This window comes from Eutrigla gurnardus (genome assembly GCF_963514095.1).
Source record: "Eutrigla gurnardus genome assembly, chromosome: 21".
Taxonomy (NCBI): Eukaryota; Metazoa; Chordata; class Actinopteri; order Perciformes; family Triglidae; genus Eutrigla; species Eutrigla gurnardus.
Window position 1 is genome coordinate 6319794 of NC_139932.1, and position 144179 is coordinate 6463972.

The 144179-nt window shown below is 40.7% G+C and overlaps 6 protein-coding genes across 15 annotated transcripts in view; 2 read left to right on the top strand and 4 right to left on the bottom strand.

Annotated features, from left to right (window-relative positions):
* The first annotated feature begins 20136 nt into the window (after positions 1 to 20136).
* On the top strand, positions 20137 to 41386 carry prkcq (protein kinase C, theta). Its single transcript, XM_084038883.1, has 18 exons — positions 20137 to 20193; positions 24689 to 25032; positions 31027 to 31226; positions 32530 to 32590; positions 34483 to 34663; positions 34758 to 34789; positions 34872 to 34957; positions 35283 to 35412; positions 36280 to 36389; positions 36485 to 36620; positions 36728 to 36882; positions 37199 to 37372; positions 37461 to 37552; positions 38169 to 38231; positions 38314 to 38452; positions 38894 to 39082; positions 39866 to 39994; positions 40523 to 41386. Exons 2-18 carry the CDS (start codon positions 24915 to 24917, stop codon positions 40679 to 40681), a joined length of 2154 nt encoding a protein of 717 aa, XP_083895009.1. The 5' UTR covers positions 20137 to 20193; positions 24689 to 24914; the 3' UTR covers positions 40682 to 41386.
* Positions 41387 to 43041: 1655 nt separating this feature from the next.
* On the bottom strand, positions 43042 to 65300 carry tbc1d30 (TBC1 domain family, member 30). 7 transcript variants are annotated; one of them, XM_084038877.1, is made up of 15 exons: positions 64588 to 65300; positions 62031 to 62195; positions 55916 to 55977; positions 55672 to 55737; positions 54837 to 54962; positions 53817 to 54002; positions 53545 to 53614; positions 52705 to 52803; positions 52429 to 52597; positions 51683 to 51788; positions 51496 to 51602; positions 50506 to 50645; positions 49150 to 49377; positions 48178 to 48258; positions 43042 to 46383 (listed from the first exon to the last, which is right to left on the bottom strand). In XM_084038877.1, exons 1-15 carry the CDS (start codon positions 65087 to 65089, stop codon positions 45134 to 45136), a joined length of 3357 nt encoding a protein of 1118 aa, XP_083895003.1. In that variant the 5' UTR covers positions 65090 to 65300; the 3' UTR covers positions 43042 to 45133. The 7 variants fall into 7 exon arrangements, with proteins under 7 accessions (XP_083895003.1, XP_083895002.1, XP_083895005.1 ...); XM_084038876.1 differs by having other exon boundaries at positions 52693 to 52803; XM_084038879.1 differs by lacking the exon at positions 48178 to 48258.
* Positions 65301 to 66885: 1585 nt separating this feature from the next.
* gnsa (glucosamine (N-acetyl)-6-sulfatase a) lies at positions 66886 to 75447 on the top strand. 2 transcript variants are annotated; one of them, XR_014599173.1, is made up of 15 exons: positions 66886 to 67184; positions 67742 to 67801; positions 67894 to 68100; positions 69468 to 69533; positions 70431 to 70529; positions 70685 to 70852; positions 70952 to 71034; positions 71116 to 71234; positions 71599 to 71702; positions 71777 to 71878; positions 72178 to 72288; positions 72383 to 72493; positions 72787 to 72947; positions 73108 to 74103; positions 74139 to 75447. XR_014599173.1 is itself a non-coding variant. In XM_084038997.1 (14 exons), the coding sequence occupies exons 1-14, from the start codon at positions 67023 to 67025 to the stop codon at positions 73181 to 73183; spliced, it is 1629 nt and encodes a 542-aa protein (XP_083895123.1). In that variant the 5' UTR covers positions 66886 to 67022; the 3' UTR covers positions 73184 to 75447. The 2 variants fall into 2 exon arrangements, 1 of the variants encoding a protein (XP_083895123.1); XM_084038997.1 differs by having other exon boundaries at positions 73108 to 75447.
* A 609-nt stretch (positions 75448 to 76056) lies between these two features.
* LOC311032071 (adipocyte plasma membrane-associated protein) lies at positions 76057 to 80938 on the bottom strand. Its single transcript, XM_084038681.1, has 9 exons — positions 80896 to 80938; positions 79821 to 79913; positions 79581 to 79702; positions 78927 to 79028; positions 78284 to 78436; positions 78092 to 78207; positions 77032 to 77192; positions 76770 to 76965; positions 76057 to 76648 (listed from the first exon to the last, which is right to left on the bottom strand). Coding segments are annotated over exons 1-9 (1155 nt in total). The 5' UTR covers positions 80898 to 80938; the 3' UTR covers positions 76057 to 76438.
* Positions 80939 to 85737: 4799 nt separating this feature from the next.
* Positions 85738 to 141879, bottom strand: rassf3 (Ras association domain family member 3). 2 transcript variants are annotated; one of them, XM_084038950.1, is made up of 7 exons: positions 141287 to 141879; positions 131293 to 131405; positions 93045 to 93152; positions 90224 to 90397; positions 89491 to 89578; positions 88231 to 88346; positions 85738 to 87243 (listed from the first exon to the last, which is right to left on the bottom strand). In XM_084038950.1, exons 1-7 carry the CDS (start codon positions 141828 to 141830, stop codon positions 87094 to 87096), a joined length of 1293 nt encoding a protein of 430 aa, XP_083895076.1. In that variant the 5' UTR covers positions 141831 to 141879; the 3' UTR covers positions 85738 to 87093. The 2 variants fall into 2 exon arrangements, with proteins under 2 accessions (XP_083895076.1, XP_083895077.1); XM_084038951.1 differs by lacking the exons at positions 131293 to 131405; positions 141287 to 141879 and adding an exon at positions 112920 to 113458.
* A 968-nt stretch (positions 141880 to 142847) lies between these two features.
* The window catches only part of LOC311032285 (apoptosis facilitator Bcl-2-like protein 14), a 5004-nt gene continuing 3672 nt past the window's right edge, over positions 142848 to 144179 (bottom strand). For both annotated transcript variants that reach the window (XM_084038953.1, XM_084038954.1), the window contains exons 5-7: positions 143777 to 143938; positions 143586 to 143699; positions 142848 to 143488 (exon numbers count right to left, since the gene is read on the bottom strand). In XM_084038953.1, the coding sequence (XP_083895079.1) occupies positions 143447 to 143488; positions 143586 to 143699; positions 143777 to 143938 (318 nt within the window). In that variant the 3' untranslated portion in view covers positions 142848 to 143446. The remainder of the gene's footprint in view (positions 143489 to 143585; positions 143700 to 143776; positions 143939 to 144179) is intronic.

The following is a 144179-nucleotide window of genomic DNA, read 5'->3' on the forward strand; positions in this document are numbered from 1 at the left end:
TCAACGAGATGATGGATCTGACTGTTTGATGCCTGTTTCAGTATTTGCTGTATCAAAACAGCAATAAAGTGCAAATAGATTAATTAATTTATGTAAATGTAATCAACTCCTTTGAAGTTGTGAGAGTGGTGATAATATTGAATATGAAGAAAGAAAAATCCAAAATAATCCTTATTTCTTGGAACGCAAATCCTGAATCCCCTTGCGACCCATCAGATTTATCTCGTGACCTCTGAAGAGGATGCTGACCCCCATGTTGGGAACCACTTAAACCATTTAATAGACCAATCCGATCCACCACATCGCCATTGACCGATGCACTACATGTTGTTTTACAAGCATCTGTGAGAGAAAATATTAAATGAACACCGATTTTCAATTCCAACAATAACATTTTTAAGCTCCAATCTCCACCGCTCGCCGACACGCGGTTCTGTTTCTCTCTGGGAAAAAAAAACTGCTGAGAGAAAACGACATTATGGCGGCGAAGCTGCGGTTTGACGGGCTCCAGTTTATCAGACAGAGTGAAATGGAAAACACCGTCAGCAGCGACATTAAAACTCTATACACGAGTTGACAGGGCCATTAGGAAGGTGTTTTATTTGCTGAATGGCTCCCGGTGGCAAAATAAAAGAAATGACCCCCTGTACGCGGCGGCGGCAGTTTCGTGTAGTACATAATTGAAGGTAATGCTGCGTTAGTCATGCATGCGGCACGTGGCCCAATATGCTGATTCACTTGCACTGCTCCCTGCGTAACGCCGGCCAGTGGAAATTCTTGAAGGCGGTGATTCAGTCAGAGTGTTTTCAGCAGCGAGATGTGTCGTGCCTCACCAGCTCTGTGTATGGGTGCAGCCGAATTAATTTAATAGCTCTCTCTCTCACACACACACAACTCTGACACTTTGTATCGAGTCACTCTGAAAACCTGCTACCTTATACTGTTGCCTGGCAACCTCATATCAAACGTCCGCTTTGCATGATTTTCTGCCCCTGTCGTATGTGAATGCAGACTGTCATGACAGCAGAGGAGTAAACAGACGAGTGTGATACAAAGGGAAGCCCCCCCACACGGTTCATATTCAGCTGCTGCGGTTTCAGTTAAAGCCGTCGAACAGATGTGACGGCTCAGCGGCGCTGACGGGAGATCAGATATCTTGTCAGTCACGTTGTCGGACTGACTGATCAAAAACGTGTCTTTGTTTTTTTGAGAGGAACAATCCTTCAGCGAAATGCAGCTCAGTTGATATTTGGGATGGCTCTCTTGTTCGTGTGGGGAAACCAGCCAATGATACAACTTGGAATAACGCCCAAATATTTCAGTACACCACAACAATTTCACACCAGTGTGAGAGTATGAAGCTGCATTCTCAATAACATGGTCAAATATGTTTCATTTGCAGTTCTAAAACACTTTTCATTTTATAATAATAATAATATAATATATAACAACAAAAATGCTACAAAACTACTTGGTTATGTTTACTGAAAATGTGACTGTCTTAAAATAAGTACGTTTGTTACATTATTTAAGATTCAGGTGTAAATTAAACAAGTCAACTTGTGGTTTCACACAAACAGTGGTCTCCTGGGTGAAAGTCGTGTGGTTGTTTGACTCACCCATTCACCCCGAACTCCTCCATTCCACAGACTTTGATTAAAAACATATACGTCTAAAACAACCGTAATCCAGAAGAACATACGTTCCCCTCGAAACATAATTGAAAATGCAATTTTGTTGAATGGGAACCAAGTTTTTAAAAGTCGGCACATAAGTAAGAAGAAATGGCACTACAGGAAAGGCAGAGATACGTTTGAGAAGCATCCATTGCATGAAATAAAATATCCCATTCAGTATATGTCTTGGGTAATATCGTCGATATTTTTATACCAAATCAAATGGTCTAAAACATGAATATATATATATATATATATATATATACGGTATATCGTCTACTCTAGCATTTTCCACAGCTTTCGCCCACATCTCATGGACTTTATCAGAGGATGAAGTTTGGTCAGTTGTCACATGACCTTATTGCGGAAGTTCAGTTTCTTGATATCACATGATCGTATATAAATAGAGTTCATGACACTGTTCATATTTGACATCTGACAGCGGATTTCAATCTGCTCAGGAAGTTGCAATATGTGGATGAAAGCTCCAGTAAAAAGCTGGTAAGTAAACCTTTTAGTTGTCGAGTATGGAGTAAAGTCTTGGATGTATTCTGTTTATTTTTAACCTCGCTGCCTTCATGCTTTCTTGCATGTTTATTTGAGTTACTGACTCCTAATGGAGTTTATTTAAATTAATCTAAAATCAAGAACCTATTCTGTATCTCTCTAATCTAGTCACAAACCACCAAATGTCAACCTTGTTTGTGACCAGAATGCAATGCAGTCAGGTATGTATGACACTGTTGTTGTTTCTTGACTGGAAAAATACTTGTATCTCTGCCTCCTCCTACATAGTGAATGAAACAGCTCTCTCTCTCTCTCGGTCTGTGGGCTGCCAGAGTCACTCTGGGTAATGTAGGAAATCACAGACTGCATATGAAACACTGAGTACAATTTACAATTATTCTGAATAAAAGTGTCTTTAAACAGTTATTTAATGCCTTCAGTCTACTTTAACTACGAAGCAATAACATCGCACAGCAAGCTTTAAAAGTGCTGTTTCTTCCTCAGTTGAGACTACTGTGGGTGAGTCTGGGAGGGAGGAGGTGGGAGGCGGAGGTTCAAGATGGAGAGGACGAGAGCACTGAAGGACGAGTGAGGGGGAGGGAGAGAGAGGGAGAGAGCGAGAGAGCTGAAAGGAAAACCACAGAAAAATGTTAAGACTGATAGTTTGTCGATGAACTTTACGTTGTCCTTTTATTACAAATGAGATCTGTCGATTCACCCAAACAAACCACCTGACTTGATTTGACAATGATTTAACATTTTCTGATGAATGTGCCTGTTAATAAGTGTTTCACCATGTTTTTATGTTCAACTAAGAAGTGTTACATTTTGGGATTCTCAGTTTTCTTTCCTCATCAATTTTGTTTTCCATACGGTTTTATTTTATTTGACTTATTTCCCAAAAAATGATGAGCACATTTCTAGTAAACTAACCAGACGTCATGGGGATGCGTATAAAGAGGCAACATTTCTGCATGTTGAGCATGTTGTGCGTCTCCCTTCATTCCACGGGGTTAACGCTGTGAAACAGCTGTTCACGTGTCATTTAACTACACGTCGTTCATGTGAAACTGTCGTGGCAACAAAACTACAGTAACAGCAGTTACAAAACTACATAGTTAGGTTTATTAAAAACATCATGAAGCTTAAAATAAGTATAATTCTCCCAGATTTGACTTGAAAAAAAAAAAAACTGAATATATTAAAAGAAAACAAAACAAAAAATGTTACAAAACCACTTGGTTAGGTTTGGTAAGAACATGATTATTTGGCTTAAAATAATACTTGTAGCTTCACACAGGACACAAACAGTGGTCATCTGGGTGAAAGTCATGTGTTTGTTCACCCTGACCCTCTTCATAGTTTTGGATAAAATGATCATAAATCATAAGGTCTCCTTGCATAAATAAAGGATATATATATATGGAAAAAGAAACCACCACCTTGCAAAACAGCAGTGATAATGCCACCAATAGTCTCCTTGTGCATTTTATTTCTATTGATGCCAGCTGGGTGAATAAATAAAAATGATGAATATCCACAGTAACGTTTTACATCTAGCTTGAAATAAGCACATTAACGTAACAAATGACAAACGCCGTCGCTGTAACAGATAGACGAAGCATTCTGCATCTGAAGAGGACCTGCAGGACTCGTGAGTGGGCGAGTCGGTGAACCTTGAGTTGAGATTGTTTTGTTGGCTGCTTTTTTATCCGCAGTGTCAGGCTCAACATATTTAAAATTGAGAAAATATCAACACTACACTCAAAGTGAAACAGATGCCAGACAAGTGATGATGATTATCATTATTATTGTTATCATCATGAGCTTTAGCCAAACCATGATGTTTTTACTAAAGCTAACCAAGTATTAGCCTATTGCCTGAACACAACCATATTGTGTTGTAGCGTGTTAACCACGCTACAACACAATATGGGGACCTAACACTTGTTCTACTTTTAGCTCTTACTTTATCGGCAATGATTCGTTGTGGTTTCTTTGTTTCCTTCTTTTGACAAATGTACTTATTGTAAGTCGCTTTGGACAAAAGCGTCTGCTAAATGACCTAAATGTAAATGACCTAAATGTAACCATGTGTTGCAAGTAGCGCTGGGTGAATTTTTGTCGATTTTAATTATTAATTTGCATTTTTACTTGCCAATGGTTTGTGAAATGGCTGAACCGCCAAATCGCTTTTAAAAAACAGTTCTAGACTTCGTAGATTTGTTTCGGTTCAAGGGACTCCGTAGTTGCCGAATCTCTCACTTTCCAGAACTAGCGCAAAAGTCAGCCGCATATAATCACATTCACCGCGGCCCGACAGACGGACCATAAAAATGTCCCCATCTCAACGTCCTTTTACCAATTCACGAGAAAACTTCCAAAAGTTTGCGATCTCCGTTTACTGCTCCTTGGCACTATCCTATCTCTCCTCTCTCTTCCCTCTCTCGTCTTCCCGCCCCTCCTCCTTAAGCCCCGCCCCTACCGGGCACTTCCTTACCCACGGCCAATCATAACAGGTGACACTGACAGATACATGCAGTGAATCAAATTACACAAAGAATAAAGGCACAAAAATGTACAATCATTAACTCATTTATGATTAATTTGTCTTCATCTCTGAGTTTTTATTTTTATTTTTACTCTTTATTAAACCAAATTACTTTTAGTTTAGCTATCTTACAGATTTATTACTGCACAAACTAATTCATTTGAATCCCTGCTTTCTACACCCAGGCTACATATTATTATTTATTGTATTTCATTTTACAAGTTTTTCAGGGATGAGCTACAAGAGCCATTTTATTTCAATTTGATTAAAAAAAAGTGTTTTCACAATAATGGTGCTGTTTTGTTTTGTTTTTTCTTGAACAACTGATTATTTCACATAGGCCTACACTACTTGGTAATCTCATTTATTTTATTTTTTGTGTGTTAAAAAAGAAAATATGTATTTAAATTTTGCCTTGGTATTTTTAGTTTGTTTAGAGCAAAAAAGAAAAAAAAAGCAAGGTTTAAATAAAAAATTGTCCATTAGTACTTTTAGACCAAATCGCCCAGCCCTCGTTGCAAACAGTTTAAAGCTGTTTCAAACTGCGACTATGTGGTCTGGAAATAAATCTGTTTCCCTGGAAACGCAATTAGTAATTGCAGTTTAGTTGTATGGGAGCATAATTTTGTGAAGAAAGGGTTGTGTAACCTCGTCACATCCTCTTACGTATCACTATATAAATGTATTTGATGAAATCATGCAATGACTTACATGTGATTTCGCAGAGCTCAATTAGAAGAAGTAAAAATAGCTTTTGATTGGAGTGTAAGGAAATAGCTTTACTCTCAAAAACCCTGCATTGACTTTTAACTTATAGTTAGAGCTTTGTGGCAGAATGTTGTACAGATTGCTGAAAAAGTTGCTGTGGTTTTGTTGCTGGGATGTTGATTAAAAAAATGCTTTTATCTGATTGGAAAAACTTGACACTTTCAGATGATGCGTACCTTCTCTATGTGGCATCTACTGCTGAATCTCTCCCTAAAAATCCCCTGCACCTTCCTCTTTCCCTTCAAGGCAATAAAAATACCCCAAATACATTTAAGATAAGGAATCTAATCACACCTGAGATACATTTCATACAATGCACCCATGAAATGAAACAACACATGTATCTGAAAAAGAAATAAACAAGAAATACTGTGTGGGTAATAGAAAAAAACATAACAACAACAACAACAACTGGTATTTAATTCATATATTCATAATTCTAATTATATATAATTATACATCATCTAAACAATCCAACCAGGAAGTTAAAGATCAGGTTATTGATAACAATAGAGAACAACACAACAGGTCAAAACAATTTCACAACCAACAGAAAAAAATAACCTAAATGTGTGGCAGGACACAGCTGGATGTAGGTAATTTCAGAGTGTGTGTGTGTGTGTGTGTGTGTGTGTGTGTGTGTGTGTGTGGTGTGTGTGTGTGTGCGTGTGGATGTGGGGGAAGGCGAGGTGTACGGTTAACCATAGACTGAGCTCTCTGTCTCTTTCTCACTCGCACACACTCACTCACTCTCTCTCTCTCTCTCTCACACACACACACACACACACACTCACACACACACACACACACCCACACTCACACACACAAACCAATCACTTGCTTTGCACTGCAGGCCTGAAATCTAGGTCACGGTGTAACACACACACACACACACACACACACACACACACACACACACACACACACACACACACACACACACACACACACACACACACACACACACACACGCACACACACACACGGAGTGGAGCGACAGAAAAAGAGAGAGAGAGAACAATCAGATGTGATGAAGACGAGGCTCGGTCTGTCAGCTCACCACAGAACTACTTCAGACTGTTCAACCAAACCCTTAAAGCAGCAGCTCGCCCTTTAAAAACACCATTAGATTTCATCAGCGTTTCAGCGCTCGCTGCCTCTCAGGCTGCCTTTTTATACAAAGTGTTGTGCAATGTTCTCTTCTGTCGTAGCCCGTTCCTCTCAACCTGCCTTTTATTTTTATTATTATTTTTTTTTTACGGTGGATGCCTTTTAGCACAAGACAGTAAATGTGTGAACTTGTTGCAATCAGCTGAGTAAGACGTGTGAGCTGTTGTCAAAATGATTCATCACTACGCTGATGATGAAGTATTGTATCTGTCATTTAGAAATGACCAAGCAGGTTGATGTTTCTAGATGGAGAAGTGGCCTCTCATCTCTATCAAGAACATTTCAAACATGTCTGATACTTACAATGAAACCTGGAAGGTCACAGATATGCGATTCAGAAAGAATTGCCAAGGAAACAGGACCACTTGCTTCTAACAGAGTGCACTGCAAATATAGAAACTGTGCAAATATAGGATGAATATTACTTGAATACATACTTCAAATATAAACTGTTTGTAATTTGCTTGTTTGGGGGCCCCCTGGTGGCAGTGGGCCCGGAGTTTACACATGCCTGGGGTCAGCTTTGATGATGCATTTATTAAAATAAAAAAGCAGGGCAAACGACAAAGAAAATCCAATGTCCTGGTTAGTAGATCATTTCCTTCCACATGCTCTTAGGTGCAGGTCATTTGTACATTAAAAAAACTGAACAAAACAAAACATTGGAGAAAATAAAAGGTTTCATGCATTAGAGGCTGATGTTGAAGTTGTAGGACACATTGTAGTCTGTACTGTTACAGGCCCTCACTACCAGAAAGCCCCAACATAAAGAAGAACAAGAGATGTGTTGTAGTGTTATAGTGTGTTTGCTCCTGACAAAATTGTATATCACAAACAAGTCCGTGGAAGTCCACATAATAATAATAATAATAATAATAATAATAATAATAATAATAATAATAATAATAATAATAATATCATCATCATCATCATCATAGGGACAATGTCTGGGTGGTGGATGGGTATAAAAACAGGGACTTTCACCCAGGAGACTGATGTTAGGGTCCCATATGACCTATTTTATCGCATAACCAAATACTTTTGTTGCATTTTCTTTCATTTTGTGTCAATTTTATAAAATTTCAAGTCAAATCATGACGTTTCTACCGAACAGAACCAAGAACCTTTGTTGTGTGTTTTGTTTTATGTTCGTTAACTACGTAAAAAAAGTGTTTTCCTGGAAACATAATTGAGAGTGCAGTTTAGTTGTTTGGAAACATCATTTATTAGGAGAAAAGGTTGATCTCGTCACGCCTTCTTAAATATAATAACAAATGTATTTTAATGGAAACATGCATTTACATGATGTTTAGTAGAAATCAGTAATATAACTTGAGTTTGATGGGGATGTAAGAAAACATCAACAGACTTGAGTCTCACGTTATGTTTTTTTTATACTGACCGACTCAAAAACACTGCATCAATTTTTTATTAATCGTTTACATGCAAAGATTTCATGGATGACTAGTGATGTTGCTATGATGTTGATGTTACAGGGATAAATGCAAAAAAGTAGATCCCGTCGGAAAAAAAACTTTCAGAAGTAAACCTATCAGACTTTTATACATATGGTGTATTCTTTATACTATGATCTTTTTCCATAATTATCTTTTTTTTATAATTGCAATATATCACCTCACTTACAGTTTCACTGTGTCATATAGCCAAATCACAGCCCTGGTGTTTGAGCAGAAATATAATTATTAGCCTTTGGGAACGCCTTATTTAAAAGTAATAATCCAGGTTTTAAGGCACAGTTGAACTTTCAAAAGTTACACCAAATATGTCAGGTTAAACGTTTAGAAAGTGTGTATGATTCCCATTCCCAAGATATCGAGAGTATTCCCTTTTTGATGGACAGGTGTATTAATGTATATATAATAATATATAATATGAGTTTTTCAAACATAAAGCTACTCAAACATAACATTTATGGAAACTGGATGTCAATGAATGAAGAGAACCTTTCAACCTTCTCACTATCGAGCTAAATATGTAAAACGATCATAATGTTAACCAAACCCGAGACAACTACTTTGTTATTCTGTTCTTTCTTCCAGTCCTACTTTCTGGTGGAAGTCAGTGAAGGCCAGTTGCTTTGTGTGGTTTCTTTCCGACCACACAGTATCTCTACACACTTGTGACACGTGTATTTGTGGAAAGTAAAAGATCCAAATGGCAGCTCAAGTAAGAACCCCCTCGCCGTTTTCTACTGAGGGAAAAAACAGTAAAACCTCACATTTACTGCCGTTTCACAGCAGACTGTGAGCAAGCTGCATAATTCAGTAGCTGCAATGGAAATCTCACCATGCGATCCTCCACGTTTGGCCTGCATCCACAGGAATACAAACAAACACTATTTCTTTTTTAAAAAATTGCTTCCCAGATATTCAAAGTGCATCACCGGCAGTGGCAGCAAACATTCTTAAACTTTTTAAAAGCCACTCCTGCAGTCTAAACTTCTCCACATTCCTGCCCCTGGGGAATAATCTGTCTTTATTTCTAATGAATTGCACTGAGAGATGCATGTATACCCGGCATCAACAGATCGCAATCTGAATCCAGCAAGGCATGTCTCATAAATTATGCGCACCCTGAGCTTTTGATAAGCTAATAGACGTCGGAGTGGAGGCAAATTGATGCCGCGCTCATGTGATTCAGACAGACAGACAGGATTCGCTATTGATTAATGTTTAGCGGCGGCTGAACGGTGGCCTATCTTGAACATCACACCTCTGTTTATACGACGGAGCACTTTCCTCTCCATTGTTCATTATTCATTAGTCATCTGGACTGCCTGTGGGACTCCCTCCCATCTGCTTCAGCTCCATTTCCATATGCCTGGCTCGACCAAGCAAGGCATACATCTGATATGTGGAGGGAGAGAGAGAGACAGACAGAGAGAGAGAGAGAGAGAGAGAGAGAGAGAGGGTGAAGCAGAGGGAGGGTATAAATTCATTTCCCTTTTTTCCCTCCCTTCATCTCTCTTTCAAAAGGTAATGCATTCATTGATGTTATCATTGGGGGAATTGATGAAATGATATAAAAACTGGAAATAAATTGCGCTCTTTGAGCGGAGACAGCCGAGGACTGGGACAACAGGACCGGTGTGGGAAGAAAGAAGTGTGTTTGAGTGCTGCGGGTGGGCGGCCGGGGAGGGAATTTAAAACGAAAGAAAAATAAAATGTATAATTAGGAGTTGGCCGAGCAGCCTGCCTACATGGAAATTTGCAGTGAGCGATGTGACACAGGAAACGCTAAAAAAAGATTCACACAATTCACTTTGCAATTTCAATGTTGGCTTTTGCACCTTTATCTCAGCTCAATGGGGCAGAAGCAAAATGTAGGTAGAAAGACGTGAAATGGAACAATGGAGCTTATTTTTAGGAACTGTGATATTTAATATATTCATGTAAAGAGAATAATTGAGTTTTCAGTGTTCCTGCAGAGTTTGAATTAACTAAATTTGCAGCGGAGCTTCTCTCCATGGAGCAGCTGGATGTAGACAGAGCTGTGAATTCAGTGTTTGATATCACTTGTGACAGAAGACGGATTCAATTTTCTTCCTCAGCCCAAAGTAAAGACGTTCTTAGATTCTCACGTCAACTTGACAGCTTCCCGAGAGTTTTTGAAATGTAAAAGATAAAAATAAAATAAAAAACCTGGTAGGAAAATGTTGTAAAATGCTGATTTAGAATATGGGACACTGAACGCCACAGAAACCCTGAACGGTCTTTTAAAAAGGATCATCTCAAAACGGGCTTGTTGTCTGCCTGAGGACTTATCCCGACGCTCGGCTCTGCTACTTCATCCACATTCAAGTCTGAGGACAGGAAGTCGCCAGGGAAACGCTTAATCAACGTTTACATTTGAAAGCCATCGTTGTAAATACACTGGAGTTCAACAGCTGATTAAATTCCCTCTGAAAAATATAGGAAAAAAGCGCCTGTATTTAGAAGTTTAGTTGAGTTTATGTGATATAGACTTCCCAGTAAACTTGTAACGTACATTTATGCTCAAGGACAAGATGCACTGTGTTTATGGTTTGGAGCAAAACACTAATTTATAACACCGGAGGCTTTATAAAAGAAATATATATAGGAATAAAAAAGAAAACAGAATACAGGTGAGAACAATGTCGTTTCTCTTTCAGCCACGGTTTAATACCTCTATTAAAAACATATTGTGTTGTGTTTCAAATCAGTTGGCAGACAGTTCCACAGTTTTACTGCTTTAACAGAATGAGGTTTTGCGTAATGCAATGCGACAGTGTCGTTTATTGAGGCGTGCGCGTTGACTCTCTCTACTGCTGGTGTCTTGTAATAAATTCATAAAGCAGGGAGGGAGCATTGGAAAATAAGCTTGAATAATGTATCGCTTGTTTTCTTAAAGGCGGGGAAATGATTGGGTTGTTAAGATGTATACTGTCATAGTATCTGAAAGTGCACTGACATTTCCAGTTGACTCCAGGTTATGTTCTTTTTCCCTTGCCTTCTGGTTTAATATTGATCTGTATGATACAAACAGTACGTAATCAATCAAACTGCCCCGAACCCATCATACGAGAGGCGGATCACATTGACTGACAATACCAAATATATTATCCCAGATGTTGTTTTCGCCCTTATTTGAATCTGACCTCCTCCTTAGGAGTTAATTAACAACAACGACATGTTAAAGTAATCCATTGCGAGTGAAAATGTACTAAAGTCAAATTTAAAATGTTTCAAAGAATGTCAGGATATGCAGCAATAAGTACATTTAGAATCAGAATCAGGGACGATGACCAGCTGATATTGTGAAAATCTCATCAAAATAGCAAGTACATCGTAAAAAAAGAATTCCACAAAATTGGAAATTTGAGGGTTTTTAACTCGACTATTTTGTACGGTTTGGGGGATTTTTATGACTTCTGATTGGTGGAAGGATCACATATTCCTGAACTCTTAAGAGCTCATCTAACAGTGTGAATAACATCTTTAAATGCAAAGTAAGCAGAAAGTACAGCAGTCACATATTCCTAGTGGAGGAAAAAGTACAAGTGAAGTATTTCCCTCCATGGAGTACTTGAGTAAAGTAAAGGTCCGTCAGTGAGCGGATTCTCAGAAACGGTTGTACTGTCCTAGTAAACGGCACCATAGAGGGGGTTTAACGCTGTGTGTGTGTGTGTGTGTGTGTGTGTGTGTGTGTGTGTGTGTGTGTGTGTGTGTGTGTGTGTGTGTGTGTGTTCCGCCCTTAGGGGCCGTGCTGTCAGTAATGCGAGACCAGACTGGTGTTGATGGTCGGGGGTCCGCCTCTGGAAGGTCGATGAGACGAAGCTCTCCTCTTCCTCACCGCGTCAGGGAAATTTAAAACCCTGGCTGGAGTCACAGACGACACGTTAGCACCCACAACAACTGGGCCCACATATCTGGCTGATCCTGGACTTTGATTCAAGATCACATATCGGACCGTCATCAACTTCTGGACAAAAACACAGAAGTCTTTATCTCCTGTCTTTGAACTTGATTTTCTTTCTGATATAACACTGTGTTCACACAGTATTTCACACATGTTATATATGATTAACTGGATTTTACTTGAGATTTGTTATTGTCCCATTACATGAGATAGAACGTCACTGATCCCAAAAAAGCACCATAAAGGTAAGTCACATGAAACATTTCAATATTGGGAAATAATGGAAAGTGCACATTTCTGGTTCCCACAGGCTGAGGTGACATTAGTCAGGTTTCCATCTAATTTATAGACAATTTTAATCAAATGTCAAGAAAATGGGCAAAAGCAAATGCAGTAATATGACATGTTTCTGTTTGTTTCATGTGTGAATGTGATGAAGATTACATCAGGTCTGTTTGGAACGATTCACCAACTTGTTCACCGCAGCCAAGGATAAAACATTGCAAGGTATTTCCGAATGTTTGGTGTCCACTCTGGTTTTTTAAGCGCAAATTTAAAATGGTGGATGGAACTTGACCAATAGTCCAATACACAAAAAATATACTTAAACCACAATCCTATAAAATAGAAGCTGTAACCGCAAAAATCTCTGGAATTGTTCCCAGAGAGAGTTGATGATTAGATTTACAATCAACTAATTGTTTCAGTGCTGCTAGGATGATATAAACAGTATGAGCATCTATGGAGATTATAAAGCATGAAAAGTCAAAATAAAAACAAAGGTACTACAGCAACCCTACAAAAGTACTAGGAACTATGAATCTGATCATCTAAATAGTGTTTCGGAGTATTTTCAGCTCAAAACATGAAATAATATATCAAGTTAAAGCAGAATTGGCACTTTTTTATTTGTTTCATATAAAAATACGGTATTCTCAGACAGCTGTTGCTTTTAAAATATTCGTTTTTATCCATTTAAAACATGTTGAACCGGGGATTCTTAACACAAGTTTAGTTCAACAACAAACTTTGAGTTGAATGTCAAAATATTTTTTTTCAGATTGATGGGCATTGAAAAGAGATATTTTTTAGTAGTATTTTTTAATTACAATGTTATGTGCTGAAGTTGCATTCAAACCATATACTTATGTAGCTTCTGATAAAAGTGATTCATGCATCTCTAATACTTAAATAATTCTTATTTTTTTTCTCCATTTCCCCACAAATTCTTTCTTTCTGTTGCTCACACATCCACACCAGTTATTCTCCTGAATTCTATCGTCTTCTACTGTACTCCACTCAGCCAAGGCTGCCCAGATGGTTAGCGCAAGGCAATTATCATGCTCCATTTGTGTGCCCATGTGTAGGCCTACAGTACATGCGCTGGATGTGTATTTCTGTGGTCATAAACCTAAGAAAAATGTGACAAAATGTAAAACTCGTCCTGCTCCTGGCAGGTAAATTATATTTTTCACTTTGCCGGTTTTAAATGTTGCGGTTAACTTTTAGCTTTCAACTGCCAGACTCATTTCCTGTAGCGTTTCCATTCTGTATCATCAACTGCTGCACAACCGTGTCACAGTTTAGTAGTGCATCAGCTCTATTATGCACCACAAGTGCACAAAGGTGTGTGTGTGTGTGTGTGTGTGTGTGTGTGTGTGATTTCACAGTGAACAGGCTCAGTCGGCTCGTCGTCATCCATGTGCTGGTATGTAATACGAATGTGCAGAGAAGACTGTGTCGTGTGTGTAAAAGATGAGGTGGAGGAATTGGGGGGTGTCTCTGGATTGTTGCAGCAGCTGGTTGGCTGCTGGGCTGGTTTCCATGGCAACGTGTGTAAAAAGAGTACAGGCTCCGTCCCTCAGTCCCGTATTGATGCTCTGTACAAAAGACTAGCGTACAGTAATGTGGCCTCCACTCTGCTTTGTCTCGTATTCAGCCTCACACACTCAAACTCATTAGAACATCTAATTGAAATTGTAGATATTAAAATATGGGTTTTATTAATAGACAACATGCAGACTCTCATCAGCCTAAATCAGTGTGAGAGAAGATTTTTCCGACTGATCCCCTCATCCAAATTCATATTCTCCACAGAGAGGGTAACTGATTAGATTATCTTCTCATTTTTTAAAGCCTTTTCTGGATTTGCTGCTGCTCATATTCAGCGGGAGGATTAATTTAGCGCGGTGCATGGGGAAATCCACCAAAAGGACTCTTGCGGTTCAGCTCACAGAATATAGTTCAGTAGGTTTGCAAAACCACCTACAGAGGGACTCTACGGGGAAGTGATATCAAGTCACCCTCAGACCTGCAGCCGCAGTGATATTATCTCTGGCTGCAAAGACGGAGTTGGATGGTTTGTGTTGAAATATTTAATTTTATTATTCAGACTAAATTACCCTTTCACAGGTCCTGCTTTGAAAACTCTGCTGCACAGACAAGCTTTGTAAAAAAAACAAAAAAAAACACAGAACTTCAATTTAAACTAGAATTTGTGGTGTGAATGATGTTTGCTGAAAAGCTGACGCTGCGCTGAATTGCTGGTTTGAATGCATAAGAAATATTTGAAAAAAAGGGAAAGGGTATAATTAATATGAATGTTATTGAATGGTGTATAAAAGATATGGAATGTTTTTGCTGAAGCTGTATTGCTGGCTGTAATTTGGATGAAGAAGGTGATATGTGTGATGATGAAAATGCATGCGTTTGAGCCAGGCAGCATCCTCCGCTTCTGAAAAGTGAAGCCAACACTGAAGTGCCTTAAACTTGCATTCTCTCTGCTGGCCATCAGGGGGCGACTCCTCTGGTTGCAAAAGAAGTCTGATTGTAAACATGAGTTTATGGTCTCAATCTCTAGTGTCAAGTCTTCTCCATTAGAGCATGATGTTCATTCAGAAAGTCAGGTAGACTATAAACTAGGGTATGTTTTAGGGCGGGGCTACCTTGTGATTGACAGGTCTACCTTAGCCACTAAGATGACTTTAACACGTGTAACGCTGAACTTGAATTATGAAGCTAACTTTGTTATCAGCTTCACGCCAGAATCAAAATTACCAAAATGCTGAACTCGTGGCCACGCACGCACGCACGCACGCACGCACGCACGCACGCACGCACGCACACACGCACACACGCACACACGCACACACGCACACACACACACACACACACACACACACACACACTTCAATATGTTTGAAGTTGGAGTGTATCCTTGAGAAGTGGTGGAGGAGGCTCTCAAAGAAAACAGTGTGAAGTGGTAATGATTTACCTTTTTGTGAATGTTCAGGGAAATTTTGGAGTGAACATTAAATCTGTTCTGTAGGATGGAAGCTGGTGCTCTGTATGATTAACTGAATGCACACTGAATGCAAAAGCTTGTTTCTATTTCTTTTTAAAGTGCTTAATAGAATAAGGGTTTAAAGGTTGAAGCGTTAAATGAAGGAGACCAATGTTGTGAAGACGTTCAGCCCCGAGCTACCTCTGCACTGCAGGTAGCAGGCTGCTTTTGGCAGGAAATCTGATGGATCGTTCCACATTGCAGAAAAGGGGGGTGCAAATCTTAGCAAACAAAGCACCTGCCTTTCTTTTTCCTTTCTTTCTTTGGTCCAAGCTGGAAGGATTTAAAGGCTGACGAACATAACATGAACAGACTGTCCTCCTTGATAAAATGACACGTAAGAAGGTGGAGAAACCAACGGGATTCAGGGGAAATGTGACACAAAAGAGCGGTTACTAATACAGTTCCTGAGAATTTCTTCCTTTCCTGCATCAACTATTTGGCAATAGCAGCAGACAGTTTTCAGGAAATGAAATGCTGCCACCACGTAGATCTTTCTTCAACATTTCTTCATATTTTTCTGGCTCCAATACATTCACTGCCAACATTATTCCTGCAATCCTCCATGTGGCAAAAAAAAAAAAAAAAAAAAACCAGAACAAAAAGTAAACTTTATTTACGACATATTAAAAATGATTTATATCCCCAAAGAAGTGTTCTTTCAGCTCACGGTTGAGGTTTTGAAATTTAAAGCGGTTTCAGAACATCTAGTACATGACGGGCTACGAGCCAAGAATAATATTTGGCTGTTAAAAAGAACTACTGTTCTGTTCCGCACTGGGAAATCCAACTCCCATGACACACTGCTGCGAGCCAAACGGTGCAGGACAGGACAGGAGGGGATAGAACAGGACATGTCAGACATTAGAGAGCATCGGACAATATTAAAGTGCAGTAGAGTACATGGGGTGTAGAAAAGACAGCAGAGGACAGTACAGGTTAGTGCGGTAGAAGACAGGGAGGACAGTACAGGTTAGTACGGTAGAAGACAGGGAGGACATGTTAGTACGGTAGAAGACAGGGAGGACAGTACAGGTTAGTACGGTAGAAGACAGGGAGGACAGTAGGTTAGTGCGGTAGAAGACAGGGAGGACATGTTAGTACGGTAAAAGAGACAGGGAGGACAGTACAGGTTAGTACGGTAGAAGACAGGGAGGACAGTACAGGTTAGTGCGGTAGAAGACAGGGAGGACATGTTAGTACGGTAGAAGACAGGGAGGACAGTACAGGTTAGTGCGGTAGAAGACAGGGAGGACTTGTTAGTACGGTAGAAGACAGGGAGGACAGTACAGGTTAGTGCGGTAGAAGACAGGGAGGACAGTACAGGATAGTATGGTAGAAGACAGGGAGGACAGTAGAGGTTAGTGCGGTAGAAGACAGGGAGGACAGTAGAGGATAGTATTGTAGAAGACAGGGAGGACAGTAGAGGATAGTATGGTAGAAGACAGGGAGGACAGTAGAGGTTAGTGCGGTAGAAGACAGGGAGGACAGTAGAGGATAGTATGGTAGAAGACAGGGAGGACAGTAGAGGATAGTGCGGTAGAAGACAGGGAGGACAGTACAGGTTAGTGCGGTAGAAGACAGGGAGGACAGTACAGGTTAGTGCGGTAGAAGACAGGGAGGACAGTACAGGTTAGTACGGTAGAAGACAGGGAGGACATGCCATTAGAGTGAAACACAGAGAGGACGGATCAGTCAGTCAAAGACAGAAGGGGACAGGTGGTCCAGGTTGGTCCAGTACTGAGGGGATTTCCAGACAGTGGAGACAAGTAGAGGTCAGTAGAGGACAGTAAAGACTCTTCCAGCAGAATTGCATTGCTAGGCAACAGTTTGGCTCCATGTTTACTTCCTGTGTGCTGATGTCATTCACATAACAGGAAACAAGCCGGGACACATTTGGAGTGTTTACATTTCCAGCTGTGGTCTATAGGATGGTGACGGAGGGTAGGAGACAGGTCAGGGTGCTGATCATCAATGTGCGGCATTGACCGTTGGCATGGCATGTGTTTACAGCACAGCAGTGTCACATCTGTCTGTGTGATGTGAGCAGCAGGAACACGGGACGCTCTCTTCACATATTGGGGCATTTTAGACATCTGGGTATTTCTCCTTTTTTTGTCTACTAGAAATGTGTTATTTTTCTCATTTCCAATCCTGCAAATCACCTTAGGACAGTAGAGAACAGCGAAGTATAGTAGAAGACAGTAAATTAATAGCACAGGACGGCAGTACAAGGCAGTTCAGTGCAGTAAATTAAAGTATAAGAAAAGTAGATTTAAGACAATAAGTAGTACAGTATACGACAATGCAGTATAGGAGAGTACAGTATAGTAAAAGAGAGTAAAAGACAATAGAGTAGAGTGAAAGACAGTAAATTATAGTTTGGGAAAGTAAGGGACAGTGCAGTAAAAGACAATACACTACAGTGAATGATAGTCGGGGACAGTTAAGGACAGTGAAGACTACAGTAAAAGACAGTGAAGGACAGACACTTCAGTGCAGTACAGCAAAGGACAGTACAGTGTAATAAAAGCCAGTAAAAGACAGTAGAGGACAGGAAGACAGTACAGTGTAATACAAGCCAGTAAAAGACAGTAGAGGACGTTTCAAGGCAGTATAATGTACAGTAAATACTCTGTTAAACACACTAGCAGAACTAAGATGGCCGTCTGGGGATTTTCCAGCACGTATCAGATTCCTTCAGTGTGTGTTTTACTGTAACTTGTAATCATGACTGTTCCTTTCTGCATGTCCGCATGCAGAACAGAAACAATCACACTCGTGTTAAAAACCCTCAAAGGTGTTCAACGCGGTGTAGGAAGAGGAAGTTTACACACAAAGACTCTCTTTCTTGTCCCGATGTGAAGTTCACATTAAAAAAACGACGTCAATCGAGCTCCATTACTGAGAGAATGACAAGCATGATGGAAGACCTGCACGGACTGTCAGAGTATCTAATCTGCTGATGTGCTGTTTGTCAATCCATTTTATTTGTCTTTGTAATATTAATATCTCTTTACCGACTGCTCTCTCTGCATCCGAACACGATGGATGGGTGGATGTGTGGATGGACGGGCCTTTAATCTATGCAGAAGTCATATAGTCTGAACTATATTACAATCGGGAGCATTAAACCTGAATCATTATTATTCCCCTCACGTATCACTGGTATTGCTTTGCCCAAATTCACCAACTTACAAGTATTTGCTTGCATGCTGCAAACACAAAGGCCATTATGTGAACACTGGCACCTCCTGGTGGAGAAACTACAACAATCTTACATCTATTATGTATCAAACTGTTTCTTTTTACTGCGGAAAATCTTCATGTTATCAGTGAAGTCATTTAATTCTAAAATCGTATTATTAAAACATTCCAGTGCGGTTGAGATCATTTCACATATTTTCTTTTATTCAAATCATTTTGTTTCATGTATTTTCTGAAATTAAATGTAATTTCCTTGATACCAGAAATGTCTCTTGTTTTCTTGTTGTTCTAAGATGGAATAACTAATTTAATTGTTTCCTTTAATGCAAAATAAGCTTGGAAGACCAAAACACAGGACTGAAATACTTTTCCCCAACCTTTTTCTTTCGGTTCAAAACAGAAGGCAGATAAAAGGGAAAGAAAAAGTGATAGTGCCCATAATGCTGCAGGGATTGAACATGCACAACATTATGCAATTAAATGTAACAGCAATGCAATAGAAACGTCACAGCTTGGAATGTTACATTTCTGTTGAGGGCAGAATCGATTCAAGTCATTTTTAAGGCTGTGTCATAATTTTAAAGTGTTAATATTTTTGTGTTAATTCACTACATGGTCACTTTGTTATTCGATGAGTCATAAATGTGTTTTCTTCAAAAACAAAAAGGAACATTTGCCCTTAGAAATTGGTTTTAGAAGGTGATACAGCACATCATATTAACTGTATCACTGTTGTTAGATCGGGTCATAATCAATATAATAATACACTGATACTTGTTGGTGTTTCCTTGCTCACACACACACACATTTAAGATGTTGAAAATCAGAAGACAAGCAAGCAAACTTTAAATTTGTTCCATTTCACTCATTATTACTTGTTGTTATTTCTATGTGCATGCTGAAATGAGGAGGTGTGATCTCCTGTCATTCAAACTCACTGAATACGTCCCATAAACACCACTTCTTTGTTTTGTTTTTGTTTCATATAGAAGTTTCACTCTGTGTGTGGGTGGATAGATCAATGTTGCATTTAATGTCTCCTCGGATATCGCAGTTGCTGAATTGGAGATTTGTTACTGCACGAATAACACTTACACTATAGGGACCTTTGCGGTCAGTTAAATCATTATTATTATCAGCAGCATGGAGCTGTACCAAAAGCAGTGCTCCGAAAATGTGAGTTATCTTGGCATCTAAATGCATCGTCTACTTAATTTAACTGACAATCTTAATGCTCTGAGCCTCCTTTAATGTTTCCTATTTAGCTCGCACTGGTAGAAGACACACACACACACACACACACACACACACACACACACACACACACACACACACACACACACACACACACACACACACACACAACACAAACAAATTAAAAAAAAAAAAAAAACCTTGTTTATTATTTTTTCTTAATTCAACGACCATTGCCTCCGAGCTGTTCAAAATTCCGACCGTCGCTGAACGCCTCACGACATTACGCTTAAACGCAGCGTCTCCGCTCCGTCCGGTCTGTCGGAGCTGAGCTCGGATGGAGAGCAGCCTCACTGAACTTCACCGGGCTCTTACAGGTTAGTACCGCTTCCCACACTTTACCAAAGTTGTACGCGATTTTAACGGAACTGTTTCTGCTATTTAACGCATCATGAGCCGCTGAGTTTGGGCATTGTAGCTACAACAACATCATAGCACAAGAACTTCCAACATGAACGCTGCACATGTCTCTGGCGTTAACCTGTATCTGCGAAGTGGTTGCTATTTTAGTGCCCTATTATATATTTTAAATGGAGATATTAACTTGGCTGGAAAATCACTGAGTTGATCAGGAAATAAAGCTGAATTAATTATTAAGCAAAATGTTTCACACATTGGTATTGATAGTGTTGTTAAGTTGTGGAGGGTTGTATTCTTGAGATGACATATGCACATCCTATATTTAAGTAAAAGTGCTTAAATGCATTCAATCCTTTCTTGAGTATCAGCTAAATGTACTTAAAGTATTCAGTCAAAGTACTTGCTGTGCAACATAATTAACTCTACAAGTAACGAGCTGTCAATTAAATCTAGTGGAGTCAAAAACTGTTTCTTCTTTTAAAATAAATACACTGAAGCATAAATACAAGTTATTTTTTAATTCACACCATTTTATAAAGTCCACCAAAATTGTGGACAGAAAAGTGTCGGTGAAATGTTGTAAAGTAAAAAAGTAAATGGAAATACTTGAGTAAAGCACACCAGAATTTAAGTACAGTACTCAAGTAAATGTAACTAGTTACATCCCAGCCTTGTAAATAAATGCAGCAACTTAGAAGCATTTAAATGCTGCAGCTGTCAGAGAGGAAACACATTTAACTATTATAGTATATGTATTTTATATTATAAATTGTTTGTATGATTTGTGTCTGCAAAGTAGATAAATGTAGGGGAGTAGAAAAGTGTAAAAACCCCCCTCCCTATTTCACCCCCTCAAATGTTGTGAATTAGACAGATGACCTAAAATACAAGTCACGACTTCAGAAAATGTACCTTTACTTTTAGTTACATTCCCACAGAGCAAGTTAAACGGCACGGCAGCAGGTTTGTTTAGCTACAGAGACAATAAGGTCTAAAAACATTTGCATTTGAAGAAAAAAGACCTTTCTGCTGCTGCTTTTAGTGCATCCATTAAATTGCCACTTTTTCACTGCAAAAGTTGATCGTATTGAGAACGGAAGATAATTAATTGATGAAGCCTGTAAGGTCACATTGTGTGTTTGTTGAATAAGTGACTACTTCAGGGGCACATGGGGCGTCTGGGCTCCCGTCAAAGTGGCAGCTATAGTCAAAGGCTTCTAAAAACATGGACCCTCCTGTCAATAACAACAAACATGACTCCTCCTCCTCTCTGAGCTACTTCAAAAAGCTTCGACACACACACACACACACACACACACACACACACACACACACACACACACACACACACACACACACACACACACACACACACACACACACACACACACACACACACACACACACACACACACACACACACACACACACGCTTTGATGGTGGTCGGTACAGAGGGGTTCAGGTGGGAGGCTCGTTTGACTTCCGTCATGAAAGCTTTGTTAAAGGTCTCCCTGTTACTTTCCTGTATCTCCATCTCTGTGTTTGAGGGTGGGTGGGTGGTGGGTGGGGGGGTGATTGGCATTTGAACACCCATGGGTGGTTCGCAGTAAAGTGAATCTGACGCCTCAGATGGCACCCTGAGGCCTGCACACATAAAAGCGTGCTGCAATATCATAAACGTCTGTTTATTCTCTCTGTCGGCAGAAAAAGCGACACATCAGTAACTCACATCTGTTACTCAATGTTAAACAAAGAGCAGCTCACTGGAATTACACTTTAGAAGAGATTTAAAAGCCCGTGTTTACGTCCTTTTGTGTGGAAAAGCACATTAGACTTGACCAGCGGCGGATTTGAGCTGCTGTTTTACAGTAGAGAGCGCTTGCTTTCACAATGACCTCTGTGTCGCTACTGTCTAAATCCTCTTATTTTAAAGTACAGTTACTTCACGAGGAAGAAAGAGGGCATAGATGGTTTAATCCCATTAGGACGTCACCACAAGGTTTCCGATTTACATCAGATCCGATCATACGCCATGCATACATCGTTTGCCGTCTTTTCTCGACTGTTTAAATCCACTTTATGTCGCGTATTCCATCTAATTGTAGGAGCTCTTACTGAGCATTCCCTCTGCTTCAAACTAGAGCCATATGTCCATGAAATATTAGCCCCAAAGAAAGTATTAATCAAGTGTATTAACATGCAGAGGAAAAACATGAGCACTTAAGAGTTATGGGTTTGCAGCGGACGTCCCTGCAGCACGTGCTGTCATCACAGCTTGGAGGGAGAAGCCTGACCGCGTCACATTTGCGGTCCTACTTCTGTAGAAGTCGTTTGTAGTCCACAAACCAATGTGTGACGTTGCCATGACTACATCCACTTCTTGTAAACTGTCTAATGGTAAAGCTGCACAACTTTTTAAGCACGTTAAGCCCCTCAAAAGGCAATTCATTTCCATAATAATAATAGTTCCTACATATATTCATGCTTTGGTGCAACTAGCATCACAGTTACACTGCGGTAAGTTCACTATTTATATATTTACCAGCCATTAAATCAAAGTGTTGCTAAACTTCTCAACCACAATAGACTGAAATCTAATATGAGGAACTTGAACCTGTGACCACCAGCGTATTTACATTCCAGGGCTTTTGATACAGGGAACAACAGTTAATATGAATAAATCAAACTCATGTATGTGTTGTGATGCTGATTAATGTGTGTTTATAGTAGTAATACTGTGAACACAGCAGTTAAATGAGCCACTAAAGGAAAAACACACAAACTGTTCAATTGTCTAAAGTCAAAATACATATTGACACTTTAAATCAAGTGATCTGAAATCAATCAGGATCATGAAGGAGGCTTTTACATCTCGTCCCCACTTTATTCATACAAACTGGTTTTTAGTCCCAATGCACCAACTCAATACTTCAGCGCTCCGCTGTTCTCTGCCCACCTCCTCCTAAAAGTTCTGTTGATTTTCAAATCAGCCCCCACCTTGAAGCTTCAACATGCAAAATAAAAACCGCCCAGAGAGAGCAGGAAGTGTGGTTAGATCAACGTAACTCAGGCACCGGAAGTTGTACACCTCCCGCTCTTGAACGCAGCGCCACACGGCAGGTTCAGGGTGTACAGTAGGTTGCAGCGCTGCACATTTCAAACGTCTGAGTCCGTGGTGGTAGGAGGAGTGTGTGTGTGTGTGTGTGTGTGTGTGTGTGTGTGTGTGTGGGAGGGGGGATTCAATATCAGGAGGATCAATATCACTCCGACTATATGTGAACAATAATGTGCAGATGAAGACGTTTATCTCATTTAGATTTAATGGGGGAAACAAGATATCATAATTACAAGAATTGCAACATAACTTATATAAATAAAAAGATGAACATTGGTTTGAATGCCAGAAGCCCACTAGACGTGTTTTGCCCTCCTTTTACCTGTCTGCTGGTGCAAACCTAATAATATATACAACATTTAATTGAGGAATCATTTTCTGAATAGAAATTAAATCAGCAACTATTTTATATATCGATTAATAATTTACTTGTACCAGCTTTTCAAATGGCTTATTTCTTTATTTACACAAAAATGTTTTTTTTTTTTTGAATGTTGATGATGGAAGTAGCTAAGCAGTAAGCCATGTCCTTCTGGTCTTACATGCACAGCACTGATTGTTATTTGATAACCAATAAGTAGACCCAAATATTCCACGTTGGGATGCTTCATGTTGGCACAAAATCCACCTAGTGTACTTTTATCGCTGTGTGTCTGTTCACATGACACTGACTCAGAGTCAGCGAGGTTTCCAGGAAAGAGTGACTTGCTTCTGACGGTGACGATCATGACAACAAGTATTGCGGACTCAGGCGCATGCGGCCGCATATTCCTGCACTGCGTTTAGTATTTCAGCTCTATTAATAGTCACCTTACAGTCTCCAGCACTGCCACACACACACACACACGCAAAAACACACACAGCTCTCCGTCAGGCCTCAAATATCACATCGACCGCCACCGAGTCCAAGACTTTGCCACGCTGCGGCAGAAGCAACACAAGTGGTTCCTGTCCCTTAATGTGCCGTCGCTCACACAGATTCTTTTAGGGATTATTTCTATAAAAAGGTGCTGAGAAGCTCTGCTGCCACGTGTGACGGCTGCTGTACAGCTCGTGAAGGTATGAGTGCTTCGTTATTTAGGTTGCACCCGGGTTCGTCCCCTCGCTCCGGGCTTCTAGGTGTGAGCGAAGCCCCTGAAACCTTCTTCCTGCGGCCGCATAACAGATACATTTCATGGCATCAGTTTCCTGGCAGGATCTCCGTGTGCCGAGATGTTTTGCTGCTGCTTTAGTTCAAACCGCTGCTCTGACAGCCAGCTGGAGCGGACGGAGTTCTGAGGGGAAACTCTTGTGGTCACGATGTGATGAATCCTCTCTCTCTGTCTCTTCCTCTCAGGTTGTTTAAAGGGCGGAGAAAAGCACAAACCTCCTCGCCTCCCCCCCCCTCCCCCCCCATCAGACTCGTCTTTCCTCTAGAGGAAAAGGGCAGTCGGCGAGTGCTGCGGCGGAGGAAAGTCGGCGACATCGAAGCCTCACAAAATCTGAGAAATCTTTGCAGAGAAAGCATCCTTGTGAAGGTATTTGGATATTTGCCCTGAGGTCAGAGAGGGGAACCTGCAGCCATGTCTCCTTTCCTACGCATTGGGTTCTCCAACTTTGAGATGGATCCCGGTCTGGCCTACCATGAAGAGGTGCTGAACCCCTACTGTGCCGTTTACATGAAGGAGGCCATCGACACAGGTTAGTGACAGCTCGGGTCTATTTGTGCTTTTTAAATATACACAATGTGTAAAATCATCACGGTCTCCCAGAGCACAAGGTGTAATCTTCAAATGTGTCCAAAACCCAAATATCATCAGATTATAATGATTATTATTATAAAATCAGAGCAGCAAATCCTCACATTTGAGAAGCTGGTGTTTTTACTTGATGAAATTAAAATTCTGAATTGTCCGTTTTGGTTGATCTGTTTCAGCAGCACTAGTGACGACAACAGTCAGACAGCATTGAGCTTTTATCTCAAATCTGATGTGGGTTATTTAGGTTTGTCCACTTATAATGTGCTGATAATTGATTACAAACATGTGTAAATTGATGACTAGACTGGCCTGTGACCTTTGAATGCGACTGAGTTATGAAACGTGAGTCGTGATTACTGATTCTCTAACATTTCATAGGCAAAAATAAATGACTGACAATTAAAATAGCTGGTAAGGGAAATAACTTTTTACTATAAAAGGTTTCGTCGGGTTTTAAAAAGTAGAGATGCTGCTGACTTGTAATATTTTAGAACCTCTGTATAACGGACTCGTGTAAAAGCATTACATGTATCTTTGCGCTGCATTTCAAAGATTGATAACTAGAATACTAATTCAACATTAATCCCATCCAGCTCATGAAAGCTTAAACATTTGCTACTGTAAGCACCATATGTCCACCGGCTCTTTCACAGAAAAATATTAATTCCTCTGCCACTCAGGAAGTGATGCGCTTTTATGTTCAGAAACCGTGGGTGTTTGGAAGAAATGCAGTGGTATAGAAGTAGTATTTCCATTTTTAGACTGAGAAATGACTGATATCTTTATTTTTTTGGAGAATCAGCTATTTTCACTTTCAGTTTTGTACAGTTTAGAAACTATCGCGTATAATAAGATGCCTGAGGTATGGGATGACAGGCTCCATATAGCTGGACACGTTTAAGAATTCAACAACAGATAAAGACAAAAAAGTCATACATATTTAAAAATACACTTGATATTTTAAGATCTCCTCTACAGTCGTGGATTCACTACTATGGGAAACTTCCCAGCGTGATAACGGACTCAGAGCAGATATCTGTGTTCTGCATCTGGCTATGTTTAACCGCTGGTGAGTATGAGTGCAGGATAGAGCAGCAGTGTGTCACCGAGAGGAAAGAGGAGGGCTCTGCTGTTTCTTTTCCTCTGTGAAACCACAAGGCTGGTCCTCGACGCTGCAGAGAGACGCCCAGCGTTTTTCATTTACACTACAGCGACTCACTGCAGGGACGCCGTCTTTTAGTTTCATTTCAAAAGATCTTCTTTCACGCTCGAATGACGCCGAGCAAGAAAACACCGGAGACTTACAGGAGATGATTCGCTGCTGATGATGCGTTTACATGGAAACTGCCATGGTATCTATTTTTAAAACACATTATGTTTAAATATAACATTTAAAACACAGAAGAAAAAGTAGCAATATCACATCATACCAAATACATTTATATTTAATTAAAAGTAGAAAAACCTTTAGTATCAGAATGGACTTGAATGGGTAGGATGGTTTGGAAACAACATTCAGAGTCGGCCCCCCAACCCCGACTCAACGACAACAGAAGCACACGACCCCTGATGGCGGCGAGGTCACGGAGCTCGCCAGCCAGCCCGCAAACCCCAGAATCACTCTGATTCTTCCGCTTGGCATTTCGCCTCACTATATTTGCGCCCCTCACAGATTCCTCCTGGATGGCTGCTAACGATCTGGTCACTACAATTTCTATAGAGGTCGATGCCAAGAAACGTCCTGAACACTACAGGCCGAGTGTATAATTAGTTTTTTGGGACTATCCTCTTCCTCCTGCCTTTCAAGTACTGAAAGTAAAAGTACTCATTATGCATGAAAGTCCACTTAACACTCACATTGTCCTACCAAATATAATTAGTGGTGCCATGGGCGCCAGAATAAAGGGGACCAAGCCCACTTTAGGGCCCAGCCCCACTTTGTCACAAGTAACTGTACCCCTGATTGCCCCTGTAGTGCAACAATGACGTTTCAATCATTTTTGTGAAATGTTGTTTATCTACATTACTCAATCTTAATCCGTTATCTGCAAAATTTAGTTTAAGTTTAAGTCGCATGAAATGGAAATTAGAGCCCGACCAATAAAGGATTTTGAAGGCCGATACCGATACAAATGTTTTTTATTTAAAATTCCGATATTCCGATATATCGGCCGATATTTTTATTTATTCATTTTTTATTTCAGAAACGCTTAACAAAACATTAACAGATTTCCCTAACATTAGTTATTTTTTGTAGTTATTTATGAGTCTTCACTAAAATAATATGATAATGCAGTTTAAAAATAAACTTGTTTATTTTATTGTCACAACGGAACAGAAGGAACATCAAAATATATTAAAGTTCTGTTAAATAAAATGTATAAAAATACAAACTTAAGATATAAAACTTAAAGTCCTTTGAACAAAAACACAATAACAACAACAACCAAACACAAAGTTACCAGTATTAAAAGACTTGGTAAGCTTCATAAATATAACTTTGAACGAGACTGGAGACAAATTCTGTTAAGTTCTATGAGGGTGTTTCGTCCGTTTTTATTTTATTTTTAAAATATTCATTTATCGGCCATTATAAATGCCGATACCGATAGTTTGGAAAATGCCTAATATCGGCCGATAATATCGGCCCGCCGATATATCGGTCAGGCTCTAATGGAAATTCTCAGGTAAAGTACAAATACCTCAAAATTGTACTATGCTTGAGTAAATGTACTTTGTCACATTCCACCACTTGTTTCACTTTTTGTTGTTGTTGTTTTGGCGGGCATGTTTGCTCTCCGACGTCATGCTGAGATTGTGAGATCAAGAGCCGATGATGAGGCCAAAAAAACCCAACATAAAAGACACTCTGGCTCACTGCGGCTGATTTCCTCTTCAAATAAAAGTGATGGAAAGCTTCACATGGCAGCTTTTCTTTAGAAGTGCTCTACAAAGAGTATTCAGTTTTTTTTCCATCTTTTTTCGACTGGGCTAGTCATATAGAGAGCTGCAGCATTAAAAGCCCCACCTGTCAGTTTGGTTTCATGGTTTAGTTTTCAAATAAGTGTCACGGCCGGCCAAAGGCATCGGCTTAGGAAGGAGAGTTGTCTTTAAGGGCGAGTACATTATTTTATTTATTTAGTCTAGGTTTTTATACAATTCTGTAGCAGGGGTGTTTATTTAATCAAATCTGAACATTCACATTTTGGTTGAACTATGTTTGTTTTTGTGTTGAAATGTAATGTGGGATGTAGAAATGTGGTGAGTGGATTTCCCAACGGACTTGAAGAAGATTTCTGGGCTCAGTAACTGAGCATCACCATGGCAACTAAGCGTTATACGGCTGTGGAAGCCACGTTAGGTCAAAGGTCACACAAACGAACTAACCGATCACGGCAGCAGGTAGCAGTTGTATCGTTATCTTCAAAGCTACCTGACTCCATTGACAAAAGCTGTCATTTTACTTTGCAGAACACAAAAATCCCAACAAAACATTTCAGTAATTTAAAACTTTGCATCACTGCTTTTTGCTAATAGGTGAGAGGCGTTTCCATTTTAAAACACTAGAAGAACGCAGACGAACCCGCCCTTTCAATATTGATTATTAGCATTTTGGGATGACAGAATTACTTAATGTTTAGTCGACAAAGAATATAAAAATGACATGTCTCTGTAGCTGCACTTATAATACCACAAGCCTGTTCATAAACTCTTTTCTTTAAGAATAAGCTACTTTATTTTTTGTCCCATGAATATAGCAATATTATATACTTTGACTTCCCTACCAAAGTCCACTGGTTCCTACTGGAAATGTACATCAGCGACATATTTAGAGAAGGGTCAGCCAATCCGTGAAAAAGCTGGTCACTGTGGTTTTAAGGTGGAAATAGAACATCTGTTGGGGGACTATTTTCAGCGGTGGATGAATCCACATTTGGTGCTCTAGTGAGCGTTCGGATGATGTGTGTGGGATTAAGTCAAAACAACGGCGTGTCTCATGGTGATGAAGGAGCTCGTCATCCAGTGCAGCAGCGTTTTTTAAAACAATGGACCTCTGAGGCACCGAGGCAGGAGATGTAACAGAAAATAATACGTGTCAGTAGATCCATTCATGTGCCTTTTCTTTTGTTGTCTCACCCTTTTATGTGAAGGCATGCTTGTAGCTGCTCTTAGTGACACAACATGTAAATATGCGCCGTTTGTCTGTAAATGCTCGTGTCACCGATTCTTGGCAGTTCCCTTCTTTGGTTTCCGTAACATAAGGTATAGTGTATCCCCTGTGTTAATGGAACAACTTGTTCAACACTGTCTGGTTAACTTCCACTTTTAAATGAAAATGAGGCAAACCTGCACACTGACTTTTGTTTAATGAGGATTTAGTCATCCAGCTGTGGTGCGATTATACCTGAGGTGATTTCAAAGAAGTGGATTTAAAGACTCAAACTAACTCCACTTTAAAGGGTTCATTTAACGTGTGTGTGCGGTGCATAAAAGGTAGGAGATTTAAACTCCTTCACAGCAGCGGAGTCATGAGAGCACACTTTAGTGTGAATGCCACCTCATTTCACAGAATAACACAGGAACTGAGTACTGACTCTCTCTCTCTCTCTGCATAACGCCACAAGCAAACTTTCTTTGAAAAAGTCTGCGTGCGGCCGGCGTGTCTGGGGAGAAAACAGACACATTCATCTGTCTGGCTGCTTTAATCGGAGCATACAGCAGCTGGCAGAGCTGGTGGACAGACAGGCGGTGAGCCGATGATGGAGAAGGCCGCAGATCACATTGGGAGTGAAAAGCTTAGTGGGCTTTATTGTGGAGGCAGCGGGACGGCATGTGGCCGTTATGCAAGTGGATATGGGATGAAAAATCAGCAGATGTCAATTATGAAGGCCAGGAGTGTTTAAAAAAAATGTCCAGGCAATGAGAGGTGATTGAAAATCTCATCACTGCAAGGTGATATTCATCAACGATCTGCATGCAGGTGTTGAAACGTTCATCTGTGCCACATCCTGCAATGCTAAATGTAAAAATGTATTACCAAGAGGAGACCTAAGTCTGAAGTTACAACATCTAATGACGCTGCCACATGGATTAAGATTACCAGATCTTAATGTAAAAACGTGATGGATTTCAGCTTTAAATGACAGCTTTGGACTGTAAAAGGGCATCTAATCCCCCCAGAGTGACGGACTATACATTCATGTTCTTTTCACAGATTAATTCCTGGTGTCGGTTTTCGTCACTGGCAGGAATTCTTCTCCATCTTCTGGACGTTATCAATCAAAAGTTGAGGTTTAAGTCCTTTAAGGTCCCATTTTGTACAGAACAAAATAAGATTTTTAATTAAAAAGCAGGTCTAAGTGTGATATAACTACTGTGAAAGGAACGCTCCATCGCGTCAGGATTTCCATACGGCTGTGATGTCACTATAAAATATATGAGCCATAGAAGGGAAATGGAATATTAATAGAACGTAATGACCCTTCTTCTCTCAGTTCTCTTACCCGGTGACTCTCAGCCTCAAGCTGTTTGGGATATTCAGATCACATATTTTCATTTAGACAGTAGCCATCGTTTTCAGTATAATGTCAGTTTCTCTTCCACTTGTTCTTCTTGGAGTCTCAAGATATGAGTCAGTTTTTCCATGAGGAGTTTTTTAACCATCGGTTCTTTGTCGTTGACTCTGCTCCTCGTCATTTTAAAGAAATGTAGAACACACCCACTCTATCTATCCAGGAGACATTTTACTCTCAAGTTGCATCTTATCACATCTTCTGTGCCAGGAAGGAGAAGACATTTCATTTGCTGTCACACAGGATTTCTCGGTCTTGAAGTGAAAAAGTGCAGCTTTCTTTTCACCTTATTTCCTGCGTGTTGCTAACAAACCGTCAAAGTAAAAAGCTGCTGTCCTTCCTGCTTGTCGTTCCTTTGCCAGAGAAGGGCCAAGTGCACAAGCAGAAGAAGCCCACCATGTACCCGCCGTGGAGCTCCACGTTCGATGCCCACATCCACCGCGGCCGCCTCATGCACGTGATGGTGAAGGACCGCACGGCGGAGCTGAAGTCTGAGGCCACGGTGGCTCTGGACTCGCTGGCGACGCGGTGCAAGAAGGAGAACGGCAAGCTGGAGATCTGGGTGAGAGACCAGCTGTTTGGCTGCCACGGCAACAAGCCAGATGGGCCGAAACACTTTAGGGTCAAAAGTGGTAATCCTCCTTTTAATCATTTAAAAATGAACAAACAAGCAGGAAACAGACAGGTATAGATAATGACATCACTGATTAGCCACACTGTGCTTTTCCTGCTGTGATGTTTTCAAATAACGGCATCTTTTAAATTAAATGTACAGATCTGACAGTCAACGGCTGAATATTTTTATGTTTTCTCGTGAATATTCTGTCATCTCAACAAAATCTTACCAACAATTACTTAACTCCAACAGATTACCCACAGTAGCTTTAATTCAAATAAAAACTGTATCTTCTACCTCTGAACGCTTCATTTAGAAGAAATATTTCAGCCCAAAATGACCAATTGTATATTAATTACTCAGCGTGTGTGATTGCATGAAAGTCTATGACAAAATGAGCCTACTTCTCTCTTGATGTATTATCTCAGAAAACATTGTAAACATGAGTTTACAATGAGTTATTATGGTTGACAGGTCACTACCATGGTGTATTCCGGTCTGGGATCTAGTCTAAACTAAACTTAAAGGTCTTATTCCGACTCACAAACTCTCCCATCGCCCATGCAGTCATCGTCAGGTCTCATTCATCCAGCTGTAGCTCCCTACTTCCCAAACACATGCATTTAATCTAAAACAGGCAGACGCTCCTCGTCCAGCCAAGACTGGTGTAATTGTAGCGTCCCCAATTTGATTCCAGCTGGGAACCATTGTTATGTCATCCCCAATCCCTCAGCCTCTGCCCTCATTTCCTGCCATCTCTCTATTGTACGCTGTGTATAAAGGGTAAAACATTTATAAAACATGGCGGAGGAGGGACCCAGACCCCCATACAGAGTTTATGTTTCACATCTTTTTCATCCCACTTGAGTTACATCTCTATTATATCCAGGTTATGAAGGACATCGCTGCTCAAACTAATTACCCAGCTCCTCCTCGGTTTATTTTTATCTCGTCAGAAATGAGACGCCTGCAGATCATTTCCTTCCCTGGAAAGACTTTGGGTGACATCAGAGCTTACACACCAACTGTCTCTTATACCTAAGAATCAAACAGACGAATACAGCATGAGTCTGGTCCTCGTGTGGGTTTGTATGAGCCAGACAGTCTGTCAACGTCATCACATGACAGTTCATGCCCCGTCAGTCTGAGGACACATCCTTCCCTTTTTTCTTTTTCAAAGCCTTTCTAGTGAATTTCTTGTTGCTTTCCTTTCACTTTCTTTTTAACCTTCCATGTCTGTTTGTTACAGCTGGAGCTGAAGCCACAGGGACGCCTACTGATGGAGGCCAAATACTACCTGGAGAAAAGTGGTGAGTCAAACCTATAGAAGGCCTCCTGAGCTTTTCCTCAGTTAGAACAGCTAAAGTCTCACATAGCCAGACCTAGGGTTAGAGTTAGACTTTAACTACAACATACTGCAACACAAGGATTTGCTATTAACTACTGAAAACGTTCTGGACTCAATTGTCCAAACAAAGTGTGTCAAACTGTGAAAATGAGAGAAAGTTATCTTTATGATCCGAAGTGACCGTTGTTTAAAGTCTAATCAGAAAGGAAACTTTTTCTCCATCTTTAAAGTGACCAGCTGACAACCTTTCATCTCACCTCTTGCATTTCCATGTGGTGTCTTTCTATTTACCGGTATTTATATCGTCGGCATCACAGAGGCGAAGATAACCAGATCGCTCTCTGTTTTCCTCAGAGCCTCGTAACAACACACTGCGTTTTGTTCTCCGGCCGTTCTGCTCCGCTGCATATTAGACACTCGTTGGTAACTGGAGATCGCTACCACAGAAGACTAAATCATAATCCTCTTCCTGTTTTGGTTCCTCAATAGCAGCAAATGAAGTTTTCATTTCCCAGTTTGTACCCGGTGGAAGTCGGAGACTTAGAGGAACCAACCGAACCACCGATGGTGTCATTGTTCTTCAGCCATTACATTGTGCAAACTTTGACTTCATAATGACAAGTTAAAGCAAAACACTCGTTGCTTTGGTTTCTCCTCAGAAACATTTCAAACAAATTGTTGCTACAAATTTCCTGTGAACCATTTACTATTCTTTCATGTAAAAGATCCGCCATGTGTCGAATCACTATTATACCACGTCATGGCAGAGAGCTGCAAAACCTTGCAACACTTCCACATTGTATTATTTCAAATGCTTCCGTTACAGCTCAGAGGGAATCATTTGTCTTTTTTAGTGTTTATTTTAGTGAAAATGATCAAATACTGAGTAAATATAACGTGAATGTGATCATGCAATATTGGCCGTCATCCAAATAGTCTGTGTAGTCCTTGACAACGCTCCATCACTTAATGAGCCATAATTGTCCCAGCCTGAATATAATTTCTCAAACTACAAATAAGAAACAGCTCTGATCCCTGCCTGCTGCAGATCCTTGTGGATCTTTGGCTGAGATCTCTTGGTGCTTTCCTGACATTAACGCCATGCCAAGGCCCGAGAAGTCACTGAAAACTAAAGGAAGAAGCTGTCTCGCGTTTCTATTTATAGAGCCAGTAAATAGGGAATTGCTGCTCAGAACAACAGGTGGCGTAACGGCTGGTGGCAATTTGACCCGTGGAACTTCCTCCTGAACTCCTTGCAAGTTATTCAAACACATAATGCACATCTTACTGTGGTCCTGCTGACTGATAATCCACTGAATTCATGTGAGCAACGAAAGTATTCGGCCACTGTGTAAATAGATATTATGCTTCTTAAAAAGGAAGATGGGAAATGGGCGATTTGCTTTCTGGAGTGAAAGGAGAATTTTCTAGATGAAATAAGGTTAAAAAACGGAGCTGTGGTCAGTAACAGTTTTTGCTTTTAGAGGGGTGATGGTGCTCATAGTGTCTCTGCAAAGCTTCCTGAATGCTGTCGTCACAGTGAGGTTGCCAGGTTTGGGGCCATTCAACCTGAGCAAGGGCCGAAAAACAGTCATCATTCTCATAATTTCTGTTCATCTCATGTCGAGTCAGTTCAGGGAAAGTTTTTATGTTAAGCTGCAACAATTATCTGAAGATAAGGCTGTCAAAGTGAAGACATGAAACTCAACGCAACACTTCCGCCAAAAGGTGAGAATCGAAATCTAGGTGTGAAATCGTCGTTGCAGTAAGCAATCACTCTAAGCAGAGCTCAACAAACAATATGTCTTTTGCATGTGTTCCTCTTCAAATAAAAAGTTGCGTGATGCGTTTCAGATGCTGCCGGTCACACTGAGGGAGACCCCGAGTCGGAACGAGAGAGAGACGGTCTGTTCGCCCTCCATCAGCGGCGAGGCGCCATCAAACAGGCCAAAGTCCACGTCGTCAAATGTCACGAGTTCAGCGCCACGTTCTTCCCTCAACCGACCTTCTGCTCCGTCTGCAAGGAGTTCGTCTGGTGCGTAACAAGAAACGGGGATATCGGAGCCCACCAAATTATCATGTTCTGCATTATCATATTAGTCATTTCCCCCTGTTTCTATCCACCACAGGGGTCTGAACAAGCAAGGATACCAATGCAGACGTGAGTGTTGATGAATTTCCACCGACTGACGCCGTCTCTGCCTCCCAGCCACGTCTCACTGTCATCGTTTTCTGTCTTTCAGAGTGCAACGCAGCCATTCACAAGAAATGCATAGACAAAGTCATCGCTAAATGCACGGGTTCAGCCGTTAACAGCAAAGAAACGATGGTGGGTATCTGCCTCTCAGTCAGTTCAATCTGCTGATACGGCACACGTAAGAGATTTGTAAGCTTGTGGTTATAATGCTTCGTAATGAGGTATCAGACATTCTTGTCTCGTCTCATTCGCTGCTTTTATGTTCTCGCTCTCGTTTCACTTCCTCCTCAGCCGCGTCGCGTCTGCCGAGTTCACATGAATGCAGCTCAAAGACAATACAAAACCTGAAGTTGTAATAACGCAGCAGAAAGACAGGACAGACCTGCCACCCACTGTCTGGATGCAGGAAGTGTTTCTCAATGATAAGGTGTATGATGTTGATGTGTGTGTGCTGCAGATCCACAAGGAGCGCTTCAAGATCGACATGCCCCACAGGTTTAGAGTCTACAACTACAAAAGTCCCACCTTCTGTGAACACTGCGGCACGCTGCTGTGGGGCCTCGCCAAGCAGGGGCTCAAATGTGAGGGTGAGAGGCGGCACTTTTATGTTTTCTGTGGTTTTACGTATCACGCCGTGGTGAGAAACTGGTTTATACACCAGCACAGCTGGTTAATATATAACCTTACTGTCCTGTGAAATGCAGAACAGCAGCGACATGTTTTCAGGCCAATTTAAGAAGCCAAATTCGATACTCCGGAAGGATTAAAGTGAAATGAAAACTGGTGGCACACTCTTACGGCCAGTAAGAGGCTAGTGTGCAATAAAGATAATCCAGCTCAAAGTATATATTAATGTAAGTATGATTGACCCAGCGTCTACTGTAGCCGGGCTCGACAACATTTCAGTGTATAATAATGTAAAATGTCCTTTCTACGACCTTCTATCCTATCAGAAACAACATTCCCATGTTCAAATCTTTCACAGGAAACAAAGCAAGAAACAGGAAGAGCAACAGAGGACGGACCGGTTTTCCAAATGATCCACAGAGGAAAATGTGCTCGACAAATCAGAGGATATTTTAAATGATCACGAAACATTAAATGCTCAGAAAATCACAAAAATCAAAATCACAAAAGTCTTAAATATGACATGAAAGACCAACAGCAGATATTTAAACATTTCCCATCAGCAAGAGCCATTAAATATGTTGTCAAATGCAGAGAAATGAATGAAATGTCAAGCCAGCACACTGATGCAGCCCGTGCATACAAGGTGTCGCAGCATGTTGTCTGATGTTGGGTGTTTTGGTGTGTGTGGTTTTGCCGGGCGTACTCTATGTGAAGAATACATGTAAATACACATTAGACACCACAACAGAAAGAATCTCAGAAGAAGTCACGTCCTCCTATAAACTACGAGAACCTTTTTAATCACTGCTGTGTTTCCTGTGCAGAGTGTGGAATGAACGTCCATCACAAATGCCAGAAGAAAGTAGCCAACCTCTGTGGCGTCAACCAGAAGCTGATGGCTGAAGCTCTGGCCGTCATCGGGAGCCAACAGCAGGTCGGACAAACAAACCCTCTGTCCGGTGTGTTTTAAGTGTCTCGAGATGACACAATCAACCGCAGTTTGATGCCGGTCCTACCTTATGCCTTCAGGCCAAAAGCGTCAGAGACACGGACACCGAGATCATTGGGCGAGAAGGTCCGGTAGGCGTGGACCAGCCGGGCGTGGTGCGAGCTCCGTCTGGGTTAGTGTCGGCCGTACGATCCGCAGCTACGCCTGCAAACAAAGGTACACATCCTCTCAAATCACTCCTCAAGCCTCTGTTTTCTTTGAGATCGTTTGTATTTTTAATAAACGTATACATTTGTCTCCCATCCCGGCTTGCTGACCTGCAGAGATGCAGGGCGTTTCCTGGGACGGGCCGCCTGACGGCTGCAGGTCGCTGACAGACGAGGAGCCGCTCTACGCCGTTCCCAAGAAGGACCAACCCAAATTCAACGTCGATGACTTCGTGTTGCACAAGATGCTCGGGAAGGGCAGCTTCGGCAAGGTGCAGCACATCATCCTGATTCAGTAGAAAAGCACAAAAACATCCTGTTATGCTACTCATTCACATAAGAGCCAAATACATTAAAATGCATGCTATCTTCATGGAATATATGATGAACTACAGTGAAGACATTTAGGGGAAGACCTGTTCCATTCGTTTGTCATCGCTGCTATTTAAGTCATTCTCAACATGCTGCACATTGTGACTCTTGTGGTCAACGCTTCTACTTCTTTCTGCAGCCAGTTTCCACAGAAAAACCACTGAGTTTTTCTTGCTTTGATTTCAGTGGTAGCAAGTGATGACGCTGTGTTTCCAGGTGTTTCTAGCAGAGCTGAAAAAGAGCGGGCAGTTCTACGCCGTGAAGGCTCTAAAGAAGGACGTGGTGCTGATGGACGACGACGTGGAGTGCACCATGGTGGAGAGGAGGGTGCTCTCTTTGGCGTGGGAAAATCCCTTCCTCACGCACCTTTACTGCACCTTCCAGACCAAGGTAACCACCACGAGTGTTCCCCTGGAGACGTGCACTTTACTCCTCAGAGAAGCACAACCCTGACCCTCCCTGTGTTTGTCGTCTCCAGGAGAACCTGTTCTTCGTCATGGAGTATCTCAATGGAGGGGATCTCATGTTCCACATCCAGAACTGCCACAAGTTTGATTTGCACAGAACCACGTATGTATCCTGTTAAACGGCATAGCATCAGACATGCTGTATACGTGTCTGCACTACACGACTAAAGAACTCCATCCATCCATCGTCTAGCTTATCCTGTATTCAGGGTCGCGGGGGGCTGGACCCAATCCCAGCTGATATTGGGCAAAGGCAGGGTTCACCCTGGACAGGTCGCCAGCCTATCACAGGGTCGACATGTCAACCATTCACACTCACATTCACGCCTACGGGACATTTAGAGTCGACTCAAGAATTCTTGATGTCAAAATTCGACTGAATTATTTGCTATTAAATGGACTTCAAGTATCTGACATATTCCGTAGTGAAATAGGAGAGACAGGCGGGATGATTAGCTCACAACCTTCTCTCGCTGAGATTGATTGAATGATTGATGGATGATGGATGGATTTCACAATATTATTATTTGAAATTGGTAATATTTAACTGATGAAATTTAACTATATCGGTAGTTTGTTTGTGAGTGTCTGGAAAACTGTGAGTGGAAATGAACCACATTTGGCGCTTGCTGGGTGTTCATTTAACAACAACTATAACTTTGTACTGTTATCCTTCATCCATAACAAGATCTTTTTAAAATGTTTCCGTCTTCCTGCAGCTTCTATGCGGCTGAAATCATCTGCGGGCTCCAGTTCCTGCACTCTAAAGGAGTCATTTACAGGTAGAGCCTCATTAGGAGTCTGAGACAGAACAGATGGTGTTCTGAGAAGTGCTCTTCCTCACGTCCTCCTGTTCCTCTGCAGGGATCTGAAGCTGGACAACGTGCTGCTGGACTCCGAGGGCCACATAAAGATAGCGGACTTCGGCATGTGTAAGGAGAACATGCATGACGAGTCGCGGACCACCACCTTCTGTGGGACACCCGACTACATCGCTCCCGAGGTGACCACACACACATCGTTGTATTCATAGAACATTAGAGATGAATGGGTAAACAAACCTTAAGTGGGCATTTATCCCAACTCCCATTTTTTTATAGCTATTCATTCTGTTTAACCCTGAGATTTCGGCACAGTTGGAGATTAGGCTAGAGCTCACTAATATTATTACTATCATACAGGGTTGTAACGTTAAACATCATGGTTCAGTACGTTTTCAGTACAAAGAAGAACATAACTTATGTTTATTTGTTTTATTAAATATACTAATACAATAAATAATAAAACATTGGCTACTTCTACTTTAAAGTTTTCTCCAACTTGGCACAGATTCTGGTCTGATGCTTTGCCGAAGAAAAGAGTAATGACTATCAGACTGCTTGTCGTTATCTGAGGCGAATTAAGAAGCGCTCCACAACATGTTTTGACTGTGATTGTGCATCAGATTCTGCTGGGTCAGAAGTACAACAGCTCGGTGGACTGGTGGTCGTTTGGCGTGCTGCTGTACGAGATGCTGATCGGTCAGTCTCCGTTCCACGGCCGCGACGAGGAGGAGCTGTTTCAGTCCATACGAACAGACAACCCTGTTTATCCCCGCTGGCTCACCGGCGACGCCAAGGACATCCTCATCAAGGTCAGACACCGTGATGGAACCAACTCATCTCTACTACTTCCATGCAAACATGCTATTTAGTACGCTAAAACAGTATTTAAGTATGTATGAAACCAATAGTATGCAAATTGCATAAATATTACAGTATGCAAACACTGTACAATATGCCAGCATAAATAACCCACAATGCAATGCGGAAGTGACGACAACGTTCATAACAGACAATGGTGGACGGCTGTGTTAACGTTATTATTTCAAATGTTAGATTCCACTCACAAATTTGGATGCAGCATCTCTGTTGCAGGTTTAAAGGTCTCGGCCTTTTTATTATTATTCTGCATGCTTATAAATATTCTCAATAATGTTGTGACCTCAATCATAGATTCTGTTTTTAGGGTTACTTTGTCACTTCTGTCCAGGGACTACAGATGAAAATAGCAATGTTTATTAACGTGCACTGTCTCTGTTTAATAAAACCATAAACAATTCAGTGATTAAGGGGAAAGATGGAACATCTGGGAAGGAAGCCCATGGCTCAAAAGCACCTTTAAGTTTTATGACTACAAACTGTCACGCTTCAAAGCCGTCATGGAAAGAACAAAGTACCACCCACACAGTCCTTACACTGCTTTAACAGAAAAACACGCCAGTGCACCGTTTGATAGTGGATTTCTGGGAAATGCAGTACAGAAACACTCCCAACCAAATCAGATAAATACAGAAGAGCCAAAAGCATGCATCTTCTCAAACTGTGTATGAGCATGTGTGTATCAGCAGTGTGTGACCTCTGCGTCTTTGCTGCAGCTGTTTGTGAGGGAGCCTGAGGAGCGTCTGGGAGTGAAGGGAAACCCCAGACATCACAACTTCTTCAGCAGCACCGACTGGGCTGCCCTGGAACAACGGCAGGTGGCGCCGCCCTTCAGGCCAACTTTAGTAAGTACATTCCTAGCATATGCACTATTTGAAGGGCCTGATTTCCCCCCCAGGAGTAATCTAGCTGCCGATATTTACCTTCTATTTTACAACTTGGTTCAATATTGTGGAAGTTTGAATTCATAGTGAAAAGTATCCCACAATTCCTCTTGATAAGTAGTCCACAATTTTATACCATCATGCATTGCTCTGAGGGGAAAATGGCAGATTGACGAGCTTGATTGAGATCAAAATAATTGAGATTCACGATTGTATTGCGATAATCATCAGAATGAGCTTGAAAATCTCAAAATGGCACTAAAACATACTGAAATCATTATTTTATTGCTTCACAGACACAACTTCTTAGATTGAACAGTCTGTTTAGTGAAAAAAAATTAAATGAGATTATCATAAGTCATAATCAGGCTTCTCTGCCATAATAGTGAGCTACACAGCCTCTCCAAGTCACTCCGTGCTGAAATGCTATATTGATGTATTGAACGTAACACTGTGTCCATTGAAATATGTGCCCTTCCACCCTCGCAGACGTCACCCAGTGACTGCAGCAACTTTGACAAAGAGTTCCTCAACGAGAAGCCTCGGCTGTCGTGTGCCGACCGGACGCTCATCAACAGCGTTGACCAGACGATGTTCCGACACTTCTCCTTCGTTAACCCGGGGATGGCTCGCGTCGCAGCACGCTGACCAACGGACCAACAACCTACTACCTTACAGACAAGCCCGCTCTAACTGGAACCGATACCGCAGAGACTTAAGACTGCGAATGTCACGTAACTCAACCGGATCCGTAAACATGGCGATAACCACTAAGGAGGAGTCCTGGGTGAAAGGACGTACAACGCAACTGTGATGGGATCTTTGTCTTTTCGGTCTCTCTCCATTTAAAAATAAAAACATATAATTATTTATGTATATATATCCAAAACACAAACAAACAATGTACCTGAAGTCCATTAGGATGCCTCACTAGTCATATATGTCGTGGCATACACACAGTTACTTATAGAATTCCACATTAAAGTATTCAATTGCCTTTGTGATTATCAGGGTGTTTGTCAATAGAAGATGTGTTGTAATGAACTCATGGTGACTCATAATAGTAAAGCAAGCTGAGGAATGTGGTCGCACCAAATGAGCTCTAACATCCTGTTCCTGTTTTATTTCTCCTATTCCGTTGATGTGTAAATAAATGTTATCTTATTTGGATATACTGTACTGACGGTGGGATGTAGGATTTGTTCGTGTAGCAGGTTTTTGTTTACGTGTGTTCTCTTGATGTACCTCAGGAGTTTTATTGACGCCATCATGTGGATAACATCAGCTGCATAAAGTAGTTTTCTCTTCTCCATTGTGAGTCGTGTACAATAAAATGTGTGTGTTTTTAGACTGCTACCCATTTTGTTTCTGGCTAAAAGAAAATGTCAGGTTCATACCACTCACCAGATACACTGAGAGGGTGGAGGTGGAGACAGGAAGAGGAGCACGCTCAGTTTTTCCATTTCACATTGCCCTTTAAAATGTTTTTTCCAAAGTCAATAAAATGCACTGAGAACATTCAGACATCTCAAACCGTTTAGTGAGGAAAGATAAACTCTCTGTTGACAACATTCACTCCTGTATGTGGGATGTTTACGGACAAAATAGTCACACGGGCAAAGCCAGTAAATCAAATTCCTGACAAATGGAGTTACTTCATCGTGTTAATCATCCCAGAAATCCTGTTAATATATATTGTGATATGGTGGATCACTGTCGGGTACCACCAGAAATACGGTTTTAAACCGACAGCCACGTTGGTATAAACAGCAGAGTAAAATCTACATCATGTCACGGTATATGGGGCCACAATCACACACACACACAAGAAACACAGCAGCTACACTGGTTAAATAATACAACAAAGGCTAAACTGTACAGAGGAAGTAACACATCTGAAACTATGACATTTATAGTTGTTAAGTAACCACAAACTGCTTACGTCAGAGTAGAACCTCACAATCAGAAATACTACACATGATTAATAGTACTACACACAGCATTTAAACAGAAAACCAGGAAACTTGACACACGTATCTTCCTTCAGGGTATTTCTTTATTTGAAGTGTGGTTGTGCCACAAAAAACCCTCTTCACAATAATCAAGGATCATTTGGTGTCATATCCCTTGAACGTGACTTCACTCATTCAATCCGTCAAAAACAGTCGCCATTTAATGTTAAACTAAACTCTGTGAACAGGAACAGTGACCATGTTGGTGTCATTAAATACGATGATAAGATGTGTTGAAATAACAAAGTTACTACAGCTAAGAGTCAGTCAGCTTTGAACCACAAAAAAATGCTCCTTCATACGGAAGCCCTAAACAGCCATGCATACTTACATTTTATTTCGTCCGTTTTCTCGTGATAACGAGATAATTTTCATCCGTTTTCTCGTGATAACGAGATAATTTTCTTCTGTTTTCCCGTGATAACGAGATAACAAATGAAACGTGATAGGCGAGATTTCAAATTCGGTAAAGTTGGAAAGATATTCACAGATTCGAACTGACCATAAAGAGACCCTTGATGTGTGTAGTGGTTTTGGAGTCTCTGTAGCCTACTGTATAACTGTGGAGTTATTTATTGTCTTGCAATTTGCAGACGGTGCCTGCGCACTCGCCCGGCTGCCGGTTGCGCATGGAGATCAATGTTCTCCGTTCAGCTCGCAGGACGGCTTATTTATGTAAAAAATCGGAGTTTTGGTGCTTGTAGCTCGTAGTCTTTGATATTACGGTGAGACAGAGGCATCATTTGTGTTTGAAAAACGTTTCACTTCTGATTTATTGATCCCGGAAGTTCGACTCTGTCTTTCCAATTTTACCGAACTTCAAAATGATCTCGTTATCACTGGAAAACGGGTGAAAAATTATCTCGTTATCACGAGAAAACGGAGTAAAATTATCTCGTTATCACGGGAAAACGGAGGAATTATCTCGTTATCACGGGAAAAACGGAGGAAATAAAATATATGTATGCATGGCCGTTTAGGGCTTCCGTACCTTCAGTTATTTTGACAATAAAAAATTAGCAGAACGCAACAGTCACAGACATGTGGCTCCTGAACGCAACATCAAGGCAACAAACATTTTTATGAAGGTTGTGAAAGAAAATCACAATGTGTACAATTGCAGACACTTAATGGTTCTGAGGAAGGGGATAAAACACAAAATAGAAGACAAAACCATCCATGTGTCCCCAAAATGATCACTGGACCTGGTGACATGCTAACACCGTGACGTTCAGCATCACCATGGGCAGCTAAAGCGAGAGAAATGCCCAAAACAAGATGTTGCTTACCAAGTTGAGCGGTAAGTAGCCGTCTCTCTGTGAACTTGCCAGCCCAAACTTATTTCCATCAACATGACTGTTGGTTTAAACACATGAGGGTGACAATGTGTACGTCGGCTAACATAGCTAATCGATGCTAACTGCTCTGTAGCTTCTCAGTGGCCCCATTTTCACTTGCTAGCATCATGATAAATCTCATTTTTTACATATTCAGAAGCTAAGAGTAGTACAACCTCAGTTTGTGCCTCTAACGTAACTTTAAGGACTGTTTAAACATGTCAATGTCATATGAATATATGGGAATCAACAGCGCACAGGTACTTTCATTGCGCTCCACACGCGTCCGTTTACGAACGGAAACAAACATGGCAACCGGAAGTGACATGGTGCCTCAGTGCGCACTTATATTTCTTCCCCAGAGTGAGCGATGAAGGAAATCTATTTAAAAGTCATTAAATTATGCATGGAAATCAAAATAGTTCGAAAGAGAATCATTCCAGAATAACCTGGATTTTTGGTTGAATATTTGGTTATTTTTAATATTCACAATTATAGAAAAGTACCTAATAATATGCTACTTCCACCTACAATGTTAGGTTGAAAACCAAATATTTTAACATAGAAAAGAAGTTAAAATTGGCCAACTGAATATTTGTCTCAGATAGGCAGTACTATCAAGAGAACTTAAAAATCAGCTAAACATGTCGTTAAAAGCTTGGCTCATACTTGCCCTTAAGAAAAACTGATGGACAGCGTTGATTTCTGACGTGAAATTAAAAGAGGCAAACTGGGTTTGTCCCCATTAACAATTAACAAATCGACTACACTGAAAATATTGGGAATCAACACTGAGGTCTGTGCAGCTTTATGTTATGTGAGCACAGTATTTTTTCTGCCTTGATATGTAGATTTGCCACATCTCATTTACACATTATTGGTGCCAAAGCTGGTCTCAGAGTCAGATTCCCATTAATTGGCACAGATTTGCTCCTGTTCAACAGCAGTTTCAGACGGAGAATAAAGAAAGGAAAAGTGCTCCAGGACATCAAACACTTAAAGATTGGGAGGATTTCTTGGGGCACATACATTATGTTTTTATTATCCTTCATTTACAGCAGTTCTTAGGTATCTCTTGCTTATTGGGTTATTTTCTTTAAATACTTGGCATAGAAACAACTGGATGGCTATTGTGTTATCTCATAGGGAAACAGTAACTTCATCGTGTCTTCACGTTGGTCCGTTTGAGTCCAGAAGGAAGCATCTGTTCAGGTCAGGTTTATGTTTCAGTCCAGGGAGAATTCTTTTTCTTCAACACTATTGAAGAGACACAGATGTCCAGCACAAATGCAATGTAACTTTTTAGACAGCCTGTAAGATTCACATCCAATGTCTTTTTCTAATTCTTTGTTTTTTAACCATGTAGGCTACACATTATGGTCAAGAAAACCTGCATAGGCCAGTTACGGGCTTGACACTTAGTCCTGTACTCCTGTGTTCCTTAGAAGTACAGTAGCAGTTCCTTCACATTTAATAGTCAACTTTTTCTTAAATGTTTGTCTTGAATGGCTTGTGGAGTTCAGGATTACCACTTTATCAGGTGAACCACCATTTTCACATGTCACCAAAAATGATGGAGTGTTTTCTGCGCGTGTGTGAACTTGACATTTCTACAACTTTCAATCTACTTCAAATATGATATGGGTTATTTTCTCAGTATGCAGGAGGCAACACGGTGTGGTTATAGATTGATGCTTTATATCATGTAACGACTGTGTGTTTCGATCATCAGTTCGGGTGTGCAGGGGTCTTCACCGGCTCCCGGTGGTGCCGGCAGCGCTGCTGCGGTTCAGGTTGCGGCTGAGCTGAGGGAAGTGGACTGTGGGTGTTCGGGATGTAGGACCGTAGAGACCGAGATTTCTGGCTGCTGCCGATCTCCTGGGCTGCTTCACGCTAGGGAACGGGGAAAAGACCTGCTGCTTAGGAGTGCAGGTGGAGGACAACGCTGGGGTTGAAGGGGAGGAGGATAAATGAGATCTGGACAATGAGGAGAGAGAGGAAAGGGAGGGGGAGGACGTTTTGTAAAAGGTGGAGGATGAGGAAAGAGTGAGAGAGGAGAAGCCGTTAGCTGAAGGGGATGACGGGAGGCAGGATGAGGAGTTTGGTGTTGGGGTGGATTGTGGTGTAGGAGAGGAGGAGCAGGATGGAGCGAGAGAAGACGATGTAGGGACTGGAGAGGGGGACGGACTCGGGGTGGAGTTCAAGGAGTGGTGAGGTGGAGGTGAAGCGATGGAGGAGTGTCTGTCAGATGCGGTGTTTCTTTCTGAACGTGAGGAATCAGACTCTTTGTGTCGGTTTGAGGATGGCGGAGGAGGGAGGAGAGGGACTTGGGTTGCAGGTTTAGACTCTGGTAATGTTGGATGTGTATCTGGATCTGCGTTGTTGGGGGAGGTCAGATTAGAGGAGTCCTCTAGATCCAGGGAGTCCAGTTGCACCACCACCTCCGATACTTCTGCTTCTGTTGTCTCATCTGCAACCTGTGGAGCCTCTTCAGACACTGACCGTGTACCAGAGGGGTCAGGAGATGGAGACATGGAGGAGTCGCTACCCTCTTTCTGCTCCTCATCATCCCTCTCATTTTCCTCAATCTTACTCTCCTCTTCACCCTCAAATCTTGCCGATCCTTCTCCTTCTTCTTCCTCCTCCTCCTCCTCCTCCTCCTCCTCATCTTCCCTTTCCTCTGAACCTCCAAAGCCCAGTTGTGCTCGGGCCCTGGCTATATTCCTTCGATGTACTCGGACATGAGCACGCCAAGGAGAGCCTGCGCCTCCTCCAGAGCTCCCTGGAGATCCAGTACTGTTGGAGATCAGCGAGCCACAGTGCTGCCTGGCTGGGGAGCCCTGACTCTGGGACAGAGATGCAGGTCTGGACCCTGGTAGTGTGGATGTGGGTCTGGAGGGCTGTGGATCAGCGCGGGGTTTCCGACCCAGAAGGAGGTGGTTGATTACGGAGCTGGAAGGGTTGAGTTGGGAGGCCAAGACACGGGTGGCGGGGCACTTGTCTGGATGGGAGGTGAAGAGTGAGGAGACGCACATAAAATCATTAAAAAGAGGCAGAAAACAGTCGTTTCATGAGTGTAAGTCATGTGTATACCAACTTATAAACCTACAGTGCAACACATTTGTCTTGAAGTGAGGTTACTGTGACAGTGACTTGTGTTTTCAACCAGTTCAAATAACTGAATCAATTTAAGAAATTGTTTTTTGTTCGCCAAGTACAGTAACTACCCTCCCACCCACTAAACATGATCCATGAAAAATGTATCGACACAACAAAACTGTCAGATTGAATCAGTAATAAGTACATGAAGTAAAATGAACCACTTTTGTTTGATGGTGCAACAGCTGAGTCACATTAGAAACAGTCAGCTGCTTGATGCGCCTCCATCAGACAGCAGAGGGCGCTGCAGGATTTACAATCAGGCCTCTCACTGAAGGAGACATTACTTTGCATATTGAGGTCTCTAGTGTTTATAATATGTACACTAATAAATTGTCGTTCCAGTAAACTATCTAAATGTAAATGTGTTTATGAAAGCTGCTTTACAGAGTGTGTTTATACACACGAGTGATGATTAGTGTGGAAAGACAGTTGAGAGTGTATTTCAGTGTGTGTGCACAGATGTTTGAATCTGAAATGGAGAAACATGAAAAATGGCTGTAATACTGTAATACAATCATCATAAATCATATGCTAGCATGAGATGAGAGGATATTAAATAGAAGGAAGTAGAGGTTGTTAACAAAATGTTAGATAGGAAATCACCCAAACCAGAATAAAAGTACAGAATACAGCCGAAGAAACATGAATTTGGAGACATAATTACAATTAATCACATAATTGGAGACATCCGTCACTACTGGAGATGTCCTCGAAAATGAAATATTAACTGATGCTTTCCAGAAGTATATGTGCATTTTAAGCACACAGGGTTTTGTCATTATTAAAATTATAAAAATGTAGTATATACAGCAGCGGTGGAACTACTGTTACAAGTAAAAGTATATAACTGTATATACCGATGGGTAGTTGATGACTTTCTCTGGGGATCAATAAAGAGTTATTAATATACAGTAATGTATCATAATGTATTTGTATTATTGTATATTTTGTATTCATCTTAATCTGGAAAGTGGAGTAAAAAGAAGAGGTATAATACTTGACAAAACTTTCCACCACTGGTATACCATAACTAACAACATATCACATCTGTAATTTTCTGGTATTTTAACTGATGTTTAACTTCATTTCTGCATCTGGTGTCTAGCGTACAGTAGTGACGGGTCTCCAAATACATAGAATATAGCTGATATATAGACATTGCATATGCCACCTGCAAGTAGAACAAAACTATCACCAGTTTGAACCAGAGTTTGTAGATTTAGTGTTTGGAGTTAAACAACCTGGAAAGGATTCAATATATTTTAGCCAGTAGTTCCCTCTCCAGATTCCCAAATGTTTGTTTCTCTTTGGGATATCAAGAGAAAACTCACTGGTGAAAATATACAGGTCAACAGTTAAAGCTGTACAATGTTAAGTATTAACCTTTGTTTATTTATTTTTCCCCCCATTTATCCTAAACCCAATGGAAAAAATAAGTAAACTGGAAATCTTTCTTTGGAACCACGGCAGACACTTGTGATGTGGTTGACAAAACATTTTCTGACCAGATTGTTGTTATCTCCTCCTTAAATCATTCAATTACTTTGATTCAAACATGAAGGAATCATTAGAGAGCCTGAAATGAGCCCCAGAACACCCAGTTTCAGATGAGCCTTTGGTTCCACACCAGTACCGTCAGCGTGGTGGTCGGTACTGTCACTCTTGCGATGCTCCTGGAAAACCCTTGGACTTGTGCTCACTTCAGGTCCCGGTCCTACGAGTCAAAAGAACACCTAACTTTCTGCTTCGTGGATGTGTTCCTGTCCTTCTACCAAAGTAGGGCCTCATCAGCGTTTGCTTTGCATGTGTATGCTCGCCGGATTATGTTTTCTGCCATAGGCTATAGAGACAGTGTGGAAACAGGGAGAGAGAGGGAGAAGACATGCGGGAAGCTGATCACCGGGCCGGGAGTCAAACCTGGGATCACCGCGTCGAGGACGTTGAGCCTCTGTACATGGGGCGGCTGCCCTAACCACTGCCCACGGCCGCCCCAAAGAACCGCTTTTTAATAAAGACTTGGACATTAACTGCAACTTTCAGCAGACTTTATGTAAACGCAAGCACTGTATAAGCCGTGTCCATCGTCGTATCTATAACTTTCAAACACTAAATTTACTGTAAAGTCTTGCCTGTTACTAGGATTAAAGGGAGCTGGATTTCACATTTCGATCATGTTAAATAGAGCAGCAAACAACTATTGGCTATGTGAAGATATAGAGGAATAAGGACGAGCTGAGCACAGAATGAAGTTGCTCTCCCTCCGTGTGTGTGGTTACCAGAGCTTTACACTGCTCTCATATGGCAGTTACAGCTTCCTGACACTATCTCAATGGACAGCAGAAGCATAGCAACCGCCCTCTGGTTCCCCCTCAGGTAAACACTGTTAGCACTTAGTTAGCTGTTAAAAGTTCCTCATAGTAACTTAAAAATGGACACCCAAATGGGAACCACTGAGAGAAACGTTCAATGACATTTGAGCTTCCCTACTGGCATTCATGTGAATGTAAAACTGTAGAAAGAAAAAGCAGTTACTGTTTGAAGAATAGATGGTGGGAAATGACTGAAGTTATGATTATGATTGTTATCACTCTCCCCCCCACCTCACCTGTGCGTATGTAGAGTTGCATAGCCTGCTGCTGCTGCCGTCTTTTGATGCGTGTATATTGCTTCTTCAGGGCGTGGATGTCGGTGCTCATCCTCTCCATCATCATGCTGTTGATCGCTGCTTGATGCTCCGCCCTGGCACCTCCTCCGCCTCCTCCGCCTCCTCCCCCTCCAGCTCCCACGGCTCCCGGGCTCAGCTCTGCGATGTTCCCCTGCTCTCCTCGCTGGTCTGGAGGAAGAAGACAAGACCAAACACTGATGTCATGTTCTTTGTCCCAACACTCAAATCTTTACTTTCCTTATGTGCCTAACCTAATTTCTACTTCACTGTGATTTGGGCTTTTAAACACTAAGATTGATAGAAAAAGGAATCAAGATTCAAAGATTAGAGCGGAAGGGCTTAGTTCAAAAAGCGGAAGGAAACATTCCAGCAAAACAGACAAATCAGATCAAAACCAATGTGCCTTTTTTAGGTCAGTTTAAGCTCCTTTTCTTACTTATTTGCTCGCCCAGTTTTGCTTTCATCCCCTTTAATCAAGATCAGCTGAGCCACAAAACTAAGTGCCACATAAAAAAGCCTCTTGATGCAATCCGAAGAAGATGACATGATGAATTTATTTTATATTTAAAAGACCAAATGTTTTGAATTAAAAAAACAGTTTTGCAGACCAAAGTAATGAAATCTGAAGTCTAAAGCTACACATTTCAAAGAGTTTGGATCCACATGAAAGCATCCAATCAAACTTGGACAGCCTTTCCTGTTTTTTAACCTTTGCTTGACAAAATCAGCCTGAAGGAGGTAAAAGTGCATGTTGTTGAGATATATCTACTTCAGTGTATTCCTGTTTGTTTTCTCTTTACTACTAGAAAAGGTCAGACGTTTCCATCACATTTACAGCAGCTCATTCTCCTTTTGTGGTGCAAAGACCAAATCTGACCCAGCAGCACACAGTGTAAGATGCACTGTGGAGGCAGCTGATGGTTAAGTTTGTTTACTACAATTCAACTGTTAATATTTGAGCTCAAAGAGTTGGACTGAGATCTACTTATGAGGTTAAATTAAACACCAATTTCTAGCTGAACTCCTTCTAAAATCTCTCTGGAGAGAAACGACTACTGTTCCAGATTTTAACCAATGTTTTTAACTAAATCCCTCCGGCTGTCCCCCCCCCCCCTCCATCTTTGGCAGAGCCGCTGACGGAGGAGGAAGTGGGGATTTGTCTGGAGGAAACAGATCAGAGACAGTTTGTACTTGCAGTCAAATCCAGGGCAGAACACAAGGATTCGGGGCGGCTGTACAACTTGAGCCACTTTGCCGGCGTCTATAATCTTGTGTAATTTGTGTGGCTGCACTGACCTTTTAGATGTTTCTGGTACCGCTGCAGCTCCGGGGCTAGTAGCCCCCCCAGGGGCCCCAGGCAACCGAGAGCCGTCACCATGGAGTCTTCATCATCCATGTCGGCATCGTCATCGCTCTCCCAGCCTCCCAGACCGCCACTAGAAAAAGATGACATCATCATCAACACGGCTTCCTCTATAATACTGTTCCCATCAACACCATCTCACACATACACATGTAAACTGAATGTTTTACTTCACATTTTTCATGATGGTAAACGCTAGTAAATGTTGTGTTTACGCTTTATCTTGCCATGAACAGTCATTTTACCTTGCAGAACATGGAGGTTAGTTTGTTTTAATTACTTTGGTAAATACAAAACTAACCCTTTAAAACACCAAAGTCACACAATAACACAGAAATCTAAGCCATAGACCGGCTTCTGTGTTCTGAGAGGTACGATTACTGATTTTATCAAAGGAGAGAGCACAGATAATGGGCTGCCTGATGGTAAAGCAGTGAAAATATTCTAAATATAGGGCACACTTTAACTGATATTGACTTTTTAAGTGTCTCAAATACGTTTTACTGCTGTTTTACTACCCCGTCCACAGCAGCACATTGCTTTGCTCCTGACTATAGTACCTCGTACAACCCCACTTCAAAACATCATCCAAACTTTCTCTTTAACTTTTCATTAAAGGCTGCAATTACACCCTGCAGCTGTACACATTTACTTTGCACATAGACTCTAGTTTAAAGGTACCCCGTCAAGTTCTACAAGTACAGTCAATGTTTCTCAACTTCAAAACATTTTACTCAGGTTTTGTGACCTACATACATCTACTTTTGCATTACCTCCCACAGTCAGCAGGACTATGCAACATGTCACTCACCTCTTCCTAGTAGAACATAGAATACATTGTTCCTCTTCCTCACTTTTAAAGGTGCAGTAAGCTGGTGAAATCAAATGAAAAATGCCATGTGCAGCATGAGGACAGAACAAACCTGCCACTGGATTTGACTGAGGTAGGGAACGGAGTGATGTTGTAGGTGTATTTCTCTCTCAGCTCAGCCAGTTGAGGGAAAGGAAACACCGCCATGGCGTAAACCTCCTGAAAATGTAGGTAGACATCCGTTTGAAAACATCACTAAAGAGGTTAAACAGGTGTGTGCAGTTTGGGTTACGCCGTACCTGCATGAGTTCAGGAGGATCGATGAGGTTGTGCTCCAGCATCTCCTGGGTGAGACAACCCATAATGCTGTAAAACTCATCTGCTGAGTGACAGTACTCGATCCTCCTGGATAGAGACGGGAAAGGAGGAAGACAAGCAGCATTTAAAAGATGGGACACAGGAAAGGAGGGAGACAAGCAGCATTTAAAAGATGGGAGACAGGAAAGGAGGGAGACAAGCAGCGTTTAAAAGATGGGAGACAGGAAAGGAGGAAGACAAGCAGCGTTTAAAAGATGGGACACAGGAAAGGAGGAAGACAAGCAGCGTTTAAAAGATGGGACACAGGAAAGGAGGAAGACAAGCAGCATTTAAAAGATGGGAGACAGGAAAGGAGGAAGACAAGCGCATTTAAAAGATGGGAGACAGGAAAGAAGGAAGACAAGCAGCATTTAAAAGATGGGACACAGGAAAGGAGGAAGACAAGCGCATTTAAAAGATGGGAGACAGGAAAGAAGGAAGACAAGCAGCGTTTAAAAGATGGGAGACAGGAAAGGAGGAAGACAAGCAGCATTTAAAAGATGGGAGACAGGAAAGGAGGAAGACAAGCAGCATTTAAAAGATGGGAGACAGGAAAGGAGGAAGACAAGCAGCATTTAAAAGATGGGAGACAGCAAAGGAGGAAGACGTTCAGTTTGAGCATGAAAGCAATCAAATTCACATTTGGACACCCAAAGTCGAATCCCAGTTTCTGTAATGGTCCACTCACTCTCCCAGTCTCTCCCAGATGGCGAGGGCGACCCGAAACAGCACCTCTGAACCCTCGAAGAAAACCGAGTCCCAGATCTTCAGCACGGTCGGTGCCGGCAGGCAGGTGGCGAACATGGTGAGGAACCACTGCATAGTGAACACGTTGGTCAACGGAGGCTCGTAGCTGCCTGAGAGAACACAGGCATACAGTTTTTTTTACAGACGATACTATTTTCTCCAGCATTGGGTAGCTGTACATGCTGTTGGCACCAAATACACATACACAGGCGTGTACCTCCGGCCTCTCGGTTGGCAGCTTTCTGAAGGTGGTGGAGGTGCTGGGACAGTCTGGGCAGCTTTAGACGCAGCAGGTCTCTGAACACCGCCATGTCCACTGACACAAGCAGACAGGTTAAAACACAGTTGGTTTGACGTTCAACAGCACAGATTAAAACACAAATCTGTAAGTACTGGGGATGTTTCATTGTCTCATTTTAATTCACACTGTAAATGCTGTCTTACGGTCTGTTCTAATAAATTAGCTTTTTCCCTATTGGATACTGACATGTTCACACAAAACTACCTCATTATTGTTAGCTACTGAATACTAAACAACATTAATTATTTTAATTTTTCATTGATGTGCCGCTCATTTTGGACTACAAAATGTCAGGATATATATAGAAAATGCCCATCAGAATTTCCCAGAGCCCAAGGTGACATCATTTAATTGCTTGTTTTCAATGATCAATGGTGCAAAACCTAAATGAATTCAATTAAGACATCAGGCAAATAGTCCCATCTGAGAAGCTGGAATGAGTGAATTTTGTTGCATTCTTGCTTAAAAAAACTTACTTCAAGAGTTTTGAATCAGAACTTTGTTTTCTATCAGTTGAGAAATCTTTTCAACTCTAGATCCAAGGAGACTTGTACCCTCCTAATACAAGAATGATATGTCTCTAATGGATCTGCAACTACATATTTTATTGAAAATGGACAACATATTCTGCACTTTTTTATACAGAAGTATGAAACTTGTAGTTTATTTCTGGGCTGACGTTGTTACAGCACGGCTCTTTCAGAATTGTCTTCAGTTTCTAGGTGAATTGGCCTGTATGTGCGTCATTGTTTTTACCTGACAATGCTCGCAGGTTGTTGGCAAAATAACTCTCAGGCAGCACTTTGTCAATCAAATAGATCATCACCTGAATATAGAAGGGACAAGATGTGAATATTTAATCAAAGGGCAGAAAACAACAGAAACGCCACCTGGAAGTCATCGTTTTATTCTATTATTACCAGTGGGTTATATTAAAAAGATACAGCTTAACTTTAATTTTGAGCATACGTTCATAATTTACAAATCTGGATTAATTTTCTGTTAATACTGTTACTGTGTGTGTTTACCTTAAGTGCATCACTCTCATGGCCCTCTGTAACTTCCAGTATGAGTGCAGCCAGCACGTTGAATCCCTGGCAGTAGCCCACACTTTTATTCCAGCGGGCGTACGCCAGCAGCACCCTCTTCAGCACCACCCTGTCCTGCTCCCCCTCCTGGCCACAGTAAGAACTGCAGCCCGTTCTGTGCAGGTCCTGCACATTAGAAGGATTTACATGTGTATGGATTATTATATTATAAATCAGCGCGTGTATAGAATAAATTAAATAATAAAGAATTATCGTTTCAAAGATTTAAGAGGGAGACAGTGATGAGACGTAGATGATGGGACTTTGCCCTGTTGATGGAAACGGTAAATTATGTTGAATCTGTGAGTCACTGAGAAATAGAAAAGAGCTGTTTCCATGATGCGTCATCTCGTTGCAAGCAAACATCCTCTACCGGACTGGCTCTTCCTCTAATAGGAGAGCATGCTTATGTGTACTTAGTAGGAAAACATTAATGATCGCTATCTATGATGTCAGTCGTGCACTTCCTGAAGATCACGAGTCTTTGCCAGTACAGGTGGATCAATAGTCAAAGATCATAAAACACTATTAAAATTGGATTTCAGATAGTCCGCTTCCTCTAGTTAAAACAAACAGAAAAGTCAAAGAACACAAGGTCTGTGTCTTTGCTGTCATAATTGTCAGTGTTTTCATTAATGGTCAGAGATTGCTCTGTTTCAGTCAGCAAATACACATGGTTGAAAGATAGATACAGATAAACCTCTGGTCATAAATCCTACATGTGGAACTAACACAAGCACAGTGTATTTATGAAATGATGAAACATTGGTACTAAATTAGTTATCAAACTGTAAAAATATTGGCTATCAGAAGGTTATTTGCAAACAAAAGGTAACACTTTTAAAATAGATATTAAGATAAGATTTTTTTTTCTCAGATATTTTTATCTGCATACTACTGGAAAGGCTTCGTCACTGGCACATACACACAACCCTCAACATGACTAAACCATCTGATTACCTTGACAATTTGGATGCCGAGGGAGTCATCGTCAGGGTTGCTACGCTCGTTAAAGGCGAAACGAAGCGTCTTCTCCCAGTCGATAGAGATACTGTGGAGGTACTGGTCTGCTAGCGTTAGCCAAACCTGATACACAAGAACCACATCAATACTAGAAGAATATCAAAAGCTAAACACAATTTCAAACAATAGGACAGATTTCCATTCACGGTCCCTACTAAGTGATAGTATTTATAACTTTGAATATTCTCAGGTTTCTTGTGTTCGAGGCCCCTCATTCACTGATTTATTTTGTTTTGAAAGTTAAAAAACGAGGACAAGATTTCATTGTCCATCTCCCCTGACAAGATGAAAGTAATCACTTCCATTCCCCTCTCACTCTCCTCCCGAGAGATGAAGTGATGATGTGAGATGAATGCAGCGTTGTAGACAGAGTGCCTCTGCATATTATTCTTTGGACAACACTGTCTCTCTCAGGACTGTAAAACTCGGTTCGCCAGAGTCGGCAATAATAAAGAAAACACACTTTTCTTGTGAGAGCACAATCAGGGTCTTTGCATTCTTTTGCTTCAAAACAGACACAAACAAAGAAGAGCAAAACATAAGGCCTCATTTATCAAAATGTCTGTTTATATGAGATATATTTCTGGCTCAAAGGAACACACAAAGGTTGTAGCTCAGAACGTATAAAGAAGTTTTACTGAACATTACAATGTTCAACAATTACAAGGCTGCCGCTAATTTGACTATTTCAAAATAATGTACTACTTACATTTTCCTTCCATCAGTGAGTACAAGAAAAATCACTGTCAACAATGTCATGTGTTGAACATACCCTCTTCCTCCATTCCTTTGGTATCCCAGTAGGGAGCCTCGCCACTGCTTTAAGGGCATCGTACCACTGTGGGGAAGAAACACGGTTTAATTAACCAGCACACTCCCACTCAACCCAGTGTGACCCAGCTTTGAAATATTAATACTTCATGTATTATACATTATTTATTGTTGGTAAGAGGAAAAGAGGTATCGAGTGCTGAAAAGGTTCAATCTTCATCTGAAGCAGTGAGTTGAGTTCTTACCTGCTGGAATCCGTTCTTTCCCAGCGATGGTTCGATGGTAAACTTCAGTCTGGTGTCAACTCCTACACGCCAACAAGAGACAACAGGTCAGACTGGTCTGGAATCAGATCTGGGTGACTCACTCTACTACTACTGCTACTGCTAATACTACTACTTCTAGTCAACATCCCAACGTTTCTGTACAGAGAGGACATTTTTTCTTCCTCTACTATATTTCAATATGCATGTGTAGATCGTATACATAGTACATAGTATACAATATGTCTCTTCTCTAGAATATGATGCAACTGAAATCTTAAATAAAAAAAACATCCTAAATATGAACACACAATGTAAGCATCATATATGTCACTATATGCCAAAATTGTCGGTCTATACAGGTAGATTTTTAAAGTTTTCTAGCATTTCATCTCTTTATACTCAGAGGGAGTTTGCTCCACGTTGTTGGAAGCTGAATCGGTACAAACATGATCCCCTTTCACTTGAGTCTGGACCCTGTAAGTCCTTTCATTTGGCTGCAAAACCTTAAAAAAATGCAAGATAAATCAAACGAATGTGAAACTGAGAGTCTAGCAGGCTAAACAGCTGTATATGAGCACATTTTAAGAATGCAAAAATTAAATCATTATCATAAGACAAACAAACAAACAATTTAATTAACTTGTGTCAAATCCGTCCGTTGCTTATTCTTTAAATATGCTAAACAGAATTGAGACAGCCTGCGGACTTTCCCCGCGTATAAAAAGGTCGGTTAGAGAGATGCATCTTCAACTTTCTCTAACGATTGTATAAAACAAACGGGGGATTTAAGGCTCCAGGTTCCAGATTAAATCGTTAGCTTTCTGAGCGGAGTTCGGTGCTCGGAGACGCTTCACTGAACAGTCGCTGTCCATTTCCGCGTGGTGCTGAATCCGCGCTTCAATCTCCGCTTTACGGGAAATCGTTTCAAATCTCTTCGCACGCACATCCTCGGAGGACATTTAGCGCAGTAGGCTAAACCCTCCCGAAGACCGAACGGAAATTAAACTTTGATCTGAAGTTAAGAGGGAAGGTCCTGACACGTTTGGGCTCTGGGCCAACGGCGGCCATTTCTCTCCCCTTCCCGTCTCCAGCAGAGCCTCTGGACAATTCATCTGTCGCTCAAACGGCAGCCGATCGCTCTACAGGTAACAGTATAATGTCCACCACAAAACAAGGTCCTCACAAGAAGACAAAACGTGTTTAACCTGCGTGGTCCTCCCCTGTCGTTATTCCCTGCGCCATATGAACGTGCGGCTTTATTCTAGTTCTCCCCTCGGCTTTGGGAGAGGATTAACCGTAAAACCCTCCTACTTCCCTGTCACAGATTACACCAGCAGCTGATACAAAACACGTATGTAGACAAAAGGTGGGGGTCCAGAGGCTGGAGTATAACAAGTGATTGATGAATCTACCAAGGGGAGAAAATACTTGAAAATAAACCGGCTAGAGGATGTTTAGACTAGCTACTGGGGGAGAGAGGAAGAACGAATCAGGTCATGAAAGGAAGAGAGGGAAAGGGGGAGATAGAAAGGGGAAGAGAGAAGGGAAGGAGAAAGGGAGGGAAAGAAGAAGAAAAACACAAACTAAACTAAATAAACAACATTGAAGATTTGGACTGAATGAAATGGATGGATTTTTGTTGTCCATTTTAAGCATTAACCATAAAATATCACAAATCCCTTTTCCTTCTTTCTTTTATTTATTAATGCTACACATGCTACACAAAAAGCTCTTTTAGGCACAAAATATATTATAAAAAATATAGAATGTTATATTTCCTATCATTTTAGCCACCAGACTGTAGTGTAACCAAACCCTCTAAAACCTGAAATGTCCATATATATTGAAATTGTCAAATGTTTTGGGGGAAAATGGATAATTACTTTAAAACTGCCAATATGATACATGCAAAGCATTCGTGATATAGCAAAATAAAGTAATTACCAGCTGACAACTTCAACATCCCATTCAATCAGGTTATGACTTTCTGGGGATATAATATCTATCAGTGATTCATTGTTTTTAAATAGAATACACACTGATAGTGTGATGATATATCAGCCATCATTCTGATAATCTAATATAATAATTGCACCAGATATGACAATTACTTGCCAATAAATACACTGAAAATGAGAGTAAGGGAACTATTTGAGTGAGGGCAGTAAACGCGCCCCTATAAAACCATGGGCAAACATATGGACAGGTAATATATTTAGGCTACATCCCTTCCGGTGTGATACTACTCTGTCTCCAGATATTGTTTGAAACAATGAACCAGCAGCGCCCGTCCCCATAGATCCATGAACCGCTGTCACCTGGCTCTAGGGTGCAGAGCAGCCGGGGCGCACTCCTGGATATCCCGTTCCGTTTCTTCAGGACGTTGCTGATGATGTTCCCGACCCCTCCCGATCCCTGCTGCCGCTGCTTCGCGCCCGCCCTCGGCCTCCTGCCGGCGGCGGCGAGCCGCTCCTGCCTCATTGGGAATGAAGCCGTTCAACCCGTCCAACCATCGTCCTGTCCCGCTTTAATAATCCGCCTTCACGTCGCACTTGTCGATTGGGGAAATCATCCCGATAGAAGCAGCTGTTCCTCTAAACGCTCTCCTCCAAGGCGCTAAAAACGGGTCAATTCAACGGATTCCCGTCGTTCAAAATCTCTTCCGGTATAGCTTGTGTTTCCGACCTGAGCGACAGCCTTCCGTCCCTCACCCGGTGGAGCAGCAGTCCGGGAAGCCTCGTTCAAGCGACTTAACGTCAACGAGACATAGGGTTCAGAAAATGTCACAAATAGCCGATGGTTTCAGGAGGACATACGGTTTATGTCTGGGCTCTAGTGGTGCTGATGCTGCACACCTCCTCATCTTCCTCCGGTGTGGCGTCACCAGGAGGAGGTGCAAGGAGAGGCGCGTGGGGAGGAGATACAGAGGGATGAGGTAATGGTGAGAGAGAGCGGAGAAGCGAGACAGGAGAGCAGGGCCGGATTTTTGTTTTCTTAACCCACAAACTGATCGACCAGCTGATAATTAAACCAAGCAGTGTAAATACATATATGATGAATAGAATCTGATTCTACTGTCTGGCTGCATCACAGCTCCTCCAGACTATATTCACAGTCAAATGACTGACTGAGGTTTAACCACTGACATACAGATGATTGGGGACACCTCGCTGCTATTTATCACTGGTGAGGTGGATCCAGGTAGGCTCTTTTATCACTTATTGATCGTCCTGATTCAATCTGCACCAATCACAGAGGAGCAGTTGCAAAAAAGAGGCGGCCTTTCAACAAAGTGGAGTTGAAATTAATGGCTGATTAAACAAGTGTCAGAAAATATGCTGGAAGCAAATTTCTAGATTCATTGTTTCAATTAAATAAAAATCACTAGTTAGCTTCTCACAAGTTCACATTCACCCATTTTCTTAGTTTCTAGATAAATACATTTCTACTTCTGCTTGGATAAAACAAGCTATTTGAATATTGAAACTTAGGTTCTGGGATATTGTGATGAATGCTATTTCATAAAACAAACAATTACTCAAGCTAAGGACAACCATCAGATTAATCAATAATGAAAATAATCGTTAGTTGTTTAATCAAACTTTGCATGGAAGCAGAGAAATGGTTGCTGATTATTATTCTAAAAAGACTCTTAGATACCAAAACACATCTCAGGATGAACAATTACATTCTTAGAATACTGCTGTTAGAAATATAAACTGAAAGTTTAAACCAGATATGAATGTCACAGGTGGTTTAATTCTCCTACTTACCACTTTTAGATGGAGAACGTTGCCTGGGATACAACCAAGAAATGTTACCTACAATTCAACTATCCGCCAGACATCAGCAAACCTCACTAACCCCTAAAAGTTAAGAAGTGCTGATCCTGCTTCGTCACCTACTTCACCAAAAATGGAGAGCAGTTTGCAAACTCAATCGATGATGCATGACATTATGATTCAGGCGTACAGGTGCAGTAAGTGCTTCCTGAATGGAAAAGACATCCAGCCTTGATGATGTTCAGAATCAATACCTCCAAACAGCCTTCATGATCATGTTGAATAACTATCATGATACATTTTCTTGTCTCTAGATGTTTCAACTGCTCTGATCACTCACGCCATCTTTAGGCTCCTGTGAAATGCAGAGACCTGTTGATGTAATGTAGCTGCAATTCCTTCATAATGGGGAGATATATATATATATATATATATATATATATATATATATATATATATATATATATATTACTGACAGTACACTATATTTACTCTTTTATGTTTCATAGAATTATTAAAACTCCAATAGGCATTATTTTGTAAGATAAACATGTAACATGAATCCAATAAGTGCAACTAGTTTCTATTAAAGGGATAGTTTGGATGTGTAGAAGTGGGGTTGTTTTATCCATCAGTGAATTACCTACAGTGGTGGTCGACACGCCTCCAGTTTGGAGAATCAGACAGGAGGTTTACCTTGTTGTCAGACAGCCCTTTCCAACAGGGAACTGCAGTCGTTATAACCACGTTCCAGACTCCATTGACAAAAACAGTGATTTTAGCTCACAGAACATGGAAATTGCTAGTCTTGCCTTGATCGGAGAGTTAATTTATGTCATTGTGACTTTGGTGAACCAAAACTAACACCATAGTCACACAATAACATGAAGAAACTAACTGATGGAGGCAGGGGTAGACCAGCAACTTCCATGTTGTTTTAAACATGTTAATGACAAGTTTATTCAAGTTCATTGTTTAGCACTGTATATGTACATGGCAGGTAACATGCAAACAGAGTAGCATGCAGTTTAGCCTCTGCAGCTTTCCACAGCAGCCATGTTGACTCCACAGTATACAGACTATAATGGCACGACCCCGTGTGTAAGTGCCTCATTACAATTAACCCATTTATTATCGCATACTCCACCTCCTGCAAGCCATCATGCTGCATGTTAAAAAAGAAAAAGAAAAGGCGACAATCAAAGCAAAATAACCACATCAGAACTAAATTTCTTCAATTTCACTTCGTTGAATTGTTGCTCTTTTTTTTTTATCTGTAAAGAGTTCAACAACAATCAACAGCAAAAACTGAAACACTCTGGGCAACTGTGGAGAGAATCCTTTCAGTACTTTCATTATCTTCATTACTTTTTATAAGATGAATTCTGTGAAAAGATGTCAGCTTTCGGACTCCTAAGATAGTGTTTAAAGTCAAATTACTGTGTTAAAATGTTCTAGTAAAGTGAAATCATCCTTAAATATGTAGACATCATGGTTATAGCCCACATTCTAACAAAAATTCCAATTAGTACAGGCCAGATATTCATAGATCATTCATAGAAAGAGGCTTAATCCATAATCTCTTCCCAGGAAAAATTACCTTTGTAGACTATGTTTCCAAAACTCTCTTACATAACAGAACAGTCGGGTGAATTGAAATTATTTTACAAGCTGTTTTGATATGAAAATGAACATATGATTCCCCCATAGTTATGTGCTTTGAGTCTACTGTATGTCACAGTCACTTATGTAAATCTGAGAGCTATTTCCATACTCCATGATATGAGGACAGGGAGGGTCCTATATAGAGTAAAAACCTGTTTATCTACAGTACCCTGCAAATGTATTCACCATGTTATTTCCAAATGTGTTTACTTTTTTAGCCTCTGAGCACCTGATCGCATCAAAGATTTATAGAAACACATGGCAGTATGAAAACACAAGATGTAAGGCGTCTATGTTGTTTTTCCCCCTTAATTACATCAGGGTATTACACAGCACTGAACCAGGAAATTGGATTTTGGGGAACAAAATTCTATGGAACCAAACAAACTTTTGAGACTATTTTGCTCCCACAAACATGAATAGGCAGTTGTGTCCTAATAGTTCTTCTTAGACACCGAGAAATAGTTCTAGAGAGAGAGAACAGCCTGTGAGAAGTACATTTTCATCTTAGAAAATATCTATGTTGTGCTCTCATTTGGTTGTAAACCTACTAGAGGATGTACGGGTTAATATGCAGATAAAGAGATACCATCCTTGAGACTGGCCTTTTAAAAAAAAAAAAAAAGGGAAGAACTGTGTATTCTTACTTCGTTTTTGTGAGACAGCCTGAAGGCAAGCTGTGATGATGTCATAGTTCTTCTGCAGTTTGTGGCACAGTTGGTCCCGTCTCTTCAGCTGGCGGAGTAGTTTGGCCGACTGCCGGCCTGTACGATATTTCACCTCCTGGATGATTGACTGCAGCTCCTCCGGGGCTGAAAAAGCAAACACAAAGATACAAACACAGAAATGTTCATGTCTGTGTCTGAAAAAAGGCTGGAAATCCTAAAACTGTTCTAAAAAAAAAAAAAAAAAACTATTTTTTACCTTCAGAAATTCCACAAGCTAAAAACATGGATGTCAGACTTTCTCACCAGCACTTAAACGCATCACTCATCTCTTTTCTTACAGTGAATTTTGTCTCAAAACTTCACAAATGCACGTATCTGATGTACATTTGAGAGTCAACTCTCTTTAAAAAAGGTACATTTCAAGCAATATTAGTGCAAATAATAGAAAATCTCTTTTGAAATTAGGTTCCTTGATCGTATTTATATTTCTGTTTTTCACATCCATCTCAGAAACAGCCCAGTATTTATTCAGGTCTGTCTAGATATGTATTCTAAATAAAGCCACTTAATATAGTTTGAAATAACGTGATGTCTGCAATCCACAATTAGATCAGAATATTGCAGTTGCTTTTTCGTTTTCCACGCTGCAGGCGAAGATGAAATGAAAACCAGAACACTGGCCCACATAAACACACACCCTAATCCACATTTATGGAGACTAAATGTTTTCGGCTGAGGAAAATCTGGTTTTCAATTGAAGGTGACACAGATGTGAAACACAACCAGATCTGCGGGACACAGTTCATCCTTGCTTTTGTTATATTTCTTGCAAAATATAAACATTTTGAGCTCAAGTTTTTTATAGAACTGAACTCAAGAATCAATTATTTACATTTTAAAGCAGACAAGCACAAAAACGGAAAAAAACTAAATAATAATGGTAACACCAATAGTTTATAATGGGTTAAACTGGCATCTGCTACAAATGAAGCATTCTGGGCTAAAATAAAAAAATCACATCTCATACTTTTTCTTTCTCTATTGTTTTGCACAGAAATCACTAGACAAAAATGTTATCAATTATATTCATTATAATTAGTTAATCCCATAGGTCTTCTATCAATGTGAATACCAAATATTTGCTCATTGTAGTCGAAAAACACAAATACAGATTTGCTATTGTCCTTCGTTTCACATTCATATCACTTTGAATAAAGATTTGATGATGAACGTTGAACAGACCAAAACGTTGTGAATAAATGATAATATTTTGGCTTTTTGTGTGATTTATTTGACTTTTGTGTGATTGTTGGTGGAGAAACTATAAAAACTATAAATAAGTTAAAATCTTTGCAAGCCACCACTTGGCTTGCGTCATAATGTTGCATTCCAAAGGCTAAACAATTAATCAAAACAAATGACTGATAATAAAGTGGTTGCATTTTTATATCAATATCAATGTTGACATATTACCACTCTTCTACCAGGAGGTCAAAAGGTCATGATCACCTTCAGCCAATGCCCAGGATGGCAAGGTCCCCCTTTGAGCATTAGGATCTTCTTACCTCACACTGCTGACCACCGAATGTAAACGCTTGATCCCTGACTAAGCACATTCAAAGTATTCACATGTTTTAGTTATTATCAGAGCGTTTCCTCTTCCTCAGTGGCAGCCCTCTGCATTGTTTAACTTGATCGAGCCTCACGTGAGCAGAGGGAAATCACTGAGCTCACAGGCCGGGCTATGTTTACTGTCGGATTCCACTTTGACAGAGGAAACAATGGCAGCATGGCACTCACAGCAACATGCCTTTCAAGACTCCGAGGCGACGCCGGATAGCACACATTGGAGTATTGCTGAAGTTGAATTAGTGTCTGCACACATACTGCTATAATGTAGCCCATCCTGTTCTCTCTCTGCTATCATTTTACGTATTACTCATTAAATGTCATACCATCCAATGTCACTTTAAATATAATAATAATAAAATATTCAAAAATGTTTTTTTTAAGTATGCCTCGTGTATTAGCATAATATGGAGCTCACAGGCATAGATTAAATATCCAAAATAACAAAATGTTTTCCCCATTTACTCTATTAAGATGTCTTGTAGAGAAATATCAGCCCACGCGATATATATTTATGTTTTAATCTCAACTTTGTGTCTACTCCACCATAGTATTGCTGTTCCTACCTGCGTTAAGTAACTTAAACATTGTAACATCTCAGTCTTTTTGTTTAAGACAGATGGAGAATAATTAGACACATAACAGGACAAAGACTCTATATGATGAGCCTCCATCATACTTTTCCAACATGATGTACATGGTAATTTAGGAGGCGGGCCAGGGGAAACATTACCCCGAACCTGTTTGCTCTAAGGCTGGAGGGCGTTTGTATGTCGTTCAGATTGCAATAATCCCCTTCGTGATTTAGACTAATGGATGAGTAAATTGAGCAGATGCTGTCAGGATGCCAAAGTAGAAACAGGACATGCCCCCGCCCCTGAGCACAAACACCCGCCACACCCCTCACCTTTCTGGGCCAGGTAATTCATCTGATGCCTCCTGGTGTGCTTCTCCTGGAGCTCCTGGAGGAAGCTGGACCCGGTGTTACTGCGGCCCAGAAACGCATCGGAGCCGGACGCCTCGGTAGAGCTGTCCCAGCTGTCCAAATTCCTCCGGCTGCCTCCACTGTACGTCTCATAAAGCTCCACCAACAGACAGTCCATTATGGAGGACCTCAGAGATTTGACTCCATCTGCCTGGAACTCAGAGTCACTGTCACCGGCCGCGCTGGTCCTGCGAGCGGCAGGCGGAGCTCCGTGGTCGCTGGTGGGGACCTGCGGTCCCAGAGGTGATGATGTGTCATTAGGTGACTCGGCGGGGCTCATCCACTGCTGAAAGCCGGAAAAGTCATCCCGGAGGGAGACGGCAGAGTTGACAAAAACGCCGCTCTCGTCCTCTGAACATACGCCGCCGTCACATATGTCAACTTCCAAAAGTTCGTTCCCGTTAAAATTCACCTCAGACGCCATTTTCTTCAACGCTTAATTAACTCTCCGTTTCGCCAGCAGCTATTTCTAAGAGAGAGTTGTCATTTTTCCAGACAACACAGCAGAAGTTGAGAAGTTTTTTAGTTTGAGCGTCTCGAGGAGGATAGAGTTCCTGGAGCACTCCATTCCTCACCTCGGGAAAGGTAGAGACCCGTTTGACAGCCTTTAGTTTCCTTCCTGGAGTTCCCTGCCTCCCCCCTCCGAGACTGAACAATGAGCCAGCCCACTCTGGCTACATTTCTCAACGGCTGCGAAACTTCTTCAGGTCGCGCGACAGGTGCTGGTGGATTGGCCAATCACGGAGGAGTAAAAAATATACTGACCAATCCGCTTCCTTGTTTTAGCACTATGTCTGGAGGTCGTTTTGTACTATCACAACAGCGATAATTACCAGATAACTAGGATAAATATGACAATACATTCTGCACTAGCCTAATAGATCTCCTGTTAAATAAATTATTTTAGTATTTGTGGTTGTTGTACACACAAAGCAACACACACACCTTTAATTTATTGATGACAAGTTTCAATACCACATTTTTGAAATATTCGGTGCCAAGGAAAAAAAGAAATCAACATTTTACTTACACTCAGTAAACGTACAAAAGGTGCCAGCATTAAAATATAGCCTACTTAATAGGCAATCATTATGTAGAATGGACCATTTCAGAATTATGTATTATTGTATTATTATATTATTGAATTATAATTACTGAGGCATTAATATATACTTTATTGAGTCTAATTTGTATCCATACTAATTTATTTATTATATTTTGTATAAATAATCAGAATCTGCTAAGTAACCAAAGTCATAATATGAATGTTATAATATTTCCCTCTAAAATGTAGTGAAGAGTGGCAGAAAATGGAAGCATAGTACAAGTACCACAAAATTGTAAACCTACTTAAGTACAGTACTTGAAAATGTACTTTCCACCACTATCAAGAGTGTTCAATGTTGAGTGTTGGAAGTAGAATTAATACAAAAGGCAAACAATGAAAAATGCAGTAGACTTTCAAAATATGTTATCTATCACGCCTTGAAATTATGTTTATCAAGTGAGACCTAGCAAAAAATTGTGTGTAATGTAATGTTTTTTGGTTGGGTTTATTCTTTTTTTTTTTTTTTAGTGGTGATATTATAGAAAATCATGATAATATTGATGGTTTAATGTTACTGTATGACTTTCTAAACCCCAATATAGAATAACAGACACTGGATTTGGAGGGTTTTTTTAATTCATAAACACATAATACAAACAAACTTTATTTTTTTATAGAATTGCGAACAAGGTATGTACTGAGTGGGACATGTTAGTACTCTCTGGTGGACAAACTATGTAATAGTGTCATAAATTACCTCAAACATTTCTGCACTGTAATTTCTTGTTAGTTGTTGGCCTCCATGTGCCTATCTGCAATTAGGCCACGCTAATATCAACCATTATGTAATTATATGTTGTTTTTTTTCCATATTTTTTTTAAATAATAATGGTATTAGTAGTCTATGGATATCTGTAATTCTGGTCCTGGATTACTTCTTGGTTTCATAACGAAACCAATGTTTTTTTCAATATCTCCCACTTATAATGAGTACTTTTACTTTTGGTACTTAATACTTTTGTACTTTCACTTGAAACCGTTTACTTTTACACTGTGGCACAGTTATCATTAGTCACGCTGGGGGTGGGGGGCTTCGCGTCTTCAAATCAGCTGACTCGGGCTTCCGTAGCCGAGCAGCACATGACCGGGAAACAAGGAAGTGTTGTCGCAAACAGAAACAGGGCCGAGTCTGTCTTGTTTTTTTTTCTCCACAGAGGACTCGGTCACAACATTAAACGCTGTTCTAAAGCGCGGAGCTGAAGGAGGAGACAGGCAGCTTCAGTCGCCTGTCTGTCAGTCACACAGGAACATGGGTTTAAATCGCTCGTTTCCGATGATTTTATTGAATTATCTGCTCATCTGCGTCACTTTGTTGAGCGAGCCGAACAGCGGGGTGTTTGCCAAATCATCCCGGAGACCAAACATCGTTTTGATCCTCACCGACGACTTGGACATCGCTATCGGGGGTCTGGTGAGGGAAGATGATGGTTTTTGTGCTTTTATTATTTTTTATTTTTTTATGAGTTTATCGGAGAATCGTGACTTTGCAGCTCAGCTGAGGCGTCATAATGTGTGATTTAATTGATGTAAACTCCAGTGTGTATGCTGACTGCTCGCATTCCTCCTGGTTGGACGCATCATTTAGGCATCTCACACAGTCAGCAGCTTTAGCACTTGCTTCCAATCTGCTCCCACGGGTTTCAGCAAACACCCTCCCTCCTCCTCAAAACGCTTATGAACCGGATCCCGTTGTAAAATCAGCCAATTTAGTGGCTTAATACCATGTGATCCGAGTCGCATGATCTAACATTGAAACTGCTGCCACACAGGTCGACAGGTATTTTCTCCAGGTAGAAAACGGTATTCAGCTCATTCACTTAAAGGTATTAATACTGTACTGTGACAATACTCAACTAGTTAAAGAGCTGCAGCATAATCACTAAAAAAGGAGCTTGTTGCCTTAATTAGTGCGACAGGGGCCAATAAATGATTTCATTTCTCTAATCACATCAACTCTCTTCCTCCCAGAGTCCACTCACCAAGACGAAGAAACTAATTGGTGATGCAGGGATATCATTCACAAACGCAGTAAGTACCACCGACATCAGTATTGTGTCTCAAAAGAAGCTGTTAGAGATCACCTCACCTCTCACCCTTTTCCCACCATCTTGCCTCCCTAGTTTGTCGCCAGCCCGCTGTGCTGCCCCAGTCGAGCCAGCATCCTGACGGGGAAATACCCCCACAACCACCACGTCATCAACAACACGTTGGAGGGAAACTGCAGCAGCACAGCCTGGCAGAAGAGTGAGGAAGCCCACACGTTCCCCGCTCTGCTGAAGACGTACGCCGGCTACCAGACCTTCTTCGCTGGGAAGTATCTCAACCAGGTAAGAGACGTTAGGTATACATAAGCTAGCTAACCAATGATATCAGCATCCATCCATCAATCTGAAACTTGGAGCGACAAGGGAGGTTTGTGTGCCATACCACACTATGAGCCCGCCCACTTTTTAGTGGTTGATGTAAACCACTGTGTTACTTTAACTGTGTTAATCACTGTGTGCAGATGCGTTAGTCATCCAGGAATATGGGAAATGATCCATATTAGTGTGGCCCAGGTTTACAACTACTTTTTTTTTCATTCGCCAGATGTTGAATGATGTATAATAGTTAAGTTAGTCAACCCAACGTCATCTTGAATGCGTGGAGAGCCATTTTGTGCAGCTTTTTTTTGTAACCTCAAATATAAAATGGACTTTAGGTCATTGCAGGTGTTTGTTAATGGTCAAACACAGTCACCAGATCTTTTGTCATGCAATGTTTTCTAGATGCCAAAGTTGCATCTACCCTTGTGATAATCAGCCCTTGTGAAAGTGAAATGGGGAACCAGCCACTTCACCTACAGAGCAAACTAATGATGCTTAAGCTCACTTCCCATCCTCCCTCCTCGTGTCTCTGCGTTTCCTAACCCTTTTCACTTGTGATCCCTTAAAGTGAAGCGAAGTTAACTTGTGACTCGTCACCACAGGTCACCACGCATGTCCTGTAGTGTGCACATGAGTGGTGAGCAGAGGCATTGGCCCACAGAACATGTGATGTCATGGGCACATTTAAACATGGGATCCAGGAAGCTGATGCAATCATTTATCGCAGTTTACTGATAATTGTTCAAACGTTCACGTAAATTAAGATTGTGATCATGGTTAACTTTAAACCTGCAAAACATCAGCATGTTGGCATAGTGGTGACCTCGTTAGCATGCTGGTGTTAGCAGCTTAACGGGAGACACTGCGAGGGAATATGGTGACCATATTTCTTCTGAAATATTATGATGAATGCATTACCTAATGCTACGTGTTGGTGGGTTAAGGAGGAATCTACAGATGCAAGTAGACAAAGTTGTGAAATAAATGCCTAAATGTGTATTTTGGACATTTTCTGCTGATCTGAAAGAAGATGTATTCTAGAAGCAAACCTATATTTTACTATAACTATTGTACTAATGGTACTGAAACATTGTTGAAGTAATGTCTCAAATGCAAACAATATGAAGATGTTGTTTTTGTATTATAACGTGGGGGTCTGAGCTGACCGTTAAACTACATGTCTGATCTAGTTTTCTGCATACATTCCATTTATTATCTACTTATCTGCATCTCGTTTTTCTTGTGCTCCTATACTGCCAAGTGAAACAGCTTTTTGTTTGTGTGCATACCATGAAACAAATTGACATTATACCGTTTGTGTGTTTCAGTATGGACACAAGGAGGCTGGTGGGGTGGAGCACGTTCCTCCAGGCTGGAACTACTGGGTCGGACTGGTGAGCCTGAAACCTCTCAGACACAAATATACTCCGAGCCTCCTTAAAAGTATAGTTAAAAAGTGTCCTTTAACCCATGCTCTGTACATGTTGTCCATATATAGCGTTTGATAGTACTCACATGTTTAGAGGAGGTTTTAGCGCACTAACTCCCATATCTGTGGGAATGTTGATTCGGGCTCTGTGGTCATGTGACTGGAAAGTCGTTGCTGAAGGAGCCAGACGAACAAACAGGCCAGAATTAGAGTTTCTTCACGCCTCTTACAGAAGTCACGGAACAGAGGTCACGCCCTGGGGGAGGGGAGGGGGGAGGGGGGGACTTAACTATTGCCTGGTTCTGATCAGAGTAACATTAAGTTCACAGACCACGTGTCAGAAGCATGATGAATTATGAATTAACATTTTCTAATCTGCTAAATTGCTTTCAGAAAATACATGAATCAGAGGGTGTGCACCCAGCGAGCTGCAGGAATATAAGAGCCGGCCTCGCAGTGCTCAGGGGTTGCTGGTCCACCGCTGCCTTGATTGATTGGTTTGTTTATTGTGTAACTTTGGTGAATCCAAAAAACACCAAAAGTCACACAACAACATAAAAAAACAAACGAATCAATGCAGCTGTAGCTCAGCAACTCCCGAGTTCACAGGGGAAATAAAAGGACTGTTTTTGGCTTTAAAGAGAGCGATTCACAGCTTTACTGTCCCGTTGGGAAAGGGTTGACTGAGGGAAAGGGAAAGCAGAGGAAATATTCTAAATATACTGTAGCATACACTTACATGGATTCCTATAAAATACATACATTAATAGATAAATAAACTCTTATATCAGATATCGCTATCGGTTCATTCTAATAAAAATGCTCGGATGCGTTACAAGTTCCAATGTGTTGTGTTTTTCAGGAGAAGAACTCTAAATACTACAACTACACTCTGTCAGTGAATGGAAAGGCTGAGGAACACGGAGCGGACTACAGCAAAGACTACCTGACAGACGTCCTGGTGAGACGTTCTACATTATGTCCATGTCCTTGACAAACATGTTAATTTCTCATATTCATCAATACCTTTTGAATTAAACGGACTTTTAACACAACAAGTTACTTGACGTTTTTTTTTAAGTAAGTAGAAGTAACGTTTTTTGTTCCGACTCTCAGGCCAACAGGTCTCTGGACTTCCTCCAGTATAAATCCAACTACCAGCCGTTCTTCATGATGGTGTCCATTCCAGCCCCCCACTCCCCCTGGACTGCAGCCCCTCAGTACCAGGGCAGCTTCAACAACACCAAGGCTCCCAGAGACCCCAACTTCAACGTCCACGGGAAGGTGCCACCTCTCCTTTCATTCACACGTCCCGTATGAAACGTCTCAAGATCCCCCAAAGACAGCCATTAAATGCATCCCGCGTCTCTTTTCTCTCGTCAGGACAAACACTGGTTGATCCGACAGGCGAAAACCCCCATGACCAACTCCTCCGTTCAGTTTCTGGATGACGCCTTCAGGAAACGGTGAGTCCCTCTCCTCACTTCCTGTCATCTTTCCTCTCCTTTCTCCTCGGTCACTTCTGTATTTCTCACCCTGGCCTGTAGGTGGCGAACTCTGCTGTCAGTGGACGACCTGGTGGAGAAAATAGTGAAGCGGTTGGAGGTCAGAGCTGAACTGGACAACACGTACATCATCTTTACCTCCGACAACGGCTACCACACAGGTGTGGAACAGCACATACACGTTTGATGTGCAGAAGTAGTACTCTGAAGTAAAAGTACAAGTACCATATTCTAAAAATACACTATTACAAGCAAAATCCTGACATCAAAATGCTTCTTAATTAAAAGTACAGAAGTGTAACCAGTAAAATGTATGAAAGTATGAAAACTAAAGATGATCATCACATTGCTGTTATAGGGTAGATCATGATATCGTGTTTTCTATGTGTCCAAGTTGCACAGTACTTATGTAAATGTACTTGTATTCGGAAACAAAAAGGAACTACTGTCGAGGACTTTGGAGCGTGGGAAGAGGTTTCACTTCTCAAAGAGTTTGTGGTTTCTTTACGTCTCCCTCTGTTTTAGGTCAGTTCTCTCTTCCTCTGGATAAGAGGCAGCTCTACGAGTTTGACATCAAAGTCCCGCTGATGGTCCGAGGACCAAACATCAAGCCCAACCAGACCAGCCAGGTACCGTCTCTCGGCCTCAGCGTCTCCCTGCAGCGTCGGAGGAGCTCAACTAAATGGATTCGTGTGCTTTTCAGATGCTGGTGGCGAACGTGGACCTCGGTCCGACCGTCCTGGACATCGCCGGCTACAACGTCAACAAGACGCAGATGGACGGCATGTCCTTCCTGCCCGTCATGGTGAGATTTAATGAAGATGTAGACGTCTGGGACACCCATTATAATATCAAATCATAGCAAATTTGATTTCAAATATTCATTATGGAGCGGAAACTTAACACAGTTAAGCCTCCTTTTTTTTCTTCTTTTAGAAAGGAGCCGATTGTTTAAACTGATTTTCAAAATGAAGATTACCATATCAGTATTATATACTCCTGAAAACCCACAGAGAAGATTAACTTTAATTAAAAAATGTTCCTGAAGTTTAGAAAATGGCTGACATGAATAAATGGTTGATTATGCACAAATGTAATCACCAGGAGGGGAAGATGAACAGCAGCAGCTGGAGAACAGACATCCTGGTGGAGTACGAGGGAGAAGGCAGCACCGTGTCCGACCCGGCCTGTCCTCTGCTGGGACCCGGAGTGTCGGTACGAGAACAACCTCTCATACATACCTCTATTATCTGTTGGGGGGAAAGAAGCAGCAACAAACTCATTATTCCTTCTTCTGTGCTTTCTCCAGGAGTGTTTCCCAGACTGTGTGTGTGAGGACTCGTACAACAACACGTACGCCTGTGTGAGGACCGTCGCCGCCTCCACCAACCTGCAGTACTGCGAGTTTGACGACAACGAGGTTAGCTTTCATGGAAAATAATTCATCCTTCAATGTGCTGACATTTATTTAGTGACTTGAAGCTATAAAATATCTAACTTTACCACATTAAAGTATGTAAAAATGACTAGATATACATGATGTATTCTGTCGAGTTGTGTATTAAAATACACTAAATGTTTCCAACTATTTTCATACCGAGAGAAATCCCTTATTTGAATCAAGGCCACCGTCATTTTGAAGGCACCTGTGCTTTGATTTTTTCCTGAGTTGCCCAGTTTGACAGTAACATTGTGGACGTGCGCCCCCTGCAGGTGTTTGTGGAAGTCTACAACGTGACAGCAGACCCCTACCAGCTGACCAACATCGCCAAGACCATCGACCAGGAAGTCCTGGAGAAGATGAACCACCGGCTGATGATGCTGCAGTCCTGCTCGGGACAGTCGTGTCGGACCCCCGGCGTGTACGACACCAGGTCTGTTCAGTGTTTCCGTGCTCCGTTGTTTCACTGAAAAGCAAAAGAGAAAAGCTTTGGTTTCCTGCTGCAAGAAGACGATTCACCGTAGAATCAAAGATGAAGAAGAAGCTCGCTGCACAAAATGTTCATGTGGCGTCTCTGTCTTGCATCTTCTCAGGTATAAATTTGACCCACGACAGATGTTTACGGGCCACAGCTGGCGGCTCAGTAGACTCCGGCAGAAGATGAAGTAAGAAGAAGAGATGAAGGAGGGAGGGAGGGAGGAAGAGAAGGGCTGTGTTGTATTCTGTATTCAGCCGTTCCTGCTGTTGTTGCCTTGTTTTCAGGCCTCCTGAGCCGGTCTCTTTGTAGATGGATGGAGAAGGGATCAGGGGGGGCTGGAGGCCTCTCTGGGTGCAGGACCCACCTTTTAAAGCTTCCGGACTGGGCTGCTGTTTAGTCACTTTGTCAGTAGGAGAGCAGGGAAATGATTCAGGATGGATTTCACTCGCAAGCCATTAATTCCTGTATTGTTCTAATCATTATTGTCTGCTCGGTCAATTTCAAATCCTAAATCCATGTCTGTTTTCCTCTCGGTGGAGAACCTCATATCAACGATCCAGACCAGCTGACGAAGCCTTTTCATTCACTTGTCTCTAAATACTGTTCAGGGTGCCTGGTGGGGTGTCGGTGCATTCGGATGGTCCTCAAGATTTTGTCAGAAGGTGGAAATTTCAATCTTTAAAACCGCGACCACACGCACACTAATATTCCACTGTTATTCCGATTATGACAATATTATTTGAGTTTTAGGAGCGTTCTTTGGACGGCATGTCTCAGTTTGGGATTCACCTCTTTCCCTTTTACAGCGTTTGAGTTTGCTCTCCTGCATTAAAGTAAAAAGAAAACTCACAGAGCGGTGACGAGGAGGGAAGACCACGGGAGGAAGAGGTCTGCTGTTGGAAAAGGACAGAGATTCAAGGTCGTTTGACGTTATTGAGTCCACGCGGCTGCATTAAATATGAATATACATTTTCCTTGCATGTAAACAGCTTGGTAGGAATATTGTGTGCGTGTGAACGTGGTCATCTGATAATTTGATGAAGACCAACCAGCTGCAGAGCAAAACATCTCGCTGTATTAGACGGTAACGGGACGGTCACATGACGGTACGGTCACATGACGGTACGGTCACATGACCCGACAAAGGTAGACGTTGTCCTTCTGAATGTTTATCAGAGCGATTTACAGATTTTGAACTGCAGATGTTTTCCAGTAATAAAGAAGTGAACACGACAGAGTTGATTAACGTTGGCTTCAATGCAGCGAAACAGGAAGGTCTTAAACACGCAGTCCGGCAGAAACCACAGTGTCTGCTGTGATGGGAACCACGTTCATCCCCAGTCCTTAGGACGTTCTGGACAAAAAGGCTCAACAGTGGTCGACGCTGCTGCGATGGTCGCTTTAAAACACCAATTTGGGGAAAACGTTTTGTCACAACAAATAGAAGTGACAGAAGAATCACAGAACTTTACATTTAACAAATCGAAACAGGAAAACTAATCAGATCATTAGGAGGCAGTGGTTTTAAAAAAAGAAAGTATTTTCTTATGGATTTCTAGTGAAGCCAAGATGGAAGTGGAAAAAACAACAACTTTGTAAGTGTGATCTAATTTTACAAAAAATGAAATATATATTTCGCTGCAAGTCATTTTTCCTCATCGGGGCTTTCATCGGCTTAAAATCACTTCTATTATCTTGTTTTATTTGTTTTTGATGGTTTTTTACTTTGCTTTACAAGTTGGATGTGAGCAGCTCTAAAGGCCAAATAAAACTTTAAAAATACATTTTATTTGATATATTTGTCAACATACAATTTATGGCATAAACTACATTCAGACAAAATCCATCTTCCTTTCTGTAATCCTTCTGTCGCTGTTGAAACAGAGAAATCTGCTGGCATTTCTTCATTTAAACCTCTTCTATTTGAGATGAATCCTGCCTCCAGCCAGTGTTTTTTGTTGTTGAGGCAGAACGTTTTAAACTCGGATCAAATCGTTAAATCCAACCAAAGATCTGATCAGGACACTTTGGAAGTAAAGCGTGACATGATGTTTGTGTGTGTGTTCATAATGAGTGTGAACTATTCTCTCACTGCCGAGCAGCGCAGACAAAGCTGTTAATTGTGAATCACTGGTTTTCTGTTTAGTTCCACTGCTACTGTAGTTTATTCTGGAATAATGCGCTCACACAGCTCCTTCCTTCCTCTGTAGTTCATGCTGAGTCACAACCGGACTGAATTAATATGAGTAATCAAAATGTGATTATAGTTCCTCTCCTTTCAATTCACTGATGCACTTTCCAATCCGTCAGAACTGGTTTATTTTGGAACCCTTAGTTTAATTTAATTTTTTTTAAAGTCCTTTTTGATGATTGTTTATTTTTAGCTTGTTTTCGTGTGTATGTGTGTGTGTGTGTGTTTTTGTCCAAATAAAGAGATTCTCAAAATATCACAGAAGGTGCGGCTCAGCTTCATTTTTTATTTAATTTGTTTTTCAAAAACTTAATAAAGCTTAATAAATTCAGTTTTTAATTAATTTTAGAATTTAATATCTGATCCAATATGTTTAGGACTATGATTTTGTTTTTGTCACATTTAAATGATTTCTCTAAAGTCTTAACCTGGAAAACGCAACGCCTTCCTTATGTACTTACCTTTATGTCCCAGCTGTTGGAGGAAAGGTCGTCATGGTTACGTCCTGAACCTGCTGTCATACCTAGGAAGCATCTACTGCTGAAATCAAATGCAAAGTTTCAGTTTACTTTTCACTCAAAAACAGCTGGAAATAAAAAGGATTTTGCAACAAATAATGAATTCCTGGATTAATCAATAAATCATTTAGTCTATTAAATGTGAGAGAATAATAAAAAAGAATACCTGCCTGAGTCCAAGGAGACGTCTTCAAATTTAGTTTAAAATGATTTAAAAAAAACTGAGAAAAGCAGAAAATCTTCACAGGCGAGTGTTAAAAGATTTAATTATTCATTAAATCATTTCAGTTCGGTTTCAACCCATTTGTTAGTCAGGAGTCTCCATCAAATGTAATTTTATACAAAACATTTATTGAGTTTACAACAGTCTAACATGGTATTGATAATAACACACTCCCAGTAGTATGTCAGACTTAAAATTAATTTAAGTACAATTTAAAAATCCTCAGAGAGAAAGTTAGTACATTCTGACGTTATTAGTTTATTATTTGGGGTTTATACTATTATTTTAGCTCACCAGTTCTGGGACACTTTTTTTATCCCATTAAACAGCATTTCTTCACTTTGAGCAGGTGGAAGTTCCTTCTGTTTGTTTAGTCCTTAATGGCCGACAAAGTCCCGTCTCAGACCACAATAATCCGGTTTCAGAACGCCGACTAGAAACCTTAAAAATGTACACTCCTCATATCTGCTGGATGGGAAGCTTAAACACGAGTGGGCCTACGTCTGATCCATCATCAGCTCTCCCACCCCTCCAGGACGGGCAGGAACGGCAGGTCGGTGCTGCCCAGGTAGGTCCTCCCTCGGTGCTGGAAGACGTCGCTGATGGCCCACGTCAGGTGACCTTCGGGGTCGTGCAGCGTTCCCACCACCTCGCCGTCCGCTCCCAGCTCCAGGACCAGAGCGTAGCGCGGCAGCAGGAGGTTGTAGCAGCTCAGAGGAATCACCTGGAAACACACTCCGCTTAATAGAGTCACACTTTGCTTGTATTGTTTATATCAGACGTAAGTATTGATTATATCATATTGATCATTAAAGGCAGTTACAGAACAGTGGAAACACACTGACCTTGGCCAGGAAGCGTTTGACAGCCGGGTACGGGGCGATCATGTCCAGAAAGGGAGGCGTGACCTTCCGGAACCGCGGCGTCGTTATGCCGACCAGGAATGTTCCATGGTCGCTAAGGCGGATGTTGTCGGGGTAACCGATCATGTTATCTGAGATGATCTCCTTGGTGCCAGCCTTCGGGCCCTTCAGCCAATATCTGATGGACAGAGAGGGTCAGCTGATGTTTACCTTACTGTGTGTGTGTGTGTGTGTGTGTGTGTACCTCAGTATGCGTCCGATGCTCGTCTCCGCCAGCAACAGGAAGTGTTCGTCAGGTGACAGGACGATGCCGTTGGGCATGTAGAGAGAGTCCAGCAGGACCGTCACACTTCCTGTCTCTGGGTCGTAGGAGAGGAGACGTCCGAGGCTGTTCAGCTCGATCACCTGACACATCACATGACTGTCACATTAAAGTTTAGTTCACTTCAGCTCACGTTAGCTTAGCCTAATAGACCTGTTTTATTTTGAAGGCTCGCGTGTAGGATTTGGTGGCATCTGGTGGTGAGGGTGCAGTGTGAAAGTCTGAAACGATGTCCCTTCTGGGCTACCGTAGAAACATGGCGGACTGAGGAGCCGCTCCCTCTATAGATATGACTCTTCCTTTCAGGTCATTCATGAAAACATAGTCATGAATATTATATTCCATTTCTGTGAATAGAGCTCCTAAGATCCTACACACTGTCCCTTTGAATGATCTTAGCTGATTAGCATTTTATTCGTTTATTTGTTATCTTTAGTTTAATTAAGCTACAAACTACTTAAAAAAAATCTAATTGTGTTTCTGTGTCATACTCTCATTACTGGAGTTCAGTCCTGTGTTTCTGGTTCACAGCTTGAAAACAGCATTAAAATCTGATGAGGTCATCCGTCATGGACAGCAGGTTTCTCTCCTCTACGGGGCGTGCAAGTGGGAATAATCCCATTTTGATGAAGTGCGAGCTTCATCGGCGACGCTCAGCAACCTGCTCGACTGAATGGACTCTAATTAGTATTCTTATGACTGAGTTTTTTGGCAGCGCGGCTGGACAGACAGATAAAAGGAACAAGCTCCCTGATGTCTTATTTTGTGTGTGTTTTGTGTTTGCGGTTGCTGTGTAACGCCTAATAAACCCTTCATGGACCCAGCATGCATCAGCATTTCTTTGCCCGGTTATCTATTAGAAGCCGGACACCCGCTGCTTCTCCACTTACTCTGTTTCCGACTCTCTGAGGTGCTTTGGATTTCAAAAATCTAAAGAGATTGGAGGTTCCCTGAACTGATCCTAGATTTCCCATCATCTCACCTCCAGTTTGACGTGTCGGCGTCCCCAGCGACTGGACGAGTCGGTGAAATAAATCAGCCCGGTGTGGGAGGAAATCTCCAGCCCGTTCAGGAAGGCAAAGGGAACGCCGTCGGCACCTGAGGAAGGAAGAAGAGACGGCTCACACACGAGGAACACGTGCAGATCGCAGTGAAGCGACACCAACACACACACCTTGGGAATTAGCGAGCAGCAGAGTCTTCTCTCCAGTTGTGGGGTCGACGCTGTGCAGCCCGATGTACGAGTCGGCGACGATCAGCTGACCGCGGCGATCCAGGCGAACACCGTGAGGACGACCGCACACGGGCTCGTAGTCTGGGCTGCTGCCTGCAAACACACACAACACTTGTTTTATTTGTTGTCTTTGCTTGTGTGATCATCTGCCGTGATGGACCGAGCTGAGAGGAAGATGGAGCACAGAAGAGGGATTGTAAACTGAATCTTTTATTACAAACTAATCTAATTTACACTAGTTTTCAAGCAAAAAAATCCAGCTTTTTAAAGAGTAATGGATGTGATTCTCCAAAGAATCAACACACATGTAAACAGCAAGAAGTCAAAAGTAAAAGGGGGAGAAAAACAACCTCCTGAGTTGTGCTGCTAATAGACGAGAGTCCCTTTAAATAATTAGTTGGATTTTTTCCACAATGTAGATAATGAATTCAGATATAAAACACTACATTAATTCAGCTCTGTTGCTTTGCTGACGAGGCTCATTAGCAGCCTGAACAGCACCAATAGTATTGACTGCAACAGTCAATGAGGTGTGAAGGAAAGCGTTAAAGGAAAGCAGGATTGACTGAAGTAAAACACAAACCACACTGTGGTAAATCCTGGCCCATCTGTGTGATGAGGGTGAGAGCGTCATCGGGGCCGATCCTCCACAGCTTCCCGTCCACCGTCCCCGTGTACACGTTACCTGCAACGCAACACACGCTCATGATTCTGCAGGCGACGCAATATCGCCATGGCAACCACTCGTTCATCTAGGAAGGTACAGAGCAGGTCTGAAAAAACTTTAAAATATCTGAATAAACATAGAAATAGGAAAAGTGTGCCTTCATGTTAGATGACACGTACCGGTACCCACAAGGGATAAAATACCTTTCACAGGTAAAGGTCAGAGGTCAAATACCATCCAGCCCACACTCACTCACATAAAGTCCTCGAGGGTCTAATTCTGTCCCACCGTCCAATGAATGAGTGCTTGAGGACTCTCAGGCATTTTGAGCTCTTTACTGTACGTCCACTTCCTGCAGACTTTGTCTTAAGGAATTGTGATGTTAAACACAGGGTTACCACGGGCAACCTGACATGTCAAGCACCATCCAGTTGGTAATTATACCCTCACACTCAACCCTTTACTAGCTGATGTGAGTTAAGGCCCTGAGGGGCCAGGACTTAGGGCTGTAGGGGGACACTGGGACCGGGCCAACCTCTGTGAATCACACACACATTAAAATCCGCTCACCCTCCTCATCTGCAGTGAAGGATTCTGGTCCGTGTAGTTTCCCAGTAAACAGCCTGCGGCCCTTCTGCAGCCGGGTGTTGACCGCCAGCGGCCCCTCGAGGGCCGGAGGAGGCCCCTTCAGTCTGGAGAAACCAATTTGGATTTGTTAGCGCCAACAGCATTAAAACTGTGTTTGACTGTGTGTGTGTGTGTGTGTGTGCGTGTGTGTGTGTGTGTGTGTGTGTGTGTGTGTGTACTTACACATGTGGTTTGGGGTCTATGGGAGAAGGCAGCAGATAAACACCAACAGCCACAGCGAGCAGAGCCAATGCTAACGACGACCTCTTCCCCAACCTGACAGAGAGACCAAATAACAAATGGTCCTGTTTATCACCTGGATTAATAAATGTTGATCGTTTTAAAATATGTTGAATTTTCTAGCGAACACATCATATTGTTCTAAGCGGCCAAACATCTGCAAAAAACCCTGTAAAATACAAACACTTTCAGGGTGTTTAATAAATGAAATGAAGCTGTTAACAGCGTCATGTGACACATGGAGCTGAACTTTGTATTTCACAAACTAACTGCATGTAGGTCACACAGAAAGGGTCTCTTGTGTGACCAATCAAACCACAGGTCAAATTTCACTAAATGATAAGACCGGAGAGCAGATTTATTCAATGTGTTTTTCCCTTTAAATGTGAAGGAATTCCTCTGGAGATTCATTATTTGCTCCCTCATATGAACAGTAAAAATGGAAAACATGTGGAATTGTTCACATGAAATATGAGAACTCCCACAAGCCACCTCTGCAACACTTTGCATGATTTGCATGAACCCCCGAGCTGAAGGCGACCACTGTTTTACAGAGACAAGCTGACAAAGCTTTGCAGACACAACACTATCACATGCAGATGCACCATTGAAATAACAGCTGTTTTAACATGCGACCCGGCACCTTGCAGCACGCCAGACTTCACTCTAAAATAGTTTAACCTGCAGGTCACAATATATTAGATAGAAACTAATAATAACCAATAGGAATAAACCTTTTGCCATATCCTTCCGCCCACAGCTGTGTACTCTGATGGAAAAGTAACACCTGTTGACGGGTTTGCTTTTTTAGAATAAATGCTGCTATCTGCATTTCATTGTTGCCGAAAAGAAGTTAGATTCTTAAAGGCTCAGAAAATATCTTTAAATTATTTTTTTAATCACGACGCTGCTGCGTTTATAATAATTGGCAGATTTCTGAACGTAGTTTGGCGACGCAGAGCGAACCTTCCTACTTCCGTCTGCTGTTTTTATCGGGAGTTTGAAGTTTCACACTTACATGGTTGAGTTTTCAGTCTCTTCCTCCGTCCGGATCCGACTGATTGAGCGTGAGACAGAGAAAACACACCGGCAGAGTAGGCAACAGAGCATCCGGCGAGGACCTTCAAAATAAAAGCATTGAGGCACACGTTTCCGGTCCACTTTTTAAAGTGGACAACAGGTGAACATTTTAAGGCTTTATGTCAAAGATTCACTTTTTGGGCTCCTACTGACCTTTCTCTGGCCCTTCAGTTTGCTTTGTGCACTCTACTTTATAGGAATGTAATATGAAAGATATACACAAAAGTCACACTGAAATATGTTGCATTTGATATTATTTTTTACACCTGGCATGGCCATGATTATCCCGGCCAAAATAATTGCAAATCACGATATTATCCCAATAATCATTCAGCTCTCCATGAATAAATTGGAAAAGGAATGAATAAGTAAATGTAAAGAGTATTTTGGTATCCTGTGTTTTTAAATGAAAATCTATTTTCACTTCTCTACCATGATAGTGAACTAGAAAGCCTTTTCAAGTCACTCAATTATCCAGAGAATGGAAAAACTTATTTAAGCTTTTTATTGCATTTAATACCAATGATAATCCCCCTGATAATACAGAGTTCACCTTTGTGGATATCTTACTTTAATAGTGCATATTCCTCTAAACAAATTACAATTAAATAAAATGCTAAGAACAAACCTTTTGAAGCTGCTGGGGCAGATTTGTTTTGAGAGACATTTCATTTTAAAGTTTGTTTTTTCCATCCTTAAAAATGTTTGTTCCCTCAAAAGCTCTTCTGAAACCGTGAAAGGAGAGCAGAACATGAGTAGAATGGGCTGAGCTTTTACTTTGAAGGCAGCATTAGCAGGTTCCCTCCTGCAGCTTTACAGACAGTTTAGTGTTTGTGTGTGAGACAGCAGGGAGGGGGACTCCCGTTTCTATAATGTGCGGGTCTGGGACTTGGGGTCAAACAGAGGACAAGAGGAGGAGGGGCTCCAGACAACTAGCTGTTCACCATGGTTACAGTCTTAATGCTCCAAATCCATTTTGATTGGAATAACTGGCTTTTGTCAAGTCTATAACATGTGGTAGCTTATGTCTAAACAACCATATTCAATTTGAAATGATATAAAACAACAAAGTAAAGTTGAAAATTCTCATATACAATGAAAAGACAGAGGCGCAGCGACGTCACAACACGTAATCAAAAAGAAAACATACATGAGACACTCTTTGTTTGAATTTCACCTTTAATAGATGCAGCCTGCCCTGTGTGAAGGAAAGGCCACGTTTGGAAGAGAAACCACAAGATACCGACAAATAGAAAGCCGCCTCGAGTCGGCGGTTCGCCTGCAGGGAGAACTCGATGGAAAGCTCGCTTTCTCCTGCAGCTTTGCTTTTCTGTCAACTTTTAAAAGGCACTGATGAGTTTTCAGACCCGAGTGCAAAGGCCAAAATTCAACTAAATCTTGCACTAAAATATGGCTTCTATCGATTAAAATCTTCAGGAGACAAAAAAAGCATCTTCTTTTCATCCTTTCTTTGATTCTAAACATCATTTTGGATTTTGCAGCTCAGGTCTGAAATGAAAAAGTGTCAAACAAACAGTGAACTTTGTGTTTCTGAGCTCCGATGCTGGAGGAACTCCTCATGTGAGATAAACCTGATCTGATCTCTATATCGCGAACCAACACAGCAAATCTGGAAAAACAATAATGACAGTAAATGGCAGAAGAGCTTCACACAGATGTTTGGCATTTAACATTACAGTTTCTGGATGTTCAAACTAGACACAGATCACACAAAACTGCTCGGAAATGTAAGCCGGAGCTGCTGACAAAACTATCTCACCACAACAGGTCCATTGAGTGACAGTTCTGGACCTTTCTACCACATCCAAATGATCACATGACATGAATTTGTTTCCAATGTCAAGAATAAACCTTGAACTGCACCTTGGCATTAAAAGTCCTTAAAAAAATAAAAAATAGAAATCAGATTTGCTGAAGTTCCATGTGTTGATGAAGATCATGTAATATGATCAAAAGCTCCAGAACAGCTGCTAAGGGTGAGGATGTGATGAGATTGTTTTCGGTTTTCAAGTTCAAGAATTTTAGTAACTGCAATTGTTTGTAACGCAAGTTATGATTGAACATCTTAAAACTAGATCTATGAATACTTAGCAGGTATAACATCAACTCTTCATCCATTAACACAACTGGCCAAAAAGCTTTTCATAATAGATGAATTGATCAACAAGCCTATATGACGAGCAGATCTGACAGCATTTGAAAAACATTACGTTTTCACCCATTTTCACTCCAAAAATGAATTTCCAAATGGCGTCCGCCTGCCAGTCTTCTCTACGCTGACGCATGCGTTAATGTTGAGCAGCCAGTAGTGAGTACAGTAAGCACGTATGTACACAAAGACAGGAACACATGCGAGATTCAACCAAACGTTTCACAGTCTACAGCTAAACTCAAATCATACGGAAGCTCGTTGAGACCAAAACAAATACAATGAGCTGAAAATAATTCACTTCTGTCATAATGTACTAAAACAGATAAACACAAAATGATGACTGGAGCTTAACGACATCTTTCAAAATAAGAATATAGTGAATTAGATGTTAAGATAAAGTACAGAGTGTGTTGGCGGCAATTTAAACAGGAGGAAAAAAAAATTAAAAACCCGTCTTCCCTGAATTTGAAGTTAAAGTGCCCAAAATGAATACGATACGTCTGGTTTGATGTGTTTTTACAGCTAAAATTGTGAATCAGATACACAAACAACAACAACATGGCTTTAAGGTTCATTCACTGTTTCCATGCAGACTTATCATATCTCATATCATTTTACATTATATTATAGGGAAGCAAAAACAGGCCAAAATAGGTTGAGTCCTACAAGCAACTGAATAATTAATTTAAGTGAATTACTTGAATTTTTCATCATGAACGTTAGTGTCTGGATATCGGCAGTTTGAGCTGTTATAATTTTTATGACTTTTTTTGTTTAGGAGTTTTCATCTCATGACAAGTAAAACTGACCTAAAAGTAAAATAGGCGGCATGCTCCTTTAAAGGTCACAATCAGGCATTCAGCTGCTTGTAAGATTCAAATCCTGCTGACCTTTTTTTCTCATTTGCTTCCATAGCGTTAACCCAGTGTTTGATTGAAGAATAAACGAGGGTTAAACCCTTTAAATAAAACTCTAAACTATATATGTATTTCCCTCCAGTGGGAAGAGGCCTCTAAAATATATATGTGTGTATATATATATTTGCTCCAGGCAACACCACAAAAATATCTTTGGTTATAACAAAAAAATAAATCTAGAAGATAGTTTGACACAGAAATGAGAATGGTTGAGTTATTTCACCACTAGGTGGCGGTGTTGTACTTCATTCAGTACCTGCAGCTCAAACAGTAAAGCTTTACATCTTTTTCATACTTTGATGATCCGATTCGTCCTAATGATTGTCTTCTTTATTTATCTCAACCAGTTTGTCTGTTGTTTCCTCAAACATCTGAATATCTGTTGATTTAAAAGCAAACAAACATACAAAACTACATTGAAAAATAAGCCTCTTTGGTCTCAAAGCCATAAATGATAAGATGCATATACCAAAGATGACAACGCGTATATATTTAAGGCAGCTATTTACTTGCAGAACCTTGAACCCCTCCTGCACAAACATGCATCGACATGTGTACCTTCTTTTGCACTTGCTGATCCATATCTCTCATAAATGTTATGTCTTTACGTTATTCTACTATCGTTTCTTTCTTTCCTTGTTCCTTTTTGTAATATTTCCCCCTTTTATCCACCGGAGAAATAGCTGAAACCCTGGAGAACAAGGAGGTCGAGGCTGCATGTTTTAACTGGAGATAAGAGACAGAACCAGGCGTTTTTGAATGAATATCTGCAGACAGACGGACAATGCAGCCATTTATCCCTCCCTTGTTTGCTGCAGCTATCAGCTCTTACAGACCTCCTTTTCTGCCGGCTGTGGATCGCATAAATGCAAAAAGCGTACATGCAGTTTATCACAGTGACTTGTGGTTTGAGGAAAATCCCGTCATTGTCCTCAAGGTCAAGTTCACACTGCTTTTATGTCGTTCTATGTCTTCTTTATGTTTTCCTTCCTTCCACCACATAATGTTTCTCTTCTACTTCCTCTAAACTGTTCAGTCAACTTCCAGAAACCAATCAAATCACCCTCTTTGGACCATACAGGGTCAAAGGTCAGGGGTCGCATCTATCCAAACTACATTGGTCTGTTCAGGTCAGGTCAGGCTTTAAATCCAGCCAGTTGATCCTCACTCATTTTCACTCGCCACAACAAACAATCACAAGCTTCTATTTTCACCTCACTATTTGAGCCTTTCAGTAGAAACATCTCCTCGTTCATCATGTGTCTGTAGAGTTTGTGTCCGTCTGTTTGTGCGGTCGCATTAAACCAGAAATTCACCTCTATTCGTTTCTCTGTACCTTCGTCTACGACGTTCAGTCTCAACTTTTATGGAGTCTGAAGTGTGCCAAAAATAATGATATTTATAACAGTTAAAAATAGCAGTTATTAACTGTTTAATTAAATGTGCAATATACTCATGCATTACAAATCAAAGTATTTTAAAATTAACTCTCTATATTGCATACATAAAAAGGAGACAAAAGCAGGAAAGCAAGAATTATGTTCAGGATTTTGTCATATTTTGTTGCATATTTGCTTTGATATGTAATAGAGGATGCTCATTCATATGCATCCTGGAAAAAATATATCAAACAGAAAAAAAGTTAGCAAATCCCAATTATTAAATCTATTTGAATGTATTATTTTTAGAATTTATAACACTTAAAAAGTAAGTTGTATATTTTCTTTTTCCATTTACTAATGTGCTTATTAATTAAATTGTAAATGTTACAGCAGGACACGAAAACAGGCACATTAGTAAATGGAATATCAAAATGTTTTTTAAGGGGCTTAAAAATATTAAAATATTAATTTAAAAGAGAAAAAAGGAAATATTATTAATTGATAAATGTAAAGATGTTTTTATTTGACCTGGACTGTTATTTTATTGTTAATTTTGCCACGTTTATTTTATTTTAAAAGCAACACAAAATAAAATAAATCAATATATAAAAATATCTAATTAAACACAAAATAATCGTATATTTTTCCTTTGGCACACTTGAGACTCCATACCTGCATGAAGGTTTCTTGCTCCTTTCTCACTTCAGATATCTTTCTCAACTTTCATGGTATTTCAAGCAAAATGCAACGATGATCTGGACTTCATTCCTTCCAGAGTTTTCTCTAAACGGTTCAGTCTTCCTGTGTTGTACATGCAGCTACAGCCTGATATGGTATGTGATCCACATCCAGTGGTGCCTGATGCTTATTTGCGTATTTACCTCTGGTAGCAGTCTGGATAAACTTTCTCTGTGTCTGTGTCAACAACCGGATTGGTGCTCCGCCTCTGTACAAAACAAACTAAAATAAGACTTTTCTTTTTTTTTAAGAAAACAAAATAAAATAATAAAAAAAGCTTCAACCATATAAATTAAGAAAAAAATATGTACAGACCTTTAAAACAAACAAAAATTAAATAAACCTCCAACTCAACATATGGCCTCAAGTCTTTCACAAGTTTAAAAGGATGAAAATGGGAAACAAAGAGGAATCAGATCGTTTATGAGACAGCAGGACAGAGTGTGAAGAGAAGAAGAAGAAGAAGAAGAAGAAGAAGAAGAAGAAGAAGAAGAAGAAGAAGAAGAAGAAGAAGAAAAAGAAGAAGAAGCAGAAGAAGAAGAAGAAGAAGAAGAAGCAGAAGAAGAAGAGGGATGGACGGAGAGAGGATGAATATGGCACTATTAAATCCATCTTTGGTGTGAGCAGGCAGCAGTTTGAAGATGTAAATCCAGGCTGAATCAAACTCCAGCATCCAGATTTTGTCCGTCCGTCTCTTTGTTTGCTTGCTGTCTGTCAGTCAGTTTATTGTCTTCTTTAGATCATCCCTCTTTCTGTTTCTATCATCCCTTCTTCCAGGCGCTGGATCCTCTCTCCACATCCCTCCTTTCTGCAAAATGTACACTAGATTTCCTCGGAGGAGGTAAAAAATAAAATAAAATAAAAATAAAAAATCACCTCCTCCATCCCTCTAGGGGCAGTAGTCCTGTTTTCTGGAGGTTAATCCTCTAAGAGGGCCCTCTGACCTCCCTCAGCGCCTCCTGCAGTCTCTGGCGGTAGGCCTCGTAGCGACGAATCATCGCCCCCTTCTGCTCAGACTCCTCCTTGTCGAGGATCCGCAGGAAGTTACGCAGCTCGGGGATGGAGAACGCATCCCACTGAAAAGAGGAGCAAAAAAACTTGATTTATGCTGCACATGTAATTATTTTGGTTCTTTTGTTGTTTATGGATGATACTTGGATATTAGGTGTGGTCCTTCTTTCTATTTCTTCTTCTTATTTACTTCTTCTAAATGTTAATCATGCATACAATAAAGGTGGTTTATATAATATGTATCATGTCGCTGTTGGGTCATCTGATACACAGATGAAGAAGATGAGGATCAAGTTGGAAGAAGAAGAAAAAGTAAGATGGGAAAGGGAAGGAGGCTGAAGAGAAGGAGACAGCAGAAGAAAAGGGGAATGGGAGGAAGAGGAGCATTTGAGAACAATGAGCAGAGGAAAGGTGGAAAAGCAGTCGATGAAGAGAAGATGGAGAAGGAAGAAGAGGAGGACGTTTAGAGTAGAAAGGATCACAGCAAATTAAAAGAAGACAAAGACGAAGCAAAAACCCTCGTTCACCAGTAAAGGAAAAAAACATTTAAAAAGGTAAAAATGTTTTGACTTTTTTAACTTACCAAAGTAAGAAAAAAACTCAATTAACTAAACTGACTTATTCTTATTTGACATTTTGATCTCATAACTTACTATCTCTTCATTTTGCATCATTTATCGCATCATTTTGACTGAACATCTCATGATTTTGATCATCTCAACATTTTCACACAGTAAATCTAAGATAGTCTTTATCAAATAAGTTTTGACCTACTATTTTTTATTTTTTTTTTACCATGACTTAACATGTTTTTCTACCTTTTCCTGGCAGAAACAGGTTTCCATACCAAGGAATAAAGGAGGAGTAAAACGAGGAAGAGAAGGAGGAGGAACGAGAGAAGGACAAGAGATGGTGGAAGATACTTAAAGTAATGGAAAGAGAAGAGGAGGATGAAGTGAGCATATGTGAGGAGGATAACTATTGTATTATGAGGATTATAATAATGTTATTATATGTAAGAGAGATGCTGCAGAGTTGGATGGAGGTGTTACCATGACTTCTCCAGTCTGCTGTTCTCTCAGCACGAAGCTGAGCGTGTCGCCGTCGGGCCCCGCCACCAGCCGAAGAAACAACGGCTGCTCGCCATCCGCCAGCTTACACACATACACTGCAGGACACACACACACACACACACACATATTAATTTAGGCAGTACAGTATGTGCAGTGCTTTTAACCACATGCATGCAGGCACCACTGCGGTCGCTCGCTGCCGTTGCATTTGGTGTGTGTGTATATAAACAGGCATGGTGGAGGATGAAAGGAGGGGCGTGGCACATTAACCACCAGAGAGAGAGAGAGAGAGAAGGAAGTTTTACATTTGTTTATGAAAGAGTGATATACGATATAAGAGTGAAACAGATATCAGTCGTCTCATCCAACTCACAGTCAGAGAAAAAATAAGCAAGATCGTTGTTAAATATGAAGCTACAACCAGCAGCTGGTTGGGTTAGCTTAGCATAAACACTAGCAACAGCTAGCATGGCTCTGTTTAACGGTGACAGTAATTAACATGGAACTGCACCGGACCAAGAACGTATTAGTAGGCTGGGTTTATTTCATATTTGGGTTTTTGTAGGAATCACACAGACATCAGACCTGAGTTGGACTCAGTTTGTTTTGTCCTGAAGCTGAAGGACATTTCTACATTACTAGATCAAAGTTCAGCAACACTTCAGATGAAAGAGCAGCACCAGGAGTCGGCGACTTGTTTTAATGAAAGCGCCCACACAACTATTGTCTGGGAAGCTTAAATATGCAGCTCAGCCTCCATACATCTGTTGACAGACATCTGTCTAGACGCCGTCTTTTATTAGTTGAGTCTCGCTGTATGTCTCCAGTAATGAAGGAAAAAACCAGACCAGCAGCTTATATGACAGCTATCTATAAAAGTTTGGGGCAAAATGTTTCAGAGACTTAAAACCAGATATAAAAACCATTTGCACGGTCTTGGTTTATAGCATGAGGCCCATAAACCTTATCTTATTCCCATCTTGGAGACACTGAAGATAATATTGAAACAGCGACTCTGCAACAGCTGCTCATTCATAGTGTGTGTGTGTATTTATATATACATGTGTGGGCATTCCTGGTGAGCTGTTGATAGTGGGGAGAACCCTGCAGCACCCAGCAGGCTGAGGGCGAGGCAGACACACACACACACACACACGGTACTATGTCAGTCTCAAAGCATCTGATACTGAGCTTGGCATGAATGGCATGAAACACACACACACACACACACAGTCTCACCCTGCTCCTCCCTGCGATAGCGTTTGTACAAGGCGTATTTGGCCGGGTTGTCTGCGACCGTGAACTTGCCCAGCAGGGCGACGATCACCTGAACACACACAAGAACAGCACAGTCAGATATCAAAACACTAATGTCAACTTAGTTCATGTCAATCACCTACGGTAAAACCTGAATTTAGCTAAACAAGCAAAGCCAACAGCAATTTTAAAAATGGAGTTCTTTATCTTACCGATGGAGGCTGCTGGGTAATATGACCCGTGTTAGTTCAAAGCGCATGAAAATGTCTTCTTACTCTTAGCAATGAGGTCCAACATGAACACACTACCTTCTGTCGAAGTTTGAATCTGATCTTTTATCTCCTGCTACTAGTGCTGTCGCTATATATAAACTGCAGTTTAATGAACATTGAGCAGGAATTTGGAGCTGCAGTTAAACTTCAAGACAATAGATACATCAGTTTAATCTTGCACTGTAACTGTATTCCTTACATCTTGTCTCCTAAATAATTTTATTCTTAATCAACAGATGGCAGCAATCAGAAACAGTAAATTGTGAGTCTGTGGTAAACTGATGTACTCATTCAGTTCAGGTTAATCAAAATGACCCAAAACTGAATGAAGATTTAACTAAATTTCAGCTATCAGTCTGTATGTCACCAGTCCTTAATTAAGTCGTGTTGACGTGTGTGTGTGAGTGTGTGTGTGTGTGTGAGTGTGAGTGTGTGTTAGCCACCTGTCTGACTGTGTTATTGGAGCTGATGTGGAGGGTGTTGGTGACTCCTCTGGGCAGATAGAAGGCCTCCTCCACCAGGGCTCCTCCTGCTCCTCTCTGACCCCCCCGCACAGTCACCGGCCTCCTCAGATCCATCTGGACCTGGATGAAACCAGTATACACACTGGTAGGATTCTAAGAGAGAGAGAGAAAATGGAGAGAGAGTGTTTTGGTGATCTAAATTGTTTTAACTGGTAAATATCAGACGGTACAAAACCAACAGTGACACATGTTCACATCGGAGGAGCTGGAAACTTGAAGGTTTTTGAAAAGTGACGTAGGACTTGAACGGTGGATAAATACAGTTGAATGAAACATGTAAAATGCATCAAAATCAGAGGTAAAAACAATCACCACCAAATCAGGTAAATTAAGTGAACTCAAACCCTCCATCACTCAGGGCACATAACAAGATCACCTGGGTGTTTTCTCCACACAGTATGTGCTGCATGATCTCTCCAGTAGAGAACAGTTCACCACATTAGCCCGGTGTGGCGTGGAGCACAGATGGCCCCCGACGGAGGAAGAGCATCTTAATCCCATTACTCCATGCATGCGTGTTATGGTCATAAGCCGACCAACGGGATGAATAGAAACTTGCTCCATCACAGATTGAATGATAAGAAAGAAGAGAGAGATGAAGGTGTGGGTAAAGTCTACCTGTCTGCACTCTTCACATCGTGATGCTGTCAGCTCTAACAGATCTCAAGCAGCTGTTTTCAGAAGAACTGACCCAACTACCTGTGGACTCATTTATTTTCACTACACCTGGACTGATTTAAGTTCGGAACAAGCAAAGTATCGTCTTCATTCATTTATTTTCAGATAACTTTTTGAATCCTCAGACCTTCCCTGTATTGAACATGCTTCTGAAAATGATATTATACTCCACAGCTCAAGTAAATTGAACATGACAAACGTTTTTAGTGAATTACTGTTCCTTTAAAAATTAAGAAACTCTTTTCCTGTATGTTTTTGAGTAAAAACTGTATCAACTGATAGATATCCAACAATACCAAAGCTATGTTTTGCCTAAACTCGTTCATCTTTACTGGATTTAAAATGGAGTTATTGTGTATTATGGTTTAGAGTGAAATGTCAGACACCTTCCACACTGCCAAGGGAAACACTGAGGGAGAACAATAGCAGGAATAACATCACATCACTCTGATGGGACTGCTGAAGAATGCTGGGAGCTGGAGGACGGCAGCGTGGATGTTGAAACATCAGCACACCGTTGATTAAAGAGCCTCAGATAGAAAACACAGCTGCTACTTATATCTCATCGTTTTTTTTCTTGTAGTGGGGAAGGTTTTTTTTTTAAAGCTACAAACGAAATGGTATCAACTGGGATGAAGCACATCAATGTGTTAATGTTGACATTTGGAAAAAGCTGCATTTTATGGTTGAAAACGGCTCAAAACGCCACCTATTCTTTCTGAGATGAAATAAAACCATGTTAACACCGTCCTCTTCTGTCCCCCCACAGTCTATCATTGTTATCCAATCCAACCCAAATGTATTTCTAGAACACATTTAAAAACAACAGCTGACCAAAGTGCGGTCCAATCAAATATAGCAAAGACATAAAAAAACATAATAATAACACAAAATCATAAAACCATAAAAGCAAAAAATAAAACAACAACAAAACATCACACCACAAAGCCTATAATACACTATAATTATTGATTTTTTCTGTTACCACTGTGTAGCATTACAATGACATCAGCACAGTAAAGCCTGCTCTCTACTTTCTGTGGACTGAAATTAAACAGACATCACAAAATCTGGTGAATCAGTGTTAATGATCCATTATCTGGAGATTCTTACGCCGTGTGTGCATCGTAGGCAAAGAATTGTTTCCTTTTACTCAATAAGCACTGGATAGTTAGCTAGCTTACATTAGCTTGCAAATTCCACCATGTTTTCATGCTAACCTTTCTCTGGTTGCAGAACCAGCGGCTACACTGTTGTAGGCCGGCGGCTACACTGGTGTAGGCCGGCGGCTACACTGTTCACACTGAACCAGTTGCGGCGGTCTCTCTCAGAAGCCGACGCCCGCCAACGAAGCCGTCTGCCGGCAGTGGAGAGTACGTTTTTTCGCATGCGTTTCAGGATGTCGGTGACTTGGACCGCACTTCAGAAAGAAGACCACGTATTTCTGCGATCGACCCCGAACAGCAGCTGCAGTACGTCCCCGATCCCAAGCTGCTCGGCAAACGCTCGCCAAAATCTCTCCTTCATCTCTGCATCGTTATAGTCTTCAGACCGTTTGTTGATATTTTGATGTTATCAAAATGCTTCCAATCTCGTATTTTTGCAACTCGAAGAAAACTTCCGTACTTTTACTTTTAATTCTGGTGTATTATTACACTACTAGTTTTCTACTTAAAAAATTATCCAAAGGCTTTTAAACAATTAAAAATTAAAACAATAACAATAATAATAGATTTTATTTGTAGTGCACTTTTCATTCAATGAATCTCAGAGTGCTTAAAACAAATGTATAATTGTGCCTTAAAAATACCCTTAACGGCCATCCGACTTTTTTATATAAGTCACAATGTTTAGGGTGAGGCCGGCTCCGCCTTACTGTGGTAAAAGTCATACAGCAGTTGAATTGTACTGTAGCGGCAGCAGCAGACAGAATATATACATGTGTAGATAAAAGAGGGCCTTGAGCAGTGTTTCTAAAAGAAGATACAAGCTCCAAGCCAAATACATATAAATGACTGCCTCAGCCAGTGTGTGTGTGTGTGTGTGTGTGTGCTCCACTTACGAGTGTCATCTTCAGATGGTCTTTGGTCAGCATGTTGTACTGCTCGATCTTCTGCCTGATTTCCTCCCTGCTGAACTCCGTCCGCAACTCTCTCTCCTTCTCCACATCCTGACAGAGAGGAGGACAAAAGGAAACATGACATGATAAGTACCAAGTCGACAAAGATCATTTAAACAATACAGTCAGATTGGAACGTTTTCTATTGCCATGTGTACAATTACAGTGAAAAATCTGCGTATAAAAAACACATGGTTAAAAGCACATTAATTGAACAAAGACTAATTAGAATCCAAGTAAATAACATCAATTAATGTATTATAATTCTTTATTTTAATAGATCATGTAGCTGCATGAATGTAACTGCATGAAATATTTATTTATGTCACACTCCGGAGCCCAGTATAATTATTTCTTTCCTCCCATATCATCCCAGACTCGGTCTCTAAGGCCCCTACTTGCTGGAGGGTCAGCACATGACAAATACACAATCTGGGTCACAGGATGTGTGACTGACTTCTAAGTTTAGACAAAACATGGAAACCTCAACAGTAAACTATTGAAAACTTTGAAAACTCAACAATGCAAGAAAGTGACAGTTTGATGATTGGAGGCCACATGTAATATATGCACACATGTGATTGTGAAGTCAGCTGCACATTACTGTATGTGACTGGAATCAGCCTTCATCGCTGTATTTATGTTTCCATAACTGTGGAGGGTGAGGTGGAGGCCAGAGGCCAGAGAGGGTCAAAAACAGAGGTCAGCTGATAGAGAACATTCTCAATAAAGACGACATGAACAGTACAGAGACAACATCAGCATGTGAACTGTAACCATAAAATACTTGCAACCACAGCTAATTCAAATGTTTCAGGCACTGGCTGTAGATACGTTGGTTCTCAGGACTAAAGAGGCACAGTGTCATAAGTCCCCACCCTGACAATAAATCAATAATATGACTATCAACAACCTTTTGAACATTGAAATGACAGAAGGAAATAACATTTCTGTCTTTTGGTATACAATAAAATCAATGTCTTGGATTAAAGGAACAGCTGCACAAAAAGCAGACATTTCACAAAAAGGGACCTAATACGTGGAATTATACAATGAAATGTGTATTTTTAGTTAATTGGGCTTTTGGTTGTTTGGACAGATGTAGAACAGATTTCGATGAATCAGCAACCTATTTGGTAACTTTTCAAGCAGAAATATCAAATATTCTCTGGTTCCAGCTGCTGAAATGTTAATATTTGCTGGTTTTCTTCGTGATGTGAGTAAACTGGTGAATTTTGAGTCCGAGGGGATGTTGGTCAGATAAAACAAGAAATCACAAAACCATGAATCGATTAATTGAGAAAATAATCGTCTGATTTGTAAATAATTAAAAAAGCATTTGCCTTTATCATAACTGAGAGCTCCTTTGGAGTCGCTCAGGTTTTGATGTGTCAACAAAACAAGACACAAACAAGTCCTTTAGAGTGACAGCTACATCGCCTCGAAGGTCCGTAAGCCTTAAAACGAGTGATTCCAGATGCATGGAGCCGGATGAAAGCCTGTCTGGTGTTTTATATCTTCTGTCTGTGAGCGTGCAGCCTGAGTGCCAATGCAGTCTTCAGACTGACTTTAATTCTCCAGTGTAGTGTGTGTGCTTACATGGGCATAGTGCAGCCCTCCTCTACATCTATTAAAAACCACACACACACACACACACACACACACACACACACACACACACACACACACTCACACAGACAAACACACATAGTGCGCGATCCAGGGAGGCTTTCAAGGCACATACACCCTAATATGGAAAACACACACCGCTCCAGGGAAAGACAAGGTGCCAATGCAGCATGTGCAAACACACACACACACACACAGACACACACAGACACACACAGACACACACAGACACACACACACTGCAGCTGTAGAGTTTCTAGCATTGTAACGCCTGAGCTACTTGCACTTGTAACATTAAACAAGTCCTTTATCACATGTTTGGATGAGATTAAAAGAGAATTTGATGATCCCTCCAAAATAGGTAAAGACAAAACGGGATGTTTATTGTAGATTATGAGAAAAAATACCTTCTTTCTATTCCTGTTTCCTATCAGAAGATTAAAATAATTTCATGAGGTTGCATTCAGCATCCATTATTACATTGGTATTAAGATGTAGTTGTATGTATTGTTGTATAATAAGTGTGGAAACAATTAGCTAATAAATAGGGGTGTAACACGTATTTGTACTGAAAATGTTCTGTACAGGACGTTCGGTTTGGTATCGGACATACTTTCGGTACACCCCGTGACCCAAATACCTAACTGATAAAGTAAGAATTATGCCCAATAACTGTTGAATTTAAATATAAGAAAGGTTATTTTCCGTTTTTCCTTATTGTACAAAAAAATGTACCAAACCGTGATGGAAAATCTGAGGTAAATTCAATCTGACTCATCAGGATTAAAGGGGACTGTGGACCAGAACAAATCAACACAACATGACATTACAACAACATGAATCTGAGGATATCAGATTCCTTTATTTCTGAACATTTCTGTTCAAATGTGGATTGTGACGTTAAGTTTGACCTTTATCTCCATTCAGTCTTCACTTTAAGCACCTGCCAGGTCAGATGAGTCAAAGCTTGTTATTACCAGGAAGTGGCAGGTAAGGAGATTATCTGTCATCTTACCTTCCACAGACAGACAGACAGAGGAAACTTAAACCTTCTATTGAAACCCATGATTGATAATGACAGGCTTTATGGCAGAACGTACTTCTAGTTTAAACAGTAAAATCCCCCCACTTGAGTCAGACATTTCCTCTGAAAAACTGTTAACATTACAAAACACCACATCAATTCAGAACTCCTAACACTGACCTATAGCGACTTTATTAGTCACACACACACACACACACACAAAAATAAAAATACTTGTGAGTGTGCTTACCAGTATGTCCAGTTGGAATAGAGAGGGTTAAGAGGAACTGGGAGGGTGAGAATAACCAAATTCAAACAAACGAGAGGAGCAGAGCTACAACACAATGAGGTCATGTTCCTATTTAAGAGCTGAGTGAATCCTCCCACTGAAGCTGAAAGATCAACACTGGACGGATGGGAGGACAGAAGGAAAAGACACAGGCAGTTGACTTTCAAGAATGAAGAAGAATAAAGAAGTTGATTTGCACCTGTAACAGATAAATATCTCAATATCCATCTAACGTGTAGGTAGACTAACAGTGATGCCAAGGCCTGTATTGAACACTGCAGTTCTGGGTAGAAAAAGCACAATAAACTTTGTTCTTAAGCAGCTTTTAGAGAAGGAAATTCTGTACGTCAGAGAGCAACATCATCGGCATACAGCCAAATTACAGAACACCCAATTTAAGACAGAGGCACAACAATTATTACCAAATTAAAATGTAGTAATACAATTTTTTTTGTCGGGCGTATAACCACAAACAACTTAACACAGCAAACTGGTTAGTCCTGATGCTTGTCGTCTTCTACTCAATTTAGTTTCATTTATATTTATTTCATAGGGCATGTACTCAATGACGAAGAAAATTACTTCATCACGGCGTGCTTGTTGAGCGCAAATGCTCTGCGAGTGGTTGCAGCGTTTGGCCACGCACCTCTGAATTTTTGTTACAAGGCTTTTTTCAGTCATGACTGTTACAAATAGTTCACTGATAACATGTCGGATTTATCAAAGATGGCCAATTTGTTTTTACATGCTTTAGAAACAGGAAGTCTTAAAAGTCTTTAGGATACTTTGGTTCATTATAATGCATTTAATACTTGACCTGTTGCTTTACAGGGCATGTATAAAGGCATTAAAATATGTCCATGAATATGAGATATGAATAACAGTTCCTCATCGTCATTGAGGAAGTTGGTTTATGGCGTTTTCCTGGTAACACTTGTTGTCTTCTTTCTTCTTCCTATTACATTTTGGTTGTATGTCCTGTGGTGTTTCTGAGAATAATGCAACAAACAGCGTGTTGAGCAGAAGCGGGCTGTGTTCTTGCCACAGTGCTTTTGTGGGTATAAACAAAGCTTTAAACTGCAGTGTGCCAATGGATTATAGAGCCTTTTACTGTAAAATATATCCATGGATGTAATGTATTTTGGCAAGTTTATGCTCTGTATCATAATGACATTAAAAGCAACGAATAAAGGTGACTTCAGGTGACGTTTAACACCTTGAAAGCTGATTAGGAAGATATATAAAAGGCACTTCTTTCGATGATTTAAATCAGCAAACGTATGTATTCCTCTTCCTCCTCCCAGCTCTAGGACTCTAGGAAGTGTAACAACTGACAGTGTTAAAAGTTTAATTCAATTTCATGTCTCCTTACTGCGCATGTTGCATAGAGCAGACGAGCATTAAAAGCAGAACAGACTACCAGAGCTACCGGGAAACACTGGAAAAAGCAGAAGAGAGGGTGTAAAGAGTGAGGATAAAGAAAAGAAGATTTCAGGGAAAACAGGCCATGGGAAAAAGTTTTATCTTCATCTCCATGTCAGAGGCTCGCTGTTCTCTGACTGCTGTTACAATATCTCTGGTAGCTAAAGTTTAGTCTGCATGTGTGCGTTTCTGAGACAGAAATGTCCTTTTCTTTCTTCAAACCTTTATCACACACACCTGCAGCATTCCTGCCTTTGTTAAACACTGTCACACTTGTCTGCATCCACTCTCTGTAAATAGATGACATCACCATGTCAGAGAGTGTGTGTGTGTGTGTGTATGTGTAGACAAAACACGCCTAGCTCAGCTAAATAGACCCTAAAGCAGTGGACTGTCTTTGTGTGTTACGGGTAGACTAAACACAGTGGTTTTGCTGTGATAACAAAATCTAACCTACATTTTAATGGACAACAAAGACATTTTAGGTCCGTTCCTGTGTTTACTAACTATCTTGTATGTTTGAAATGATCAAACTAAAGTGAATTTAATTTAGCATACCATTAACAAGGGAGTTTACACTGGTTTTATGATACTGGTCCTCAGCCATTCCAACATATTCCTCCAAGTATTCAACCATCAGTTTTACAGTTTTGACATAATCTTCAGATGCATCATTTCCTAAAAAAGTTCTTTAAGGTTTCCTGGAATCTAATTCTGTAATACAGGTCAGATATATAGTATTTCAGTTAATTTGGCTAGCCGTCAGGTATAGCAAAGTTGCATTTTGTTTGCTTAACAGTTACTCTCTTAACTGAGTATTCTTCTCTCGGTCTCAGTCAACAAAATATGTCAATTTTCTGCCCTCCAACCCTAGCCCCCTCCCTCTCTATGCTACTTCCTGTTGGGTCCACGGGGGGAAGTCCAGATCGGCCACACCTTTCCTCCCAGCATTCCTGCACTAATCAGCACACACACATACAACGCCACATAAATGTGCTGTAACACACTGTAAGTGGAAGTGCTCACACCTTTCCTTTACAACGGACACTCCTCAACTAATGGACAGAAACAAGTTCTCAGGTGGACAAGTTAATGGACGCTCACACAGTGCAGCTGTTTATAGATCTTTCCATCTGTACTATGCAGTGCCAACCACTAAAAAACTTGTGATTTGTGATGCAAGTCTTCTATCCATAATAATATATCATAATTAATTTGTTAATATTCTGTATTATCAACCCAACTACAGATTTCCAATAAATGCAGTGCAGTAAAAAGTGCAATACTCCCTCTGGATTCTAGTACAGCAGAAGAAAGAATAAAATGGAAACACTCAAGTGAAGTAAAAGTACCTCAAAATTGTACTTTAGTGATGCTATTGTCTTTGAAAATGGTTGTACAACGTGTAGACTAAACCGGCTGGACCACATAGAGACAAGAGGACGAGTTTGACTCCACGATGTGGACGACTGACCTCACCTCATTCTACTGTCTGTATGTTTTCACAGTGGTTCAATAAGTACAACATGGACGGCAGAGTACAGGACACACAGTTATGGGTCAACTCTGTTTGGAGGCCTGGGTGGTCTTCCATCAAGACCTTTACCAACAGAAACAAAGAGGAGGTAAGAGAAGAAAGATGTGGACGGGGAAGAAGACACAAGCAAAGGAAAGAAGGAGGGGTTAGAAGAAAGTGGAAGAAAAAGAAGGACGTGGAAGGAAGAGAAAAACAGAGAAATAAAATGTTCTTCATAACTAAATTAATGTTCTATCTTTAGCAGTAATAATACTCTAACATCATATTCAATAAGTGTCCCTAGATGCCCCCTTTTAAACTCGGCTACTAGTCTTGCAGTTAATTTGGTCACTTTGGAGATAGATATAACATTAAAACACGTCTAACATTGATGCTCAGCTCACACTGGAGCTGCTGTCTAAACTGCTAACTGCCAGCTGAGAAATGTTCTCATTAGACTGAAAAATGCCTTTTATTACAATAACAGGGTAAATTCACTGATTGGCCAGCTTAAACACACAAACACACTGAGTTCCTATTCTATTATCAGTCGTTTCTGAAGAAAAACATTGTAAAGTAAACTGTAGTAAAGAAGAATTGAGCAACAGGCCCAGAGAGGTGTGTGTTGTGTGGGTGGTGAGTAATCATGTGTGGGCTGAGATTAGGAAACTTCATGACTCTGACCTTGGAAGAAGAATAGAGGTGTGTATTTGTGTGTGTTTGGCCACAGTGAGCCAACATTAAGTCAAATGTCCTGTTTAAAACACTCAACAACATGCAGCACGTAACATGTTGGGCTTCACCTACAGATTACTGTTATTAGAGAGTAAGATGTTTTACAAACTATTATTTTATAGTTTAGACTATAAATTGTTGGAGAATAGTGAGAAATAGTGAGAAATACTTCAAAATAGTTTGTTTTGGAATAAAAATCAATGGAATAGTCGATTGAGAACGACACGCACACACACGCCTGTGGAGATGGCTCAATACATAAATACTCACTTCAATAATGACTTCATATGATTAATGTTCCGTAACAAAACTGTGACTCAATCCTACATCAGTTTTCCAAAGGTAAAAAATAGCCTTGTTAAAAGACATTTAATGAGACGCTTCAAGTTTAAAACAAGCAAACAAACAAAACACCTTTATGATTAAAGCAAAGTTCACTGCAGACGACTCCACTTAACAGCCTCCATGAGTCAGATATGAAGCAACAGCACAGGGAGCCAGTCATCATCAGTCATATCTGACAACTTTATTACTACATGACCTTCAGTCTCCTCCTACATGAGAATTATTCACAGCCGCTTTAGGGTTCACAGCACACATTAGTGCATGTGTTTGTAACATGTTTCAAAGCTCTGCTAACATGAGGACAATCATCCCACTATTCACATATTAATAGACATTTATACTCACACAATGTCACATACTACATCACATGCATGTTATATTATGTTCTTAGCCAAACTAGTGGCATTGAAGTTTGGTAGATGCTAACATGCTAATATTTAGCATATCCCATTAACAAGCTCAAAGAGCAACAAACAGTTGCACAGATCCCCACTGTAAACTAATAGTTTACTAGAATGAGTAGAAGTTGATTTTCAGATTTTCCATCGTCTTAAATGATAAGAAATACAATATTTTTGTCTTTTGAACTGTTGCTGGATGAAAATAAGATGATAAATGACGTCACCAGGGGCTTTTTTAGATGTTTTATGTACCATCCATTAACGATTAATTTCATCCCTTCATGTTAGCATCCTACAGTACAGTACGTGTGAACATGCAAGCTAAACACATATTTACATTACAACATCAGTTTGTTGTCGTCCCAAAGTTTTTTTGACATGCCTGTTGCCATGGTAATGTTAGCATCCAGCTCAAAGCACACCTGAGGTCGAGTAAATCCACCAGCACAATGAGCATCACAAGCTTTTCTCTGGCACCACAGGAAAACACTTTACAACTTTACTTTCTAATGTTTTCTCATCATTACTTATCCATTTTAATCTGGTCTAAAATGAGCTTTTCCACTATGTTTCTTTACTTTAGCTTCATATTATTTAGCTGTTATAACAGAGGGATTGCTACAGTTTCATCCTCTCTATCTAAAACCCTTTTAGTTATTTTTCTATGATAAAGCCACTCTGGTCTTTAAGAAAGAATAAATTAAACAAACTAGCTTTTTACCATCCTTCGTGTTACGCACGGTGTTTCATAGCTCATGTGAAGAAGAAATAATTGTCTTAAATGACATAATGTGCTATCAAAGTACGAAAGATCTTTGTCCTGTCACAATAGAGACAATGAGTGTGTCAAAGAAAGGTGCGTCTGTATGGGGCCTGATAATGGGAACAATACTTGTGAGATGCGAGCGTGTCACCATGACTATACTGTCACTCTAGTCTCTTCTGTAACAGTGGAAAATCCCTATAAAAGTGCCTGAAGACACATAAAACGCACAGATATTCCCACATCAGGCAAGCCAACTAGACTGAGTGATATCCAACCACTGTGAGCCAAATCATAATGTTGAAAAACACCACACACATCAACATAATGACCAGCCAGCACCATCCAGAACCCGCAGACCTTCAAGGGTTTTAGTTGGGAATGTGTGTGAGTTCAGCGTTTATTGCGATTGTTGCTTCATTTTATGTGTCACATGAAACAAGTAATGACACACAGGATGATGGTTTATTTGGCACGCAAGTCTGTCAGGCTATACACCATCATTATGTGTGAAGCCTAACATTATGCTATGTTATGGTGTGATGAGCTGGGGTGTGTGGAATGCCATTTTCCTGCAACAACACAGTTTCATGTTATTTTTGAACACATTACACACCGCTGTACCTCCTCTGCAGCAGAGCCTGAGTCAACTGCCTTCAAATGACGCATCGTTATGAACCCCACCGCTTCTCTTGGCGAGACTGAGCTGAATTCGAACGCTAGGATTGGCCAGGCGTCCATGCTGGACGAGGTACCCGATGTGTTCAGGTTTAAAGCCCTGACTAATGGGCTATCCTGACCCCAACTGCCCGAGGTCATTGCTGAAACTTACTCAATCATATCAGCCTCAACCAACTTCGTAGGGCGATAGGGTGAAGAAATGCAGTGGGATTCATAGTTACACTTAAATGACAACAACACTAAATTAGCACAATAACAATAAAAGGTTTTTATGTCATAACTTTAAAGTGTTCCGAATCCGAATCATCACCGAGTGATATTGAATTTCTGAGGCAGATATTTAATACTTTAAACTATGATAATATGAACCAATAAATAATGAAAAACAAACGACAGGTACATTGTAGTGATGGGTCTATAAAATATCAGAAAATAGCAATAGATGCCCACAACATATTCCAAAACAGTCCAAAACCCAATTACATTCATACATTATGCTATTCTTTCCCTCAATCAGCTATTTAATTTATTGTAAAAATTGTTGCTGTTGATGACTTCATCTTTAATTAATACTGTGATCAATTTTTACAAGGAAACATTTCTCACACGTTAACCGTCAGCATTTCCAAAAAACAGCTACCTGTGGCCCAAACTCTGAACCACAACACGAGGTCTCACAGCAAAAATCTCCAGGGAAGGTGGTCTTCAACACATCAGCACACGCTTTCAGTGAACCTGCCTCGTCATTTATCATCATTAGACTCTCACTTTCTCCTTTGCACATCAAACACAGCATCAAACCACCTCAAAGTGCGCTGTGGTTTGGTGATAATGGTCTGCCCGGAGATCACAGCCGGTCTAAAGTGCTCCCACATGAGCCTCTAAGTGAAGACTGGTACAGAGCATGGTGGCGACAGCAGAGCCCAACCAACACATGCTTCATTACTGATCATATAAACACAGGCGAGGCCAACTCAACTTCTGAACTTTTAAGAATAGGATGATAGATGAGCCACTGCTTTTGCTAAACAAGAGTTAAATTATTCAGAAAGCATAATGTATCCTGCAGAATAAACACTTTGATACATGCTTGGTATCAGGTTCAGGGAACTACCCATTTGGCAATCCTTTAGTGACTGTAATACTGTAATTAGCAGTATGAGCATATTTCCATAAAATTGCAAAGAAGTCCCGGCATTTTCAAGGATATACATTTAAATAATAGAGTAGAGCAAAAATGAAGACTACATTAATAGGGACAGAAACTTAGAAAACACTAATAGCATTATAAACAAGGATGGGACCATGATAAAAAACAAATCACATACGTTGATTGTGGTGACTTTCCATTCATTATTGTCACGAGTGACTTGAAAAAGCTGTCTCGCTCACTATCCTCTTATTTAAGATTTTTTAAATTGTGTTTCACCAGAAAGGATGTTCACTACACAAGATGTGTGAATGACTTTGACGCAAATATAATATTTAAATACCCGTTTCTAAACAAAATGTTTAGTGATTTGAGAAAATGTCCTCTTTTGCTGGTGAAAACTAAAAATATACTTCTTTAGTGGCCTATCAAGAAAGGTTCCACCTCCCATCTGGTGCCTTTTGACCTTGAAATATGATGATACAGGTGGTCAGTTTCCACACAGAGAATGGAGAGGGGGAGGAAAAGGGGGTGAAGGGGTTTAGAAACCACTTGACCACCTGTTCAGAGAGTTTGGACGAGAGCTGTACAGTAGAGGGTCTGTTAAAGGCAGCTGGCTGCATGATTCATCATCACTGTCCACAAGCTTCATAAGCAGTGCCAGGCCAGTAGGGCTGGATAAATGTAGACTATTACTGTAGCGTTAGGGCTAACGGTTATTATCACTGTTGATTCATCTCTCCGGCTGTAACATTTAGTCTACAGCGTTCAAAGTTTGACAGAAATCCAGCCCGAAATCACAGTTTTTAGTTTCCCCTTCACAAGTTGTTTTATATATTAGTGGTTATCAAATAACAGCAACGTAAAAACTGAATCATCATGTTTAGGCTTTATAAGTTGTGCTAAATTAATATTTTCTTAATTTTCTTTTGGTCTTTATTTTGTTCTGCAATATGTTTTCAAATTAATTTTTAATTCACTTCTTTGCATTTTCACAACCTCCAAATGTAGACATATGCTGCTGCTGCCAATTACAGTATATCAGATATGTTGCTAAAATCATGTGGGCAGTTCCCCGATCTAAAACCAGATACCAAGGATGTATAAAATGTTTATTCTGCAGGGCCACATCCTCTCACGCCACCCAACTAAACCCCTCTTTCCATGACAACTGAAATACTCGTTTTTCTCATGTGCAACTCTCAACAGAGATGAGAAAGAGATGACTTCTTAGCTACTTCCATCATCAGCTTTGCAAAAAAAGATGCGTTAATTACTTTTTTACAACCACAGAAAAGCAGCAGTTGTTAATGTTTTTTAGAAATCGGAAGAAATTAATGTTTGTTTGTGCTTGATAAAAGGACAGACCTTTGAACTTTTAATTGATTTCAATACATTTACTGAATTAATTAAAACTAGACGAGGAAAAAAAACAGTAAGCAGATAAAAAAAGATTAAACAAATATTTGACCACCAGGATATAATATTGGTGAATTCTACGTAAAAAATCTCCATAAATGCAAAATATCAGATGTAAAAGCCATAGATTGGGTGATATTTTTATTATAAAGCCTTTATAGACCAATATACTGTATATTATGCAGTCTAATAGATATTTCCAACTTTCACTTTTCCCACACACACACACACACACACACACACACACACACACACACACACACACACACACACGCGCGCACACACACACACACACACACACACACACACACACACACACACACACACACACACACACACACACACACCTGACAAACCTCATACTCTCCATGACGCAAGTACGTTTCAAAGGCAGATTTATCTTATTACACAACAAAGCACACTGTTAAAGGAGGTGTGTGTGTGTGTGTGTGTGTGTGTGTGTGTGTGTGTGTGTGTGTGTGTGTGTGTGTGTGTACGTTTCCAGGCATAAAAAGCCCCCTGGTTTGAAGAGATAGCGAAGGCAGCACGGTTAAGAACAATTCCATTTATGTTTCCTTTGGAAAAGCAGAGCGCAGGAGAGACGGGAATGAGTCTCCTTAAAATATTTATGTAACCTGCAGACAGCCAACTGAGACTTGGACTTCAAAGACAGCAGACTGCAACAGGTCTCTTAACACACACACACACACACACGAACACACGCACTTACTTTGAGAGACGCAACTGTATTGGCTAAAGATTATCTGATATTCTGTGAGCAAAGTCAGGAAGTCAACTTTTGTTTGATATTAATCCTTTTCTTTGGAGTTGTGCATCGATTTAATTTGATATCTGAATGCTGGAGGCCCACTGAAAATGTAATGTCAGTGTAAAATCTTCTGAGGCAGCAGTTACACTATCAATGGACAATACAACTTAAAATTAAAGTAAGACAAGGAAACAATTTTTCACTGTGACTGACTAATATCGTCCAGCACTGAGATTTTACTTTAACAAAACAAAACAGAAACACTAAACTAAATTGTTTTCAGACACAAGACTGAAGGCCAATTCATGATTTCCCTAAAAACTAAAAGTACAGCTGAGGCTGATGCAGGTATTGGGTCAAAAACTAATAAACTGGACTTTGTCTTGTAATGGCCCTAAATGGATAATTAAGATATCAACAATATTTTTTACAATTCATCCTACAGATGCATATCAAATTTCATTTCAGCTATATAAACAAAAAATGTCCAGCTTATGGTGCACTAGAGGAAAAGTCAGGGGATCTCTAAAGCCATTAGGTTTCATGCTCTGGGGAACATGAATGTCTGCACAAAAAGACACAGCAACCCATCCCGTAGTCGAGATATTTCAGTGTGGATCAAAGCGCTGCACCAACACTGTCATCATGTTAGACCACAGCGCGTCTTCTCTTAGGTTTGGCCCACGTTTTGATTGAAAACACATTGTGTTTGCCTCGAACAGTAGTTCATATACACAGTGAACATAAACTTGAAATTTGGGCTTCACCACTGATCCACTGTGGCACCCAAGCAAATTAAATGTAAATGAAATTCCTGGAGCGTTAAAAATGAATCAGCTTTTAGACCATTGAGGGACACAAAAAAATGAAAACAAAAGTAAGACTAATGACATTCTTCAAGGCAGGTTCAAGTTCACCCACAGCCCTATAACAGACTGACAACACTGTTGCTGAGCGAAACGTTTCCATACAACAGTGCAGGGTTATTTGCTATGATAAGAACAGACAGATAACACTGACTGGAAACCCATTCGCTATGTGTGTTCTTGCAGGGAGACAAAAAACGTAATGTGAACAAGTTACTGTTCTGTTTCAATCAAACTCAACCTACGCTGAGCAACTGGTTAGTCAAGTTTGATGCGGCACAATCAACAAGGCCCCCATGGTCACACATGTAAGCATCGAGAGAGCAATCGCTAACACTAACCCCGGTGTTTATGGTTGGCATGGCAGTGTTGTGAGTCTAAACACTGTAAAAGGTTGACTGAAAAGACCTTAAGTATAACTGCAATTCACATAATGACACTCAGACACACACTCGGTTGCTCACGTGAGGCTTAATCTAGCAAACAACCGACCTGTGGCCTCTTACTGGCAACTGAGCACGCTGTAATCACAGACTAAAGACGAGCTCCTGTGAAATCCTCTTGAGCTCCCGTTGTTTTCAATAAACAGAGCGGGTGCCACAGCTGCATCGTGTAACTGTATCCTCCCACATTTAATACAGTTAGAGAAAAATAAGGATACGTTTGAGACTTAATTTACAGCTTTTTAATGAGGTTCGATGCTCAGTGGGTCATGGGTTTAATCTGCATCAGTGGATGTGGACTAATAGTCTTTAGTAAGGTTCAAAAGCAGCCAAGGCCAAACTTGCAGGCTTAAAAATGCAGTGTCAGACAGAAGGCTGCTGCCCAGAGATAAAGCTGTGCTTGCCAAACTAAAACTCCAACACATGAACGGTGACCATAACTAATTGTATATATTAAAGCTGACTTTACCCTTCAATAACATGTCACAATGGCTGCTGTGGCTGTGAATCAGCATGGCTATGGCTACAACAACAAGACTTGGTCGGGCCTCTCTGGTGTTGAGAGAACAGGATGGAAAGCTGAGAACAGCCAGGAAGTGACATAACAATGGAGGAGAAACCAGGATGAAGGGAGGAGAGGATGGAGGGGTGAGGAGGTGAGGACAGAGGGTGAGGTTGGACAGGCAGGAAGGAAATCTAGAGAAGGAGAATGTGAGAAAGGAAAGACACCAAATTCAACAAAGCTGGTGCTTCAATAAAGACAAGCCCGTTTTCTCTCTACTGCAGGAATACTTTGGTTATATTCATTGCATAATTTATTGATTATACACTAATTGTCTATAAGAGGCCGTTGGACTTCACTGACCGGGGCTTTAAACGCTTATTTATGAATCAGCAGCTTCAATGTATCAAATAGTATTCTTCATTCTGGTAAAAACCTACCAAATGGTTTGAGTAGCTTGGACACATGCAATAAGCTTGTGGTAATCTTTATATATTTCCTTCTATGAATCATAAAATTTATTTTAAAAGCTCTTTGCTCTACCTGTTTATAACCCAAGGATGAATGCAAACAGTGACAATCGGGGAAAGTAGACCGTTTCTTTATAAGGTGTCAAGCTAAAACTCCTCTGCAACAAGTAATAAATAAGTATGGTGTGTATGAAAATCAGCTTCAGTTCACCGGTAAAAGAAAGTCTGATGCCATAGTGATTTACTGAGTGTGTGAGAAAAGTAGAGGGAAAGAATTGGAGGCAGAGATACGATCTGAATCTGTTCAACTCCGTGGCAGTCAGTCTGCCTATCAGTTACCTTGGAGATAAACAAACATGAGGTACTTTTCCCACAGCAACAGATAAGGACGTTGTAATCTAAACTCAATAGCAGAAAATGACCTTCCTTTAATGTGTGCAGGGATCACAAAAACCCCATAATAAAAATGTATAAAAACACACAAAACTAGAACGTGCTTCTTGATGAGTTATCTCAAAGCAAACAGACATGACATAATGGAAGACACACCTGAGGAGTGCTGCAGGGCGTGGTCAGATAAATAAACAGATGAATCTATCATCTCTGGAAGCAACAACAAACCTCCCATTATAACTGTATGATATGATGTCAGCTTCAAGTCATTTGAAAGGCAAACCTGAACTTCATCTCTTCTACTGGAAACACTGGTGTTATTTTTAAACCGGTCACTGGGACAGGCAAGCCTACTGTATATTAAGTTCCTCTCATGGGCCAACATTAATGCTGCGTCGTGCAATGTTGCTGCTGAAATCATAAGCTGATTTAAAGGTTGAGAATTCGGCCTTAATGAGTGCTATAACGGATGCTCTGTTTATGGAAAGCACTTAGAGAGGGACGGGGTTAATGTTTCATGATATAGCTCCTCTCTGAGTGTTGTCATTGAATCTCTTTGTGTGCATATAACATGTGGGTAATATTCAGACTGAGATTGGAGGAACATGAACATGTTTTTCTACAAAAACATGTATTCCATTTCAAAAGAAACCTCTCAAATTTTAAATGCAAACACTAAGAAGCCAGTACAAACGTGCATGCAAAAAATACTATATACATTTTTGTTTAAATCTTCAGCTATCTGATCAAAAACATTACAAACAAGACTACTATTATGACCAGGCTTTCGAGGCCAGCTATTTGTACTTGACACTACAGCTGGGCATATGGATATTTTATCGATATTGATATGAGACTAGATATTACCATTTAATATCCTAATTTTGTATATCTAAGTGTTTTTCCTGGTTTTAAAGGCTGGATTACAGTAAAGTAATGTCATTTTCCACATATACCAGACTGTTCTAGTCATTCCATCATTTTTCTTTCCACACTTGCTCATTATATTCACATTATTGATGATCATTTATCAAAACAAAATTCATAAATATTTCTGTAAGCACCAATGATCGACCCTATAATTTCGTCACAATATAAACAGAGGTATTTAGTGATAAAATATTGTCATATTTGATTTCCTCCATGTCACCCTGCCCCGTTTACAGGCAGAGAAAAGAAACACAAATGTTTTTTGTTTGAAAACACAAATGTAAGCTGTCAAAACAGTGATGATATACGAGGCTGTGCTCTGGTTTTCCTTTTGTTAAAAAGGTAAACTGAAGAAAGAAGTTCCCCATGTCATGAATGTACTGTTTTAAACACGTTTTACTTGCGTTTGACGAGCTACAATAGCCTGAATCACAAACACAGAATTCAACAACGCAGCAGGAAGTTCTTGATAGGCAAACTTCCTCCCTGCATCAAACTACTCTTGCACACAGTGTGCTGACCTTCGCCACACTCCTGAACACAAGCTCTGAACTGCCATATTGTGAATAGAGTACTATGCAGGTATAGTGATATTAAATTTAGCTAGAGAACATCCTTTTAGGAATTAATACGTATGTCATGTCTCTTTCAATGAATCTCTGCCTTGTTTCTCAGTTTCGGTTAAGGACACCACCAGATACCCTTCACTACTATACAACATATTAACTTATGCATGGTCAGCTGACACTGGTAAGATAAGAACCAACTGCTGACATACTGACGTCCATCCATTACACAGGCACAACACAAGCACTGTCAGAGCAAACTACATTAAATGTTGTGTACTGAGCGGTTGGGTGACGCACAGAAAAGCACAGCTGCACATGGCCAACACACTGCAGTGCAAACTGGGAATGTTCATGTTGTAGATGTAGATTCATATTTTTGGGGTAGAAATAAACTAAAATGTTTTAAAATTAAATAGGATTTTGGTAATCTATTTGGGATTGCCTCAGTACTCAGATTATAACTAATAAAAAAAAGATTATACTCAATTTGCTATGGCAATGCTTTTTGCGGTCGTTTTATTTATCGATTTATTTTCAATCCACATGTTGTGCCACACTGGAAACTCTAAATTGCCCATCTGTTTAAAATTGAGTATGTGTGTGTGTGTGTGTGATTGCCTGTTAATGCCTTAGCCCCGAAATAACACATGCGACCTGTCAAGTGTGTATTCCCTCCCCCTGTCCCAGCGCATGCCGCAGGACACCCTGAACAAACCATTAAACTGATGCATGAATGGAGGGATATTTGGCTATTTCTGTGATAATGTAAAGCAGTTTCTAGAGACAGTTTAAAATGAAGTGCTCTGTGCTGAACTCCGCACACGATGTCTGAAAGATGATGAATACAACCACAGTAAGCCTTCAGTCTGTGAAGACGATTTGAATGAAAGATGAGCTGCTTTGGCGGGTGTGTGTGTGTGTGTGTGTGTGTGTGTGTGTGTGTGTGTGTGTGTGTGTGTGTGTGTGTGTGTGTGTGTGTGTGTGTCCTGGGGGTTGGATGGGATTAGTCTTTTTTTCATGAGACACAGAGACCCACTGGTCAGTGTGACATTTCCCCACAGAAACACCATTGACACCCTGAAAAGGTGGATGAGTGGGCGAGCGGGGGCAAGAATGTGTGTGTGTGTGTGTGTGCGTGCGTGCGTGCGTGCGTGCGTGCGTGTGTGTGTGTGTGTGTGTTTAGGATGTAGAGATAAATCCTCTTCTGGCCAGACCGCTACATCTCATTTCCCTGTTTGACGAACCAGAATCACTTTATCACCCGTCAGTCCTTTGTGTGTCTGTCCGTTTGTCCTCCATCTCTCTGTTTGCATTCAAGGTTATTAAACCTCACTCATTTGTCCTCTCTCCTGGGAGACACTCTTATTAAAAGTTACAAGTTTCCTTTTCAACTGTAAAAATGTAATATTGGACACAATACTGTACAATACTCAACCAAATCTAGAAGGATTTTCATCCTTGTATACATTTTTTTTAAATGAAAAAGAATATTTACATCTTTTATATTAATGATAAAAAATTAGTCTCAGCTTTTCAAATATTAGGATTTTATGCGTTTCTCTTTTGTAAATAGTTTGTTTTTGCACTGTTGATTAGACAAAATGAGATTATTAATTATAAGAAATGATTAACAGGTAATGAAAATAATCATTACTTGCAGCCTTAATGTCAACATTGGCTGCTTCCAATTACTTGTTTGGCAATTGACTACAATGCACATAATTTAGATTTACTTCCATATATTTCCAGCTTGTCTGAATGTTGTGTCTTCTTCCACATTGGACATCTTTAAATGACTGCTCATCACAGTGGGTTTACTGTACTGGTGTTTTCTGACGCACTGATTCCAGTTGCATTTGTACAAACAGCTTTACAACAGTAGCTACCACATTCTCAAAATGTCCTAGCCTTATCCAACTGCAGTATTTTAGTACAACTCAGTGGTAAGCATAAATACACATCAACTCGCACAATAACCTTGTATTTTTCCGATAGAAAACCAGTAATTTCATACAGCAGTCCCACATATTTTCCCCAAAGGACACGTCTCTTCTGTAGTTGTAATTACTGTTGGCATGTGGGAAACCACCATACGGGAGCCAGGGTCCCACTTCAGGTCCGCAGCCACAGTTTAAGACACCACAGGTCACAACCTCTCTCACAGCACTGTATGGGACACATTGTGCATCCACTCCGCACACACACCCAATAACACACACTGCCGCGTGGTATGACGACCTGTTAAGGACGTATTGTGGAAAGGCGAGGGGTCATGCATTGCTGCAGATTCTGCAAGCAACCCATGTCGCACACACACACATTAAGTGGGCAGAGAAGAAGAATAGCTCAATTCTGTTACAGTATGCTGAGTTTTGAAAGTGTGGAACAAACCAGCTGTGTTTGCAAGACTGTCTGACTGTCTGAGATACTGTGAGCATGTGTGCGAGTGCATGCACAAGTGGATCAGTGTGAGTGAGTGCCACATGAAGACCGTGGCAGGCCAGTTCATAGTCAAAGACCTGAGGAGTGGCCTCATTTTTTGAGTTCCAGACACGTCAAAGCTGAATGTCTTTGGTTTTAACTCAATCCGATGCCCTGTCTAGATCTTAATTCTCTGTCTGCAGGCAAGAAAAGACTTCACAAACAAATTGAAATCTTGGTTGGAATGCATCGTTTTATTTAGGGTTGTTCAATCTCTGGTATGAGGCCAAACTAGGTCACAAGGTTGGGTGTGTGGTGGGTTCATGTGAGCCCCTGGAGTTAAAAACCACTGCCCTGCTGATCAAAATCACCTACTTCTGTATTTTAAGACGTCTTGTTGTTGTAGATTCAATACTACATTAGGTACCAGTTAATGTTTACTCAATATGGCCTCCCTAACTGATACAACTATCTGCAACAGCGGGGAAACTCAACACTTATTGCTGAATGCAATGTAGGCTAAACCTGACAACTGTCAAAATGGGATTAAGTCACAGACTGGTTGTTATGCAAATACTGCAATTTGCACCAACACTTGCCAAACAAGTCTGTCAAATGAATGTGTCCTAGTTTATAGGCAAGCTAAATGTCAAACATGAAATACAACTATACAAATCTATAGGGTCTTCTGCTAAATTAAGTACAGGGAACATCATCAGAAAACCATGAACTCTGGCTCTGCTCCCTTCACGGTATTGGGCGGAGATAACTGGGCACGACAGGTGAACCGACATTAGAAGTGATCATTTCATTTAAATGAATGTATTTTTTTACAACTGGACGTATGCCGAAGTCAAGTATGACTACTAAAGAAGCATAATGGGCATCAGTTAAGTTCTAATACATATGCGCTTTTGCTAGTAAACTAGAGAATACTGATTTGACAGATTTTTGAATGAAGTTCAGAGAGACGCCCAGCTCCGAGTCAGACAACGGGACTTTTAGAGTTGGTCTAAGTGTCTACAAAACACAGCCTACGCGGAGGTTCCCTTGAAAGAAACCGACAGTATATCATGCTTACCTTGCTCACTGTGACTTTTCCCGAGGGTTTTTTGAAGAAAGAGGTCCTGGCCGTGAAAAAGTATTCTTCGGAGTCCTCCTCCAAACTACTGTATCCACTGCTCATCGTGCTATTCCACGTCATTTGCGGAGAAAAACCCTCGACTCAAATACGGCCACATCCAAACCCCAAATACTGAACAGTTGTTCAATTGAAACGAGCTACAAACAAGCTAAGTGCCGAGAGCCACGTCGGTTTGTACCCGCTTTAGTCGCTGTGTGCTCAGGATGGACTCCGCTCTGAAAATCCTCTCAACGCTGCCCCAATCCGGCTTCCTCCTTCCTCTTCTCCCGTCACGCTTTACTCCACCGGCATGGCCCAAAACTCATTTAAACGATTCCATTTTTTTTAAGAAAACGAAACTGTCATTTATTAGGAGAAAACAGGTCCGTCCACTTTTAAATAACTTGCCAATTTCCAAAGAGATAACGAAGAAACTCACACGCATTCGACTTAAACGACGCCTGTCCCTTTACTGTTGAATGTATCGTCAAACTTATCTGTGAGCGAGGCGGCTACAGTAAGCCCCCGCCCACTTTCAACAGCCAACCAATCAACTGTATGACACTTGTGACGCCACGCCCAATGCAACTAGACAGCCAATCAGCGCGTTGATGGCAAGTTTGAGTGGTTTATGTTGAAGATCATTAAAAAAAGTTGAATATATAATGAGGATTGTCACAGAAAAATACAACAAAACAAGTATACTGACATGTCCAAATATCTTGTTGTTTTAATTGGGTTGAATATCTAATATATATATTTATTCTGCCTTTTAGTTTTTTCTTTCTATACAATACAATAATATATACATATACTCTTTCTTTGTTCTGTAAAGTGTAAATTCTCTTTATTACTTAATAAACACTGAAGGGGAAAATAGGGAGGATGGCTTTTTTAAAAAGTTGTTTTCATGTGATTTTTTTATTATGCAAATTAAAAGTTACTAATTTCTAATGTGTAATATTTGTTTCTGGACATTCTGACATTCTTTTTTCAAGTAGATTTTTTTTTAAATCATTTTTTTCTCATTGTACATTTTCAGTACAGTGAATGACTCCTACTCGAGCTCATTGTAGTGGTTTAGTGGCTTATTGTACTCAATAGTAAAATAGAAACAGGCCACTTTCCAGCCTATAAATCTGGAAGGGCTCCCTTCTATTGCTTTGTCTCATAAATAGCAAAACAACACAATACCCAATAAAACCAAACCATAAAAACATGAAAGTTCATTCTTTAACTTGGAAATTCTACTTTGGCAAAACAATCCCAACACACTCAATTTGAACAGTGTAACCCAGTTGTACAGATGGAGTCTACACAGTTATCATGGAGATGGATGGAGAGGAATCCATGATTACTGGCATGTCAACAATGAATAAAGACTGTGTGATACGACTGAAGGTCCAACGTTTAACTTTGAATGAGAACAAAACCAGATTTATCCTCAGCATGTTTCCATTAACGCTAAAACGCAGAGAGCTTGTCGTTTTTCATTGGAGTCAAAATAAGAGGGTTGGAGTCACCCTCAGACTTCAGTAAATCCAAAACAAGAATACAGTTTAAATAAAAGGTCAAAGGTCAGTTACAGAACAGCAGCCCCCAAAAAATGTAAAATGTACCTCAATCAACAGGCAATTAACTCACACTAACGTACTTTTTTTTTTTGCAACATACTCTTGCTCCTACTTGCATAAAAAAATGCAGACACCAAAAGCATTTAATAGCTAGTGGATGGAAACAATTTGTGTGTGTCAAACTACTATGGCCAAATGTAGACAACCTTCTCAGTGGGAGGAACGGGATTATTATTAAATAGCCTTTTCAGATTTTACCATTTCCAGGAGGTGCTGATGGGAGAGAATGTATTATTACATGCATCCTTTTTTTAAATGTAACTGGATACAATCTTTAACATTCTCTACCTGCAGAATGTTAAAGAAAACAGAAACATTGTATCCAACAGGTAAATAAAAAAAGAGTGTTTTAAGAGCGCAGAGCTGAATGTCTAGAAAGAGGCTCATTATCCTTTTGTCCTGCGTGTGAAAATTAGCTGCAGGATGTTTGGTAATGGTCAGTTTGTCTGTTCTGCTTCTAATTTACTAGTTGAACCTGCAAAGAGGCCTCGGGCAAGTAGAAACAAGTAATACCACACCTACACAGTGACAAACACTATTGGGATGACATTATAATACAATATTGTAAAAAAAAAACAAGGCTATAAATCTCTTTATCTGGGATGTTTTACAGCCAAACTCAAATGAGAAGTCTCAACGTGAGGTAGTTTGATCATAAGGCATGGATTTAGTCCAATTAACCTTTTACAGAAAGAGAAGACGAGAATTTTATAGCAATAAAAACGGATTATTATGTAAGATTTAGATGTTTCCCCTTTACGTTTGAAAACCTCGCAACTTGGTTCCTCTCAGGATGATCCCCTGCTTTTTCATCTGGTGCCATCATCTGGTCAAAATTGTCATTTGTCCAACACTATTTATGACCAAATACTTGTTAAACTAATGACATTCCTATCAGCCTCAGCTGTAATTTCAGAATCAGAATCACAATTCCTAATTTGTGTTTTGTGTCAATATTTCTTCCTGGAAAACAACATATGATGCATGATTACATCAGCTAAATTCAACCAATAACAACATGACATCCATCCTTCAAACAATCTGTAACTACGGCTCTGCAATGAGCTTGAGAAGGGCTAATCTTTTTGACAATCAAATCAAATTCCCCTCATTGTTCTGTCTCCGCCTGTCTGTCCTGATTCACTGGGAAATATATCACCACACGGGAGCTGGAAACTCTTGAAATGCTGTTTCAGCTCGTCTCTAATTACAGCCTCCCAGAGCTGCAAACATGGCTGCAAAGTCTTATAATGATACTGTATCTGTATTTATGTACGTGGCCAAAACTAAAACATACAAAAGGCCAGCATCACTATGTTCAATCAGTCTAATGACCTAAAGTTAACAGATTTTTTAAAGTTGTTATTAATTGGCAGGTGCATTAGTGCCCGAGTGTCAGATGCCAACAATACTATCTGTAATAAGCACCCAGACAGATTAGATATGTAGCAACATAACCGTTCTGGTACCTAAACCTTACCAAATACTTTTGTTGCCTAAACCTACCTATCTATAGTACTATTACTTTGCTTTATTGACCTTTCTTCGTAATAATTGTGGGCACTGAACACCAAGGCAAATTCCTTGTATGTGAAAACATACTTAGCAATAAACTCCTTTCTCATTGTGATTCTGATTACTGTGCTAAATGAAGTCACATATTCAACTTGTGAATAGCTGTATGCTGTATGTCTATTCTAGCCCGGGTGCTAATAGACTGTATTTATTTCATACGTTTTAATCTGCTGGCTGTCATGATCATGTTACTCATGTTAATATCATCTAAACCTGCTTGGACTTGCAGCATTAACATACTGCAGCTCAGTTTCCAGTGATACAGAGGCGCTATGCTGCCGTCATACAGCATCATAAAACACAAATAAGAAATAAAAAACCGACTGAACCCCTATAATACCGCATGTTCGGTACAGCAGCAACCTGAGGCCACCTGCTGACTTTATGTGGTCATAAACAGGATCAGAGTTTCCCTCATGTTTTCAGCGGGTGGTGTTAAGTCTCTTATATCGCCCCTTCACGGGCCAACAACTGCAAGCTATTACTAAGAACAGAGACAATTAAAAGTGTAAGTGATGGTGCACCTTCTGTTTTCAGCCACCTTGTGTCTTACTGAACACAGGGCTAAAGGTTTTTAAACACTTATATGAGTGTGTATTAGCCCACCCAGCTGCAACTGAGGGGCCAAAAAACACCAGCAAGGCAGGTTCAGCTGCAGGGTGAAATGTATGCTACATCTGCATTAAATCAAGCCTAACCACACACACACACACACACACACACACACACACACACACACACAGCAGCAGCATAGGCTAGTGCTAGTGGACCAGCTGGGAGATTTTTAGACAGACACGTTCTAATTTAAAACCAGTGTGGTTAAAGATGGGACCAAAAATAAATATGGCTCATCTGGGGGCAGCCAAACCACCGTCATGTCCTTTCAAATACTGGGGAGATCCATCCAAAACACACACAGTATGCAGATAAGCACTCACCATAAACTGGACCGAGACACAACTATGCACTGGGAAAGCTTTAGATGAACATATACTGATGCTTTTTCTTTTTTTGCACTTGTCATTTTGACCAAAACAGAACGTATTTGCATTCTTTCAGCCTTTTTAATGGTATCTTATTCTTGGCCGCTATCAGAGCGTAAAATGGTGCCTCAAAGCTTACCAATGCTGCTATATTTGGACCGAAGCTCTCAAATATCAATAAACATGTGTTTTTTGTACGTATAATCAGCTGTTTTTAAATTTGTACAATATTAATCCGACAGAAACTGCAAATATAACTTGAGAGATTTACACATTACAGATTGCAAAAGGATCTAAAGATTAACACACATCCATGCACACATCAGTGAAACGTGATCAAAGTGAGTATTTAGGCATTATTATGAAAGAAATATGTAAAAAATTCAAAATCAATTCAAAAACAATTCAGAATCAATCAGTTTAGATCCGATCCATAATGTTAGTCCCAGTTAAGAGTTACACATGTAAACTTCATATTCATATATATATATATATATATATATATATATATATACTGTATATACGGTGATGGTGTAGGAGCGTGTGAAAAAAGCACTGGAGGTTTCACTCTCCCCACGTACACTCATCCACCGGCGGGTGTTAATCTGCTGTCCAGTCACTTTGGCCCGGAGCCAGTCTGGTTAAACATTACTCACATTCCAGTGCGGGCAGCTCCTAACTAACATGCAGACACTCGACTGTAACTCTGTGGCGAACACGAAGGCACAAAGTAGCAGCAGGGAAGATTAAAAGATTAAAACTTTCCCATGGCACCGGCGTGCATCTGGTGCTCCACACGTTCATACGCCGGGTTTCATCAGAACACGGTGCAGGAATCAGAGCAGCAACAGATAATGATGCTACAGAGGATTTCTTTTTCCTTTATGGTCCAAAAATATGTCACCTACCTCTTAAAACCCTAATAAAAACCTAGGTAATCTTAGAATCATCATCATAAAACCAACGTGATCTGTATGACAAAGATCATTTTGTCATTTGGGTGAACTGACCCTTTAAACAGAGATTTTTGTTTTGTTTTTATGTCCCACTTAGGTTTTATTTTGTTTTCTTCATGTTAACACTTATTATAGCCTTAATAAATAAACAAATAAAAGAAATAACAAATGTCACGGTGTCTGATTTTCATAACACAATCAGTCAAATTCATCTTTGATTAAATTATTATTAATATTTTATTTGGAGACAATTTGGTGGCATACTAATTATGAGATAGAATAAAAATAGGAGGAAAGTATAAGAAAGATTAGAACAACCCTCTGGTTGTGTGGTCTCTCCTACAGCAACCATGTAACGCTGATTTTATTATTATTTATTTAATCATTTATTTATTATTGTATCTCATTGAACAGCAACGACAGTAAAGACATAATGACACGAGGCATGAATGAGATATAAACTAACTTATGAGTTGCAGCTATGCATATGTATATAATGAGCGATAGATGTAGAAGGAGAGAGATGTGGAATGTGGTCTGGTGGTTTTGGTGAGATGGATGATCTGCAGCTCAGCACTCGTAGTTATACATTACATGCATTCCTAAGCAGGGGCAGGTCCTCTAAGGTTTCCTACAGAAAGCCCAGAGCAAAGGGTCACTGCTGACTTATTTATAGGTATTCTCCCCAAACGTTTCTTCCTTAAACACAAAAGTAAAACAAAGGGAAAACCTTTTCTGGACTGCACCAGACCCCTGCAAGCTGATTATGTTTAGAATAGACGACCAGAATTTATCCAACCAGAGTACCAGATGTACTTCATATTTGTAGCAAAACACTAATATACGATTATACGATATGAGGCTTAAAAAAAAGTAAAATATGAAAAGTAAATAAAGTACATCCACAAATATATACAGAAATACACAGAATATATCCACAAATACATCTTCTATTATAAAAATTGATGCAGTTTTCAATTCAGTTGACAGTTCCTTTAACTCAGGATATTTAAAAAAAAAAGATACATTTTTCTTCGTGGAATGAAATAAATAATTTTTGTCTGAATTCATCTGAAAATATGAATGTATGGATGATTCGTGTATTTGTAAGTACTTGCATGTTCATCTTGTCGTGGCCACCAACTTGGCTGTGTGTGATTCCTACTAACCACGACTACATTTGGTGCAGCATCTAAAAGCATTTCACTCGTTTCATGTGATGACGATTTTAAGTGTGTGTCTGCAGCTGGATCTCTGATTCAACATGAACCCGGTTTCAAAGCAGCAACAGGCTGTAACAGACCGCGCTGCACCTGACGTCTACACGCTGATGAGACAATAATGTAATAACACATCAAAGCATCAAATCCAGCTGCAAAGCAAAGCTTCATCTTAACATCAAAACCAAATCCATTACAGTCACGTTGTTTTTCTATTTATCTAGAAATTCCCTAAGAATAACGTTAATAAACCCCCAATAATGATGATTTCTTTTCTCTGCATACTCAAAAATCAAGGGCCGAGTACTTTTACTTTTGCTACTTTAAGTATGTTTAAATGCTGATACTTTTGTGTCTTGTAACAGAGTATTTCTACACAGTGGTATTGTTACTTTTACAACAGTAAGATGTAGTAAGATGTGAGTACTTCTTCCACTGCTGAGGGAGAGCTTGACCGATGTAGCAACAGTGTGGTGAAGTGTTTGCTGTATTGGGTTAGGGGCGAGTAGATACATGGGGAGAAGAGATGTGAGAGGTCAGGTGAAAGGTCAAACTGTAAGGAATGTGTCATATTTGTGAAACCAAGAAGGATGGTGAGACGTGTTAACAGTTTCCCCCTCAGGCTCCCATGAGCTCACCCTGCAACGCCGCGGTCGCTGGTGCAGGTGTGGGATTGTCTCTTCTCCTGCCGGTGGGTGTGAGGCCGTCCTCTAATTTAAAGGCAGCAGGCGCAGAGATAGTGGTGGGCGTGTTTTAAAGCTCCGTTTAAACATGGGAACCAACAGTGAGTGTGCTACTTTTGGGAGGAATGTACGTTTCACAGCTCTCCGTCAGCCTTTTCTGGATGTAGGATTTATTTTCCCTAAAATGTGAATTAAAATACAGAATTGAATGACTGAAAATGAAGAAAGAGGAACTGCACTACATGGGTGGAATTATTCACTCTCACTGCTTCTAACACATTCAACTATGGCTGCTTATGTGAGCCAACTGGAGCCAACAGCATGAGGAACACTGCAAAAGAATAAAAAATAAGCAAGTGATAGTCTGCATCAAGGCCTTTTAAAGGAAGGGTTTGAAGATGTATCAGCTATCCGCCTGTCGTCTGGGAGGACTGAGAGGGGCCTGCAGGTGTGAACATCACACAGCCTTGAAAAGCTGAGCAGAAGCAAGTTGGGAAGGAAGTTGATGGTCATGCAGCACAGCGTGGGGCCCAGGTACGGCCTGTCCCACCTGTGAGTGTGTGCGTCCTTCGTTTCGGTGACAGGTGTTGAATATCCAACCTGAGCCTCGGGGGATGTGAAACTGATCCACAAGTTGCATGAAAGCAGTTGGAGGTTTTTAGGCGGGTACCTGCTATATATTTTTGGATTTGGGATTTGTGTGTATTTGTGCGTCCCGGCATCCAGGTGGCCCAGTATTTCCTCGTGACAGACTAACACTGAGTGTCTGGTGATCAAAGAGCGGAGGAATGCCGTACGAGGATCACACGCTGCCTCGGTGTCACATAATCACAGAGAGTCGGCGAGAGCACGGAGGCAGGCTTCAATTCAAACGCTGCAGCCCCGTAGGGCGACGCTGCAGCTGGGGAGCAGAATTACACGGCTATTGATGGTTAACGTGGGAGTGGCAGGGAGGGAGCAGCATGAAAGGAGCTATAAGGCTGGACTTTTAGTGACCTTGTTTAAGTTCAGACCAAAGGCTTTCATGATAAGTCGGATTAGTTTGAATCGCCCCACAAAGGACAGTAAATACAGATGTTAACAGAAAACTTTTAACAGATATGAAACACAAGTTTAAAGCAGCCAGTGGTGGAAGAAGTACTCACATCTTTTATTAAAGCTTCTATGAAGAACTTTGATTTTGTTTCTTGTGGCCAAAAGCAGTATTAAAGTGTTTCATAACTAGATAAAAGTTCCTTATAGTAAAAAGTAAATAAAAGTACCAACACCACAGTGCAGAATAAAACTCGCTTAGAAGTAAAAGTACTGCATTTAAATGGTACTAATGTAAAATTAACAAAGTACTGGCATCAAAATATACTTAAGTACCAGAAGTACTCATTATCCAGAATGTTAGATTCATGTTTAATATATGAAGTCCTATATGTACTAATGTCTTCATTACTTTAGTGTTGCAGGTGGGAAAATATGTCTCTAATTTATGATGATTTATTTCGCACAGTGCTCGATATCTTGTGAATTTCCCTCTGGAGATTAATAAAATCAAATTGATTATTAACATCATCATATACTTGTTGATTGTACTTCGCACCACAAGTAAATATTAGTAACTTGCACCACTGGAAGCTACATTTGAAAGACTTATCAGTTAATAATGAATAATTGTTGGGTAGAAAATATTTTCTGCAGGTGGATAAAACGGTAAAGTTTATTTGGGGTCTGATAAAATAAAATAAGCAAACAAAGGCAAATATTAGTCAAAATGTTCAAATGACGCTCGTACAGTGAGCAGACACAGAGTGGCTGGCTTCACTGCTGACATTTGATATTCAAAGTCCCCAGAGGATGAACCCTTGGGCGATCCTCTTCATTTAGTCATGTTTTAACTTGTCCAGTTTGGTTTAAGCGTTCATGTAAACTGTAGTTCCACATCAGTATTTTACAACTTTTGCAGGTGTCACTTATTTGATACAACAATCAGAAATGGTTTTGCATTTCTGCACAGTAGTAAACGTGATACAGCAGCCAGCTCTAAATAAAGCACAGTGAGAAGGCAGCTATACCGCTGTAGGCCTGTAAAGCCGTGTGACTCTGCTGATACCACCCACTGTGATAAGCTGGCTGACATCAACAATACATTAAAGAGACCCACTGTGTGCTAATATCAGCCCCTGCATGCACAAGTCTGACCCTCAAATTCGCATTATAGCAAGTGATTTCAGACCGATGGGACTTTTATGAGCACGGGGTCATTCAGTGGAAATTGCCCTTTCATTAAAAAATATTATTTTTGCCGAATGCTGAATTAAATTACTTAAAATCCAACAGGAAGAGAGGAAGCAGCTGGCCTGAACTCAACACAGCAGCAGCACAATAACAGAATTGTGGGAGATACAGAGTCACCAGCCAATCACACACAGGGTTTAATTCAATTTAAAGACATTAATTGGCGTGATAAGATTTTCTTACCATGCCAACGCAATCTCTCTCCCTCCCTCTCACCGTCTCTCCTTCCACTACAGACTTAATCTGAGTAACAGTGACAGTCTTCATACAAATAAATACTATCTTATGAGCTTCATTGTTTTCATTCTACTCTCCGTCTGTTGTTTCAATCTGCCAGCGCGCGTTCAGCCGACGGCATATCAGCATTTTTTATTTAGCCGACAGTGAGAGGTCAGTGTGTCTCTGCTCTGTTTAAGCTGCATGAATGGTGACTGTGTGTCATTTACAGTGAGCTTCTACCCAGACCGGTTGGTATCTAAGGCTGAGATTGTGCGCCTGGATAAGAACAGGCTCCAAGATAAGAGCAAACAAACATACACTGTGTGCACACACACACACCGACAGAGGAGTCCGCTGCTGCATCCCACCCTGATACAGATCTAGTGTTTGCCTTCGAGCCTCCCACAAACTGAGCAGAACTATGACTTAGAATTTGCTTTTGCAGAGTTCCTTGCACACTAAACTAAATGGGGTTTTATTCTGTGATGAGTTTTCATAAATGTGGCCACAGACCTGCAGACTCGTACATAAACACACTCTTTCCTGCGTCAGGCCTTTAATTCACAACGTGCCCACATTTTCCCATCACTGAAAATTGAGGTTTTGGAAAAACAATCTGGGTGAATGTGAAAAGTGTTGTAGATTGGAGAAAGAAACCCATGCTTTAAGAAATACTCTTAGGAATAAGTGTTGAAAAGTGTACTAAAAGCAGTCCTTGGTCTTAGAAGGAACCCGCTTCAGAAGAAATTGTTCTTCAAGGGTTATTGAAAGCAAAGGTCTTCCCAGCCCACATACTTTGGCTTAAGGTGTGCTCACTTTACGGGCAACAAAAGCAACAAAGCGGCCAAGCATAGCCAACTGCACTGGCGGCGAGTTGCTGCTGAAGTGTTGCTCGAGTTGATGTAGTTATGTCGTTAAATAGCACTGGGAACTGGCTAGCAGCATCGTTTCAGATGGAACAGAACAGGGTAAAAGTAAAACAGATTATTGGTTGATGTTTCACTGCGTCATTGGTGCACTGAAAAAAGCATATAAAATATATAAAGGGTTCATTCTTGTTCGTATCCTTAGAAGATCGAAAGGTTCTGTATAGAACCCCAAGAGTGGGTTCTGGGTGGAACCATTATACCCTAGGAGGGTTCTCTGTAGAACTTCTCATATGGGTCTCTGGGTGGAACCTTTCCCAGATGGATGTAGGTATGACCCTCTAAAAGGATGGTTAAAACATGGAACCATTATGTTCTACCAGGAAGCAAAAATATCAGGACAAGCCAAAGAACCATATAGGGTTCTAGTTAGTCGAGTTGCCTTTATTTCTAAGATGGTGCAACTGTTAACCCTTGCAGTTATTTTTGAGTACTTCCCACTGACTGTTTATAAGAAGTGGACGTAGTCATGGAGACTTCACCCGTTGGGTTGTGGACTACAGTTTTGAAGCCTCAAGCATTTTGGCAATCGCCATCTTGGATATTTGCAGCCTGTGAAGGAAGTGACCATATTTGGACTGTGGAGGAGCAACGGGTGGAGCTGAGGCACACACAAGCAGCAGAGCTGCACCCCGAGCAGCAACCTTACTGGATCTGGATCCACCTGGATTCTGGTGTGAAGCAGCTAACGAATCTATCTTCATAATTCAACTCTACAGTGTTGAAGTCATCTGAGTAGCTAACTGCATTGGTAGCGTGGCCGCAGCGGTAGCAAGGACGCTGTAGTGACCTGCCAATCACAGATTAGCCCCGCCCTTAGACCATAAACTCATGTTTACAATGTTTACGACATACATCAAGTGAGAAGTAGTTTCTCATGGACTTCTATACGATCAGACTTCTTGTAGCGGAGTCACCCCCTGATGGCCAGCAGAGAGAATGCAAGTTTAAGGCGCTTCAGCATTGGCTTCACTTTTCAGAACAGGAGTTTGTTACCTGGGATTTTCACAGTGAAACACACTGAGAATACAAATGTTCTGCAACATGAAGGTTTACTGGACCGGCTCTGGCTTTTAATCCTGCTTCCTCAAAAACCAGCACCTGTTGTTTTCATTCACCTGGATTTAATAGTGTCACATGATTACACAACCATAAAAACAATATCCAGTTATTATTTCAACCCCAAAAAGCCTCCTCAGGGGCGTCGTGGGGCTCAGCTGGCGGTAACTCAGCTTAAAAAAAGCGTTGGCACTGCTGGCCATGCTGGGACATGTTAGGAGCCAAAAATGAAGGAAATCAATGGGGCTCGTCTGTTGGTGGGTCTCTAAGCCGGCGGCTGGTGTCCTGTTTCTGCAACAGGCAGCTGATGATGGGGGAGCTTTTGTCTGTCAGACTTGCATCTGACCGAGGAGTTAATCCTTCACAATCCACAAAGATTACAGTGTCATTCTGGCTGCTATAATTCATCTCTGTTACTGTCGTCGAGTCTCTTTGTCTCTCCGGGGCAGTTTATTTGACAATACAGGGGTTGGATAAAATCATTTTGATAACTCATCAGATGTTTCTTTGTGTCTTTGGCATTGAAAAGAAGCAGCAAAGGCCAGTTTCCCCAAAAATACACTCACATCACTCAGACCTTTTTGTTTCAAATCTATGTGGCTTTGGGGACATAAATCTTTGTGGTTGTCTGATGTTTATTCTTTTTATTCAAGCACAACTTATAAACTCAGCTCCTGCAGTCTGTCTGTGTTTGACATGTTCTTCTGTCTTTCACTATTGTTTTTCCTACCACATTGGAACATTTTTCCTCTTTCTAAGCAGTTTTAACGTTTTTGTACACTATTTTGGTAACCTAGCATACTAAATGTATTTTTCTCTCCGCATCCACTTCATTAAAGCTGATGCTTATTTACTGAGTGGATCATTTAAACTCAAGACAGCATGTTTTTTTTTGTGTGGCTGCACCATTTCATAAAATGGAAAATATCTGCAAAAATGCATTTTCCACAAACTCTAAAAGCTCTGTTTTTGGTCTCCACCAACTCCTGAGGGAGGTATCTGGCTCGTCTCGTCAAATTTTAACTTGTTACTGTGACTGATTCAGTTACTTTGTGCATACGTCTTGCCTGCAAAACTGACATATGCCTTTTATATAAACATGTTTTATCTGAACAAGTTTGATTTCCTTCGAGACTCAGGTAAACCTCCATGCTACTTGTGCTGCTTTAACACAATAGACGGCTGATTAGAGGACTGGAGGAAAGGGCAGATTAAGAGAGATATACAAGGAAGAGGAAGAGAGGGATGATAAGCAGATGTGATGATGTTTGTTTACAGGAAGAAGAGTATGGAACCAGATGTTAGATAGTGATGAGATACTTGAGGGACACCCAGACATTATTTCAAAAGTAGCTACACTGTGTTGTGATGGTCAGTGAGCATTAACATGGGAGACATTGGGGGTTTAGTGCCTTGCACAAGAGAACCTCAAGAGACCGGAACATTAAACAATCCTCTATCTGAACTTATTCTAAGGATTTTCCACCCAAAATGGTCTAAAGACTTTAATAACAACTCAAGACCATATTTTATGAGATAAATACAAACGGGACAGCACTTGACAGGTCATGTTACTTTGATGATGTTTTTATTATTTACATTTTTACTGCCTGATTTGAACGTCTTCCAGGCTCGAATCATCCAAGAAGAGACATCATTTTTAAATCATTTATTTAGTTCTTTTAGTTAAGGCAGCATCAATAAGCCAAATGAAAATAAATGGTTAATGAACAAACCCAGTGTGTAGCCTAATGCTCCTATCCCTATCATTACAACTGTTTTTTATTGAGTGTTTAATCTTTGTCACCTTTTTTTATGAATTCCTCCGGGCTTCCCCTGGAAAACCTGTGTTTAATGTCTCGACGCTATGACTTGTGGGTAATTCCCTCAGGCAAAGTCTTCATTGGTGCCGACATGAGTTTGGTATCAATCTCCTTATGTTACTGTCAGCAAGAAAACCAATAAGCATATTTTCCCAAATATCAAAGTATTCCTTTTATATGCAGTCAAGAAAACATGATTCAGTAGCAGGCTTAAAAAACCTTGTGGGACAGTAAACTTTCTGACAGTGATTAATGCAGTGGCAATAAAACAGTGTGTGTGTGTGTGTGTGTGTGTGTGTGTGTGTGTGTGTGTGTGTGTGTGTGTGTGTGTGTGGTGTAAGGTTGTGTGGAGGTGAACCATCTAGAATAACACTGTTTGTGCACTTTTTAAACCTCCACATGATTCAGTGGCTGCAGTTGTTGGTTTTAGCCTGATTTAGGTGTGTGTGTGTGTGTGTGTGTGTGTGTGTGTGTGTGTGTGTGTGTGTGTGTGTGTGTGTGTGTGTGTGTGTGTGTGTGTGTGTTTCCTCTTGAGAAAGTTAAATCTGTTTGTGTCTGTTGTGCAACACATAAAACAAATACAAATATACAAATACAGGAAGTGATTAGAAAGAGAAACTGAGATCCTGTTTAATCACTTGAGTTAACTAACCGACTGTCTCTCTCTCTCTCTCTCTCTCTCTCTCTCTCTGTCTCTCTCTCTCTCTCTCTCTCATCAGTAAATCATGGCCGTCCAAAGGAAACTACCTCAGAATCCACTTTCTAAGAACTGAAGAACCATCTCAACACGTTCAAACAGGTTTGTTTGGGCCGATGAGCAGAATTCTTATGCAAACCTTATGCTCATGTGCAACTATATGTTGCCAAATAATAGTTTTAACTAAAACATCTCTACACCCATTTTGGGGTTTTCTTTGCTTTCTTAGATTAATTGTGAACGAATGTTGTTATAATTATGATTTTACAGGATAAAATGCATGATATTATTCAGAAATCAATGATCTAAATCCAAATTCAGGCATTAACATAAAACATAATGTTGACAGAAAGCACCATAAGCCCTTATCAGAGTATTCTTACTGAAAACAAGCCCACAAATCAGCTTTTAAAGACCCGTCAGTCCAACCCTCCTAAAGACAGGTGACCTAACAGCTGAGTCATAAACACAAAGTACAAAAGGCTGCAGCCACACGGTAGAGAAAAGTCCATCTTTAACACGAGAAAACAAGGCAGAAAGAAAGAAAGAAACCAGCACACAAAGAAGAGAAAAATGTTCCCACGCTGGAATATGTTTTCTCAACTTTTACAACAGTTTTCCTTCCTGCTGGTTTTGCTTGAGAGTGTGTATTGACTGTAGAACCCCCCCCCCCCCTCCCCCCCAACACGCCACTAACCAAGCCAATAGCTGTTAATGAGTAACCATAAAACCTCAAACACAAACATTCCTTCTTTATTTTCTAAATGTAATTTTCTCTCTGCTTTTCTTCCTAACGACTTTCAGTAAATCGTTAAAAAAGACTGTTTGCAGGATGTAAATCTGAGGAGTCACATGATCATTTAAGGGATAATAGCAAAAATGTTGTACTATTACTATGAGTTACCTCTTAAAACAGAGGTTCCCACATTTTTCAGAACATGAAACCTGTTGACGTCTTTTGAATTTTGTTTTAGTGGCGTTCAGCAGGGAAAGGTTCGTCAACGGCTTCGTTTAGCGACGCTAACATGATGCTATGTCAGACCTCACATCCATCCAAGTGTCATTCCTCAAATTAAAACGATTAACACATTATCCGATGACATAAATGGATTTGGGCCGGTTGGAGAGCAACAGGATGCTGCAGGAATGAGTCCTAAAACCTGGAGAGGAGTCAGTATGTTTACACTTCCTGTTCCCGCCTCAGAATCACAGGGTTTCTGAACGTGTGGTTAAAACAAGTTAAAGAGACATTTTGTTCTACGACGTAAACTACGTCATTAAATACCTCTCTGGTGAATTTTGAAGCATTTTTGTCTAAATGAGACGACTAAACGTCATGTGAAGTCATGTGACCGCGGTGTTGTTCCTTTACAGCCTTACGTTAGCTTTTAACTACGGGTGTTTGAATTTACATTAAAAAAAAATCATCAAAATCCTTTGTGAAAATTATCATAAATCTTTGTTATTTCTGCAATAATACAAACGCCTTCACAAGGTGTTTCTCCTTATATCACGTATCAGAGAAGAAACTCAGGAGATCTGAACCTTCACACCATCCTCTGATGATTTCCTGAAAAGCTCATTAATCTGACATCATCTATGTGACCCGTTGGTGTTAATGAGTCTCCATTAGAGCCACAGAGAAAACATTCCTCCCTCTCTGGACTCCATATTTACTCTCCCTCCCTTTGTTCTCGCTCCTCTCGCTCCGCCTGTGTTTGTCTTTCCCAGCGGACAGGAAGTGGACCCCATGACCATGTATTCTCCGTCAATCATTCACCGTCTCTCCCTTTGGCCGCACCAATCACATGGCAGGAGGAGGACTTATACTGTACCGGTGCTCAGGCTGTGGTTATATAGATATTAGCACGTTATCACTGGGAGTTTAATAACTTGTTAATCAATGCAGAAGTAAAGTTTCTACTGTTAGTTGTTAGTTAATTTCAGTTCAATTAAAATGAAAAACTGACATTTGGATTGGATATAATGACCCCAAAAAGAGTTTCCATAGTAACCGAGACATCACAAGATGGATTTAAATGGATAAACAAGAATAAACAGATCTCTGCTGTCTAGATAAATAAAAGTGGGTCAGACTGACGAAATTAGTCCCGATTCTAAGGATTGGTGATGGTTTAGACACAAATAAACGGAAACACAACAACATAGTTCAGCAGTGCTTGTGTCCATCTTTAGTCCAGCTGATTGAATTGAGTGCTGATTATATTAGTCAGTCAGTACTTGTGATTAAATAAAGAGTCTGAGGTCCGTCTCTCCTGAAACGAGGTCTGACGTCAGACTTCAGTTATATCTAAGTGTGTCTCTGGTGGCGTTGTGTTGTTGTAGACCAGGTTGTTGTGTATACAGAACAACATGGAGGAGCATTCACATCCAGTTACACTGACATTGTGTGTTTAGTGGGTCACTCTGGCGATATGACAAGCGTGAGTGATGAAGCATGAAGTTGTTCAATTTCCTCGAACCAATAAAGTACGTTCACACATTTGTTTTCACACCCACGCTCAAAGAATACATACTGTACATGTCCTCCAGCTGAAACACACACACACACACACACACACACACACACACACACACACACACACACACACACACACACACACACACACACACACACACACTGACCCAACTGCATCCAGCTGTAAACACACAATAAGTGTATTTTTATAAAATAACTGACTCAACCTAAAAAAAACCACAGCACCAAACTCAGCATCAGTGTGTGTGTGTGTGTGTGTGTGTACGTCCTCACAAGTGTGGTGATTCAAATAGTTTCTGAGATCGTGTTACACTCACACTCCAACACGAACACACACACACACAATCAGAGATACAGCTGTGTAATATAATACAGAGCTGTCCTCTTAAGAATTACACACACTCTCTCACACACACACACACACACACACACACACACACACACACACACACACACACACACACACACACACACACACACACACACACACACACACACACACACACACACACACACAGGCCATTCTTGGTGAGTGATGCATTGTGGGTGTGCGTGTATATCGACAATGTTTTATCAAAGCAGAATGGACTCTGAGACACATTTTATCATCTTACTATCTCACATTCGTCACATAATGATTTATTTGACTGTTTTCATTTAATGAGCTGATTATTTTACAGATTCATTACTAAATATTCCTCGTTTGGTCTCTGAAATGCCAGAAAAGAATGAAATATCTGTCTGAATGTTCAGTGTAAAACCCAAGAAGTATTGATTTACCGTCACATCAGAAGAATAAAAGGAACACTTCTTGCTGTCACTTCACACACATCGTCATATGTAATCAGTTTATATACTTTTATATGATGTTCATGGAATTGTCATTTTGTTCCTTTTGACATTTTTCTTACTCTTTCTTGTTTCCAGTGTTGCAGAAAAGCACAAAGGGATTACATTATTACTCTGAAGCTGACACCGGGAAATACTAAACAGTTATTCTAATCATTTTGGCAGCACATCGCTTTTATGTTGGCCAAGGATGACCAGACTTCACCAGCAGCACTGGACTACATCGCCTTCTTGTGGTGATGCGCTGTACTACATCAATACCTCTGGAGTTTTTCCAAAACAAACGGGAGAGAATTCAATTTAAGCTGATCGTGAATCAGGTTTAGCCATAAATACAGAGAAACACAAAGACTGATGCTGACCCAACATTCATGCATGGTCTTATAATATAATTCACTATTATAGTTTATATATAAAAAGTTAGTTTTGACAACAACTGATTCCGAGCTCAAGAATTCAATGAAGCAACATGGATGTCCTTTAAGTGCTCAGAGAGAAACAAAAAAAAAAAAAGGGTGTGAACAATCATCTGCTGAGGAAGATCATGCAATATGATTGAAAGCTCCGGACAAGACCCAACTGGACCTTGTGGTCAAATACTATTTAAAGCAGACTATTACTCTGAAGTTTATGATTGTGGAAAAGGCTCTTAGACATAATTGAATGCATCACCGGACACTAAATAAATAGATATATATAGTTCAAGTGGAGTGTAATACTTTGACTGGATGATACAAAACAAGAGCTTTTTATTTTATTTTAATTTGACATGAGTTATATAACATTAATTCCTTCAATGGTAATGGCTTAGACCTTGATTTAAATAAAGGGAACCGGGTGCTTTATATAGGAGATAAAGAAAGAGGAAGTAAAGAGGATGCACACACACACACACACACACACAGTGCAGTGTGTACTCACGTGTGGCGGCGTGTTGTTGTTGTTGAGCTGGTCCTGACCGACGTGGGAAGCAGCAGGGTGACAGTCGAGTGACACCCGGTCCCGACAGGCGGCGTGACACGCGTACTTACAGCCTGGAGAGACACCAAACCAGCATTCAGTCAGTGATTGTGGAATAAATAGAGGGCTTGGAAAAGTCACATATGTGTGTGTGTGTGTGTGTGTGTGTGTGTGTGTGTGTGTGTGCGTGTGTGTGTGTGTAACGTATATGCAAATAGCACTCTGATAACAACAGCCAGTCAGTTGAGGTCAGAGATCACATTTGCATATAAAAAACAAAACCATGCAAATTCTGACATCAAAGCAAGGTCACGCAGTATTTGAGCTATAAAACATTAAACATTTTCAAAAAATGACTCCAAATAACTCCAATGGAGTTTTTTTCTCCTTCCAGAATTGATCAGTTTATCGCAAAGTTGGTTTTGACTTACAAGGAGTTTCCCTTGGTGTTGTGGAGCATAACGGTCACAGTAAACCGTGAGACGAATACATGTAAAATATCATTTAACAATAATAATTAATGCTCGGCAAAAATTCAATATAATAATGGATCGTCTTTCAATGGGATCATATTGTGGTATGATATCTGGTAATAATAATCACATACTCACTCAAAGTTATCACCATGTTATTTCATATAAACTGTTTATTTATTCAATTACAAGATATTTAATCAAACTGTAAAACTGAGTTTCTCCACAAGGAATCACACAGAAGCATCACTTTACATCTTTCTAGTTAGACGTGGAGTTTAAAGATGCTCAAATAAAAGATGATTTCCAGTCGTGTTTCTGCTCTCTGTGGAAACGATCGTAAACTGTATTAAAATGATTGTGATAAACAGGTTTGAATGTGACAAACTCACATCGACAACCTTCCAGAAAGCTTCCAGGCCAAAACGTGAAAGTGTGACAAACAAAACAATCAGACAACATGTATGTCAGACGATCAAACAACAACGTGAACACAGAGGAGTTTTTACACTGTAGTATCGCTACTTTTACTTGTACTTGTACACTGAAGATAAGAACATATCACAACATTCTAATATCACAATGATTTTGTCCATGTTGGGCACCCTTAGTTCCTTATTAATCATCAGTTAACTTCTAATGGACTATTACACACACACACACACACACACACACACACACACACAGTGAGAGAGTATATACGTTCCCTACCTGGCGACCTCTTTTTCACGTGCTGTCCGACTTTATCCGACAGTTTGCACATGGCCGCTCCCATCTCCCATCTTCACCTCACCCACAACTCAACACCCCCCCTCCCCTCCCTCACACACACACAGTAACACACGCACACACAGAAACACACACAGGAGCAATCACACTTTCTCCCTGCAGTCTTTTACAGTGTCGCTCGGCCGCGTTCAGCGTCCACCAGCCTCCAGGATCTCTCTGTCTCACTGCCTCGCTGTCTCTCTGCCTCCCTGTCTGTGTGTCGATGTGCTGAGTGGGTGATTTAACAGTCAAATGGAGGCCACAGTGTGGTGGACACACAGACGGGCAGCGAGGAGGGCTGCTGACTGCTGACTGCTGACTCAGTCATCAACTCTCTCTCCGCTCTGCTTCTCTCTGCTCACTTACGTAGCTTGTTATGACGAGCGTGTTTCCTGCTGTACCCCCCCCCCCCCCGTTCACCCTCTCATCCTTTTGACAATGAGCTTGATCCACCGAGGACGAGCCTTCTACATCCACCAATCCAAACATCCAGCCCATGATGCACACTGCATGGGTTTTTCATTTTCAGTGAAATATCTCAACATGATCACGTGGGTTTTAAAGTCTTCATTCAAGTCTTAAAGGAACAGGAAACAACATTCAGAGCATGAATGAAGCAGCAAACAGCTGGGAGCTGGATTACCTGAGTAATGCCTAATGCTTTCCCTCTGTGTGTGTTGTTGGCAGAGCTTCTCCTTGTTTACAGTGCATGTTACAGCTGATGATACCATCTGACCACAGGCTATAAGAAGTGGACGTAGTCATGGTAACCACATCCATTGAAGCCTCAAGCTCGACATCTCAAATTTTGCAACCAGTGAAGGAAGTGACCATATTTGGACTGAGGAGGAGCTGTCTCGTTATCTATCTCTCTTTCTGTCTCCCTCTGTCTCCCTGTCTCTCTGTCTGTCTCTCTCTGTCTCCCTCTTTGTCTGTCTCTCTGTCTGTCTCTCTCTGTCTCCCTTTGTCCGTCTGTCTGTCCATCTCTCTGTCTGTCTCCCTCTGTGCATCGCTCTCTCTATCTGTGTGTGTCTCTCTCTCTCTCTCTGTCTGTCTCCCTGCTGTCTCTGTGTCTCTCTATCTGCTGTCTCTCTCTCTCTGCTGTCTCTCTGTCTGTCTCTCTGCTGTCTCTCTGTCTGTCTCTCTGCTTTCTCTCTGCTGTCTCTCTGTCTGTCTCTCTGCTGTCTCTCTCTGTCTCCCTTTGTCCGTCTGTCTGTCTGTCTCCCTGCTGTCTCTGTGTCTCTCTATCTGCTGTCTCTCTCTCTCTGCTGTCTCTCTGTCTGTCTTTCTGCTGTCTCTCTCTGTCTGTCTCTCTGTCTGTCTCTCTGCTGTCTCTCTGCTGTCTCTCTCTGCTGTCTCTCTGCTGTCTCTCTCTGCTGTCTCTCTGCTGTCTGTCTCTCTGTCTGTCTCTCTGCTGTCTCTCTGCTGTCTCTCTCTGCTGTCTCTCTGCTGTCTGTCTCTCTGCTGTCTCTCTGCTGTCTCTCTGCTGTCTCTGCTGTCTGTCTCTCTGCTGTCTGTCTCTCTGTCTGTCTCTCTCTCTGCTGTCTCAGGGATAAAAGCTTTTCCCAGACGCCAACAATCGATCCGACTCAATCAGAGGAAAGTCAGACACACAAACTCTTGAACCATTCAGCTTTTACATAATGAGCAACAATTATGGCTCAGCATTTATATAAGGTCTAGTCTGTATGTACTGAGATATAGACTATATATACATACTATATATATATATTTACTATATTTGAGGGGGGTTATTTTATGTATTTTCATTGTCAGATTAAAATAAACAGAAATTGATGACATGTTGACAGCAAAATGTTTTGCTATGACTTAATATTCATTTTGTTATTGAAACACACACAAACATTCCATTTAAGTTTACCTGTAAAGTGACTTTCGTAATAATGTTTATGTGTAATGTTTATTATTAAATCTGAACCCTCTGTTAAATTTCAATACAAAGCTCATTTTAACATGATAATAACAATCTAAAACATTGTGATTTACAGACAAATGTACGTAAAAAACATGATATAATAGTTCATATTAGTTTATATTTTATGAAAGTTGGTACATAATATATACATAAAAAACAATAATTGCTAACAATGTGTAGCAGCAGCAGCAGCCTGTAAACCACCACACAGAGAGCTCTTATTGTTAAACTCAGCAGGATTTCAGCTCAGAGGTCAAAGGTCAGAAAGCACAAACCAGACGGTTGTTTTTAGCACAGGCGCTCTAATCAGGTCTGTGTGTGCAGAGAAGCACAATGAGCCTCCAGAGCTCCTCTAACACTCACCTGCTGAAACGCTCAGAGGTCAGAGGTCAAAGTCGGCGAGAACGCAGAAGGTATATTCAGCGTCTCGCTCGAAGAAAAAAGAAAGCTTGCAGATATTGTTGCTTATGTGTAATTTGGTGTTTTATGGATGCATTTCATTTGTTATGTGATGGAATAAAAAGTTGCAAATTCATAAAAAAGGGAGAAGTTTGAGATCATTAGCTGGAAATACTTCTACATTAGTCAGGAGACAAAGACAGGTGTGTGTGTGTGTGTGTGTGTGTGTGTGTGTGTGTGTGTGTGTGTGGACAGACAGGTGTCTGCTGAATAAAGCAGCCATCTGTTCTTTTCTGTTTCTTGATAATGTTTTTCTTTCTACATGTTTGGACGTGTGTTCGGGTCTTTTATCGTGTAATCAAACTTGAGAATGAAAAGAGTTATCATATTACTACTGTACAACACACACACACACACACACACACACACACACACACACACACACACGACAGTAAACAGTTTCATGTCTTGGTCTCTCCACTTATCAAAAATGAGCTGCTGATTAAAGGGAAGCTGGAAACACACTCGGACTCACCGGCGTTCCTCCACAGCAGACTGACCTCCACTCGTCCGGAGCGTCGCATCACTTTGGGAAAGCGATAGAAAAATCCTGACACTCTGTTCAAAGTTTTGCAAAACTTTTTAGCGAAGCCCATTTCTCTCTCTCTGTCACACACACACACACACACACACACACACGCTCTTCGTAATGTGTTTTAGAATCCAGACGTTTGATTGAAATCCAGAGACACAGATCCACCATCATCCTTCTCCGTCAACCATCGTGTCCCTCTGGCTCTGCCGGGTCCAGACTGGTCCCTCCCCCTCACACACACTGACCCCCGTTCCTGCCGGCCCTTGTTTGTTCAGTCGCTGTGGCAGTTTGGCTCCACAAGAGACAAGATACACTCATCTGTGGCAGCTGATGACACACACACACACACACACACACACACACACATACACACTGGGCAGCATCAGTATTTTGCACAATGGTTTAAAATGAGCCTCCGTCCTCCACAATAAACGACGCTGCAACGTGAAACTCTTCCTCTGCTGTGTTAACTTCACCGAGTACAAAAGGATGCTTCCTCCCTGCTTCAGTCTTATTTTCTGTTTTTTAACCAAAGACACAACATGGTTATTTTGACAACAAGCTCACGTTTGACATTAAACCAGGATATTTCATTTTGGGTCAATGATTCGACAGTAATTAAACATAGTCGCTTAAATCTCTTAAGAAACCACAGCTCTCACTTCCAAATCATCCCTCCAAAACATCAGCTGATGTCAGCGTTGTGAGCATGTTAGCATGCTGATATTATTATTTAGCTCAGAGCAAACATACACTTTGCTATTCTGAAAGCCACAAATATACAAGTCTGAGCTGCAGCCGGAGGAGTTTTATCCCACTGAGACCAGATGGAGATCAACTTAAACGACCTCTACCGCCTCACTGATGAACACACACACACACGCACACGCACACACACACACACACACACACACACACACACACACACACACACACACACACACACACACGTGCTGCAACGTTAAACCCACTCAGACAAAGCAGTCCGGATCTGTGTGGCAGGTTTCTGTTACTTCATCTGGATGAGAACGAGACAAAGAGACGAGAGGACGAGAGACCAGCAGGAAGAGTGGCAGAGAGAGAGAGAGAGAGAGAGAGAGAAGGGTTGGGGGGCGTATTCCAGTCTGACCCGGTTTGTCCTGAATACATTAATTTACTGTGATGAACTGGGGTTTCTCCAGTATCAGTATCCATTTAAGATAATTGTACTTTGAGTAAATGCAACTTTCTAGTATACATTTCAGAATATTGTACTTTCTATGGCTTCCATTACTTCACAAATAAAGGTTTTTGCAAAGAAAAAAAACATGAAAATGTAAGAATGCAGCTGAAACGCTAAGGGTCATTCCGTGTCATTTCATCAAATGCCTCCCACCTGACCATCTCAGAATGTCCTGAAAAAATTTGAGTACAAAGACACACTTGTTAATAGGACAAATCCAAAATATTAGGTCTCTACTGTCAACAGTTTTCTCATGAAACATCATTGAATGAAGGGTAGTTTAGACGTTTTTTGGCATCATACTCTGAAAAGCCATTTTTAAACAGCAATATCTGGAAAACTATCTCACCTGTGGCCTTCAAAATTTCTACAGTGTATATCTGTTACTAATAGCCTCCAGACATGAAATATCAGGGGTGTAGCTCTATGCTCACTATGAGGGATCACACATTTTTCATCTTTTAGATCCAATTCCTTCGTCACATTCATTAATTTGTCAGTCACTTTACAAATTGTCTAATGTACATCTCTGCTCTGTTGTGCTCATATTTTTTGATGGCATACATGCGCCCAGTTTCTGTAGAGGGAACGTCAATCCTTGCAATTCTATGCTGCAGTGGGACATTGCACATGTCTTCTCTTCTTGGCCAGTAGAAACTCTTGGCAGGGCCATGTGGGTGCATGAGCTGAATCAGTACATCTTCATCTGAAACATCTCTGATACTTCCTATCCACCATTTCTGATCACAACTCACAACTCACATATTGTCTCATAGTGAGCATAGAGACAAATTGTTATTCAATATCAACTTTGGAGACTTTTCTACTGTAATGTAAAATCTTTATGCTCAAATTAAGATTATTATTTGATTTGGTTGTGTAATTTATGTACTTAAAGTATGACAAAATGTACAGTCTTCAATATTATGCTATCATGTTTGTTCATGGTTTAAGACATTGAAAGCTGCTTTCAGCATGTTCAACTCACATTCAAGGACTTATTGCCTCTGTAACTACAACTGTGCTACATTTTAATGTTTTCATGAGGCTAAATTTATCAGTAGCATTTAGTCACATGTAAGTCTTTGGTAAATGGTAAAAAACACAATTGAATTGCCCTGCTGTGATGTTTACTAGTAGGCTGTTAGGACATGCAGTACCAAAACCAGCCACAAAACCCCCACCAATATCAGGATTTAAAAAAATTACTGCGACAAAATGAGGCAAAACACCCTCCCGATTTTTTAATAAGATTTTAACAAGAATATGATCTTTCAAAAAAAGTAAGTTTGGACCTGATACGTGTTGTCAGTTTTTTGGAATATGGCTCTGAATTTGGGCAAAGATGTGTTTACTTCCATTTTTGAGCCTTAATATCTGTGAAACTAATCATCTGAGAGAAACCATATTTTGTAGAATGTTTAAGCTAACACCAGAGATAGAGGCAGAAGTGATAGAAGTCTTTTATCTGCAAAAATGGGAGCTCAGCCACTCTTCAAATGTACTACTTTATTAAAAGTACCTACCATACTAGGTTATCATTGAGCTACACCCCTGATATTCCATGTCTGGAGGCTATTAGTAACAGATATACACTGTAGAAATTTTGAAGGCCACAGGTGAGATAGTTTTCCAGATATTGCTGTTTAAATATGGCTTTTCAGAGCATGATGCCAAAAACCGTCTAAACTACCCTTCATTCAATGATGTTTCATGAGAAAAGTATTGACAGTAGAGACCTAATATTTTGGATTTGTCCTAGTAACAAGTGTGTCTTTGTACTTTAATTTTTTCAGGACATTCTGAGATGGTCAGGTGGGAAGATTTTCAGAAATTTAATGAAATGACACGGAATGACCCATAAGTCAACTTGGCAGAAAATGTATCGGCAACTATTTGGATAATCGTGTCATTTTACAGCTTCTCAAATGTGAGGATTTGCTGATTTTTCTGTCAATAAATTCTGTAAAAGAAATGTGTAATTTTGTAAAATGTAATTTTATCTTCAGAACTTTTACAAAACCTAATATTAATAATAATAATAATTCAAATTAAATACACTTTCCTTTTTACTTAAATATCACAATTTTTACAGTTAATACTTAGACATCTGTCAAATAATATAAAAATATTGAATTGCATAGTTTGTCCACCAGAGACTGCTGACAACAACTGCAAAAAGTACATATCTTCTTTTAGTGAGATTATCATGCAAGGTGAAAATAAATCTTATTCGATGTAAATCTGGTGTGACATATGTAAAGTTTTGTAAACAAAAAAAGGAAGGTAGGTAGAATCTGTAAAGGCTTTATTAGCACTATGATACACTTAATTCACAGGGAAATAGAATATGTTTCTTCTAATTCATCAAAGCACAATAGAGCTTCTTACTGTCTGCACTCATCCTCATCCTAATTCATCCTAATTAATTAATTAATTAAATGTTTAAAAAAAAAACACAAATCCATGAATCCAGTGAAAGCCAGAATGGACTGTATATTTTAAATCAACCAAAAGATCTTTATACTGTAAACTGAATGTGTTGGACCTGCTTGCATGCAGAAATTAATTTTTAAAAGAATAACTGAACTGCTGTGGCTCTCCGGACTTATAGGTGACTGTTTTGTGTGTGTTAATAAGTGAACGAGTGTCCTGCAGAGACACAGAGGACGTTAGAGACGACATGTCTCCTCTGGAAGTTTGCTCTCGTCTGAAACATGAGTTTTCCTTTCAGAACAGACGTGGTTGACATTGAGGCGGCGTGATGGACCTTTAACAGGCTTCCTGAGTGGCAATCAGCTGCATTTTAAAAGAGCCCACACACTGGATACATACACATAAAGTCCATCAGCTCTGCTGGGAAAACGGGAAGAGCTCGATGTGATGTAAACATAGAGAGGTTAAAAGGCCGAGTAAGAAGACACTTTGTTTTCCGTCTGGGTTTAATATTTCCTTTATGATAGGTTGCCGTATGTTTTAAATGAAATATTGCAGTCAATTAAGGTCATATTAGTTGGTCTATTGATCTGAATTTAAACCAACTAATGTTTATTGTTGGGATTACAAACAAAGAGGCTGCACATATTTGATCTTGACCTTGAAACAGCAGATTGACAAACAGACGCTGGACTATTTTTAAGATGTCTTAAGTTTGTTACCTAAAGTGAGCTAACAGTCACGTCACATCCAACTGAAGCGGTTAAAACTGATTTTACTGTTGTTTTATTCACAAATTCAACATTTCATTTGAATGATAACGATTGTTTTTTCTTCTCTGTCTCTCTTTAAAGCTGAAGTTTAGATTTCACACCATTTTTTCCAACAAGTTCTTCTGAAGTTTGCTAATAAAAGTTGGCATAATGGTCAACCACATCATTGTTGTTGTTTTGGTTACGTTGGTCGGAGAAAATATCAATCAATACTGTTCTTTTCAGCGATTGATGGTGAAAAAGCAGCTGTTAAATATTCAAAACCTTGTCAATACTAACAAAATGAACCTGGGCAGGCTTGAGGCACGAGAAAGGAGAGTCTGCTTCTGTTTCCTCTTTCCATTGTTCCTCAGAGAGAAGTGGACCAGGAGGAAGGTCCAGTTTGTACTCGCAGAGACCTGAACCGGTCCATCTGCATAACCGACTGCATTCCAGCTGCTGAGCTGCGTTTTAGAGCCCCGCCCACTCATGTCATCAAACATGTGGTGCTCCTGAAAAATCCCTTCTATCACTTCCCCATGTCTAATGCCTTGGACGTAGGATAGGGGATGAAACTGTGATCAACACAATCCCTCCGGAGACAAACATTAAACCTGCTCCTTTTGTTTGACCAACACTCCAAAACTCAAAGATAATATAAAACGTTAAAAAGCAGCAAAGCCTCACAATTAGAAAGCTGAAACAAGCAAATGTTTGACTCTTTTTTTCCCTTGATGTGACATAAACAGCATTTAGTCAGACGGACAGAGGGAAAGTTTAAAATATCGTATAATAACATTGGCTCCTACTTCTAACCTGAAAAGGTTAGAAGGTTAACTCTCTGCCAGGGTTGTAGAACTGAGGCCACCAACCAAACTCTGCAGTTTTTAAAGTATTTTAAGGAATCCACTTGTTGTCATTTTACTTTTTCATATTTCTTTATTTATTCAAAATGTTATTACCTTCATTGCGGTCGGTCCCTGATTATTCTGTTGTTGTTTGAACAGAATCTTTCATAAAAACCTGACATGTAATAATATGAGTCTCATCATGGATAAATATGTATAACGGGGTCAATATTAGATTCACCCTTGAAAATAATGTAATTGATTACTGATTAATTATCTAATTTGACAATATTACACTGGCTGCATGTGGGAGGGTCTAAAGATGATTTTTTTAGTTTGTTTTCTAAGAAAACTGGATTTGTTGTTCAATTGTGGCATGACAATGTTCAAATTGAAAGGCAGTGGATCTTAGATTTCCATTTAATCTGAACAGAGACACCATGAAGTTTAAATAAGTCTAGGGGGGTCCCTTATCTCAGAGTCCCCTCCCCCCCCCCTACACACGACCCATCACCTCCGGACTCACCTGCACAGGTGAGGCCATGCTGGAAGATGTAGTTGCAGCACACATCACACCAGGTGTCTCCGGCTCCGGGCTCAAAGCTGTGTCCCTCCCCGGACTCCTCTCTCACCCTGGGGTCCCTCTCTCCGGGGGAGAAGATGGTCCTCACATCGGGGGGTCTGAACCCTCGTTTCCGGCCCCGCGGTGGCCCTCCTCCGTGACCTTCCATCCCGTTCCCGACGGCTCCCCCCTCGCTGTGTCTCCTCCGGTGGCTCGGTGAACCCGCCGGTGAACCCCCCGGTGTTTTCCCCTCACTCCACGCCGCCTCCAGGCTCTCCAGACTGGCCGGAGGAGACGGGTTCAGCCGGACAGCTCTCACCACCGCGCCTTTGTTGGCCTTGGAGATCCGCATCTTAGCAACCGGCGGCGACCGAGTAGCCTCGGCCGCCTCGGTCCGCGTGCCCGGGGATTTGTTGATATGGACGGCCCGCACGGTCAGCGGAGAGTCGTCCGTGAGAGCGGAGCGCGTGGGGACGTATTTCCGACCCTGGTGAATGACGTTAAACATGTCGCACACTCCTCATAGTCCGCTACCTTCCAAGTCGGTCGAGGCGTATTAAAGCTACAGGTGAGACGTCATCGATGACACCGAGTGATGATCCGCGTCCTGATCCGCTCGTGTTTGTTGTCGGTAAGCCGGTTGAGGCAGTCCGAGGTGCAGGAGAACGGGTTGGGTCTCATTTCACTGAGACACCGAACAGCAGAGGCACATTCTGAAGGAGGACGAGCCGAACTCCGGTTACAAAAAGGCGAATCTGAAGATTATTTTAGTTGAGAAGCTTAATATACTTGAGAATTTAACTTTTAAAATCGTTGACTTTTTGGGACTGTCCTTCTCAATTCGGCATGCATTTCATCCATTACAAGACCAGATATGATTAAGTTTTAACTTTTGTTTTGGTGCCTACCTATTGCTTCCTTTGCGAAATAAGAAATAGCTTCACGCACAACAGTGAACACAATCATAAAGCTGAGATTTAATTCAAGCAAAGCGCTGAAGTTACTGTTTATATGCAGAATTCATTAAACAATATACGATTGTGTCACTTGGGGGCAGCATCGGGAAAGTTTTTAGATTAAAAAAAAAAAAGTTAAACAAGAAAAAGAAAAGAAAGTACATTTAAATGTGGATGGCGATTGCTCAACAATGGAGTTCCTCATTTGGCCACAGGGTGGTGTCGTTTTCAAACTAATTCTTTATTCATCAAAATCCAGTCTGGAAATAAGGGATGTTATTTTATTTACAGTATGCAGTGTGCAGAGGAAGGACAACAGTTTAGTTAACTATGTTATGTTACGTTGCCCGTATATTTGGCCAAGATTTAGCTTTGCAGTTATTAAATGTGTCATATTAAAATTTCTCATTATACATATATGAGATTACGTTAACGTATTTACTATTAACTCAGCAGCTGATTTTCCCCAAAGTTGATTTCTTTCCAATGCACTGCCTAACCTTTCGATGAACAGCAAATATTTTAAAAGAAAATTAATTCACCAATAAGGACCACTTGATACAAACGGATTAAATTACAATGAATACAGTTTATGTTTAGTCCTGTAAGCATTCATACGTAGCAAAACATTAAGGCAGCTCACAAGTTTTCTTTGGTACATTTTGACAAAAGTAAAAACAGAGAAGCCCCTTTTGGGAATCCCTCAGAAACTCTCAAGGCAAAAACTTTCATTCTCATGAAAAAGTGCAAATGCTAAAAATAGTTTCAAGAAACTAAAAGAAAAAAAAGTCCATAAATTCCAGCAAAAACAGTACCAATTTAAAGTCACTACAGCTACACTACTTCTGCCACAAAACAATACAATCATACTTATGAAATAACACTCACACACAACATTAGTCATCAACAGTACAAGAATAGTTTGGTCTTTGGTTCAGGGTCCTCTTCATTCTAAAAGTTAGCACAAAAGAAAAACCCTGAACAATACAATCATTAATGGAAAGAAAACCCAGATTAACACATTTAAATCTCATTGTGATGAAGGCACTTCAAGGTCTGGGTTTTACGGGCATGTAAACTGAAGCGGCGGAATACAAAATGTGTCCCGAGTCTCATTTTGTTCCTGGTGCAAATTGTAAAGGGAACTGGAATAACCACTTCTTTCTGTTCACTCCATGTCGTCCTCATCGTCACTGTAAAACGCCTCCATCTGTCAAAGAGCAGATAATAATATTAAAGCGTATGGCTAAAACCAAGAAGACATCAACAGTTTGGTGTGTGTGTGTGTGTGTGTGTGTCTGACGTACATATCCGCCCTGGTTCTGCACCCAGGGGGAATAATAATGCTGCAGGTATCTGGCTCCGTGCTCGACCACTCGGGTCTGAGGCAGCGAGTTCACCGCTGACAGACGACTGACGACCTGCCGGGAAACACAAACACGTCAGCCAATTTACCCCCCAAAAAACACCTTTTAACATTCCTGAAGCTCGTTCTCACCTCACAGGTCACAGCGATCTGGGTTGTGGGTGATGCTTTTGGCCCCGGAGAGTCGGGGTTGGAGGTCCTGAGGCCCATCCTCATGAGAAGTGTGGTCATTAGCAGCTTAAAGAAACTATAGTTCCAAAAAAGCTCCGTGGTTATAGCAGCATCTTTCAGCTCCTTGTGGAGACAAGAAATATTTCCATGAGTGGTTTTTGTTTGATGGATCATGAACATATCTGGATCAGTAGAAATGTCGTAGAAATATTCCTGAACTCTAGACCGACCAGATATGATGGCTGAGGGGCGCAAGAAACAACATGACGGCATAAAAACTCAATACAAACATGAACAACTTCCAGAACTCTCTTGCCATGACAAAGTGTCCTCTAACACGATGAATGAAGATGAAGATATTCAC

Coding starts and splice junctions, on each gene's coding strand:
- prkcq (XM_084038883.1), top strand. CDS start 24,915: ATGTCTCCTTTCCTACGCATTGGGTTCTCCAACTTTGAGATGGATCCC. Junction 25,033..31,026: donor GAAGGAGGCCATCGACACAG/GTTAGTGACAGC, acceptor TTCCTTTGCCAG/AGAAGGGCCAAGTGCACAAG. Junction 37,373..37,460: donor ACTGCACCTTCCAGACCAAG/GTAACCACCACG, acceptor TGTCGTCTCCAG/GAGAACCTGTTCTTCGTCAT.
- tbc1d30 (XM_084038876.1), bottom strand. CDS start 65,089: ATGGCGTCTGAGGTGAATTTTAACGGGAACGAACTTTTGGAAGTTGAC. Junction 62,196..64,587: donor GAATTACCTGGCCCAGAAAG/GTGAGGGGTGTG, acceptor TTGCTTTTTCAG/CCCCGGAGGAGCTGCAGTCA. Junction 55,978..62,030: donor GGCTGTCTCACAAAAACGAA/GTAAGAATACAC, acceptor GTTGGCGTGTAG/GAGTTGACACCAGACTGAAG.
- gnsa (XM_084038997.1), top strand. CDS start 67,023: ATGGGTTTAAATCGCTCGTTTCCGATGATTTTATTGAATTATCTGCTC. Junction 71,235..71,598: donor CGACAACGGCTACCACACAG/GTGTGGAACAGC, acceptor CCTCTGTTTTAG/GTCAGTTCTCTCTTCCTCTG. Junction 71,879..72,177: donor TGTCCTTCCTGCCCGTCATG/GTGAGATTTAAT, acceptor TGTAATCACCAG/GAGGGGAAGATGAACAGCAG.
- LOC311032071 (XM_084038681.1), bottom strand. Junction 78,437..78,926: donor CCAGGATTTACCACAGTGTG/GTTTGTGTTTTA, acceptor GTGTGTTTGCAG/GCAGCAGCCCAGACTACGAG. Junction 77,193..78,091: donor GCCGACACGTCAAACTGGAG/GTGAGATGATGG, acceptor GTGATGTGTCAG/GTGATCGAGCTGAACAGCCT.
- rassf3 (XM_084038950.1), bottom strand. CDS start 141,830: ATGTTTAACGTCATTCACCAGGGTCGGAAATACGTCCCCACGCGCTCC. Junction 90,398..93,044: donor ACCATCTGAAGATGACACTC/GTAAGTGGAGCA, acceptor TCTCTCTCTTAG/AATCCTACCAGTGTGTATAC. Junction 88,347..89,490: donor CTATCGCAGGGAGGAGCAGG/GTGAGACTGTGT, acceptor TGTGTCCTGCAG/TGTATGTGTGTAAGCTGGCG.